Source organism: Camelus dromedarius, chromosome 6 (assembly GCF_036321535.1).
Source record: "Camelus dromedarius isolate mCamDro1 chromosome 6, mCamDro1.pat, whole genome shotgun sequence".
NCBI classification, from domain to species: Eukaryota; Metazoa; Chordata; class Mammalia; order Artiodactyla; family Camelidae; genus Camelus; species Camelus dromedarius.
The window spans coordinates 20,379,384-20,523,562 of NC_087441.1; the positions used below are offsets into that span (position 1 = coordinate 20,379,384).

General features: G+C 35.0%; 3 protein-coding genes across 3 annotated transcripts; 1 reads left to right on the forward strand and 2 right to left on the reverse strand.

The window, feature by feature from the left end:
* Positions 1 to 7,047: 7,047 nt before the first annotated feature.
* On the reverse strand, positions 7,048 to 68,485 carry VTA1 (vesicle trafficking 1). Its single transcript, XM_010983699.3, has 8 exons — positions 68,320 to 68,485; positions 52,902 to 52,996; positions 50,229 to 50,356; positions 49,475 to 49,550; positions 32,508 to 32,616; positions 21,979 to 22,152; positions 15,708 to 15,788; positions 7,048 to 8,149 (listed from the first exon to the last, which is right to left on the reverse strand). Exons 1-8 carry the CDS (start codon positions 68,429 to 68,431, stop codon positions 8,004 to 8,006), a joined length of 921 nt encoding a protein of 306 aa, XP_010982001.2. The 5' UTR covers positions 68,432 to 68,485; the 3' UTR covers positions 7,048 to 8,003.
* A 6,488-nt stretch (positions 68,486 to 74,973) lies between these two features.
* Positions 74,974 to 76,815, reverse strand: GJE1 (gap junction protein epsilon 1). Its single transcript, XM_031455898.2, has 3 exons — positions 76,777 to 76,815; positions 75,940 to 76,122; positions 74,974 to 75,369 (listed from the first exon to the last, which is right to left on the reverse strand). The coding sequence occupies exons 1-3, from the start codon at positions 76,813 to 76,815 to the stop codon at positions 74,974 to 74,976; spliced, it is 618 nt and encodes a 205-aa protein (XP_031311758.2).
* A 20,443-nt stretch (positions 76,816 to 97,258) lies between these two features.
* Positions 97,259 to 109,646, forward strand: NMBR (neuromedin B receptor). The gene is made up of 3 exons (XM_010983698.3): positions 97,259 to 97,680; positions 106,181 to 106,529; positions 109,021 to 109,646. Exons 1-3 carry the CDS (start codon positions 97,259 to 97,261, stop codon positions 109,420 to 109,422), a joined length of 1,173 nt encoding a protein of 390 aa, XP_010982000.3. The 3' UTR covers positions 109,423 to 109,646.
* Positions 109,647 to 144,179: the final 34,533 nt, after the last annotated feature.

Sequence of the window (144,179 nt, forward strand, 5' to 3'; positions counted from 1 at the left end):
AAGTCAGGGGATGTTTATAAACAGTATCTCAAGACAATATTTAAAAAAGAATCAGTAAGTGTATACTCATTTGTAAATAACTAAACACATCCATGAATTTCCCTTTAAATTCAGCATCAAAAAATGCACACATATTGCCTGCAATCTTCACGAGTGTAGAACTAAAATCTCTGATCATGAGAAGAAGGTCAGTAGATCATTCTCATATCATCCTATATAGAAGTCACTCCAAAAGAAGAAAAGGAAACAAAACCACTGTAAAAAGAAAAAACATACATTGGTTTTATTCAGGGTCATAAGGATCAATTTTAAAGGTCACATTTTCTAATTGTTTCATCATTTATTAAGATGGGTATTAAAATCTCCAATTATAATTATGAATTTGTATATTTCTCCTTGAAATTGTATTAGTTTTTGCTTCATGTATTTGGGAGATCTGTTAGTGGCCACATAAATCTTTAGCATTGTTATGTCTTCAACCAACCGTTTTATCATTATGAAATGATTCTCTTTGTCCCTGATAAATTCTTTATCAGATGTTTGCTCACTGGTGGTCTTTACATTGGCAGCAGAAAATTCCCTGCCCAAAGGAACAGCAATTATTTTGCTGTCCTGGTCCTTGGTTTCAACTATGTTCAAAGGTACTTATTTACTGAATTCTTGGCATATTAATATAAGACATTCAGGGGATATTTACTCATTAAATAGGATGCACATCAAGATTTAAGTTTTGAAAACATGGTACAATGAATGTGTCTAGTTTAAATGAGGGATGATTCGAGGACCACAGACTTAACCTCAAACTTTGCCTGCAGAAGTCTAAGGAGTATTCAGAGGCTTGAGGAATCTTAGATCTTTAAACGACATCAGATATCTAGCCCTGACTGTTCATTTTATATGTGGGAAAACTAAGGCTCAGAGAAAGTTCAGGGAGGGTAAATTTTCTTTAGTTGATGGACAGAAAAGATGATAACAAGGGAGCCAGAACCACAGTTTCCTGACTCAGAATAGAACACTCTGCGTTGTATCACCCTCTGCCCGTGGATTTATAATCTTTACAGCTTTTCTTCAGTTGCTTGTCCTTGGAGAAGTGGGTAGAAGGAAATAGTATATACTGCAAAAAAAAAAAAATTCAAATGAGTTCTAAATTTCCTCAAAATGTTCAGGTCTCAGTGGCAGTTTCTGTAATTTTAAACCTCCATTTGCTTATTTATTTGTGAAAATAATTTTTCAGTTACAGTTTCCTCAGATACCATAATTATTTCCAACTTTCACATGGGAGTATTTTTTCCTGTTTTTAAAACATAGAGGTTTTCCTGTCAAACAACTCCAACGGGCTTGGACATGTTAATTTCTGCTGGCGTACAGATAGACCGAGCACACAGAAGCTGCCAGCAGGGAGCGTGTATGTCATTACAGGGATGTTATTAAGTGTATTTTATAACAATGTTCTGAGAACATCTAAGTCACTGTTATCCTTCATGTTTTCAACAGATAAAGAACCATGCATTTGAATTAGGAATCAAGATTGCTGGTGGCATGGATGGATTCTACCAATATTCCAATATTCTAACATTGTGGAATGAGGTTTTCTCAGATAACAATGATTAACAAATGATTCCAGAACTTTTGGATGCAATTATCTTTTATAAATTTATCTCATGCTACAATATTAGAGAACTGATGTTTCTGAACAAAATGAACATTTATTTGATGAGTTCGGCATAATTTCTTTATTCTTTCACCCATTCATCTATTAATTTCACCACTTAGGGGTACTTAGTAAGCAACAGACATCAAAGAAGCACTAGGGATTCATGGATGTGTAAATAGCTCTTACCATCAAGTTACGTAGCATCTAACGATCTAACAAAGGGAATATACATAGACATAATATTTATATACATCTGTATTTTAACTTACGCGATATATAAAGCGAAGAGGTAAATAGTAATTTTCCCAAGTTATTGAAGGAGCGCTATTAGTTTTATATATAAAATATAAAAGCATAGCACAATAGACAAATCTAAACATCCTTCTTCTTTCTTAAGGGACTTTGAATGTCATCTGTACCACAACACAAACAACTTAGCTGAGGGATCAAAAAGAGAAAACTAACTCGATGGGTTACCGATAAATCAAGCAACCAATATGTTAAGTGCACATCTGAGGGGACCAAAGCCTTCACAGAGATACACAGATAAAGATCATTCTTAACAGTGCAAACTGAGCCATAGACATGAGAGGAAATTTAGGATTAAAATTCTTTGACACTTCCCATCACTTTCAGAGTGAAAAACGTCCACTATTTAGCAGAACAGTCAGTGCCTTCGTCCTCTTCCTTCCTGTCTTGGTGTGCTTGGGCTACCGTAACAAAATACCAGACTGGTGGCTTAAACTGGGGGCTGGAAGTCCAAAATCAAGGTACCATCAGGGTTGGGTTCTGGGGAGCTCTCCTTTTCTGGCTTGTTGTTGGCTTAGTGTGCCCTCCCATGGCCTCTTCTCTGCGTGCACATGGAGAGAGAGAACTCTGGTGTCTCTTTTTCTTATAAGAACACCAGTCCTATGGAATTAGGGCCCCACCCTTATGACCTCATTTAACCTTATTTACCTCCCCAAAGGCCCTGTCTTCAAATATAGTCACATTGGGAGGTAGGGCTTCAACCTACTAAGTTTTGGGGGGAAACTCTTCAGTCCATAACATCCTCCCACCTGTGCAATCTCACATTTACAAATCTTGGTCCCAATAGGCCATCTGCCATAGCATGTTAAATTACTCAAATTCCTGAATTTCTGATATTTTTTTTCGCCATGCTGTTGCTCATGACTGTATTTTCACTAAGTTCTCCCTGCTTCTGTCGGCAAACCTGCAGGTCAGTCTCTTATCCCAGGCCTTTCCTGACTTTCTGCAGGAGGAATTACTATGTCTCACACATAACCTCCAATACAGCATTAGCACATTAAACTTTTAACTGATGATAGATGCTCAATACATACTTTTGAACAAATGAATGACACTAACATTTTTGCAAAATCTCCCAATATTTCTGCACTAGGAAAATAGTTCTCCAAGAAGCTATATTCTTGGATTATTGTTATGCAATCATTCTCTTTCCCCTCAATTTTAAGGAATATCCAAAGTAAGGGGCAGGTGTTCTTGCTTCACACTTGAAGGCAGAAATTTAACTTAAAGAAATAGCTAATTATTAACATTATTGTTAATTTTATTTTGAAGTCCATATTTCTATGACAGCTATCTAATTAGGGAAAACGGTAATGTTGCTTAAAATAAAGAGGAAAAAAACAGGAGTGTCTGGGAAATGCAAGATTCCCTACCGATGGGGGTCATGTTCGCCAGGATGTCACACTAATCCATTGGACAGTCATTCAAATCCTGCTTATTTTCTCCCTGGACTCAAAGTCCATTTGCTATCAGAAGGCCCATGGGCTCCAGTGTGTATAAGCACGCCCTGAATTTACAGCCAAGCAGCCAGTTAACTGAAACACTGTCCAGATAATAGAAAAATCCAACTGCTACACCTCCCACTAGTAATAGAATTGTTCAGTGAACTTGGTAACGTCTCTCTTTTCTCCTAATAATTTAAGTGATGATTTATCTACATGGATGACAATATGATTGTCTGAAATAGGCAGTCTGAGCTCAGAAAATTTCATATTAGCTGTGTAGTCTCAGGCAAATTTACTACCCTGTGGTTGTTTTCCCATCTGTAAAACAATGACCAGTGATAGGATCTACCTCTCAGGATCACTGGCAAGGTTAAACGAATACATGTAAAATACTTAGACTAGTGCCCAGCATTTGGTAAACACTCAAATGTTAGCTATCGTATTTGCTATTATTAAAATATCACTTGGTTGGAGTTAGTCCTACTCAAGTATACTCCATTAAATGAGCTTTTAGTCTCAGAATTCCACAAAGACATCAAAGATTACAACCAGCCAGGTAAGCAGACGTCTATGAGGGATGTTTTAAAATTCTGTATCTCCTTTAAGAACAGAACTTTTCTACTGCTGGAGGTTTATGTATGGTCCAAACTAGATGACCTGATCCAAATGCTTTGGAACATAAAATGAGTAAAGTTAAAAACAAAAACAAAAACAAAAACACGCAGATGTGTAGAGAGAAAGCTGTGCAGATACCCAACACCTTTCAACCCCGCGTCAGTAATTGTTCTTTTAGAGTTGAAGATATTTTTATAACAATGCTATTAGGACTTAAGTTTCTTTAGAAAGGATAGATAGTATATAATCTTTTCTTAACCCATAATCAGTAATGTCAGATTTCTGGACATACAAGTCACATGTAAATAAGTTCTGTGAACCTTAGGAGATTAATTTTCAAGACCTGTAAGTGAGGTCTTTTTCTCGGTGCAATCTTGAAGCCTGCAAACTTCCCTGACCAGGCTACCCTTGGGGACCGTTCTTGGCTTCTAGCTCCAGCTCAGCAGTGATTTGGTGAGATGTCTGTGGAAACCACTGTAGACAGAACTTAATCTTATTTTTTCTTCCCCTCTGTCTGTATTGACAAAACAATGTTATCAAATAGTTTTACTTGGGATGGTCACAAGAACTTGCGAACATTGTACTTCAGCCTAAATGTCAGGAGAACTCGGCAACTCCCCCCACTGCAATGAAAGACTACTCACTCCTTCCAAGAGTTCATGTTCAGAACCAGGGAATCAACCTTCACTCCTCCTCTGCTCATTCCTCAGCTCCCGTTTATCAGCAAGACTGTGGCTCTGCTTAAAAAAATAGCCAGGAACCCATTACATCCTATCACCTCCACTTCTACCCCAATCTACGCCATCGGAACATCTCACCTTAATTACTATAATATTCTTTTTAACTGGTCTCCCAGCTTCCATTTTTGTCCACCTACAGTCTTATCTCCACATAGTAGCCAATACAATCCTTTCAAAAATTAAGTTGCGTCAAGCTCCTCTTCTGTTCAAAAGCTTTAAGTGGCTCCCCATCTTGCTCAGAGGAAAAGCCAAGTCTCTTACAAAAAGCCTACGTAATCCTGTGCCTTCTTCTCCTTCACCAGCCTTCCTCACTTACACCCTCTGACCTCTTCTCTGCTGATCCCCTTCTGCCAGGAATGCTCCTCTTCCCTTTCCTTCTTCACTCCCGAGGCCTGTCCTATCCCATTTAAGTGTGCCCACGCCCACACACTCCTAAGCACTTCCTTTCCCACATCCTGGTTTTCTCCAGAACATTTATTGCTGTCTAGTACAGAAGGTCCTTAAGTGGGGTCCCAAACTTCCAGTTCCTAGGTGATCTGATGCTAGGGGTCAAGGGACTACACTTGAGGGGGACCTTCCTCCCAGACTCTCGATCCTTTTGATCTGAGTAGGCTAATCCACTCCAATTTGAGGGCCCCCCAGATTACCTAATGTGTTTCTTAAAACTCAAGAATGCTGGGCCCCATCCTTGGCGTTTCTGATATGGTAGGACTGGGGTAAAGCTTGAGATGTACATTTCTACCAGTTACCCGTTGAAAACAATACACGATATACTTATTAAGTTTGTCTGTTTCCTCCCCATTAGAATAAAACTATGAGGCAGGGATTTTTTTTTTTCTTGTGTTCTGCTGTTTCCTCATGCAATGGACAATACCAGGCACACAGTAGCTGCTCAATAAATGCATGCTGAATGACCAAATGAAAATGGTCGATCCTAGATGTTATAACAGAAAATTTCTAACACAGAAAATTTCTAACTTCCTCTTGTCAGACTATATGCAGAAGTACAAAGTTTAAAAATCTTTAGAGTTCAAACCCCTCATACAAGAAAGCAAGTTTTAAAATTATTTAGAAAGAATTTTTTTGGAGGGGAGGTAATTAGGTTTTCTATTTACTTATTTATTTTAATGGAGGTTCTGGGGATTGACCCCCGGACCTCATGCATGCTAGGCATGCACTCTACCACTTGATCTATCCCCACACCCCAAGAAAGCATCTTTAAGTAACTGGCCCCACAGACAACTGGGATTTCCTGATATTTGGGAAATAAACTATTACTGACAGCTTACAGTATTCTTGTAATATTAATGTTAATAATGATAAACACTTATGGAATGCTACTACTTGCTGGAAACTTCACATGCACTTCTCACTTAGTTCTGATAACCAGCTGAGGAGGCCAGTGGCGTCACTTGCACGTGACAGGTAAGTGCTGCTCCGCCACAGCCCGCTTCTCAGCAGACCCCAAGGCTTCCCCATTGTCCTCTCTCCGCGTGCTCTCCCAACCGGAGCAACAGGTAGGGTGTGAAATGGGGGGTGACAGTTTTCTTTCTAGCGTCCAGACATGTTAAGATCTGAATTAAAATTTGCTGAACTATATTTTATATTTACCTTTTATAACATGAAAGATAGTCAATCTTCTAGTTCAATAAAGTCCTAGAAAACTATTGTCAGAGCCCTGGAATTTGATGCAAATGTCACACCCTACAAATATTCTAAGAATTTTAGTTGTGAAAGATACGAGAATGTTTTTCGGGAGGCATGTCTTTGGGGGCTTGTTTTTGCAATAATTTAGGACAATGTAATCTGTTGGGATATTTCTTCTATCAAACCTTATACAACAGCATTATATTTATGCACAGAAAAATAGACATAAGAGATTATGAGTTAATGATGCATTTTCTTTGAAACAGACTGTTAGGAGTCAGCAGACTTTTTCTAAAAGGGCCAAATAATACATATTTTAGACTTGCAGTCCATATAATTCTGCAGTATGGAAAGCATACATAAATGGATATGATTTTGTTTCAATAAAGCTTTATTTACACAAGTTGCCAGCCCATGGACCAAAGTTTGCTGACCCCTTTGTTAAAGGATTCCAATTAGTGGAATGAATACTATGGATCAGATAAATTTCAGGTAAATCTGCCAAACTTCTCTCTTTTTAAAAATTGTTTCTTACTATAGAAATGTCCACATTCTTGAAACTAAAAATAATGACTTAAAAAAAGTGACAATTTTAGCATGCAAAACAGACATTTGGCTCTGTAACAAACTGAACTAGTTAAAAGAAACCTTGTATTTATTGTTTACACAGCACAAATGCAGGTGACACAGTAAGTCCCTAAATCCCCACAAAACTTATCAACTTAACAACTGAGATTCTACATTCTCATAATCTTCTGCATCATCTGTAGCTATATACTCTATGGAATCCATCCCATAGCAGCAGAGGAGAACCTTAACTCAAAGCACCAAGTTTCCAGGCATTACTATAAATGTCTTGTCTTCATTCTCTAATACATGCAGTCAAACTGCCTATGAAGCAAATATCAATTTACCCTAAGCTTCAATGGATAAGGGAAAACAGCTGGGAAACCAATATTATTCTTAAGTCTAAAACTGATTCTACCTCTTTTACCTTATTTCCTTCCATGAACATTTTAACTTTTAATGTAGCTATATTTAGTATGAATATAAACTGAAATTTGAACATAATCTCTCTGAGATTCATCTAAGAGTTTAGGATGTTCATATCTGTTTTATAAGTCCCGAGGAAAACAAAAACATGATTTCTAATCTAGAATATTCTGGCAATCTTAACTAAAAGTTAAATTTAGAATTTTATAGCAAAGTAATATGGTCTGTTTATCCAAATTACAGATTTAAATAAATTTCTTAATTTATGTAAATTAATATACAAAGCTCATTCCCAATACATTTTATAGAAGTGTGTTTTCATTTTTTGAACAAGCAGGGTTTAATGGCCATTTTTCAGGATCCTGCCCACACCAGCCCTATGTACCCAGAGATTACTGGATCCTCTAAAAGGACAATGAAAACTGGCTGAGGCTGCTGCTGAATGCTTCAACAGGAATCTGATACACAGACACAGATTTCATTGTTATAGTCAATGGAACTGAAATCTTCCTTAAAACTGTGCTCCTGATAGGCTGAAGATAGAGTAATGGACTGTTAGTTCTTTAAGCCAAAAATGCATGGATCTGTTGCACAAAGGTTTCATTCTCTGCCTGTAGTCAGTAACTTGAGGGCCTTCTGCAGATTCTGCACTGCAGTGCTGACATCTTCATACTGCAAAGCACTGCCAGCATATTTGCAGTATTTCTGAGCTCTAGCAAAGTCCTCTGGTGTTAGTCGGATATCTCCTAGAAGGAAAACAGAGTGATTAAGATATTTATAAAGAAAATAAAGGGTGTTCTTTTTTTTTTTTTTTTAACATTTTTTATTGATTTATAGTAATTTTATAACGTTGTGTCAAATTCCAGTGTAGAGTTAATTTTTCAGTTATACATGAACATATATATCTATTCACTGTCACATTTTTTTCTCTGTGAGCTACCATAAGATCTTGTGTATATTTCCCTGTGCTATACAGTATAATCTTGTTTATCTATTCTACATTTTGAAGTTCCAGTCTAACCCTTCCCACCCCCCGCCTCATTGGCAACCACAAGTTTGTATTCTATGTCTATGAGTCTGTTTCTGTTTTGTATTTTGTTTTGTTTGTTTTTTTAAGGTGTTGTTTTAAGTTAGGTAAATACTCACATTCATGATTACAGAAAATATTTAAGGTTATATAAAAACACGAAGATTTTTTCCCTAATCCCCAGTTGTATTTAATTTTCTTCATGCTTTTAAAATTTTAAATTACTAATATAAACCATATATATGCCAATACATAGTAACTTTTCCTCCAGAAGTAATAAACTAGAAGCCTTTACATTTTGGCAAATTGCAAAAAATTGCAAGTATGTTCTGTATAAAACAAGGAGAGTAGCTTTGGTATTTATGTCAGAATCAGAGCCTCTCTTTCCATGGGACAATACATGCAGACTAAACCATTCAACCCTCACTTGAACTGGAATATAAATATAATCTTCAAAAAAAATTAAGTAACAAACTTTACACAAAAAAAAATTACATGTCATCTTTTTTCCCTAAGCAACTGAAAATAGTTTACATTTCTATGCCATCCATATATAAAACTCTAAGGTTTAACTAAGATATATCATTAAACTAAATAATTAAACATGTAAACATCCCTTACCAATTATTTGTCCAAAATTTATTCTAAGCAAGTTTTCTAGTGACACATATGATTAATATGGGTAGAGCCCAACTAAATAATTCGGGTAAAAAACCACACTGAAAACATTTCATTTAATCTAAGATTTGAATATACTTGAACATCTATTTCTAAAGATGAAATTAGAAACTTACATTATGTTTTATCTTTTGAAATAAATCCTTTAGAAACTTTTATGAGGAATCTAAGGAGAACTGATCAGAAGGCTGGGCGCACAGACTACAACAAACAGATAATATTTTTGATTCTGTTTACAAGCCTATAGGTATAAACAGAATGACTCTGGTTGCTTTTAAATTTGCCATATATTACAGCATAAAATGAAAACTCTGCCATTCCCTCGGTAAGGACTTCAAAGCACATAGCAATTCCAGGTACTCTGATGATAACTTCTTATCCAAATTATTATTTTTAAAATTTTCAAAACCTAGCACTGAAACAATGTATCTTAAAGTTTCTAGCCCAGTGTCAGGCACCTATAAATGCTGAATAACAAATGAACATAAAAAAGCTATCAGTACTTTAAATTATTTCCCACATTTAAAAATGAATTAAGTTCATACAGACTTAAACATTAATTAAATTTCAGATTTTAAGATAATGTACTTATATATTTACATAAGTAATTAGCCCAGTATATTACAAAGTCTCAAATATTTGTTGAATTAGTATTATTAAAGATTACATTAACAGCTAATCCTTACTGTTGTGAATCAGAGATTAAAGTAAGTTCTGCTAAAATTGGAATGTGTAATTTCCTTGAATTCTGGTCTTGCTTAAAAAGCAAGAAATACAAATGAATAAACTAGTAAAATTTAATTATATATTTAAAAATCAAAAACAGTTTCTCTGCAATTCTGTTTTCAGTATTTTAGTGATTTGGCATTTGTTACCTGTTAAACCTAAAAAACAACTGTCCTGAAATTCTATTGACAATTTAGGCAGGCACGCTTCCACTTGTACTTTTTTTTCTTGAAAGATTCTTCAGTGGTTTGTCAAAGTATAGTAAGAGGCTCTAGTCACCCAGATCTACACACACTATCTAGGTGAATGTGGCATCTTTGAAAATTGAGTTTACTTTAACACTACTCATTTTGTGCTTTAACACTTGACCCTCCTATCTCCAGGCAGTCTTTAAATACATAAGGCATCCATCCAGAATCTACTGGACTTACTAGAAAAAAGTCTTAACGCTAAGGACTAATCTTATTTTTACAGCATCAGCTTTAGCACTGTTTTGCTGACATATCACTTATTTACTAATAAGATAAAATGTGTATAGGGGCAAGAACTCTTACTATTTTAGTTTTTTTAAACTAAACTTTTCAGGGGGGTGGGTATAGCTCAGTGGTAGAGCACATGCTTAGCATGCATGAGGTCCTGGGGTTCAATACCCAGCATCTCCATTAAAAATAAAAATAAATAAAAATTAAAAAAACTAAATTTATCTACTAATGATAAAACAACTTTAAAACACAAATATTGCAATACAAAAACATAAATATTGCATCTTTATGAAATAATTTCAGTATTTATAAATATGAATGAAAATATTTTAACAAAAAACTATAATTACAGATATGTAATATATAGTTTACAGACACATGACAAATTATATAACTGTCATGTAAAATATAATAAAAAGATGATAATAAACAACTTTAAGATTTAGATGCAAATTACAATTTACAGATTTATATATGTTAGTTTTTTTAACAATTCAAAATATAAAGAACTTAAAAAACCATGTCAAATAATTTACTTTTGCTGTTTTGTAACACTTCAAGTTTTCTTTCATTTAAAAATTATCTGTCATTAATAATAAAACATATAAATTAATATTTAATAAAAATAAAATCTGCTTCCTAATTAGGATTCTTTTAAATTAGCATTTAAAAACTAGAGAAAGTGACAAACAAAGATATAAGAATGGAAAACAGATTTCAGAAAGAAAATAACTGTTCAGTTCATCTGATTTTATATTCAAGACCAGTAAATATTCCTTGATGCACCCAAATGAAGGCTGTTTTTTCTATCACTAAAATTTACTGGAAGCCATAATCAGAACCAGAGAGAGCACACCGTGGATTTAAAAAATGATAGAGGCTGTCTAATCTAATCTAATCTAATACTATCTTTTTTCTGAAATCTGCGCTTTATGTAATTTCCAGATGGCTTCAGAGAAGACTGTCTTTATCACAGAGCAGGACAGGAACAGGGCAGCTAGAGCTGTCAGCCAAGTCCTCTATTCCAGCGTGAAGGGCCTCGGTCAGCACTGGATCAAAGACAACATGACTTGGTGTAAAGAGAAATCCCTGCATGCTCGGCTGACAGAAGCATCCATTTTCAAGGTTGATTTATCCACCTCATGACAAAGGACCGAACAAGTAATTGTAAATATTTCCAAAAGGGGTCTTTAGAGACTCTTTCCTACTTAACAAGGAAGTTCTATAAATTCACGTGAAAGACCTTAGATAATCTGATCCTAGTGTCCTCTATTATCCTCTGATTTGAATGGAAGGCATAGGCAGAATCCTACAGGAAGCATCTGACCTGCAGCAAATCTTGGAGGTATATATAAAGCCCAGGACTGAACCCTTATATCCAGACATTGGCAGGACACATGGCAACAACAGTCAGCTCAAACTCATTACAAAAATATTTAATATATACTAATACTAATACAGAGACATATGCAACATGTGTATTAAAAGGTGGTAAGTGCTAAGCACTAAGGAGAAAAATGTAGCAAGAATGGGTACAGGAAGTACTAGAGATGGTGGTAATGGTGGTGGCAGTGGTTATGAAGCCACTATTTTTAGTTTTGTGTGGACTTTAGACTTCCCTATGCACTCATACATATGTACACATTGAAAGATAAAGTTTTGCTTTAATTTTTTCCCCCCAAAAAGGGTCATATGACATATATATATACACAACACAGGTGCACGCGCGTACACACACACACAGACACATATATATACACACAAAGTGTTCTGCAACTTGATTTCTGACTTACTATGTATGTCTTGGGGATCTTTTCACGTGAGAGTTACCATATTCTTTTTTAATATGTGTACAGTATTCCGTAAGACAGATGGACCATAATTTCTCATTAACAGGCACTTAAAATTATTTTCTACTAATAGAGGTGATGCTGAAATAAAATATCCTTGTAAATACATTGTGTGCCCATGTTTAGTATTTCTTTAAAATAGAGTCCCAAAAGTGGAATAGCTGAGTCAAAAAAATATTTGCAATTCTGATAATGACATAATGCTACTGAAAGATGCTTTACCAATTTACATTCCCACCAGCAGCATGAGTCATTCTAACAGTATTTACATTCCCTGCCTGTTCTTTTTCTATTGAATTAAGTTTTACATATTCATTTGTAGGAACTCTTTATATATGCTCTGAACATTAATTTTTTATTTTTTAAGTATCAATTTCTTCCAGATCTATTACTTGTATTTTAACAGTATAATGAGGGAGAGAGAATCTTTCACTGTATGCAGCTTATTACTTTTCATTGTCAAACCTGTTAAGACACAACCAAATGAGATGCAAGAACTGGGGGATAGTACCTAATATTTTTTTTTCTAACATCACTTTTGAATATATATTCTTGCCACATTGATCCAAATGCCACCTTTGTCATTATTTTAATTCCCATGCTGTGTGGCCTGATTTCTGGATTCCTTTTTCTGTTTCACTGTTCTCTCTGTCTATTCTCTTTCAGATATTTTCATATCAGATTTTAGGCAGAGCTTTTTCAGATGCATGGGACTACAGAGAGGAATCTGGAAAACAAGTTTAACAGAGGAACAGAGTATTTGCTGGACAGGTTATCTGTCTACTAATAGATATTTTCCACTATGTTCCTGGGTAATTTGCCAGTTTATTACAGGTTCCTTACCTGCTCTTCCTACCTTAGCACCATGTTCCCCCATGAAACATACAAATACTCTTAAACTAGGCCTTTCAGGATTCAAAGGCCATTGTAGCTCTCAATTTTAGGTTTTATAACTCATCTGCTTTTAATAAAACCAGGAAAAGAGCACAAACTTGATATAATTCATATACTTAAATAAATAAAGTCATCTATCTTGCCCCTCCCCACCCCACTTTAAAATTATTTCTATTTTTTTTATTTCTCTAGTGCCAATTGATAAGCTTCTACTACTGTTGCTTGCTTTATCTGTTTTTAGACTTTAACCACCAACACTCTGCTATGAAAGGATTTAGCTCACTTAAACTACCCTTTCCTCCCCCCTTGCCCTATCTCCTCCTCAACTTATTAGTTCTTTTAAATTCCTTTGTTGTTTATTTTTATCTTCTATTTCTCATTCTGTCAACTTTAGAGAAAAAATCGCAGCAACTCACTTTTGGACACTCCTCCTAACAGCTTTCTTTCTTTTATTCCACCTTTCAACCTTCAGAAAACTCTCTCTACCTTCACTTGTCAGTGTTGATTTATATTCTGTCCTGAATAAATTACTCTGTTTGTGATAAGCCTATGCCAAGGAGAATGTGCTTTGTGTCCAAGTCAAACAAAATCCCTTTTCTTGTATTTCATAATTCTATTATTGTTCAAAAATCATGGCATATTTTAGTTTGTTTCTTACTTGAAATTTCTTGTATAATTTAAAACGTTTTCTTGGATCTTTTCGATCTTCCTGGGAGAGGAATTCTATGGCTTCTTAACCATGTCTTTCATAGTCTACAGTTTCTTATTCTATATACTGCATGAAATTCATTTGATTTTTTCTTAGAGGAGGGGAGCTCTTTGATTTTTTTTCTTTTTTTTTAAATTCAAGTATAGTCAGTTTACAATGCTGTGTTTATTTCTGGTGTACAGTATAGTGATTCAGTTATATATATATACACGTTTATATATATATATTCCTTCTCATTTTCTTTTTCATTATAGGCTATTACAAAGTACTGAATATAATCCCCTGTGCTATACAGTAGGATCTTGCTGTTTATCTATTTTATATATAGTAGTTAGTATCTGCAAATCCCTGAACTCCCAATTTATGCCTCTACCCACCCACCCACCCCCATCCTGATTTTCCAATCAGAGCAACTGCTTTTCAAGCCTATGGAAAAGCTGTCAATAGAATTTTTCTTCTTTAAGTGACCTAAGGTTAATTTCACCATTTCTTGTATCTCATATTTCTTTTCTTGGTTATCATTCTTTTCTTGATGGAGTATATCTCCTGCTAACTTCCTTAGAAACGGTATACAGTACACAAAACTTCAGAATCCTTTCCTATTTAACAATATTTAACTTGCCCTCACAACTGACAGTTTAGTTGGGTAAAGAATTCCAGGGTTCTGGTTCTAGATGGTAGACTAAGCACACATAATTGATTATTCTTCCTTCTGAAACCATATTAAAATAATAAAGTAAAACAAAAGGAAATAAATTCTAAAACTGAAAAGGAAAAGCAGAGAAGATGAAATAGAGTGTAAAAGCTGAAAAAGGAGAATTGACAAGAGATTTAAATAAATTTCTACGAAAGAAGAAACTGAAGGCAGGTATGCTGTTAGATAAAACAGGGTGGAAGAAAATTCCCACCCAGAGAAATTTCTGAGAGGGTTGAGCCATATGAGATGTGGGAGTAGGGGGTCTTTACTGAGCTGGTCTAAAAAAATATGTGTATTAATTTCATATCCTTCCCAACTCCATCAACCTCTGCATACCTGTTCACCCTCAGCCCTAATGGCTTCCCATCTTTCACATGAGAACCCACGCAAGAAAGACAGAGAATGTCTCTCTAAAACTGTGGAATTCACTTTCTGGACGGGGTCAGACTGACAAGCTATGTGTGGTACATCCCTTGCCATCCCCCTCTGGGAAGAGCTCTCCTCATCCATGGCTGAGATGCAGGAGGAAGATGAATGGCCTGTTCCCACTCTTAGGAGAGAACAGAAAAATTAAGTGGGAAAAACAGACTTGCAGACATAGTATCAGGAGAAATCCAATAAAAGCTACTGAAAATAATCAATCAAGGTCTCCATTCTAAACATAAAAGCACTAATCTCATCAGACACAGGAAGAAAACTCTGAATAAAAGAGACCAAATTTAACAAACACAAACAACAATCTACTGGGGGGAGGGGGAAGTCAGAAAAGTTGGAAAGATTAAAATCAACAAACCAATCACCTAGTCTATGAACCAATCAAAAATAATTATCCTCAGAGATTTTTGTCTTCAATTATAGTCAGTTCCTCTGTTCTTAGATAATCTAAGAACTCAGTGCAGATTAGGAAGATCATAATCACAACATAAGGTAATCCTGGACTAAACATATCTAGTAGAAGCTTCCATGAAAGCATTTGATAACATATTTGCACTAATATATCCAGCAATATATTAAAAAAAAAAAGAAATTACATAAAAAAAGGAATGCCTTTGGAATTAGGTATTTTTGATAAAAAAAAAAATCTCGTTTGCTGGTGTACGTAGTGAATGTACGCATTCAAAGAAGTGGGTTTCAGATTACCTAGATGTTCAAATACAAGGCACTCCTATGATAAAAAATTACAGAAGAATGCCCCAAAATAGGAGATACAGTATATCTCATAAAACAGTCAGCTGACTTACCCTGGGAAACTATATTGAAAAGTGCGGGATCAATGGCCGAAATAGTCTGTGGAGTGGGCTGGATAGTGTTACTTGTTACACCTGCAAATCAGAAAACCACAAATGAGTATGAAAGTGTTACACCTCTTCATTATATACTAGGAAAGCACTTAAGAGATCATGGAGGAATTTCATTAGTTCACTTAATTACTTTCCTGAAACTTTAATAAACTATAATTTGATATACTTATTTTATGTTGGAGGCTGGTATAGAAAATATGCAGAAAAATACATTTTGAGTGTTTACATACATGTATTTCTAATTATATATTTTGTATTCCCTATCATATCTAATGCTTCAGGTTGCTTCTCAATTAAAGCTTACCAAATAACTGTAGAAGTAAGAGACTCCCTTCCTACTTTTTAATTTATTAAATAAATAATTAATTTAGGGGACAAAGTAGGATATAATTATGATTTAGTTTAACTTTTGGGATGAGTCTCACTCCATTACTCTGAATGAAATTACAAATTATACAATCCAAATATTCTGCTTATACATTTTTAAGATATTTTTATATATACAGTAAGCAATCAGTTTTGACTTCCTATTAGAAATTGTCATGACTGTCATATTCAGTGGATAACTAGCATTCTTGATTAATGCTAAGTAATATACTAGAGTTAAAGATTATTAATCATCTAAAACAAAACAAAACAAAAGACTTTGATGATTCAATCAGCAAGAAAGCAAATGAAGAGGAAAAGTTGATGAGTCTAAACCGTTGAACTCAAATAAAAAGCAGGATTCATTTTACCCCAAGCGAAATCTGAATAGGTAAACTGTAGTAAGGGTAAAGTGGGAAAGACATGGAGATAAGAAGGAAACAGAAGAAAGGGAGAAAACAAATTGCAACATTTTTAGGGGCACAGATACATAGCCAATGAGGGTTCTACAGCCATGGCTTCACAGACGTTGACTAAAGTGCTAAAATATGTTCCACAGCTATAACATCTTGACTTTGAAGGAACTTCTCATTCCCTATCCAAAGGAGAAAAATGGTTTAAACATACACCATTTTATCTCATTTAGCTTTGCTTTAGGGCAGACTAGTTTCATTTTACAGCTTTGGCTACTAAGTCATGAAAATCTTACTTTTTAACCAAAAACTGAACAAAATTTTTAAAAGTATAAAGGGATACGGATGAAAAGTCAAGTACAAATTTTAAATAGTACCAAGGAAAAAAAAAGGGTAAAAAGCCTGCCTCTCATTCTTATACCAGGTCATTTTAGGGCTACCACTAGTTTCTAGGGCATGTTCTATGTACATACAAACGTGTGTGCTTAAGTTCTCTGTGTGTGTGTTTGTATATAAATAAATAAATACTCTTTGCTAAGAAATCTATGTTCTTGCCTAAATCGAGATCCTCCAGACAAACTCCTTTCTGTATGGAGAAGGCATACTTTGGTATATGTGTATGTTTTGTCAATGATAATATGTCTGCAAACTACAGTAGTCTGTGCATTTTCCACTTAATATGCTCTAGTAATAATCCCAGATTAATATATAGAAATCTGCCTTGTTCTTTTTAGTGGCTACATAGTGTTCCATTTCACACATGAATCACAATTTCTAATGTTATCTATTACTGATAGACATTTAGGTTGTTTTCAAACTTTTGCTGCTACAGAGACTACTACAACTACAGTGAATATTCTTACACATTGTGTACATATATGTATGTATGAATATATTTATAGGAAAAGTTCACAGATGTATAACTGCAAACTCAGGAGACATACAAATTTTAAATTGACTAATTCAGTAACTATCTTTTGCTTGACTCTGATAAATGCTAACAAAATATATTAAACTAAAAAAAAGGACATAATTCTCCCCGTAAAACCTGCTGAACTTTCAAAGGCATCTAATCACATAATTTTTTTTTTTTAAAGTTAGAATGCAAGATTTGAGAGGGGTCTTCATAGACTACCTAGTCAAGCCCAGTGATTTGAAGTGGCTAAGCATAAAAACATAGGTTTATAATTATATATATTCTTTACATAGATCTTTAAAAAAAAAGGATAAGTTTATAACCCTCTGACAGGTAATGTAGACATCAAAGCCATTCCTCACTAAGTGATTTCTGTTTCTCCCTAAATTAAAATTCTCCAAACAAAAATGCATTTCTCTACAGAGAAGGAATACTTTTTTGGGTCAGCATCCTGCATTAATTTTTAAATGCTTATTTGTATTTCCCCAGATGATTAATTAAGTTGGCAATATTACTTAACAAGAACAAAACAGAATTTACAGAGAGATACAGAGAGATAATCATCTAGTTATGTAGCAAAATTTTGAGTGATAGTAAAAACAACCAGGTAGCCTGAATTTTACTAAGAACCTCTAATCAAAGTCATTCAACTAAGACTGGAACTGACAACATGGGCTGCTCAATGTGTCTCACGCAGCAGTCAGACGCCGCTTCTCCTGTCTCCACGCACAGGAGCCGAGGCCTGTGCTCCCAGCAGCCGTCATGCCATGTTCCCATGGGGGCCTAGCATACAGGGTCAACCCCAGCTCATAAATACCTGTTAAGTCAGTAACAATGGTTTGTAGTTTATGTTAGTTATTTTTGGGGATGCCCAAATCTAGGTATTTCTCCTTCTTTCTCAATTTGGAAAGATTTCATTGGTCAATTTGAGGGTTGCAGCCCCCTAGCCTACAGTATTTTGGAGTGATGTAACCATCAAAACGCACCTGGGGAAAAGCAGAACTGCGTGGGAAATTTCTTTCTTTCCATGATTTAACAAAAAAGAGATGTTAAGGAAGTAACTTCTAGTTAATTTTTCAGTAGATGGTTACATAACCTTCTAATTAAGAACTAAACTGTTCTACTGACTACATGTGGTGTGAGGATTCTGAAAAGGATGAAATGGGTGTTGACACGATGATGCAAAATGCGTAAGTAAACAGAACGCTGAAGGGTAGTAGCATTTGAAGAGGCAGAGAAAGAAGGGAGAAAGACATGCTAACGAGCAGGAACACTATCAGCAAATGTAGGACTGCGTTGAGTAAACCGCAGTGTAATCATGGAAAGAGACACATGGTTAGTCCATCATGTAAACAACTGAAAGCTGTAAAGAACTCAACTGCAGTTACTTCTGCCACTTAAAAGAACAATAAAACAGCTAAGTTTTTGATCTACGTATGACGTAAGCTGCATTTATACTTAAAAGGCCAGCATTAATTCAAAAATAATTCTATTACTTCATCTATTTAGATGTATTGCTGAGATCTTCTTCAATATTTACAGGCTATAAAAAGCATGTTTTAAGAGAAGGCACAAAACTGGACGCTGTATCACCTACATCCGATGCTATACAGCGGTTCAAGCCCAAGAGGCGAACACTTGGCTGTTCAATTGCCACCCCCGCCCTCCTTGCACTCCCTTTGCTTTTCTGTGGAAGAACTAAAAACTGTATATTAGTACATACTATTCTTTCCAGCTATCTTAAGGATTTCCCTTTGATAAAAGTGCATCCTGGACCTTTATATGAGAGAAAGTAAATCATTCTTAAAGTGAGTAAGAGGGGAAACATCTGCTATATTTATAAACTAAAACTGTTATTTCATTTTCTATTAGGCAACTATGAACTGATTTTTTTTTTTTTTACTGTTTTAAATATAATAGAAAAAAAATCTGCCAGCAAAGGGGAGATTCCCATATCTCAAGCCAATCTTATGGGGAAAAATATTATGAGAAATGTAGGTTTTTGATTTGATAGGACTTTAGTTACTTGGAAGAAGGGAAATAGAAGGGAGGGGCCAAAAACAAGAAATCTGGAAGACTTGGGTTCAAATTCTAGCACTGTCACTTACTAGGTATGTTTGTATGTTTATTTTATTGGGATAATCACTTAATTTCTTTAGTTTGGGGACAGCAATATCTAATACAGTTCTGTAAGAGTAAGCTTATAAAATAGCTCTGATAATTATTTAAATGTTAAGTCTATAAGAACGTATCCCTGATATTCTGAAATAGTTCCAAGGTTTTTAGTTTTCTGCCCCACTCAAGAGAGTGAAACAAACAAAAAAAAGGTCATCCAGACTTGATCAAAATGAACTGTTTGTTCATGCCAGAAAACTTCCTAATAGAAAATACAAGACTAACTCTTGATATCTATCTTCTTATCTGGATATTCTAAGCAGGAGTCTGTTTGAACATATGAAACTACTACTATTTTATAACTTTTGTCATACAAAAACAGATGCTTCATATGGTTTAACCTATTTCAACCCTTTTACTAGAAGTATGCTTTCCTTCTCATATGTAAAGTGTTATGTATATCTGTCTATAGTATGCCTATATATTAAACACATGTATATATGCCTATACCACAACTCTGCCCTAAGATACCTTGTCTGAGCAATATCCCACAGGCAATCTTTTTGTAAGGTCAATCAACGCCCTACCCCCAACCATGACACTTCTCCTGATTCACAAAATGATTTTAAGTGTTAACTTGCTATTAATTACACTGCCTTTCTTTGGCACAGAAATAGGAAGGAAGATTTAAAAAAAAAAAAGGAAAAGGAAGCTAATTTGCTGAACACGGATTTTGTGTTAGGCGTAGTAGTCAATTTTCATACTATTTCTCCTTTAATAATTATAAAAACCATGAGAAGTATGATTAATTTCATTTTGAAAGAAGAAAAACCTAGGTCAAGAAAAGTTGAGTAACAGTGGAGTTTTGGGTTTAGCAAGGGCAGAAACCAGTAACTACCTGACTCCCAAGTGCATTTTATTCTCACTTTGCCCTTCAGTAAGGATGCCTGTGTTGGAGGCTCTTGATTAGTGTTCAAACTTACTAGTATAATGTGAGCAGTAGTTACCTAAGGCAAACACATCTCAGTATGTAGCTGGTTTTGCTTATATCATTCTATACTGGAAGTACTGAATATTCCCAAGAGATAATAAAAATTTTAAAACAGTGTTCTGTCGAAATTTTACTTATAAAACTAATGCAAATTGGCCTATTAACGTCATCACATAGATCATAAGCCAATGTAAAGTCAGGCAGGGTAAAACATACAGAATCATGTTTAAAAGAGATCAATGTTAAAACTATCATGTTCATCAATATGCTTAAAATATCTGCAGTATTTGTAGATACAATGAAGTTAAAAGTTTTAAAATAGGAGGAAAGAAACTAATCATAATTGCTACAAGGATCAAAACAGAAAACTTAAATATTGTTCAAGTCATGCAAAATAACCTAAATGGTATGGGTAAACTGAGGCTGAAAATCTGAAAGTCAATGAACTAATGGCAAATAATAGAAAGTAGAAATCAAGGCTCAAAAGCAACTTTCATTCTGTCAATTAAATATTTTGAAATACACACTTGAGTACCATGATCACCCTTATGCTAAGATAAAAGTAAAATTTTAAAAACAATTTTTGGAAAAAACTTAAAATAAACTTAAGATTTAAATTATGGTTTTAAATACCCTTCCACTTGGAAGTAAGGGTAATGCTTTGTCAACAATACAAGTAAATGGAAAAGTACCTGTTTGCAATTTTAACAAATTTATCTACTGACACTGACTTAACTAGAGACTAGTTTTGTCAGATCTTTTTTCTATGAAAACATAGATGTATGGTACTGATTTATTCAAAGATAGTAGATACCACTTCTCTGGTTTATATTTAGACACGTTTGTAATATTGAGGGGAAAAAACAAACAAACAAAAAACAGAACCCTCTCTTTTCACTTCTCTGTGAATCCGCTGCTACTGAGATTCTGTGTCTCAAAGCCTGCTCCTTCATCAGTAACACCCATGTTGAGGGCAGAGGCAAGGTCCTCAGGGAATGAATCAAGAAAAAATGCATCTTGCCATTACAGTGGGAGCCTGACTGGCACACCCTATAATAAACCCCACTCCCTCAGGGCTCTTCCCAAACAACAGTGAAGGGAAAAAAAAAAGGGAGAGAAAGAACAAAACAACAACAAACACAGAAAGTACAGAAACTACTCTTATTAGTAAAATATAAGGTTAATAGTAATAGATTACACATAAATGTTTTGTCATTTCTCAAAAAATTAAACTACAACTATTATTAAAACCTCAATGAAAAGGATTTAATGTTGTTTTGAGGGGTTCAAGTGGAATTTAAAGATCTTATCATGCTTTAGGACCGTCATTGTGAGGCACAAATACGGTAAGAAGTGCAGTTGTTATTTGTGAAAGGAGAGTTTACAACTTGTTAAGCTTCAATTTCCTACCTGTGCTATGAGGCACTTCTGCCGGGGTATTAGCCGGAGCGTGGGCACCGGGAGGAATCTGTATTCCGGTAAAGCCACTTGAGGGCATGTTGCTTGGGTCATAACCTGAAGATGATGGCTGAGGAGGCTGAGTGGGCAGAGAGGTTGCTCCAGCGTCTTCATTTCCTTCAACATCTGTTATATAACATATATGCAATGTTAAAGGAGGTACAGACAGACCCTGATTTATGATGTTTATTTTGCAATGGTACAAAAGTGATACAAACTCAGTAGAAGCCATACTTTGAATTTTGAATTGTGATCTTTTCCCAGGCTAGTGACACAATATGATAATCCATTCCTCACAAAAGAAATCACAAAGAAAATAAGAAATGTTTTTAATTGAAATGATATCAAAATCTGTGGGATGCTGTTAAATCAGTCCCGAGGGAAACTGATAGCTTTAAATGCTTATATTAGAAAAGAAGAAAGGCTTAGAATAAAATACATTCTCTCCTTAAGAAGCTAAAAAAAAAAAAGCCCAAACAAAACAAAAAGCCCAAACAAATCAAATTTCAAGAACAGAGAAGGAAAAATAGTAAGGATAAGAGCATATGCAAAGGAAATAGAAAGCAAAAAGGAAAAAAATTTAGGAAAGCATTTGTTGAAATAATTAAAAATGTTGAATATAAACAAGACAGATTAGAAAAAAAGAGAAAACAGATACTACAAATATTAGGAATTAAAGAGGTTATAGTAATACACACCCTACAGATATTAAAGGGATAATGAGGACAGTAAGGAAGTATTAAGCCAATAAATTGGAAAACCTAAGGGAAATGTTATTATCTTCTTAATGTCAGCAGAATCATTATCAACATGAAACAGACAGAGACTACTGAAACTCGCCCAAGAAAAAGACCATCTGAATAGTCCTATACCTACTGAAAAAATTGAATTCAGAGCTAAAAACCTTCCTACAAAGAAAACGCCTAGCCTCAATAAAGTGGTGAATACTATCAAACATTTATGTAAGAAATAATTCCAATCTTATGCAAACACTTTCAGAAAACAAAGTAAAAAGATCACTGTCAACTTGTTTTCTGAGGCCAGTGTAACCCTGAGTAGCAAAAGCTCACAAAGATTTGAACATAAACACAAAAATCCTTAGTATCAAAATCAAATCTAGCCATATATTATAAGGATACTATACATCATGACCAAGTAGAGTTTACCAAGGAGTAGGGTCGATTTAGCATTTGAAAATCAATCAATATAACTCATATTAATACAACACAGGAGGAAAAACAGGATAATTTCAATAAATGCATAAAAAGTATTTGACAAAATTTAACATCCATTTATGACAAAAGTTCTCAGCACCCTAGGAAAACAAAGAAAATTCTTCAGTATCAGACAGGGCAAAAAACCAAAACAAAATAATGTACATATTTATCACTGCTGGTGAAACAGACAAGAAGAAAGAAAGGTATAAAGATTGGAAAAGAAGATGCAAAACTGTCTCTCCTTTTTGAAGTAGGGTTCCTTCTGGATATATGCCCAGGAGTGGGATTACTGGGACACCTGCACCCCAGTGTTCATAGCAGCACTATTTACAATAGCCAAGACATGGAAACAGCCTAAATGTCCATCAATAGATGACTGGATAAAGAAGATGTGGTAAATTTATACGATGGAATACTAGTCAACAATAAAAATGACAACACAATGCAACATGGATGTCCCTGGAGAATGTCGTTTTAAGTGAAGTAAGCCAGAAACAAAGAAAAATACCATATGAGATTGCTCATATGTGGAATCTAAAAAAAATAATGAACATAAATACAAAACAGAAACAGACTCATAGATATAGAATACAAACTTGTGGTTGCCAAAGGGAAGGGAGGTGGGAAGGGACAGACTAGGAGTTCAAAATTTGTAGATACTGACAAGCATATGCAGAAAAGATAAGCAAGACTATACTGTACAGCACAGGGAAATATAGACAAGATCTTGTGGTAGCTCACAGTGAAAAAAAAGTGTGACAATGAATATATGTATGTTCATGCATAAATAAAAAATTGTGCTCTACACTGGAACTTGAGACAACACTGTAAAATGATTATAACTCAGTAAAAAAATGTTAAAGAAAGAAACTGTCTCTCCTTGCAGATGAGATGATTATCTATAGAGAAACTCCCAAGGAATCTATAAAACAGTCATCAGGACTAGTATGTAAATTTAGCCAGGTTGCAAGATACATGATGATACAAAAATTTTTCATATACTAAAATCAAACAATTTGAAAACTAAACTAAAATAATTCATTTACAAGAGAATGAAAAGACATAAAATGCCTCAAAATAAATTTAACAAGAAGTACAAAATCTCTACTCTGAAAAATACAAAATACCACTCATAGAAATGAACAAAGGCTTAATAAATGGAAAGATATACTATGTCCATGTATTGAAAGTCTCAATTTTGTTGAGCTAAGAATTCTCCCTAAATTGATCTATAAATTCAATGCAATATCAATTCTAATTACAGTAGATTTTTTTTAAAATAGAAATTGGAAAACCTATTCTAAAATTTATGTGGAAACTCAAAGGACATAGAGTAACTAAGAAAATCCTGAAATAGAAGAGCTGGAGGACTTAAGCCATCTGATCCCAAGATTTACTATAACAAGATGGAAGGCAGTGCGGTATTGTATAGGCCAGAAAAGTACATTAATGTCACTGAAAAGAGTTTAGACATAAAATCACACTTACATGGTTAATAAATTTTTGACAAGGAACCAAAGAAATTCAAGAAGGAAAGGAAAGTGCATAACAAATGGTGCTGGAATAACAGGATATCCTTATGGGGTAAAGAATTCTGATTTCCTACCTCACATCACACGCACAAAAAACTCAAGATCTAATCAAGGCCTAAAAATAAAAGCTCAAACTAAAATCTTCTAGATTAAGCAAATTTTTGATGTAGAGGTAGGTAAAGATTTCTTAGGAACAAGAAATAGCCGTAAAATTTTAAAAATTACAAATTACACTTCATCTGGATTAAAGACTTTTAGTAATCAAAAGACAGTTAGGAAAATAAGTAGGCAAGCAATAGACTGCGAGTAAATATCTATAAAACATGTATTTGACAAAGGACTTATGTTCATAATTTATAAACAACTCAATAATAAAAAGACAACCCATTAAAAATGGGCAAGTACATCAATGTTCAAAGCAACATGATTGTGTTATTCACAACAGCAAAATGATCCATCAATGGATGAATAATAAACAAAATGTGGTATATACATACAATGAAATATTATTCCGTCTTTGAAATAAAATTCGAACATGTCTTAACATGGATGAACCTGGAAGACATTATGCTAAATGAAATAAGCCAGTCACAAAAGAACAGATACTATATGATTCCACTTAGATGAGATACTTGGAGCAGTCAAATTCAGAGAGACAGAAAAGAGAATGGTGATTACTAGGGGCAAGGGGTGGGTGGGGTGGGGTGGTAGTGAGTAAAGGGAAGTTACTGTTTAATAGGCACAGAGTTTCAGTTTGAGAACATGAAGATCACTCCTGAGATGGATGGTGGTGATAGGCTAAACAATCTAAATGTACTTAATGTCACTCAATTGTACATTTAAATGGTTAAAATGGTAAATTTTATGTTACATATATTTTATCATAATAAAAAGTGGATAAAAGATTTAAACAGATATTTCACAAATAAAGATAATGAAAAGCCAATAAACATACATAGCAGAGCTCAGTATCATTTAGTCATTGGGAAAATGCAACTTAAATTACAACGAGGAACCACTACACATGGGTCAGATGACTATACTTAAACATACTATTGACAATACCAAGTGTTAGCAAGGATACAGAGCAACAGAAACGAATACACTGCTGATGAAAGTATAAATGGTACACTGCGTTTAGAAAATGGTTTGGGAGTTTCTTAAAAATTAGACAGCAATTCTGCTGCAGTTACTTATCCAGGGCAATGGAACATATGCCATGTGTTCACATATAGCATGTGAAGTATGTCTAAAAAAATATGTATTTCAATGTCAAGAAGCTTAAGTCACCATAACCTCAAACAGCCATGAAGTCAACCAGCAGATAAACTGATAAATTATGATGTCCATACAATGAAATACTACTCAGCAGTAAGAAGAAAGAACATAAATACTACCCATATATAAGACCTGGGTGAATCTCACAGATGTAACACTGAGAGAAAATTGCTGGGAACAAATGAATATTGTATGACTCCACTTATACAAAGCTCTAGAACAGGCAAAACTAATTTCTGGTTAAACAAAAAAAATATCATTTGCTTCTCAAGGTGGGAATGGACTGGGAAGGAGTGTGAGGTGTATCCTGGGGTAACGGAAATGTTCTATATTTAGAGGGCTGTGTGTCAAGTCATTGCATTACACATTTAAGATGTATGAGGTTTTATATTAAAAAATAACTAGGCAAACAGGAAACTAATTTATACATTTGCTTTTCACAGTGGCATGGATTAACAATTCTTACTCTATCATTTGTTTTCTAGACATGAATAAATGAGTAAATAAATTAAAGATAATGGAAGCCAGGATTTGCAGTGCTGAAGAATGAATATATATACTTTAATGAATGAATACTTTCTTGTTCTGTCTTTTGAGAGGGACCAGAAGCAAAGATATACCAGTAGCAGTAAGTACACCTAGTGCCTAGGTCTTGGCTTCTAAATACCATTCTTCACTAAAAAAGACTTAAGAGTTCATTAAAAAAAAAAAAAAGAAAGAAAAGAAAAGAAAAGAAAAATAAAGGCTGATTCCAGGGCTGGATCAAAGAAAGAACTAGATGTACTTGGAACATTTTGACGTGTTAGAAAGCACAGAAGTGCCAATCTCTAAGAATGACACGAATATATAAAAAGGACACAGGAGCTAGTTTGAAAAACTCCCACTGTATGAATCTGGGACAATTTGACCATTATAATAAAGACTGATAGTCATGGGGTATAATCACTGCATATAAATTCATGACCGCACCCTAACATAATTAAAGGAATAAATATGTAAATGGAGGAGACAGGAAAAGCTCTTCCTTATAGTATAATGCCAATTAATTAATATAGAAGGAATGATGCTATTTGAAAAATCATCAGTAGATGCTAAACATAGTGGATAAAGTATCATAAAAATAGAATATTTACATGGTCTCAAAGTATCTTCCACAAACTACTTAATAACAAAAGAAAAATAATTTTAAAGTGGAGTGATCTAGAAGATACCACATTATCTAAGTGATCAGTTAATATCACCAATATTCCAACAGCATCATACTTCCAATGTGGGGTAGAGAGAAAACCATCTCATTCTGGTGCATTTCTGCTAAAAATGCCTAACCTTAATCTAGTTAGGAAAAAACATCAGTCAAACCCAAACTGAGAAATGGACAGTCTACAACGAACTAGCCTGTACTCTTTAAAAATGTCAAGGCCAAGAAACACCTTCTAGAAGGGCTAAGGAAACACTCCAGATTAATAAGGAACTAAAGAGACATGATAGCTAAATGCAATGTGTGATCCTGGACTGGATATTGGAGGAGGAAAAAACAAAGCTACAGAGGACATTATTGAATCAACTGATCAAATCTGAATGTGGGAAGTATTTAGGAGTAAAAGAGCATATCTCCAATCTATTTTCAAATACTTCAAAAATGTATATATGTAAAATGACAAGTTTTGTAGAACAATAAGCCACTTTTGAGGAGATATTGTTAAAAGCCATGACATTAACACTAGATTATGACACTTTAAGATTAAGTTTTAGATTATGTATTGACTTATTTTATGTATCTCCCACATTATCTGACAATCTTAATAACAAATATTGAGCCTAAAAAATGTTGAAGTTAACTGTACCTGAGGATTCTCCCAAAGAAGGAAACTTTAAATTACAGAAATTTGAAATAAATAATTACCTTCATTAGTTTTTATCGCTGGAGTATAGGTTAATATTGATCATGTGACAACAATACCATTTTGCAGATACTGAAACCAAGTGGATGTAGAAACCTAAAGTCTGAATGCTAACAGATTTCCCTTCAGTTGAGCCTAAATTTTTTTCTAGAACAATTTTTTGTACTAATCATATGGCTTCCTTATGTGCTTTTTGACAATATGCTGATATAGTACTATTTTCAAAAGTTAAATATATTTGTTTTTTCTTACTCTAAATTAACTAAGGTATAGTATCTATTGTTTTTTACTGGCTTCACTAGAGTTCAATTTCAGAATAATAGTAAAAATAGAATTCTATTAAACATAATACCCACTTACACCTAGAAGGTCTTACAAGAGTTAATTTAAAAACATAAGAAAATATGTTACACTGAGAAAATGAAAAACCAGCTTTAAAGAAGCATTTTCTCATACGTATACAGATTTAATGACATCTCTTTTAGAACCATAACCCATTTCTGAGCAGATACTGTTAGATGTTAAAACATTAACACTTAATTATGACACCAGGCTGTGTTTTAAGTTAACAATTTAAAAAGTATACAGTGAAAAGATTATCCTTTATATTTTAAAAGATTATTAGTATTCCACAGCTGATTATTTTCTACTATCCAGAAGCTCTATAAAAACTGAATAAATAAACAGAAATTGTAAGCTTAATTTAAGCCAATTTTTTGAAAACAAAACAAAAATTACATAGATTTAATAATCAATTAACTTAGTATTATAGAGGGTCTATAACAACCATTTCAGAACAAAAGAGATCATGATAATAATAAAAATGTAACACTTCCTACTTTTGAGGGAAAAAAGGTTAAAAATTTTAAGATTAGAAGTCACTGATACTGAAAGAGTACCTGAAAAACAAAACTGACCATTTGTTAGGGATTTCAGTGCACTTATAATGACGTCTCTCAAACACTACTGAAAAGTAAAATAATATGTTTAAAACAACAAAGATATTTTTGTGGTATATTTAAGAATACAGACATAACCATATACAACTGGTTAAGTATCTTCCAAATCAAAATTTTGGAAGTAATTATAAACACATATATTTTTACATTTACTATAAATATGCGTATGTCTCTTATACATAGTCAGATAACAGAAGTGTCTCTGCTTCACTTTCTAATTTAATGTAATTACTAAATGTGAAGAAAGGTTCCACCTTTCTTTGGCTTTATTTCTTAAGGTACCCATTCTCTTTGGGTGATTCAACATTCTACTTTGGCTTCACCTCTTGCTTTCAAACTGACAGCTCAAAAATTCTACTTTTAGCTTAGACCTTTCTTCTGAAATCTTGGGTAGAATATCTAATTGCCATTCGACTTCATCAAGTAGTTGTCACATGAGCATCTCAATGTCTTCCCTTGACTTCTTCCTCCAAACCTGTTCATCTTGTATTGGCCATTTCTTTGAACAGAATCAGCATGTCTCTGATCACAAAAGCTGGGAACAGGGATCATTTTCTGTTCCTCCCCTCTTCTCTCATATTAAACTGTCTGTAAGTCCTACTTATCACACTTCCTTAACTGTATTTCTTTTTCTTTATCCAACTGGCCAGCATCCTATCTAGGTTTTCATTAGCTATAATTCAGGTTACTAAAAGCTCCTGGATTCACCTTACAATCTGCAGAATTTATCTTTCTCCAAGTCACTCTCAAAAAAGTTTCTTTTCTTCTTTTTTTCTTTCTTTCAGTTCTTACAGTGTGGCCATTTCTCAATCTGCCTTTCTGCTTTTGAAGATGCTTTTCTTTTTGTAGCATTCTCCCCCTTTTCTTTATCTGTCTTAGTTCAATTTACCGTAAAGACTCAGCTCAGGAAAACTCTCTTGCCAACATGTACTGTAACTGTTTATTAATCTATAGCTTCCCATGAGAATGTAAGCTCTTATAGTATAGGACTATGTTTTATCCATCCTCGGTAATCAGCTAATGTCAACAAAATGACATTAAAAGAAAAAAAAAGTTTCTTAAAAAAATGAATGAAAAAATGTGTAAGATTTTAAAAAATGCAAGCACAAGCTATGTCCTGGCAGAGGGGGTCATTATAAATTTAAGGCTCTCCATCATGTCTGAAGCACAGAAGTGTCTCTCATAATGCTGGTACCACCTTCTCAAGGGAAGATTGAATTAACAGTTATGTTGATTGGTTGAGACATTTTCTTGTAAGGCTCAACAGGGAAGACATATATGTATTAAGTCTTGTTATTTGGTCAAGGAAAGAATGCATCTACTTAAATGTAGAACAAGAACACAGACTTTAGAAAGATTTGGGTTCATCCTAGGTTCCATTAACTAGTTATTAGAGCTTAGACAGGGATGCCCAGCTACCGTCAAAAGGACTAAATTAGATTATACATGTAAAATGTTTAGCACAGTGCCTAACACCTAGCAAGTGCTCTGTAAATTATAAATATTACCATAAGTTATAAAGATACTCAGTTTATTAAATAATATATGTTTTATAAGACTTTATACATACATACATATGTAAAATAGCTCTGCAGAAACTCAGATGAAGGAAGATTATTACAAACAGGCAGGATTCAGATAGGTAAAGAAAGATGAACATTTAAGAGGAAGAAATGGTTTTAACTAAAGAAGGAGACATAGGTACTTTGCAGCTGTCAATTACTATGGCTGTAATAAAGTGTTTATAAAGGTTCTATGAACTGAATTGTCCCCTCAAAGTTCATATGATGAAGCCCTAACCACCAGTGTAACTGTATCTGGGGATAGGGTCTTGAGAGGTACCTAAAGGTTCAATGAGGTCATCAGGTGGAGCTCTAATCCAATAGGACTGTGGCCTTACAAGAAGAGGAGGAAATCTCTCCCTCCAACAAGAGGAAAGAGAGAAGGTGGTTTTCTGAGAGCCAGAAACTTGGTCCTAACCAGAAACTGAACCCTGCTGGACCTTGGTCTTGGACTTTTCATCCAGAACTGTGAGAAAATAAATGCCTTTTGTTTGAGCCGTCCAGTCTACGGTATTCTGTTACAGCACCCCAGCACACTGACACAGCAGGAGACTCGAGTAGGAAATAAAACTGGTAAAGTAGGTCCTGCCAGCTCATGGTGAGTTGGGCTTGGTAGGCTAAAGATCTTGGATCTTTTCCTGTAGACAACTGGAAGTGACTAATGGTTTTATAAACAGTAGGACTGACATAAAACATTCCTGACTGTGGTCAGGATTAAGGCAGGATTGTGGTCAGTATATAATTATGTAAAATATTCCAAAATATTAAATGGAAAAGTGAGAAATAAAGTTGTGGCAATATACTTAAAAAAAAAACAAAAACCCAATTTCACTGTCATGATGTAAATGACCCAAAAATTTAACCATGTTTTAGAATAGCCAACTTTAAACACTTAATAATATTACATCATTCATACTGCAGCATTAGTAAAAAGAACATAAGACTTAGAGTAAGAACTCAAGTTCTGGTTCTCCTTCTCTGTGGTTCTATGTCATTAGGCAAGCCAAAACTCAGAATCTCTTCTGTAAAACAGAAATAATAACCACTGTCTCTCAGAGACTTTTGAGGGTATGAGATACATAGAAATTATTTGCAAGCTTTAAGGCACTATATGAATGCAAGGTATTTAGCATATAAAATGACCGTAAAAAGCATTCTATGTGAAAAAGACTAAAGATCAAACAAGTAGGGTGGAGGGTATAGCTCAAGTGGAAGAGTGCACGCTTAGCATGCATAGAGTTCTGGGTTCAGTCCTCAGAACATCCGCTGAGAATAAATAAATCTAATTATCTCTCCCTACCAAGAAAAAAAAAAAGATTAAAGAAGGACATAGCATGAAGTGTCCTTCAGGAATGGATAGCAAAAAATTAACTTGAAATGCTACATGAAAGCTTGCATCTCTAGGGGATGAGATACATAATTCACACATCATATTTTTATGTTAAACTGCAGTGTTGCTTTTTTTCACTGAGTAGTATTATAAAATTCTAAACAGTCTTCCAAGTGAATGAATACATAAATCAACCAACCAGATGCAGAACAGTGTGTATATTACCAATTATGTGAAAAAAGTGAGGGTATAGATTCCTATTTACTTGTAACTCATATTCCCTGGGAAAAAAATAATCCCTGGAAAATACACACAAAATCTTTACATCTACTCTATAAATTCTGAATCATGTGATGGTACCACGTCTGCACCCATCCCACCAAAAAACCCACCTCAGGTATATAAAAAATAAATTCAGTGTTCCTTGTGGTTCCGAAACATTTTACAGATTACAAAAGGATTGCCTGTGCCGTGGAGGGATGAAATCTGATTAGAGGTAGGAAACAGCCAAGCCGTTTTGTTAACATGTATACTAGGACAGTTTGGCCTTAATCTCTCATTTGTCCCAAGTTTATAATTTTACACCTGATTTTGGACTTAATGAGGGAAGCAGAATTGCATCATTCCTTCCCAAAGTTCTGAATCATAATATACTGAACAATTATGATTCTGCTAAATCATTTTACGGAGATAAATACATACCATTATCTTCTTCAATCCCAACAGGCCCTGCTTGAGGAGTCTCTCCATTCTTTAAACAATTATGAATATATGTTGCCTTCCACCTTGCATACTTTCTGTGTTTCACATTCTAAAAGAAATATTTTTATATCAATATTAGACTGCAGCAAAGAAGTCAAATAAAAATATACATTATGATAATCTATATCATATTTTTGAGGTAAAATCTACTTCTGCATGGTACAGGTCTGGAATATTCTGACAATCTTCTCTTATCACTGGATTCTACCAACTGCCTAGGGCTTGAAAGACTTCACAAAAAGCCAACCTTCCTCAAGACACACAATTAGTTCTTTCATGGTTCTATGTTTCAGCAAAGGTCTGCAATAGAATTATGGGGGTGTCCTTCAAACAAAACTTGCTACTTTAATGCATAGGAGAGAAACAGGCTACATGGAATTCTAAAATTAAACATAAAAGAAAATAACAATATATAGAACCATCTTCACTGAAGAAAAAAAATGATCTGTACAAATCTATAAAAGCAAACAAAAAACTAAGATGTTATAATGATTAAAGTAAACACATGAACACTAGACTGACAGCTAGGCAAACTTGACTTCTAACTTATAGGATGTTATTTACCAGCTCTAAATCTCAGTTTCCTGAGGTCTAAAAAGGAAAAAGTAGTATGTCATTGAGTTGCTGTAAAGAGAACTGGAAAATCAGTGAAGAACCTGCTAGTTGCCTCTTCTTTTCTGACTTAAAATGTATGCCATATGCTATAAAATTAAAGACAAAAATTTGCCTTAAAAAATTCAAGAGTAAAATCTGTTAGAATCTTTGGATGGGTTAGTGATTTTTAGTTCATATTTTCATTTGACCTTTACACTACTCGTGGACCCATGGCACTGGTATCACCTGGGAGCTTGTTAGAAATGCAGAATCTTCAAGCCCGTATCAGACCTACCGAACCAGAATCTGCACTGTAGCACGATTCCCAGGTGATCTGTATGCATATTAGAGTTGCAGAGAACATATGATTTTATTATGCTGAAAACAACTGTAATTTACCTTTTGTAAAGATCCACTAAGTCATCAATAACTACAAATACAGCATACTGTCCAGATACTTGAGTATTTTGTGATGTGAGAGTCTCCACAAACTACTATAGATAAGCAGTATACAGAAACATTTAAAAAAGAGTAACCATACAAATAACTGAAGTTTGTATATTTAATTTTCCTTTCTTATCAATTCTTGCATATATTCCATTTTTTAAAAGATTTCCATACATTGATTCTCATTTTCTTTCAGGTACAATTATATTTTATTCCACTTCATAGAGAAGCTTTTCAAATGAAATACCTACATTTAGTGCCTTTAGTTCTTTATCATTCAATTCACCCTAGGGGAGAAAACGTTTCTCTTTACTTCTTTCCTGTTTAGTTCTCATTCTTGTCACTCTTTTGGTCAAAGTACTTGAATGTGCCAAAGTCTTTTAATGTCAGGAAGCCTACATATGGCAGCCTCTACCTTGCCTAAGCAGTGAGATCAATTGAGGAACTGCTCTTGCTAAAGTCACCAACAGCCTATTCCACACACTGGCGAATCCAATGGACATTTTCAGGTATCATCTTACCAAACCTCTCAGTAGCATAATTAAACACTGGAACCCTCCGAGCTTTGTGAAACATTCTCTACTCTTGGTTTTTATGACACTATATTCTGGTTTCCCTCCCATCTCCTCTGGCTACTAATCCTCTATCTGACCGCCAAATAACCCTAAATACCCTGTCCTAGCAGAGACTGATCAATCAATGCTGATTAATATAGAATTTTAAATATGAATTATGTTTTCCACATAATGAAATAATAGGAAGGTCACAGACAATTCAAATTCTTAACTTCTTGTTTAAAAACTGGAAGATCTGAAAACACTGGGTCCAAATAAACTGGTTTATTTGGTAATAATTATCTGAGATAAGTAGAAGCAGCCCCTTCCAGATGGTGTACACATGCTCACACCCATCCATCTTCTCTGCCCCTTCTCCCACCCTCGTTCTCTAGTTCACACACTATATCAGTTGTCATTTATTATCTCACAGTGGGCTGTCTTCATACAGTGCACTTCCTACAGAACTCCACAAGCATTAGGACTCCTATCTTATGGTTTATTTTTCTTTTCTCTCTATATTCATTCTCATGGCTTTAAATATTATCTGTATCTTTATTCTTAAATTTACCTATCCAGCCAGGATTTGCTTCTGACAAATAGACAAATATCCAAATGACTATGTGACACCTCCACTTGGATGTCTCACGTACAACTCAAATTAAATTGTCCCTAACTGTTCTCTTGATGTCCGCCACCACTCCTTCCTCCAGGGAATTTCATTCTTCCATGGCAGAAATGTATGGGAATCATTTTTTGCACCATTCTCTTATTTCCTGCCTCTCCCCTGACTCCTGCATCTAGTTCACCAGGAATCTAGTTGACTATGCTTTTGATACATTTCTTGAATTCATCTCATCTCCCCAGTTTCCCTGCAATAGCCCCCTAATCTGCCTCCTTTCTTACCTTACGCCCACCACAGCTCTCTCATCCAGTACTCAGAGTAGAATGATCTTTCTAAAACATAAATTCATTCATCACTCTTTTCAAAGGCTTCCAATAGACCTGAAATATAAAACAAATTCTAACTCTGGCCACAGATTCTACTCTAGCTGGTTCTTGACTGGCCAGTCGCCTCTCTTGCCCTTATCTGTTCACTCACCAACTAAGTATGCTGGCATCTTTTCTGTTCCTAATCACTACAAGGCCCACGAAATGTGTCCCCTCTGCCTTTTTGCCTTTTTCTCAACATAACTCCTACTTAATTCCTCATAGATCAGACTGAACATCACTTCCTCAGAAATGTTTTCCTGACTTTCCCAATATAAAGTAGGACTTCCCAGAAATCCTCTCACATCTTTTCTTTAATAATATTTACTATAATTTACAATCATATATTTATATGTATGTTTATAAAGTCTCCCACACTTTCATTCAAGGCCCTCCACACCGCAGACACAGCTTCGGTTTCATTTCCCACTATTTCCCTCAGTCCAGCTGGGACTGTCTCACCTGCAGTCTTTTCTCATGCTGCTCTTCCTATTTCAGATGGCTTCCTCTTCTGCCAGTCTTCTCTTAGGCTCGGTTCAAACATTTATTCTTGTATGAGCTGCTCTGACTTCCAACAGCTATTTATCACATTCTCAAGTTAGGCACTATGCTAAGTGCTAGGGTAGTGGATGGACAAAGTTAGGCATGAGCTTTAGAGTCTGATGAGAAAGCCAGACAATAACTTCCATCACTTAATGTGACATCTGTATTATCTGAAGTCGATAATAATTTCTTTATCTTTTCCCCTTAGGATTCTATCATCCCATCATTATAGAGGTGAGGAAGTGGAATTGCAAAAGTAAAATGACTTACCCAGCCACTCAATTTCAGGTTGCTTTGGGAAGCTAAAATTAGCATACTGCAGTTTGCAATTTAGATGGGAATATATAAAATAAGGGAAAATGGGCTTTTAAAAGGTCAGCTACTTAATGCATATTAGTACAGAGTATACTCTGGTAAATATAAAGAGAATTATTTTGAAAGTAAATGAATAAACTGCTTAGGAAAGTTTAGGTTACCTTCTTTTGGAATCTTTTAAAAATGAGACAGATTTTCTTTGGACTGAAATATTCTAATACTGTCTAAAGACTTAGTTGGATAAGTCACACTGTAATGACTTTAGTAAGTTCCTTCATTCCTAATTTCATAATATGAATAGTGTAGAGGTGTTTAAACCACCATGGGTTCTTTCACTAGTATGTGAAGTTTCAAAAACATTGCTCTAACCTGAAATAGGTTCATTTTAGTAAATACATTTTTAAGAATATCCCAAAGCAGATAAATCAACACAATAGTTTGGTTTTTATTTCACACTATTTCCTAGAAACTGGCACTTATATTTTGAGCACTATTTCCTAGAAACTGGCACTTATATTTTGAGCAGAAGATTTTGGCAGTTGTAACTCAAAACTAATTCACTTTTTGATTATTTTCTTTAAAATAAAGGATTCTAAATATTAAACAACATTTGAAGAGGAAAATTTCAAAACTTCGATATTTTAAAAATCTTTTAGCTTCTTCTGGCTGATTAGACATCCTCTCTGGGAAACAGGAATTGCAAAAAGAACTTTTTACTTTTGTCCCTGGCCTCTAAGTTCCTGTTTTGTAACTGGATTGATGAGAATCACTGACAACTGCAAATTTTGGCCACTAGAGTCACCAAAGGTTAAGTAAGAATTTTCACTTAATTTTTAAACCATTTGCACCTGCTACACTGAAGAATAGCCAGCAAACACCAACCGTAAGTTAAAATGGGGGTTCTCAAACCTGGTGCAAATAAGAATTGTATTAGGGTATAATAAAAAAAATTAATTCCTGGCCCCAAATATAGAAAATCTGATATAAATCATTCTCCATTAGCATACCAAAAAGCTACCTGAAAGAGAATGCTTTATTTTAGCTGTCTCCAATTCTTCCTCTTGGATTTTCTCTTGAACCCATCCTAGTCAAGTTTTTATCTTTAGCATGCACTACAACTATCTTTGTCAAGGTTCAGGATTACTTCTCTCTTACTAACATGGTTGGTGTCTTCACCAAGAGGTGGCACCTTAGCTTAGAACTGGTGGCTAAATCCAAAGCTTAGAGGTCATCTTACTCAACCCCATCAGCGTGAAAAGTTGAGTACTTCCTCTTCCTTGAAATCCCCTTTTCACTTGGTTTCCTGCTTATCAAGGTCTTCTGGTTTTCCTTGTCTCACTGGGTGTTCCTTTTCAGTCCTTCATACTGACTCCTTATCTTCAGGGTGTAGAGAGACAGACTTCTGTTCTTGGACTTCTTGTCTTCTCTTTCAACACTTTATCTTGACAATCTCATCCAATCTAATGGCTTTAAATACCACCTCATGGGGCCAACTCCCAAATTCATAACCTCTGCTCAGACCTCTCCTCTGAACTTCATCACGTATACATTCAACTCAGCATTTCACGTGTATGTCTGAGAGCTCAAAACATTCAAAGCTCAAAACCGATTTCTGATCTTCTCCCACTAAATCTATTCCTCCACATGTCAGTAAATGTCTTACAGCTATTCAAGCCCAAACCTTTGAAGTCATCTTTGAACCCTCCATTTCTCTCAGAGTCTATCAATGAATCATTTAAATTCTTTCAGCTCTACATTCAGAATATATCCTGAGTTCAACCACTTCTTGTCATGTCTTCTACTGCAAATTCTGGTCTGACTGCCATTGCCCTCACTTTGATTATTTAACATATTACTGGGTCTCCCTATTTCCACCCTTGTCCATTATAATGCAAGTATTAATACTTTAAATATAGCAGTCTAATCCTAACAAGTTTGTCTGTGCCTCCCCATCCTCACCTCCTATCACTCTCCTTATTCTAGATTCAGCCACCTTGTATTCCTTGCTATGTCTTGAACTTGAACAAGTATCCTCTGCTATGCACAAATATCTGCACTTTCTCTCGCGTCTCCCTAGAACATTTGTATGACTCATTCCCTTATCTTCCTCAAGGCTTTGCTAAAATGTTCCCTTCTTAGTGAGGCCTTCCCCAAACACCTTATGTAAATTGACCTTGCTACCCCCTTCCTTAACTTGGGATCCCTAGCATGACACATCTGACATACTATACATTTTATTTATTAATTTGTTTATTGTCTGTTTTCACCAGAGGAATGTGAGTCCCATGAGAGCAGGAATTTCGTCCACTGCTATAATACTAGTGCCTACAATTGTGCTTGGTATATTGTAGAGATTAACAAATATTTGGTAATAAATGTATGGATAGTAGCTTCCGGAATCCATCTTTTTTTTTTTTTTTTTTTTCAAATCAAGTACCTCAAAGGATTCTGAAGCTGGCTGTCCCAGAACCACACTATGAAAGACACTGAACTGGAGTGAAACACTTTTTGCTAATGAACAAATGTGAATATTCAGCTTGAGTACACAGTTTACTTAGGCTTGCAGGGAAGGGTCAGCAGATAGGGTGAAGGGTGCCCTTGAAACTCCCTGAATTACATGCAAAAAATCCAATATACATATGCGTGGGAAAGGATCCACAGCTTTCATAACCTTTCAAAGTAGTTAGTAATACAAAAGAGATTAATCATCTCTAACTTGGTGGTAACACCACAGATAACACATTTATACTCTTAGGCCATCAGTTCTCCTAAGTACATCACACAACCAAAGCTCTATATAACTCCTGGGAACACTGGATATAATACAATGACAAATGCTTGAAAAGCACATATTCAACAAATTTACTATCACAATGACTCAAATACTGAAGTATTATAATCACAAGTTACATGTTTTCCTGGAGCTTCAACATTTTTATACTTTTATATTTTTCAAAGCAACTAGACGTTTATAAAACAAGTTTTAAAAATTAGAGTAAACCTGTACCAAAAAAATCTTAACTATTATACACTTAAACACTTAAATTTAACTAATCTATTTTTATAATACTTGGAATGTACACTCCATATATTATTCTAGATAGCCATAAGATATCCAAAGAAGGTATGAGCATCTGTTTAATACTTAATCCACTGGGTAAGAAACGAAAACAATGAATGTTATCTTTTGGTAAAAAATACGTATAGTTTTGTGAAATCACTTTTTATTTTATATAATTTTACCAAGCTTAAGAATACTATAAGATATTTTCACTCAGATTTCCTAATTGTTTACATTTTTGTTTATCAATCTATTTATATATGCATATATATTATGCATATATTAACGTACAAAACGTTTACTGCATTTTTTTCCTGAACCATTGAAAAGTAAGTTGGAAGTCACTGTGTCTCCTTACTCTTTCATTATGCAAGTCCTAAGATCAAGGACTATCTCACACACCAGTTATTAAAATCAAGAAATTTAATACTTATACAAGAAAACTGTTTGATCCACGGTCCCAATAAAGTCTGTCAACTGTCCCAATCACGTCCTTGGTAGTTCCTCCCCTGGGTCTATTTAACTTAAAAAACATGCATTATTTAGCTGTCATGTCTTTTTAGTCTTTAATCTGGAATAGCCTTTGTTAGCGTTTCTTGACCTTGACATTTAAAAAAATACCAGCTTAGTTGTAAAATGTTCATCAATTTGGATTTGTCCAATGTTTGCTCATGATTAGGTTCAGGTTATATGTATTCCACAGGATTTGCACTGAAGTGATGCTGGCCTTTCTCAGCTCATCTTATTCAGAGGCACATGGTATCGTCTGGTCCAATTGGTTGTGTTAGGTTTGATGACTTGGTTAAAATGGTGTCATAGACAGATTCCTCCATTATAAGCTATTTTCCCGTTTAAAATTAATAAGCAACTTGAGGGAGGATATTTAGAGACTAATGTAAATATCCTGCTCTTCATCATACTTTTCACCCTAGTTCTAAACCTAATGATTTCTAACTTCATCGCTATTTCTATATTTATTAGTAAGAACTCTACTGTAAAGAGCCTTCTCTGCCCTTCCATTATTTATTCATTCATTTATTTCATTGCATGTTTCAGTAGGGACCTATGGTTTCTTATTTTATTCACTGGGTTATCTATTATTACCATTCTTATTTTGACAGTCAAACTGTCCCTGTTGTAAATAGTGGGAACCCTTTTAAGTTGGCTTCTGGATTGTCCTGACATGTCCCTGTGATTGTGAACCACTTCTTCCTTCCGGCACAATAAGAAAAGCCCAGCTTCATTTAATACTTTCCCGGACCCAGCCCTAGATTCAGTCCTTTTTATGAGTCCTGGCTCATTTTATAGATGAATGGTATTTAGAAACCAAACTCAGGCACTGGAGGTGCTCATTGCTATTGGTGCTTCATTGCTTCTAGGTCCTTTCTGTACACAGATACAGGGAAATATGTTTTATGTACAATATACACATCTATGTATATATCCTGTATGTATACAAATACACGCATGTTTTGTAATATACACACATTTATAGTATAAATACTATCTTATATACATATATCCATGCTGCCCTATTTATATACTTAAAAACATGAGTTAATATAGACATCTCCAGTTCTAATTCAACACTATAATACTGTCTAGTCTTCTCCCATCCCATATTGTAACTTCTTTCCTCAGAAGTGAGAAACTTGGCTTTCTCAATATATTTGTGCAATCCTCGAATACAGAGTAAGCAGTTTTAGAATTGCCAACCCAATACCATCAAGAAAAGCCAAACTCACAAACACTAGTTTAATATTTAACTTTTTTTTGTGGTAAAACTGATACACCTCAAGATGTATAAACTGTAAGTGTGTAATTTGATGAGTTTTGTCAAATAGATTTATCTGTGTAAATCATACTCCTATTAAAATACAACATTTCTAGTTCCCCAGAAAGTCCCTTTATATCCTTTTCCAGATCAATTTTCCCTTGCCACATACAAAAAAAAAAAAAAAAAAAATCTAATTTTTTTTCACTAGAATAAATCTCTCCATGGTAGTACTTTATATGAAGGGAATCACAGCTTGTATTATTTTGGGTCTTCTTTTGCTTAGCATAATGTCTACAAGATTCATCCATGTTATAGGATGTATCAGTAGCCCCGTTTTTTACCTTAGTAACAGCACATTTTATTTATCAGTTCCTCTGTTGGTGGACATCTGGGTTGTTTCCAGATTTGGACTATTATGAATAAAGTTCCTATGAACACTCCTAAACAAGTCTCTTTCTGGACATTTGTTTTCATTTCTCTTGGATAAATACTCAGGAATTGCTGAGTAAAGGGTAGGTTTATGTTTAACTTTATAAAAATCTGCCAAATCTTTTCCCAAAGTGGTTATGACAGCTAATGTTTTCACCAAGCAATGTATGAAAGCTCTTGTTTTCACACATTCCAGCCAATATTTAACCCAATCTTTATTACTTTTAGTTAATTTTACTGTTTTTAAACTACTTATCCTACCAATGACTGAGAGGGATGTATCAAAATCTCCAACTATTACTATGATTTTTTTCTATATTTTCTTTTACTTCTATCATTTTTTGTTTCATAAAGTTTAAAGCTGCTACTAGGTACACAGACATTTATAACTGTGATATCTTCTTAATGAACTGCAATATAATCTTGATGAACAAAAATGTCCCATTTTACCTCTAGTAAAACATCTTTGTAAACTTTATCTAATATTAATATGGCCACTTGGGATTTTGTTTACTTAGTATTTACACTGAATTTTTTTCATCCTTTCATTTTCAAAATATTTGTCTTTGTATTTAAAGGATGTCTCTTATAAACAGCATAAAGTTAGGGCTTTTTTTTTATCTAGTCTGAAAATCTCCACTTTTTTTTTTACTGAAGTATGGCAGTTTACATGTTGTGTCAATCTCTGGTGTACAGCATAATGTTTCAGTCATACATATACTTACAACTATTCCTTTTCATGTTCTTTTTCATTATAAGTTACTACAAGATATTGAATATAGTTGCCTGTGCTATACAGAAGAAACTTGTTTATATAGTAATTAGCATCTGCAAATCTCAAAACTCCCAATTTATCCCTTCCCACTCCCTTTCCCCACTGGTAACCATGAGTTTGTTTTCTGTCTGTGAGTCTGTTTCTGTTTTGTAAATAAGTTCATTTGTTTCTTTTTTAGATTCCACATATAAGTGATATCATATGGTATTTTTCTTTCTCTTTCTGGCTTACTTCACTTAGAATGATGATCTCCAGGTCCATCCATGTTGCTGAAAATGGCATTTTATTCTTTTTTTTATCACTGAGTAGTATTCCATTGTGTGTGTGTGTGTGTGCGCGCACGTGCACATGTATGCACACACACACACATACACAGCTTCTTTATCTAGTCATCTGTTGATGGACATTTAGGTTGTTTCCATGTCTTGGCTGTTGTGCTGCTATGAATATTGGGGTGCATGTATCTTTTCAAATTAGAGTTTCCTCTGGATATATGCCCAGGAGTGGGACTGCTGGATTATACGGTAAGTCTATTTTTAATTTTTTGAGGAATCTCCATACTGTTTTCCATAATGGCCGCACCAAACTATATTCCCACCAACAGTGTAAGAAGGGTTTCATTTTCTCCACATTGTCTCCAGCATTTGTTTGTCAACTTCTTAATGATGGCCATTCTGACAGGTGTGAAGTGATACCTCATTGTAGTTTTGATTTGCATTTCTCTGATAATTAGCAATATTGAACATTTTTTCATGTGGTTATTGGCCATTTGTATGTCTTCACTGGAAAACTGCTTTTTTAGGTCTTCTGCCCATTTTTGGATTGAATTGTTTGTTCTTTTGTTATTAAGTTGTAGAGCAGTTTATATATTCTGGAAGTTAAGCCCTTGTCAGTTGCATCATTTGCAAATATTTTCTCCCACTCTGTATGTTGTGGTTCTGATTTGCTTATGGTTTCCTTTGCTGTGTAAAAGCTTATAAGTTTAATTAGGTCACATTTGTTTATTTCTGCTTTTATTTCTATTTCCTGGGTAGACTGCCCTAGGTGAACATTGCTAAGATTTACATCAGAAAATGTTTTGCCTGTTTTCTTCTAAGAGGTTTATAGTGTACTATTTTATGTTTAAGTCTTTAAGCTATTTTGAGTTTATTTTTGTGTATGATGTGAAGAAGTATTCTAAATTCATTGATTTACATATGGCTTTCACAACACCATCTGCTGAAGAGACTGTCTTTTCTCCATTGTATATTCTTACCTCCTTTGTCAAAGATTAACTGACCATATAAGTCTGTGGGTTTATTTCTGGGCTCTCTATTCTGTTCCACTGATTCACGTGTCTGTTTTTGTGCCAATATCATGCTGTTTTGATTAGTGTAGCTCTGCAGTATTGTGTGAAATCTTCCACCAGCTTAGTTCTTTTTCTTCAGTATTGCTTTGGCAATTCTGTATTTTGTGATTCCATATAAATTTAAGAATGATTTGTTCTAGCTCTGTGAAAAATGTCCTGGGTAATCTGATAGGGATAGCATTAAATCTGTAGATTGCTTTGGGTACTATGGTCATTTTAACAATATTAATTCTTCCATTCCAAGAGCATGGGATATCTTTCCATTTCTTTAAGTCATCTTTAATTTCCTTAATTAATGTTTTATAGTTCTCCATGTATAATTCTTTCACTTCTTTGGTCAGATTTATCCTAAAGTATTTAATTTTTTTGGATGCAATTTTAAAAGAGATTATTTCTTTACTTTCCTATTCTGTTGTGTTATTTTTAGTGTAAAGAAATGCAACTGATTTCTGTATGTTAATCTTGTATCCTGCTACCTTGCCAAATTCCTTTATCAGCTCTAGTGTAGAGCCTTTACGGTTGAAAATCTCCACTTTTAAATTGGATTGTTACTCCACCTACATTTATAGTATGTATTGATACAGCTCTATTTAGGCCTAAAATTTGCTATTTGTTTTATATGTATAGTTATAATTTTACTTAAATAGACATACATTTTTTAAAGAAATGAAGAAAAGAGAAAATATATATTTATCTACATACCATATGCAGAGTACTTCATTCTTTCCTGTAAATCCAAGTTGCCCTCTGGTATTCATTTTCATTCAGCCTGAAAAACTTCCTTTCTGCTGTTCTTTAGTTCTTTAGATCTTTAGTGCAGACCTGCTAGTAATGAATTAATTTACCTGAAAATGTCTTTTATCTTATCTTCATTATTTGAAGGGTAACTTTGCTCTATATAGAATTCTGAGTTGTGAGGTTTTGTTTTTGTTTTTGCTTGTTTGCTTCTGCCCCCCACCCAGTACTTTAAATACGTGTGAATTTCACTACCTTTTTCCCACAACTCTTTGAAAAATGGGAAGTTGACTAACCTTCAAAGTATTGTTACCTTGTGCCTAACATGTCATTTCCCAGGACTGCTCCTTTAAGACATTCTCTTCCATCACCGAACTTCACTGGATTGACTATGATGTTCTCAGGTTTGGTTTCTTTGTATTTTTTTAGTTGGGGTACACTGAGCTTCTTGTCTATTTTTTTAGACAGTTTTAGAAAATCTATGGTCATTATCTCTCTAACTCTTTTTTGGGACTCCAGTTGCACATATTGCACCTCTAAACACATATTAGTAATAATGCATAATATGCTTGTTTCTGAATAAATTTATCTTAATATATAAGATTGAGTAGATTAGAACAGTTTCCATTTAAATTTTCTGTATTTGTGGATGTCTTCTTTAAATGTAGGATGCTAGAACATTACCCATCAACTAATAAAAGCAAAAACTATTTTTTTTAAGCATTTACTATATGCTAGGTACTTTGTTAAAGGCTTTACGTGCATTTTCTCATTTAAAATCCAGGACATCTTGATGAAGTAGGTATTACAACTTTCGTCATCTTACACATGTGGGAGTAGGCTTACGTAAGTCAAATAACCTACCCAAAGTCACACAGTTATGAAGTGGCATGTAGAATTTTGAAGCCAATGCCTGCAGTATTCGTAACCACATTATACTAACACTGCATACAAAAATATTCCATTCATTTACAATTAACTGCGTATTAGGTACAAGACATTGTTCTTGGCAATTATTACAGAAGTGAATACAAGATACATGAAATTCTTATTCTAGTAAGAGAGGCATTACTACCCTTATATTTTCCTAATTATTATAAATTACTACAAAGAATGAGACAGTCAATGTATAGTGAGAGCATGAAAGTCTATAAGGTATGGTATATGTACAGTACACATGATTTTGTAATTAGATGAATTTCTCCTGATCTACCATGCATGGTTTTTCAGGCTAACAATAAGATGCTGCTTAACTCTGAACGTTCTAAGGCAAATGGATACCTTAAACAGACTACCTCCTTTGCAGCCAGCTATTCATGTACACAATTGTTCCAGTACTGTTACAGCTCTGTTTTTCAAGCAGAGAGAGTCAGCCCCAGATTGGGATATAAACAGGATTCTCTGGGAGCTCCCACAGACAGATGCTAATCAAAATGTGGTCCCAGAACTGGTGCTGGACTGCAAACTGTTCATCAGTTTTGTGACAAGATAGTACAGAAATTGAGAGCATTTAGGAAGCTTAAAGCAAATTAGGCTTGTATTCGATATGTCTTTTAAAAATTTCATTTTTCTAGTTAATTATTCTTGTATTTTACAAAACAGTCTGCAACAGAATGGAAATTAAGAAGGGCAAAAACGCGGGACCTTTATCACAGTTTGTGAATATTGTTCTGGGCCATAGCATCTGGGGACAAGGAACACATTGTATTTTTCTGCCTCTGTTTTCCCATGGTAATTCAGGGCTGTGAAAGTGAAATAAGATGTATTCAAAGCGTGTAAGCACAGTGCCAGGCAAATGGCAGGAGTAGATTCCTTCACTGTATCCCATCATTACTATATCATATATCATTATACTCAGTTATTTTGCCTCTCCTTCCGAGTTAGAACACAAACACTGTGAGGGCAAGAAAACATACTGAACTCATTTGATTCCCTCAAATTAGCAGAAACATAACAGATAAGAACAGTATTATTATCTTTTACCTGCAATTTTCACATTTTTCCTAAGTTAGAAATATTAAACCTAAACTAGATTATCAAGGAAAAATGGCAAAGCTCATCAAACATTGCTACAAGTGAAATAAATCTAAAATACAATAGAAGGAAGCCTGCCAATGATATTGGCCATAAGCAGTTTACACAAAATATGGCAGGAAAATAACTTGTTTGTTTTGAACATTGCTTGTTGTAAAATACAAATTAAAAATTTCAATATATATTGTGGTGACTCTATGCTTAAAACTGGTACACGGAGTCCAAGACAGCTAGAGGAATGCTGGAAGTTTACATGATAACAAATTTAATCAAATTCTGAGATGGAATTCTATAAAGCACAGTTAAAAGAGCTAAATATGTACAACTAAAACAGGTAAGAGCTCAGGAACAGAATAGCAACAGGTGAACTTTTTTTTTATGTTGAAGACTAAAGAAAATATAGACTAAAAATTTTGGTGCAACTATGAAAAATGACATGAAATTAAAAGGGAAAAAAGGTCAGGAAATAGACCAAGAAAAATGAGACATACTACATTTTAGAAGGGTTATGAAAGAACTGCCACGTAAACAACTCTGAATATTATCTCCATGTACAGATAGAAAAATGAAAAGCTAAACTATATCAATTTTTGAAATGCCACCTAAATACGTACTGTTTTTTACTTTGAGATTTTCCTCAGTGCAAATTTACACTCAATGCCAAAAAAGATGTAAGAGTAGAATGAGATGAAGTCCCCACTTTGAGAACTTGCAGTATAACTTTTTCCAAAATATAATATGTAATACTTAAGCTGAGAGGGCGGTAAGGAGACTGGTCTGACAAACGTAAGATGGGACTGGTAAGAAGCAGCACAAGAAGGAGCCGGGACTTGCAATGCCAGGAAATGAAAAGTCTTTGGTAAGTTCTTCAATAAAACAATGAAAGAGGAGAATAGGTTGCAGGAAAAAAAAAGAGCCTAAAATAGGAAAATTAATTAATTAGGTAAATTGCAGTAATGTAGCTCAGGAACTAGTGGCTTCGAATGTTAAATAAAAGGAACCTAACTAGAAGACTCAAAATCTTTATGTACAAATGCCATCCAGGAGACCCCAGATGTCCGACTTGCTCCCTCCTACACTGACAACCTCCATGTTGCCATGCTACCTTTCTTCTCCCTTCTTTCTACTACTAATCTGTTGTTTGCTGTCATGATTTCCAGTGGGTCTACTTTTCCCTATCATCTATAAAACTTTTATGGGTAATTTTTCATCCCTCTTTCTGGAGCTTCTAATCTAAAACTATTTTTGCTTCTCTCCTCCTTTTTTTTCTTTGGTGTGCATTTTCATCTTTGTTTTTTACCATCCTCTTTCCATCACTTTGCAGTCTTGGAGCATATAATCATAGACTGGTAGAGCTGCAAGGGACCTCAGAGATCTGCTCAACCAGGCTTCTCATTTTACAGAAGATAAATCAAGTCCAGAGAGGTAAAACTACCTCTTGGTTTGGAGTTCGGTACGGCTGGGCTCTGGCAAACTCTCTCTTTTCTTTTAAATAAATTTTCAGAGCTGACAGGAAAAAAATTACATTTTTTAAACTTTAAAAAAATATAATTAAAAACATCATCTTGATTACAAAGATAAAATTAAAAAATAATTTAAAATGTAGCTAAAAATCATAAGATAATTATAATGCCTCTTTCCTCCCCATTTTCTGTTACTGGAGATTTTAGTGTTTCTCAAACAGCATTCTTTGCGAAGCAAGGGAAACAACTATTTTTGAAGAAAGTTTTAGCTTTGTTAAAAAGCTATGGGATATTATACAGTTAATAAAGACCACAACATTTCCTTTCTAAATGAACAAGTAAGATATAGCAAGTCCTGAAATATACCTACACAATTATATATTTAAAAAAAATCTACCTACCTTACCAACCTGAAATCATTAAACTCATTCTTTTCCCACCTGTTTCCTGTCTGTCTTTGCTAGTTAGTGTTTTCAAAGTTCAGAATAAAACTAAAACTGCTAAATGCTTTGAGTAACCACTTATACACAGTTTTAAAAACATCTCATATTTTTAAGTTATTTTGAAATAAGAAATGTTTCAATAGTTTGTATCCTGTTTTAGGCAAATAGTGCTTAAATCATAAATAAATAAATACAAGCCTTAGTTTCCTTCAGACAACGTCTGACTTTTCTAATCTGAAGACTCATTATTTCCCTTCACCCACCTCTTACTCTCCAAAATCCTACTGAACTATCCACAGCTCTCCATAAGGTCATGTTTAAATCACCTCTGGGCCCTCTGCCTAGCACAGAGCCCCATACTAGTAAAACAGAGAAGAAAAAGTCCAGATCAGTAATAACATGAAATGGGAGTAAAAAAAGGAGCTAAACAGAATGGATCCACAGGGCCTCCTGAATACAAAAAACGGAGAAGCGTTTCTGGTTTTCATACTCCAGGTCTCAGTTTTCTCATATACCATGAAGTCTCAAGAAAACCTGACAGGAGAGGTTCTCAACAGACACTGCCCACACCCTAAAGGGTGTTTTGGAAATATGTGTTGGTGGTGCCTGGTCATTTGACTGACTGAGGACTGCTGTTTGGGCAAGGGCCAGGGATGCTCGATATTTTGATGTAAAAGGCACAGTCACACAATAAAAAAGTGTCCCTCATTTGGCACAATTTTTTGAAATGTTCTGCACATCTCTCCCAACTCAAAACCCCAGCTTATGATCATCAAGCCTGGAGCTTAACTTTATTTTACACAAAAACATAAAGATTTTTTTTTGCACAGTTCTGATATACTATTTCATGAAAGCACAAAGTTTATCTCATAGATTGTGCTTTGTTTTGTTTGGCACTTTACAATGAACTGCTCACCATTTTGAGAAAAGTCGTTTCAGAGAAAGCAATGTTCTTCATAGATTTCAAGTCACTAACATGACATAGTTCTGAATAGAAACAAAATAGGAAAAAAGCAGTCCTAAAAAGGTCTCTGCCTCCAGTATGTTTACCAAGTAACAGTGTAGAAATTTAACAGCATCCAGGATTAGTAATATTTAAGCACTTAATAAAATCAAACTCTGATCCTAGGCTGACCAACACAGTAGCCATGCACTTGCTGAGTGTAAAATACACACTGGACTGAAAGAACTCACTATAAAAACATTTATGGTTAAAAATGACTTCATCTTTTGTTTTTACTTTTTAAATGTGGCTAGTAGAAATTTTAAACTCACATGTTTTGCTTATACTGTATTTCTGATGGACTTGCTGCTCTAAATAAACAATGCAGTAACAAAATTAATAAAAAGCAACAATACTGATTGTCAGCTAATAAGACAGTAAAGAATGTACACTCACTTCATCAGTAAGTTCTCCAAACACTGTTATGACATCTATTAAAAGACTTGCAGTATAGAAGGACTTGATCATGTTTCTGGAAGAGAAAAGAGAGTTCGTCTAGTTTAAATAAAAATTAAAGATGGAGAATTAGTCTTGCAGCTACAAGACAAAAACTTCCAATGTTTATAAAAACACTCTGAAATTAATGTTTTATATAAAATCAGATTTCAAGAACACAGTGGTTCCCCTTTTGTAATCTCCCTCCTACACTGTTATTAGGAGGAAGTAACAACACATATTACAAATAAATACACTACATCAATGTTTCATAGTATATTTTTGGTTTTAGAAAATGTAGTGACAGTACTATCTGAATCCATATCAAGCCATGTGTTATTTCTTTGTATTTAAATATTATTATAACAGTGAACAATCATTTGAATTGATGGGGGTGGGAATTTTTAAGATCAGTATCATTGAACTAGGCTGTTTTTGGCTAAAATCGACTCAGATTTTGCTAAATGTTAAAGAATGGCTTGTTAGGGCATATTTACTGAGAAAACAAACCTGCCCTTAGTATTCTTCTTTCAGCTATTTTCTCTTAAAAGACAGGATCACTCTTGTAACCCAAAATCATTCTGAGATTACAAAAGTAATTTTTAAAAAATAGAATTCATTAATCAGAAGTCTGAAAATGATCAACAGAAAAGTGTATAATTCTAGTTATATAGTAAACAAACTTACAATTTTTATTTTATCTTTCTTTACTTACTTGTGAAATCTCCCAGCACGATCTTCATTATCTGCATACAAAAACATTTTCAAAGCATAATTCTCCAAATGGGCAGAACCAACTATTTCTTGAGTAATAGCTTCATTATCACCCAACTGTTTCTTAAGCTAAAATAAAATGAAACATAGAACTTGCAATTCTGGACTCACAGAAGTGTATGCTTAAGTACAAATAATCCTAATAATGAAATCCAGTGTATAAAATTTTGAATAAAGACACTCAGGATAATCTTAAAGTATAATTTAGCTCTAAATATCAAAATAATCAAGAATAGAGGGGAAGTTATAGGTCAGTGGTAGAGCGCATGCTAAATTTAGCATCCTGGGTTCAAAACCCAGTACCTCCAGACATACATACATACATACATACATACATACATACATTTAATTACCCTCCTCCCAAAAAATTGAAAAAAAAATCGAGAATAAAAAAGATAATACATCCAACTATCTATGTAAAGCATCAAATATTTCAAATTAGTGTATTATCCAGCTATCCTAAAAATGGAATTAAGAAATTCTTCCCTAACGATATAATTTAAAATTTTAATTTATTTCTATTCCAATTTCTTCTATCAAATACAGAAAAATACAATGAGAAGGATCATTATATCCTAAAAAAGGACCTCTCTGAGCACACTATGAAAAAAGTGATCTAAGTAAGGTGACAAACTTAGAATGGGATTATGAAAGTTTAAAAAATTTAGACAAATATATACCTCAAATCAACACAACTGACAACCATGTAAATTTCCAGTAAGTAATCCCTTTCCTATACATAGACTGCTTTAAAGTGTTTTACAAACAACAAACTAAATTCCTATATTTTACTCGGACGGTCACACTGGGATAAAATTATCTTCTGGAATATCAGATCTGAGTACCACACTACTGTTTAAAAATTGATTTTTTTTCAAAAAATGTTATACAGTAAAAAATTAAGTTTTGAAAAAGCCATAAGATTTTTCATAAAATCAGCAAAGTAAACATTTTCATAATTAAGGCCCAGAAGAGACTGAATATTGGAATTTAAGGACATTTGGACATGCCTGTCCTAAACAAAAACAAAAAGGCCCCACATATAATACTAGTGTACTATATCCAAACTGTGAAATGATTTACTTGTACAGGCAATTTAATTCCAGAAAATTTAGTGGGAGTATATCATTTCATCTCAACTTCAACATAAAATATCTGGCAGTAAAAACATACTATTACTCAAAGTTTTCCAACTATAAACAGAAATATTACAGCACAGGCAGAAATGTCACCATGGAATAAACTCAGTCTCCTTGTTATTTAATGTGGATAATAATAAATTCCTGGTAAGTCCCTTTACAAATGTAATTTTACATTTTGTTTACTATAAAGAACTGTTTGAGTTTTGTCTTATAAGCTATTGTTATTTTAACTATTACTGTTAAGCTGTAAAATTAATAAAGATATATTTTATATAAAATGTCTGTTACAGATGGTATTTTACAAATGTACTGCTATGTGTCAGACACGTTCTTCCTCCCACTTCCAAATCCCACCCTCCAAAAGAGGAGTACTCATTTTTCCTGCATCCATATTAGCAGTATTAAACATCAGACAAGCTCAAAGGCAACTGAGTTGTCAACAGTGGTGCCACCAGGGGTGCCCTGGGTGGTTAACAGCAGATGACAGAGTTCTGGGTTAGAAGGCAAGACAACCATACAAAGTTAGAGAGAACACTACTGCCATGGCTGCTTAATACAACTAGGCTTTGATCTGAATAACTTCCAACATGTATTAAAAAAAGAGCTCTGGGCTAAATGGTAATAAATGTTTTGATTTTTTAGTATGTCTAAATTTTGTTTCTCTAAAGAAAATAATGCAACTGATCAAATATTTATGTTTCTAATTCTCTTGAGCAGGTCACATAACTAAATAAGCAAATAAAAAGTAAGCCACAGCCATTAATACAACTGCCTTGGAGGAGATGAATTAACAGGGAGTAGACCTTGACACTGTTAAAATCGAAACTGGGATGGCTGGGCATGGGAAGTACAGGGTGGAGCCCTGATTACTAAGTGAGATTACTATGGTTTAGCACTGCCTTCCTGATGCACTGACACCTAATCAAATCCATTCAATTTTCCCTGGATTGGTGCTTCTACATAACCTGTGAAGTTGTATCACAGTTCAAGATGACTCACTAGTCACCTACCACACTCCTGCTGCAGAGAATGCCTGGGCATTGAGAGGATCTTATCCTGGGACCAAGAGAGGGAGGAAGACAATAGGCAACTTTCTTCATCATCCCTGTCACTAACTAGTGGCCCATTTCATTAGTGTAACAGCTATTCAAGAATTCCCAAATCAATAATTCACGTGACTGCCGGAGGGAAGGTTAGAAAGGGTTTGTCGCTTAAGAAAGGAGGACTCAAAAGCCATCACAGTAACCTGGGACAAGAGACAATGGTATATGCAAAGATACTGAAACTGACTAATTTATAATTACAACTCCCTAAGCAGTATAACGTAAGTTTTTAAAAAATTGTCTAAATTTTCCTCAGCTATAATGACACTGATTGCTACCAAGAGGAAGAACTAAAATGACAACACACAAATCAAATCAAAGGGCATTTTAAACATTAATCAGAAAATAAATTTTCAGTGTTTAACTTACAGCTTCTAACTGATCCATTAGCTTTGATAAAAATTTACGACATTCAGGAGTTTTACTATCAATCTTCATTCCAGTTTGCATCGCATACAAACGACCTATGAAGAAAAATACGATGATTTGAAAATTTTCCAGGGCTGAATGTTCAAAATGTTTTGTCTAATAAATAATTTAAAATTTAAGTGAATTTATAAGTAAAATAAAACTCTGACTTACTATAGATACTATTCACAAATATAAAGAACACAACAATATTATCCAAAGAATGCAAGATTCATGATGATGGTAACACATATTTATGAAGATCTTCTTTTTTGGTATCACATTTAAAAAATAAAAGGACGAGGTCCTAAGCTGGTAAAGGGACCTGCGGTTTAACTGGTAAGCGAGGGCATTCAGTAAAACAACAGCATGTACAGGAGCACTTGCCAAGGGCCAGGTAAGTGATACTGATAAATAATACACAATAGGCGCTGGGATAGTGGGAAATGCGACTTGAGCTGAGGCTAACACGGAGAATTGATAAAATAAAATAAAAGAATTGAAATAAAAATAAAGGCTAATGCTAAAAATCTCTCTGATACCACAATCCTAAACAGTTTACCTAGTGATAAGAGCTGTGAATGGTTTGGTGGACTGGTGTGTACAGTTTACCCCTTACGTTCAACATGCTCTGGAGATCTGAGTGGCAGGCCAGTGCTCCACAGCACGGACACATCGTTCTAACTAAAACACATGTAGGTAGTTCTCAGATTTTTATCACTGTAAGTCATGTGGAGCTACCATACCTTCTTGTGTATATATTCAAGAATTCCCTCAGGTAGATACCAGGAAATAGAACTGCTGGGTTGCTTTGAGAGCTACTCTTAAACTGTCCTCCAAAACAGATGACCAACATGCAGTTAAATACACAACACATGCAAGCACCCATTTCTCCCAAACTCACAAAAAAAAAAAGGTTTTAAATTAAAAATTGATATCAAACTTTCTATCAATCTCAGGATGTGTTACCTCATTGAGTTTACATGTTCACTATACAAAAAGGTATTAGATATTTACTGGATAGCTCTACATCCTCCTTTATGGATCAGGACTAGCTATCAAAATAAAAGAAAAAAATCTGCCTAATCTTCTGTTGGGCTGTCTGTTTTTTTTTTTTTTAACAAATTGCCTTGTGGCAGTTCTTTATACAGTATGAAGGAGGGATATCATGTTTATTCCCCCAAAATGGAATCTTGTGAACATTATCCCTGCTTTATTTTCTCCTCAGCAGGTAATCAGCTTCTACTTCTGTTCCTACTACAACTCCAACTGAAACTCCATGGCAATTTTAGACTATCTGGTTTGCCGATGTATCCCTGGCATCTGGGAGAGTGCCTGGCCTTCGATAAACATTTTCTGAATAGATAAATACATGAATGAAAGAATAGCTCATTCTGCCCCACTGATTTAAATGTCACTTTTTTCATTCATTACCATATATTAAGTTTTTATGGGATAAAAGGGCCCAATTCTGTATATTGTCTAGCTTTGTTACTTGTTAGCCCTTTGCTTTATTTATTACAGCTTTAGAACATGGCTTGGTATGTTAGCTACTTTCAGGATTTCCAATTCAATTATGTCTACCCGACATACCTTCTTTAAAAACGTATTAATATACGAATGATACAGTTATGTATTTTATGTGTATTTTTAATTTCAATCGCTTTGTCTGAAGGAACTACTTTTGAAGGCTTAGACTTTCACGGCTATCTCATGTGACAGAGCTTTAAGTTTAATTTATTAACGCATTTAAATTTCCATATACCAAATTTAAGGGTTTTAATCCATCTGGGTATTAATGAGAGAAAAACTGGAGTTAAAAGTACTGTACAGATTTATACCGCCTCAAAGTGTAAAAAGCATGATGCTTTTGATTTTTACTGCATGGTAATGAACCCTGGTATCAATCTGAGTCAAAGACAGATTCTAATTTAAGAAGCCAAAAACTCACTTGTTTAAATATCCATTTCTTGGATCACAAATGTGACTAAATTTTCTACCTTTTTCCTCTTTCTCTTAACCAGTCACATTTAGCAACCTGTCAGGTCATTTACCCATTTGCGTATCACGTTCTAACCCCCTCTCCTCACTCAATGCCTTTTAAAGCAAGGCTGAACACCCTCTTCTTTTTAAAACAGTCATATCCCTTGAGTTGCTCAAGGTCTGTGCCTGTTTTAGCCAGCTCTTTTGTTGTTGTTGTTGTCGTAATTGTGATTGAACTCCCCAACACCTCTTTGTGAGTTGTTCAAGTTTTTCTTCCAGAATTTTTGTTGCATTTCTTTTATTAAAAGTACATCACATGAGCTTTTTGGAAAATAAACATACAGGCTCCAAATATTATGCCGTCTTTCAATTTCTGAATGTTGTTTTAAAACACAGCTCAAAATATTTATGTACTCAAAGCTATTATATGCAATTACTTTTCCCTATCAATTCTAAGCTTGAAAAGTTCTTTTATCTCCAAGAAACTTAATATTCAGTTACAAGATTTTTCTAGGTTTTCCTATGGTCTAATTTTTCAAATTTAGCTCTTTAATAACTTGCATTCCTCCCCGCCCCCTGCCCCCACCCAGTTACTGGCACCTGTCTCAACTACAATTAATAAATATTCTTTTCTTTTGCTAATGATTTGTGGTTCTTTAATTTTTTTTTTTTTTTACTTTTTGTATTTCCTGGCTATTTGATTACACTGAGATCACAGATCAAATGTCATCTCCTCATATAATAACACCTATAACTGATAATATGCTTTTTCTTCCTCCAAATTTAATCTTACTATGTCTTACTGTATTACCAATTTTTTCTGAAGAATTTTAAATATTCCTGTTCTTATTTTTTAAGCAGAAGGCTTCTGGTAGAGTGCAGAATCTAGGCCATGCCAGACTGCTCCTATTTCCCCAACAGTCCCCACCCTAAGCTACACTGAGGCTGCAGCCTTTGAGACCCGTATGATCCCAGATTGGCTGGACTGTGGGGAAGAAAGTATTACTATTTCTATTAATATGTTTATTTCATTCTTTATAAGCTTCTATTTTTATACATCTTTTATAATACACACATAGTATTAGCACATCAATAAGGAAATATTACTTATAAATAATTTACATAATATTGAAGATTTGTGTTTAATTTTTTTTAAACTCACAGACAGGTGAGCAAAAGATTAGGAATCACTGCTCACTGCATACTCAATCCTTTATAAACTGTATTTTTCTGCTCCAACGTAGCCCACATCTCTCCTCATGGCCCTATTCCTTCTACCATATTCCCTGGAACTACTGTTTCAGAAACAGAAAACTCCCCTCCCTCTCCTCAGATACCTTCTCCCTCTGTCTTATTAAAGCCTGGATGTCACTTGAAGAAATCACTTTATTTGCAGTCTTTTCAAGAGAACTAAAAGAGTACTGTCAAGTATGACAATCTTTGCACCCCACTGCTTTTCTCTTTGCATCCCACTGCTACTTATAGTATTGTCTCAATGTTTTCTAAATACTCTGGTCCAGGGCTCATGCCACTCTCCATTTGATCTTGTTATGCTTGTAGGTGCCCATGGATCTCAGGATCTTTTCATCATCTTGAAAATTTCACTGTTCACATGAATAATTCTAATACTTGTGGCACAGACTGCTCAGTGCCTACCTGCATCCTTTCTTTCCATCTTCTTTACTAACAAGACCCCTACATGACTAGGGAGTTGTAATGTAACTAGCCAGAGGAGTGCACTTCCCAGTATTCCTCAAAGAGAAATATGGCCATGTAACTAAGAATAATATCATTTAACCAAACAGTATTGAGGGAGATTTCTGGAAGTCACCTTAAAAGGGGGAATGACAGCAGGGGAAGATCTTACCCTTCCCCTCTTCTCCTCCCTGCTGCCTAGAAGAGAAGTGGGATGACAAATTCTAGTAGATATTCTGGACTACAAGACTTAGTAATCTTGTGCTGGTTTGTAGATTTGAAATAGGAGAGAGCTTGGGACCCTGATGATTTCACAGAATTGGCACACTGGCACTGGGTACTGCCGACAACAGACTGTCTTTTAAATGAAGGAGTAAATCTTTATTTTACTCAGCCACTGTTATTTTGAATTTTCTGCAATAAGAAAGCAAATCTATTTCTAATGCATACACAGTGCCATGTTCTCAATTCTTACCAACACTGATCTCCAATAATTGTATGTGCTCTCCTTTACATGCCAGTCATTCCATAATTAAATTACCATCTCAAACTGCTGTACCACCAGTATCAGTATATTAAGCACTCACTCTAGACATAATTTCCCTTTCTTCCAACTTTAAACTCTGCTTGTTATAACAGGCTTCCAGTTCCTTGGCGTCTCCCTACTTCTTCATTACAATCTTTTCTTCTTTAACTTCCCTCTGCAATCAGCTTTAATTTTATGATATATTGTTCTAGAATTTTATTGTCCTATCTCTTATTGCTGAATCTTTTCATTATGTTCCTCTGGCAAAAGCACCCTTGTATATAAACCCAGCTATTCTCTTTCCCTATGCCCACATACAAGCAACAGAGACCACTGACAGATTATTATAAATATCATAATTATCAACATCAAAGAGCTTAATATTTTTAATATTGAATAGCCCAGTATTATTTATTCAATCAAAGTGAAACACACTTCAGAGATTATTGATATTTCCTTTGAAGCAAAATCAAATTATTCCTAATTCTCTAACACCATCAGCCTCCTTCACAACACAAATATAAACAAATATCAGCTTTTTCCCTTTAAAAGTTAACCTTAATAACATGGCTGTTACTTGAAATATAGTGTAATGACAATATAGTTTAATGGTTTCACCGACATGTCTTTTTTCTTGGTTAATATGCATATTTAATCTTCGCAATCACAAAGACGTTATTATAAAGTACACTTTTAATTGAAGAAATGGAAAGAATCATCTCAGAATGGGAAAGATTTATGATAAAAACTGGCCTGGCTTTTACATTTCTGAATATCTTATGTGATTTACAATTCTTAAGTTGTACCACAGATACTTTTCCTAGTATTAATAAAATCTACTTATGAAAATTGATAAATACACTAAAAGATCTTTTAGTCACAAAGGGTGGAAAAAAGGATCACTTTCATATAGAACTCTGTTCAGGACAAGTAATTCATTGTAGCAGCATCAGTACATGGAACATTACCTACTAAAACAGAATAAATATGTAGCTAAAATCTCTATAAGAAAATATACTTGATTTATTTCATTAAGAAAACGTGTTTATTTTTATGAATAAATATTATTTGAAGATGAGTAATGAGGCATATTTGCAAAAGGATTAAATACTTTCCAACCTAACTTTAATTTAATGCGAAGCATTTAGGAGACAAATATTTACTAATCCTGAAGGTATGTGTAATTCAAAGTTCCATTAAATCTAAACATTAACATTCTAATACAGCCTTGTTTATACAAGAGAAATCTAAAAATGTGCAATGTGTGATATAAATACACAAAAGGTATATTAAAGCAACTGTGAAGAGTGGTGCTTTAATAGGTTAATAAATGTAGCACTCAAATAGGAATCATTATGATATACACTGATGTACAAAAGCAAATTTTATTCTAATAAACAGAACTGAATACATTACTCTTCTCAAACTGTATTATAAATATCTGCTATATGGTTAGTATTATCTTTTGTGAAGGGACTTCCAGGTCGAAGAGTAAAAAAAAGTATGAGTAAACATGTATTAATAAAGGGTATTTACTTCATTCATTCCCTCCTCAAACAAATATTTTTAGAGTTTCTGTCATAATTCTGCAGCTTTAAGAAAAAGCTCTTTGTGAATTCTTACTAAAAGATAGTGCTGGGACTTAGCAAACACTAAGTGATGATCTCATTACTAAAATGAGACCACAGATCCTGATTCTGACCACATGAAGTAATGAGATCTGCCATCCACTGTAAACATCAAAAAAACTAGACAAAATACACAAAACAAGTTTTCAGACAATGTAAACAGACAAGGTAAGATAGAGACATCTGAAGAAACAAAACATGAGGTGACATCAACATCAGCCTAGCATTCTGCCTGGATGCACATCCCAAACTAAGGAGCAGGAAGGAGTCATAAGCAGAGCACAGTCCTCTAGCTGAGTTGCAAAAGCAGACTAGAGTTCAGGGAGACTGCAGCAGCTATAAGTTGAGGGGCAGAGTTCTGAAGAGCATGAGAAGCATGTGAAGGAGAAAACTCCACATGGCCAAAGAAGGCACAGAAGCTGGGAGCTGGACTGTCCCCAAAGCACATACGGGGCTGGGATGCATTCAAGTTCCAATCAACCACAGTGGTGAGTTCTAGAGGCTTACCAGGATATTCAGTAGAGACCCCCCAAAGGGATATGCTCTAAGTAATAGGGTTAACCTGTCCCTAAAGCAAAGGCTACTGTAGACCTGCCCCCAAAAGCTAAAAATAAAATAAGGCACAAAAGAATCGAATTGAACAACAAATAACTTAATTGTTGGCCACATCAAATCTCTTCAAAGTAAGAACAGACATTCAAGAATTTAAACTCCAGACATTCAAGAACTTAAAATTCACTGTCCTGCAACCTATCAAAAATTACTAAAGATGGCAATAGGCAGGAGAATGTAAACATAAGATAAAACAATAAAACAATGACAAATTAATGATAATGGCAGATAATTACATTAAAATCCTGGGAAACCATTCTGAAGTATTTAATGGAAACCATGAGTAAAATGGGGAGAAAGAACAGAATCTACACAAAGGAACCCAAGAGGATTCTTAGAGATGAAAAACAGATCTGAACTGGAAAATTTACTGGATAGGATTAATAGTAGTTTAGACATCATAAAAGAAAAAATTAGTGAACTTCACAACACAGCAGTAGAAACTATTCAAAACAAAGCAAGGAGAAAAAGGATTGAAAAGAAAAAAAAGACCAGAGTCTCAAGGAGGTGTGGGAAAATATCAAGTGTTCGAACATATGCATGGATACCCTCCTCTTCCCCCCAAAAAGGTGGGCGAGGTGTGGCAAAAAGGACTGACAAATTAAAACTCTTTACCCAGCAAAAATATATTTCAAAAATAAGAATGAAATAAAAATTTGTTTTACACAATAAATGCTGAAAAAACTGATGGCAATCCTACATAAGAAATGACAAACTCTTCAACAGGAAAGAAAATGATAACAGATTTAAAACAATCTACACAGAGGAATGAAGAGTGCTAAAGAAGGCAATTATGTGGGAATATAGTAAAATTTTTTATTTCCTCACTTTATAAATTTCTTTTTAAAAAGGACAGTTTAAAAAAATGTATTCTTGAGTTTATGACATATGTGTAAGTAAAATGTATGACAACTATAGTCAAAGGACAGAAGGGGAAAAAAAGTGAAGTTCTTACCTCATATGTGAGGTGCTATATCATATGACTGGAGAATGTGATAAGTTTTTGTAAATGCTAGAGCAACCACTAAAAAAAATTAAAACAAAGAATATCTAATAAGCCCATAGTGGAGGTACAATGGACTTCAAAGTGCTTTCAAAAAGAAGTATTAACCAAGTGTAAAAAAATGTGAAAACACAAAAACCTTAACAAGCCACAGAAATACAAATGACGAATTGAATGACAGTGAGAACTTATCAAGCACTGAAACCTATTACATATAATCCTGTGCTGCTCACGAATATGGAAGCTTTCACTTTGAATAATCAAATGTAATTGTCATAAAAAATGAATCTTATCAAAGATAATTTAAACTTGCATGGGTGTCAAACATAAGACGATGACAGTTAAGAATGAGCTATTTGACTCCACTGACCCTGTCCCCTCAACCTTAGGGACAGTTTGAAAGAGCCTAAAAATGAAATGATTTACTTTACTCAAAAAGGAGTAAATATTCAAATGACTTCTTTTGTAAAACAAAATTCATGTCTGCATATAGGTTTGCAAAAACAAACATAAAAGAATGGAATGCTAATGAGTAAGTCAACAGCCCAACTTTCTGCGTGTTTTTATTATTAACCTGTCTGCTACAGTAAAGTATCCTGAGTTAGCTTACAATAAAAAATGACATGTACTTAGACAAGAGGACTTTGGGCTCAAATTAACTGAACAGATTCAGAAATCAGCTAAAAAAGAAAAAAACTTCCTATCTTTACTGGCTTAGTTAAGCTTATCTGTCCTTAAAAAATCCAATTTCTGTGTGACTTAACAACAACAAATAAAAGGCAACTGATTACTTATTTTAATATCCATGTAGCTTGCCACCATAAATTTAAAAATCCAATTATCATTTAGCCTTTAAACTAAATTAAAATTTTACACTTGTAAATTTACACTTGTGCCTGATAACATCTTTGTTTTTTTTTTAAATTTAAGTATAGTCGACTTACAATGTTGTGCTAGTTTCTAGTGTACAGCACAGTGATTCAGTTATACATAAATATATTCCTCTTCATATTCTTTTTCATTATAAGTTATTACGATATAACACCTTATAGATGAGATACACCAAATATATTTACAACTTCCCGAACAACTGCCTTTAATTTTCCTATGATCATATAAATGACTCCCAAAGAACATCCATGCACTTTCACTGAATGTCTATTAATTGTACAATACCACCCCCTAGAGGAAACTTTAAAAAAATAAAACTTGAAACAATGTGTTTACTGTTACTTGAGCAAATTTAAAAGGAAGGAAATCTTTCTAGTTTTAGCTTTATCCATAACACCAAATCGCACAGAATCAAAATATTTATCATATAGTATCCATGTTTAGTAGGGACTCAAATATTTTCTGCCTTCATTGAGGAAAAAGAGAGAGAAAGAGAGCTCAGAGATATGTTAACAGCATCCAGCCTGCCCTCCGTTTCCATCCTCCACTTACTAGGAATCTCTCAGATTACTGCACTGGCTCCCCCTTTCTTTTTTCACCAAGTTAACTTGTCCCTTTTCCCTCACTCACTCTGTAACTATTCTCTAATTACTACTTACTATCAACATTTTTTCCACCTAACTATTTCTCATCTAGCATTTGTCATTCTGGTTCTGGCTCCTAACAGAAGAATCAGGATGATTGTGAGGTTCCAATCAGATATTCTAAAGGCAAGCAGTGTTACAATGCCAAGAGCTACATGAATGTTAGTCACTGGCCTCTTTACTCAGTGATAGCCATAAGGCCATAGTTCCCTCTAGGGACCCCTGTTATCTTAAAATTCAAGTCAATTTAACAAACAGTTTTTTGAGCATCTATTAGTGGCCTAGCACTACCTGGTACAGTAAACGCACCAGCCTTCCTAAGTTTACAGTCTAGAAGAAACAAGCAAATGAAAAGCAACTAAGATAAAAGCCTTACAAGGTCCACTGAGGACACAGAGTAGAAGCACCTTAAAACTAGAGAGTTTAAAGAAAGCCTCCCAGAAAAAGTGACATTCAAGCTAGGACTTTAAGGATTAAAAATAGAGTAGGGGGTGGTAGGGACGGGAAGAGATGCCAAGACAGAGAGAATAGACTGTTGGAAGGTTTGAAGACAACAGAAAGTGAGTAGGGTTCTAGAAACAGTGAAATTCAGTTTGATTAAAACTATAAAAGATGATTCCATGTTCAAACCATGAGTGGTCACTAAAGGCACTTACATTTTTTCTGATAGTCAGATGAGCTACTACAGGTATTTTTTTTTTAATTTGCTTTTAATAATGTTCTTGTTTTTTAATTTTTTACAGTATGAAACATGCCAACTTATAGAAAACATTAAAAAAAAAGATAATTTAAAAAAACCCATAAACCTAAAGGACACAACTTTTTCTCCAAGTGTATGCACGTATGTGTATACATGTAAATAAATTCATATTGCAGTATATATATATAACTTTATATCCTGCATTTTCATATAAAATTTTCCCCATGTTACAAAAGATGCTTTCTAATTTTTAAATAATCACACCCCTTTCTATCTAATAACAAGATTTACTTAACTATTTCCATAAGGATATATATTTAGGTTGTTTTGAGCTTGCCATAAATGTATAATCATTCAGAGAATTCTGCATAAAGCTTTTAATACATCTGTGATTATTTCCTAAGTACAAGCTTTTCAAAACTGAGGGAATTACTGAATTATCGATACTTTTACATTCCACACATTCTGACAAAATGCTTTCTAAAACTTTGAACCAATGCACAGAGCCACGTCAATGAAGATTTCACCATATATTCATGTGTACTCAAATGAGTTTAGTCAAAAAATGGTATGTCATTTTAATTTACACTTATTACTAATTAAGCTGATTGTTAATTAGTATTCTTCTCTTTTAGTGGTTGCACATATATATTCTTTGTCCATTTATCTATGGAGATCTCAGTTTTGTTGTTGTTTTTAATGGATTTGTGTAAGTGTTTTATACATCAGGGAATTAACCCTCTGTCTGTCATCTATTGGAAATATTTCTTCCTATGCAATGTTTTTTTTAAAACTAATTGTACTGTTTGTGTCACATAGAATTTCTAAGTATTTAGTTAACTTTATCATTCTTTTATTCTGTGCTCTTTCCACTAAGCATTTAAAGTAAAACTTTCTAGTAGCAACAAAAACTACCTGCTTATAGCAGAAAGTAGGAAGGTATGTCAATAACTTAGGTGTAAGGTGAGGGTGTGATATCAGAGGAACTAAGGAGATAAGCAAAATCTTAAAAATCTGATGACTAGCTGATTGTGACAGATATGAGGAAAGGAAGGGAAGGTCAAGCTTATAATTTCTAGCTAATAAATGTGAAAATCTGACATATGAAAGATATTCTAGAAAACATACCAATATTAGCTCAAGTCAAATTTTTTAAATGGAAGAAATAGACATAAACATTAAAGGACTTCCTCCCTAAAGCGTAAAGTTCTACTTTACCAGTGGTCTCTTTTTTTAATCTAAAGGAAGAGATGAATCTCCTGCCTTTCAAGTCAGATATGAGAAAAAAAGCAATCTTCTCAACATTTAGGAAACCAGCGCAACATTTGTTACCAAAAATCTGACAATGATAACACTTTAAAAAAAGAAAAGGCTGAACCAATTTCACTTAGGAACACTCTTGGGGGGAAAATATAGAGAAAATAAAGTAGACTAGGACATGAAGCAAAATACACAATAAAATATATAGACTTTACATCAAAAGCATGATAGAAATAAGGAAAAACTAACAAATTGGGCACCTCCAAATTTTTTCATCTGTGAAACCCTGTTATGAAGACAAAAAGAGAAGCTACAGACTGGAAGAAAATATTCACAAAACACATTATCTGACCAAGGACTAGTAACTAGAGTATCAAGAACTTTCAAAATTCAATTAAAAGGGGCTGGGGTGGCAAAAACAAGAGCAGACACCTCACTGAAGGTGATATACAGCTCGTTAATGAGCACAAGAAATGATGTTAATTTCCATAGCCCTCAAGGAAACAAAGATTAAAACCATGATGAGGTATCACCACACCTATCAGCATGACTAAAATTAAAAAGTGGTGCCACACCAAATGCTGGTGAGGATGCAGAGAAACTGTACTCACACTTGTATGTTGCTGATGGGAATGTAAAATGGAATAGCTAGTCCGGAAAACAGTTTGCCAGTTTCTTATAAAACCAAATGTGTAATTACGATATGTCCCAGCAATTGAACTTTTGGGCATTTATCCCGGAGAAATGCAAACTTATGTTGACACAAAAATACTATACATCATGACTGTTCATATGAGCTTTATTCCTAATAGTCACAAGCTGGAAACAACCTGTCTTAGTCCATGCCATCTGGTAAAACAAAGTACCACAAACTGGGTAGCTCATAAGTAACAGAAATGTATTGCACACTGTTTTAGAGGCTGGAAGTCAGTACCAACAAGGCCACGGACCTCTGTGTGATCTCTTTCCTAAAAGCACTAATCTCACTCATAAAGGTTGTACCTTCATAACTTCATCACACACATCCCCACCGCCATCTACTAATACCATCACTTTTGAGGGGTCAAGATTGCAATATGAATTTTGCTGGGAGAAACAAACATTCAGACCATAGCAGAACCCTTATGTCCATCAATCGCTCAAATTTCAAACTGTGAGACAGATATATAGATGACTAAAATTTAAAGATATCTATACATCTATCTCATCATATATACATATATCATGGAACTGCACTGAGCATTAAGAAAGAAGCAAACTATTGATAACTTGACAACTTATCAATAAATTGATAAGAGGCAATCATGCTGAGTAAAAAAAGTAAATGAAGCGTACAGAAGTTGAGAACTGTGAAAATGATTCCTGTAGAATATCTGCATACTGAAGTTTGGAGAGCACTGGTTTAGTATGTCTAGAGCATAAATTATAAGGGAAAAAGTCATCATGAGTTATCTTCTGTTAGACAGCAGAATCAGACCTACAAATACAGCAGGCACAGGAATTATCAGACAGCAAATAGAAATGTAAATATTTTTAAAGCATTTAAAGAAATGAGTGTTTAAAAATATATAGTTCACAAAAGACTATCAGAAATGGCTGGGCTGATTTAAAAACAAAAAAAAGAGAACATCTAGAAGTAAAAAACGAAAACAAAAACTCAATAGATGGATTAGACAATAGAATAGATGGACATGAACACTGACCTAAAGAAATTAAACAAAATGAAGCATAGAAAGAAAACAAACTATGAAAGCATTAACAGACAAGAAGTTAAAGGAGAAAAATGCAACACATGTCTTATTAAAATTGCAGTAGAGAATAGAGATAATAAAGAAGCAATACATGAACAGATGATAGTAGAAAATTTTCTAGATTTGATGAAAGACACCCATCTACAAATTCAGGAAGCCAAAGTCCCAAGTAAGGTACACAAACAGAAATCAAGGCCTAGAAAATCAGAACATAAACCGTAAGGAAGAGACTGATAACTTGGCCCTATTTTAAAATTAAGAAACTTTGAACATCAAAGGCCTTCATAAATAGAGTGAAAAATCAAACTATAAACTTGGAGAAGATATTTGCAATGCATATACCAAAGGATCAGTAGCTAGATTACTAAGAAAAAATAATGAAATAGAAAAATGGTCAAAAGCAGTAAATAGATATTTCAAAAGGAGATCACAAATGGTTAATTAACATATGAAAAGATGCTCAACCTTATTAAGATTCAGTGAATTGCAAATTTCGCTCCAATGAGACACCATTTCACACTCACCAGATTGGCAAAAATTAGCTATTCTAACAAGCATCAAATATGGTCAGTACAGTTGCATTCATTTTACTATTCTTTAAACTGTATACTCTTTAACATGCATATGTTTTGTAACAAAAATATTTTTTAAGTGCCACCTGGAGTTAGCAATAAAAATCTTTGCTCATGATCCTGTTGAGAGCAGTTTTGGTAAAATAATGGGCATGAAACCTAGACTACAGCGGGCGAGAAAGGTTCCATGAGATAAGGATGTAAAGACAACTACAGACTACTATTTCAGGCCCACCTTTGAGGTTGGGCGGACAGGACTGCAACCTTAAGGGAATGTCATAATGAGAGCTCCTCTTATTTTTTAAATAAAGGAAACTGGGGCAAGTTTAGAAAGAAATAGCAAAAGACAGATAATGACACAAGAAATAAAAGGTCCCTGGCTAGTCACAAAGGTACATAATACCGAGCCCATAAACAGGGATTAGTTTTAGACAGGAACAAGGGATCCTATTTCATTGTTATAAGACATAACCTCTTTGACTTTATCACATTCTTTTTCTCCTTGTTCTATCCACTCCAGTTACAATGGCCACTTTGACCCTCCTTCAAGCAAGCCCCTACCTCAGGACTTTTGCACTTGTTACCCCCTCTATGGAGAATACTCTTTCCCCGGTGATGCAAAGCCTGCCTTTCACTCCTTTCAAGTCCTGCTCAGAGATGAACCCAGAGAAGCATTCCCTGACCACTTTTAAAATGAAATACCCTCCTCACTTCCTACCACCCTATTTCTCATACTGCCTATTTTTTCCCTGCTTTGTTTTTCTTCATAACCTTCTAATATTCTAATAATATATTCATATTATCATTTCATCTCCCCACCCCATAGTAAGTAAGTTCCATGAATGCAGGAACTGTAGCCACAGTGCCTGGTAATGCTCATACAGGTAGAATCTCAATAAATACAAGCTGAATGAATGATTAATGGCCCCTGTTTGAGGAACCTGAAAAACAAGTATAATGGAAAAACGCTGTTACTATTTGAACAAAATGGGGTAAAACCTTGAGAGTAATCAACTTACTGCCCACAGAAGAGGTGACATTTGAGCCAGAATCTGAAACATGAGGAGTTTGCCAAGTGGAGAAAAAAAGGCAGACATTGCAAGAAAGTGAAGAACGTGGAGGTCTGAAAGGGCCTTGCACGTTTGAGAAACAAAAATGGGGGACACCTGGAATACAGGATAAGGATGACAGCAGACCGTAACATCCACAACAGAGGACACATTATATTGAGCTTCTCAAGGCTAAAAATCCTTTTCAGAAGATTTATAGTTGCTTGGTCACTTGTTATACCTGCAGTAAAGTTAAAGTATAGAATATAAAATAAAGTTTACTGGACCTACTCTCTTCTGCAAAGGAAAAAGTGTAAACACATTTAATCTGTGTTTTTCATCAACTGTAGATTACATGTACCACAGTCAACCAAAGTCAGAGTTCACCCCAGAGTTCATCCTATGAAATGTCTCAACACCAGGTATTATCCAAAGAAGGCTAAAAATTCTCACTGGTGGGAGAGAGCTGTGTGGATGCAGAAGGGGGAATGGGTAAATCCAAGTGCTTGTTTTGTAACAGATATTCTTCATTGATGAGTTTCTGAATGGGCTTGCCTGTTGTCATAATTAACCTGCACTAACTACTATGTTTTCAACTAGTCAGTCTTCCTTTTGTGCACATCACTACTGCCTTTGGGACACTAACGTTCGTTTTAGCCCCAACTCAAATTACTTAACGACCCAGGTTATTTTCAGGATTCCCTAGTAGAGACAGAGGGCTCTTTTGTCTAAACACAGAAAGAAAACCTCAGACCTTAGAACAGTGTGTTCCAGAGTTCATCAGCCCTTGAAGTCTGTTTAAAAATATTTAAGCACAAGACTGGAGAGGTAGTGGACCCTATGGTCCTTTTGAAGTTTTGCCTTTTCGGGGCCTGCAAAGGGGCGAAGAGAATGTGGGGTGGGGGGGAAATCCACGAGGAAGGCGGGACCCCAGGGGATTCCCACGGCAGGTCAGAGGTCAAAGCTCAAGTCTAAAGCCGGGGGGCGGGGCCTGCCTTAAGAACCAGCGGGCGGTGTGAGGGCCCCGGAGGGTAAGGAGGGCCGCGGCGACCCGGAAAGACTCACAGTAATAGGCCACCACAGGGTCCCGCTTGTCATGCTCCTGAGCTGTCCTCAGATGATGCTGTATGCTCTTAAACTGTGGGGGCAGCGGGGGCAGCGAGGTAAGCGCGGCCATCTCCACTCCAGGAATCACCACTTCCTACTCGCGCGCCACCGACACTTCCGCTTCCGTCTGGGAGGGAGCGCGCACGAACGCGCACGGCAAATCCCGCCCATTTTCCCGTTGCTCAGAGACAGCGAGTCAACTACGGGTTCCCAGCAGGGACAACCTCAGTGAGTCCGGCTCGTAGGCTTTAGAGCCCAGAGGAGGCTGAACGGCTCCGAAATTACGCTGCATGTGGCAATAGCGCTCTCTGCTGGCTACTGGCAGGCAGGAGGATAGACTTTATTTCTCTTTGTTTCCAACCTCGACTCCCCTTTTGCGGCTGAAGAACGGGTAGAAAGGGAAAAGCGAGAAGAAAATAATGTTTGCTGATTGGGAGAAAGGGTAAAGGCGTGAATTGCCTTTGACATCCTTCAGGAATTGTCACTTACAGTTCCTCAGATTATACTAATATATATATATATAATAGAAACCTTTCCTTTACTTTAGAAACTTTTTTTCTTTTAAGAAACTTTAAATCACGCCCTTCTGTGCTGACACATTGGATAAAATAACCAGACTCCTTTTCAACTTAAATGCTAGGAACGTTAAGCTTAAAGAAAATTGAACTTTTGTTCTGAGCTGGGTAATGTATACACTAGTGAATGAATGATTTGGAGATACTTTGTTTCTGGAGAGTGATGAACGATCTGCAAAGTGTTTGACAGTTCTTATCTTGTCAATGCACAAAGGAGGCGTTCAGGTAATGCTTCTTGCTCAGTGCTACCAACTCCTACTGTTGTAGGTAGGCATCATCAACTTTTTCTTCTAACATCGGTGACATCTATTCTTTTTCTCTCCTCTCCATCCCATACCATCATCTTTCAGGACTTTACACTTTACCTCCAATAACCTTCATCTTTATTCCTTTATTTCATCTCAGTCCCCAGGTTTGAGAGTTCTTCTTAAAACTAGTTTTCACTGAAATCACATCATCTCCAAGAAATAAGATCTCAAGCTCTGAAATGTCCCTGTGCCTCCTATTCCCTAATCAACCATCCACCTTACCCTTACCCCCAATCTCAGCAGAACCCCTTCTGTGTTCTTGTATTATCTCCACTCCACATCCTTTGTCTATCCCTGTTTGCAGAGTACACCACCTTACTCAAGGGGCTGCCTTTCTTACCCCACAGGAAACTCAGCTCTATATTCTCCCCAATTTCAGCAAAACATTCATTACCACTTGAGAACATATGTGCTATAGACTGAATATTTGTGTCTCCCCCAAATTCATAGGTTGAAACCTGATGCCCCAGGTGATGATATTAGCCTGTGGGGCCCTTGGCGGATGATTAGGTCATGAAGGCAGAGCCCCATGAATGAGGTTAATACCCTTATAAAAAAAGACCCCAGAGAACCAGCTTGCTCTTCCACCATGAGAGAATACAGTGAGAAATCAGCAGTCTGCAGACTGGAAGAGGGCTCTCACCAGAACCTGACTACACTGGCACCTGAACTTCCAGCTTTCAGAACTGTGAGAAATAGATTTCTGTCATTTATAAGCTGCCCAGTCTGTGGTGTTTTGTTATAGCAACCTCAACAAGCAAAGCCGGCATGGTTTCTCTCTCCTTCTCTATTCCCACCATCCAATCAGATTGGTAGAGAAATAGAGTGGAATAACCGTAAATGTCATCTCTCTGTCCTTATGACATCTCATTTATTCTTTTCCTATTACTTCTCGATTCTCAGTGGTGGTGATTCTTAAAGTTCACCCCAGAAGCTCAAAAAAAAAAAAAAATCTAGGTCTCGCCCCTGGGCATTCAGATTTAATTGTTCTACATTGGATCTTAAGTATGGGTGTTTTTAAAAGGTCTTCGGGATATGTTGATGACACAGCCACTGTTGTGAAACACCAGGACACAGCTGAGGTTTCAAGCCTTCCCCACAATCTTCAAGTCAGACCCTCTGCCCAGATGACTTGGTCAGAAACTGCACTTTCTGCTACTGAAATCAAGTTCACCAGATATGAACTATTGCACTTCCCCTAGGCTGCAACGAAGTAATACCTAACTACACATGCACTTGAAAAAAGTGTGTATGCGGCTGTAGTCTGGTAGAGTGTTCTCTAAATATCAGTTAGTTCAAGTTGCTTACGGGTAATGTTTAAGTCTTCTGTTTCCTTCCTGATGTTCCGCCTTGTCAATTGATTACTGAGAGAGGAATGTCAAAACCTTTCATTATGACTGGATTTGTTTCTCCTTTCATTTCTAGCAGGCTTTGCTTCATGTATTTCGATGCTCTGTAACTGGTGGCATACGCATTTATAACTGTGAAGCTTCCTGATGAAATGACACTTTAATCATTATGAAATGTGTCTTTTATCCCTGTCATTACTCCTTGCCCTGAAATCTGCTTGAGTTTTCTTATATTAATACACCTAATTCAGCTTTCTGATGCTTACTGTTTGAATGATGTATCTTTTCCCACTTTTTTTTTATTATCTATTTGTAAAAATATTTAAATGTTTTAAATACTAAATCTTTAAATATTTAAAGTGGGGTTCTTGTTAGTAATTTGATCTGGGTTTTTGAAAAAAAAATGCGTTCCACAATCCCTGTTTCAATTTGGAATGCTAAAATCTTTATATTTATTGTAACTGTTAATGTTTTGAGGTTTAGGTCTACTACCTCATTATTGTTTTTGATTTTGTCCCATCTGTTTTTGTTCACTTTTTGTCTTTTTGGCCATCTTTTGGATTAACTGAATGTTTTATGATCCCATTTAATTTCCTTTGTTGGCTTATTAGCCAAAATTTTGTTCTTCTATTTTTCTGGATGTCTTACATTTTGTAGTATACATCTTTAAGTTATCATAGTGTACTTCAAGTGATAATATATAACTTCATATATATTATAAAATCTTATAAGAGTATACATGATATGATTTGCCAGATTGGTCTCTTTGTTACTTTCAAGAACAATTTTGGATTTATCTATTGTATGTTGTTTATTTTCTAATTTATTGCTTTCTGCCTTTATCCTTATTAAATTATTTTTGTTTTCATTAGTTTTATTTTTAAGTTCTTGTGTTTGCTATTTGAAGTACATCTATTATTTATTTTTAAATAAGAAATGTATTTTCAGCTGTCAATTCAATTTGTCATGTACTACAAATTTGGTAATATAATATGGGTTTTAATAGGTAGTATTCTGACTGTTGTTCATTTATAAATAGTTTGCAAAACTTCAGCTTAAATTGCCTTATTTGACCCAAGAACTTTTTATGAAATAACTTTAAATATATTTTCAACTGGTTAGTTATTTGTTTAGCTTTGACATTCTTATTAATTTTTGCTGTATTTGCACCTTGGTTAGAAAAATCAGTTTTTATATTTTTAAGTATGTCATATATATTTAAATACCTTATATTTATAGTCTATAAATGCTATATTTTTATATAGCTGCATGCTAACAATCCTGATAGAGTTACTAACAAAATGAAATTGTAGAATGGTATAGATCAGTAAGGAATTAAAAAGACTGTCCAAACCAACTCTCACAAGATCTATATCTTTACACATAGCAATATGCAATGTTTACTTAAAAGAAGCATATGTAACCAAGGCTCTTTGGTGGCTTAGAAATGTCATCCTTCCTCCTTGTCGGTTGAGGAATGAGAGTCCAGGTTGACCAAGGAGGCTAGATTTCACAGGTCAGACACCTTGGAAGGGAGAGCTGCAAAGCAAGAGCACTCGGAGATCTATGAAGGGTCTTTGACTGAGTCATGGTTAGCGTAACATCTTTACACATCTTTACAGGAAAGGAACTACTTGAAAGGTTCACACAGAAGATTCATACAGAACTGAGAATAGTTGCTTTTCCCAACAGACGGGGTAGAAAGTCTCTTAAAAAGGGCATACTTTGACAATGTTCTAGAGGATGAATCAGAACAAGAATAGACAAAAGTGTTCATCTGCTACGGTTACGGGGGGGAAAGGGGGTAGGAAAAGATAAATTTGGGAGTTTGGGATTTGCAAATGTTAACCACTGTATATAAAAATAGATAAAAAAATTCTTCTATATGACACAGGAAACTATATTCAATATCTTGTAATAACCTTTAATGAAAAAGAATATGAAAACAAATACGTGTGTGTGTGTATACACACATACACATGACTGGGACATTATGTGGTACACCAGAAATCGACACATTGTATCCAACTATACTTCAATTTTAAAAAATCTTTAAAAGGGGGGGGGGGTGTCTGTTGGTTTGTTTTTCTTTTTTTTTCAGTGATCTTCTCTTAGAAAAATCCTGAGAGGCAAACCAGAAGAATGTCTCCCTTCTTACCTTGGGCACAGCAAAGACCTGCTTCCTGTAGCTACAGCAATTTCTGTTGCAACCATGAGTGCAATGGACTGAATGTTTGTGCCCCCAACAATTCATGTTTTGGAAATCCCAACCTCCAACGTGATAGTAGTAGGAGATGGGACCTCTGGGAAGTGATGATTAGGTCATGGGGATGGAGCGTCATGAATGGGATTAGTGCCCTTATTAAAGGAACCCTAGAAAGCTCTTTGGCTTTCCTTCCACTATGTGAGGATACAAAGACAAGTCTGTAACTCAGAAGAGGTCTCTCATCAGAACGTGAACATATCAGTACCCTGATCTCAGACTTCCAGCCTCCAGAACTATGAGAAATACATTTCTTTTGCATGTAAACTACCCAGTCTAGGTATTTTGTTACAGCAGCTGAAACAGACTAAGACAATGAGTCAACCAGCTTGAGGAAAGGGTTCAAGACTTTGAGAATGGTGGAAAGACAATGTTTCCAAAGCACCAAAGGGGCATCTCATAGAGCACTCAGAAAAGTTTTGTCTTAGTAATGGGGCCAAAAATACCCCTTCAGTGAGGGCTAAAATGGTTCCATCTAAGAAAGCTGAATAGAAAGCACAAAGAAGCAACTATTTCCAAATAATTTAACTGCTCCCCAGAATAAAATTTAAGAATATTTATGGGAATATAAAAATATTCAGCATCCAACAAGATAAAACACACATGTCTGGTATCCAACAACAACAAAAAATCACAAACCTTCCAAAGATGCAGGAAAATACGACCCATATTGTAGGTGTATGTGTTTGTGGGAGGATGGGTCAGAGCAGTCCACCCTGGTACAGGCAATAAAGCGTGTTTTATCTCTAAATAATTTAAAAATAAGAATAAAACATACTAAACATTGTTGCTGTTTATTAACACTAAGGACCAGTGATTCTAAACAAAGACAGTGAAAAAATATTCCCCCCTTCAGAGTGAGCTATTTCCCAGGGTCTGCACCCTTTTGTCACATCACTGTATCACTCACTAGAATAGACTCTCTTAAGGGTGCTAAATCTTGGTTATCTTTGTATATGAATTCTTAATGCAGTACGTGTAGAGTAATAGATACCAACCATTTATTTGTTGAATGAAGGTAAATTGGGTTTTCTCCTGTGCATTTCATGACTTGAAAATCCTAAGTGTGGAAATTCATGATACCAACCATAAGCTGAATAATGCTTAAGAAAATACTGAAAACCTCAGTTTTCAACTGACTATATTTATTTCCCTAATAAAGCACCAGTATAAGGCAGTCACGCATAAAGTTTTTAAATGATATCAAATGGATGATTATTGGTAAGACAGGCAGATAAAAAGAAATGCACTGAATTAATATAAATTAATTGTCTTTCAAATAATTTCATGGCTATTTAGGAAGTCTAACTTAATGTAAATATAATTCTCTATTTCAATAATCTTAAGTGTAGAAACTATGATTATAGGATACTATGAGCACAGAGGATTTTTTTTTCTCCAACAAGAAACAAGGAAACCATGTAAAATACTTTCCATAGCATTTTTTATTTATTTGGTGGCCATATTACCATATTATCATATCATTTAATATTAAAATTTTCAATAAAACAGTATTAAAAATGCAAGTGCTCCATTTCTTCAAGTTGGTTATCAAACTATGGAATGACTCTTTTAATAATTCATTTACAACTTTTGTACTTAATTTATATTTGACATGAATGCAAAAAATAATTACATCCTCAAAATTTATGCTGCATAGTTCAGTGAAAAAGGAAATGGCTTTATAGTTAGGAAAGCTGAATTCTAGTCTGATTGTGTGATTTTGGGCACATGTATTAACCTCCCTAAGCCTCATTTTTCCATTTTGTGTAAAAGAGTTAATAAAAGTTTCTCTGGCCATAAAACACTGTGATTGATTAAGATGTTGTATATGAAAGAACTCCGTAAAACTACTATTTAAAAATGAGTTAACATTAGTTCCATGTATATTTCCTAATGTGTGACAAAATTAAAATGAAATGAAATGTGTATTCAAGAATCCCTGCCTTAGAACTTAGTATTATAATTTCTGTTAGACATAAATTTCATCCATACTGAAGTCAGTTGAAAGAACAGATATTTGTGTTTGAAATTGAGATACTCACTGAATAAGATAAAACTAAATAAAAATGGTTGATAAATAACTGTGGCATGACAGTAGATAATCAACTTTTCAGTCATTGCATCATTAGAAGGCATAATCTTCTAAATATGATCTCAAAAATCTCAGCAACACATAACACTATTGTAATTACAGTAAATGTATACATTGCGATGAGAAAAATGGTCTTTTCAAAGTGTTCTGGCACCATGCATTTTATAATAGTAAATTTTTTCCCGAGAGACACAGCATCACACAGGTAGAGAGGTTTTACTTGGAAACCGAATAGGTGAATCTGAAGCCAAAATGCTACCACCTCTAGACTAATTCTTAATAAAACAGAGAGGATATAAATTACAGTGTAGATGGGCTTTTGAAGAATGCATTCTTGATTGATGCTTTTACATGCAGCATAAAGATGGAAAATAGCTCCAGGAACCAGGACAATCACTAGTTGTAATGCCCAGAACACCTAAAGTATGTCAGAAACATCTCAGTCAAATCAATCACCACGTAATGAAGAAATACACTAAAAAGTTCCTTGACCTTCAAGAGAGGCTAATTTTAAAATTCTAAGTTTTGTAAGTTGTATAAACGATAAAAATAATATAATGAAGGTAGTAATGCTGAACATATCTCATTTAATTACTAAAAAGTTTAAGACTTTAAACTTTTTTTAAACTTTAAACACTTTAACAATTGTGAAAAAGTAGTCATATTTTAGTGTCATTGCCTACTAATTACTAACAATGATGGAGTATTTTATTTTAGTGGCTATCCAGTTTCTATTTTCTAATTACAGGCCTGGAGTGTAACTCTAACATCAATAGATAATAGAATGCTAAACTTGGAAGAAACTCTCAACCAGCTCAAATTAATTTACTTGACATATACAGCTAATTTAAAAAAACCCTAATTATTCTAGAAACAGTACCTGTTAAAATAGTCTTCATCTTATTATGACATTATTCTCTATTTAAAAAGAAAACAATTTTATCCTCTGTTGAGTAAGGTTTATATTTGTGCACACAGAAAAACTTACTTGTGGAGTGATTGGCCTGAACTGACTGTAACAGAAGAGGTTTATTTCTCTCCTGTCTGGATCACAACTGAAGTGCAAAGCCTCATTCCCATAGACTGCAAAGCCTAACACGCCAAGGAAGAACATTCGGACTGAACCAAAGAAAAGAGTGTGGAATTGACCGATCACGGTGGGAGGCTTCATCTGTTAGGTTTTAGGAGAAAAAAGAAAACAAACATTAAAGGAGGACATTTTAAAGGATGCTTTCATTACCACATTTAAAAAATTTTAAGATCATGAAATTTTGAAGCAAGATAGAAACTTAGAGATCATCAAATCCCGCATGATGAGATTTCTTACCCTTTTTACTATGAAAATATGAAGTAAAACAGTCAAACAAGAACTTGTTGCTAATCAAATGTGTAATTTTTGGAAATTTGTAAAAAGGCTTGAATTCAATTAATGTCCCCTACCCCTCTCATCCTTTTGCAATAAAATCAAGAGAATCTTAGAATATCTAAGTGCCTTTTTGGCAAAATCAGATAACAAATCTAATATTAAACTCTGCACATTACCTTAACAACCAAATACTGTTTATTTAGTTGTCATTACATCTTATATTCTACTTCTCAATTATCTAATTGAGAGAGCGAGCTACTTTACAGCACCAACAGCTACAAGTACTTCCTAAATTATTCTAGTTATAGTTTTAAATTTAGGATATTTTGAAGCATACGGTTCATATTTATATTGTTTTCCGTACATAAGACCTTATTCATCAGCACTCATGCAAATCAGGTTAAAATACACAGATAAGACTCATACAATCGCTGTTGTTGTTGTTTGTATAATACTTACACATCCTTCATAGAAGTTTTTGATGTAATTTAGAGACATGTCTCAGGAGAAGTTACCCGGCATTCCTGTGGGTTAATTCTTGACCCACATTTCCAGTTTGCTTCCGCCAGAATCAAACTCATATTCTGTCATGATTTCTACAGCAGAAAGCACTTATCATTGCACAATTCTCTCCCCTCCTCCTTTTCGGTCTTTTTTTTTTTTTTTTCATAGATCTCTGGGGCCCCAGTTAACTTTCCTATCTCCCTCCCAAAACAAAACAAAAACAAAGAAACAAAAGCCTGGGCATGTGGTCAATGGAATAATCCCTTGACTTACACTGTCAGCATAGCCAGCCAGCCAGACGGGAGTGCCAGCAAAGCAGAAGGCCAGCCCGGCAAGGGCTCTGACTCTCAGTGCCTCTCAATTACCTCAGAATCGCCTGTATGTGAACCAGTGGATCCTTCAGCTTAGAGTTTTCTCTGAAATTTCAAGTTATATATATACATTTGGATTCCATTTAGGGATGTCTGAAAAGCTAAGTACCTGGGAAGTATTCCTGATTCTTTCTTGTTTATTTCCGTGGAGTAAAACTGATTTCTGGGAAGTTCAAGAACTTGTTATGCTGACTATGATAGCCAGTACATCCTTGAATATTACTGACGTGTTGCTGTATCTGTCTTTTTTGCTGAATGCTTACCACACACATGGAAAAATCTGCAGTTAGATCTAACCAAGATAAGACCAGGATCTAGCGCAAATCACGTGGACAAATCCATCGTCCCTTCCTTTTGTTCTTCAGTGGATACATCATCCACTAGAGGTCGTTTCGCGTGCTGGAGATGAGCTGGGGCCAAGACAAACAAGCAGCTGCCTTCTGACTCATAACTCTGCTTGCTGTCTTCAGCCACCTATGATGCCATACAGCCACTGGGGGATCAAACCTGCTTTCAGTTCACCTGCCTTTCTCATCTTTATTTTGTTTGGATCTGCGAAAGTTGTACTCTAGACAATTTCATTGCTCTCCTCAACAAGCTGAGATGTGACTGCGTAACGTACGTAATTATAAACAATGAGCAAGTGGCAGTGGCCTTGTTGAATGAGACTGCTGTACTAGATAGGGAAAAATAAAAATAGGCAATGTAATGACCTCCCAGAACTGCCACGTAAGAGAAATTGGTGTATATTCTGATTTTCTCTAATTTTGAAACAGGAAAAATTCTTGACTATTAGATTTATTCAATTAATGCCCCCTGGTCCTGTGGTAGATTGTAAAATCACTGCAAATTCTTCACCCCTCCACATCCATGCCATTGGAATGTGAGTTCAGATCTTCCCATTTAGAGATGGAACCCAAGTTTGCTGTGAGACTCGCTTTGGCCAATGGGACATTAGCAACCACGAATCAAGTGGAGACTTGAAAAGCTCTTGCATGTTTGAGCTTTTCCATTCTTGCTACTTTGGGAACTCTGCAATCCCCACCATAATAAGCAGCCTGGGCTGTTCTCCAAAATGACAAGAAACATGTGCCTTCGTCACCCTAATCATTCCAGGCAGAGCCTGCCAACTACCAGACATGTGAGTGAAGTCATCCTAGATAATCCCCCTGGCAGCTGATCTGCCGACTGACCACACATGCATGTGAGAACCGTAATGGGCTCTGAGTGCATCTAATCTTTAAAACTACCTCTGCTCTCGCAGTCCCAAAGATTTTAAAAATGACCAGGACATCTCTATCAGTTTCCAGAGTAAATGGCCTAAAATTTGAGGCAAGCATACCAGTTTGCTTTCTCAAACTTGCTTAAAGCTTCTAACTTCAGATAGTGGGGTGGAGGCAAGCTCAGAATTACTACTACTACCCCTGCTGCTACTACCATAGACACACACACAAATTGCTGACTCTTACCGGTCACTACTGCCTTCCAGTACTAATCTAAACCCTGGAAGTCACATATGAGCTTTTGACAGATATTCTTGGTGTCCTAAAATTTCTGAAATTCAAAACATTTAAGACCTTTAAAAAAAAAAAAAGACCTTTGTGGTCTATGCAAGAAAGGGGATAAACCTCTAGTTTTGTACAGAAACCAAGACAGGATTGAATAAAATAAAAGGGTAGAAAAGCCCTACTCATGACAGCTTACATATGAAAATCAATCCATACATGCTATTTATTGTTACTGTTCAGTAATCTGCTCTAAATTAATATTTTAACATCGAATTGTATATATTGCTCTAGAGCTATGCTTTTCTATGTGTTTGTGCTTATTCACCCATTTTTTTTTTCATTCACTCAGTAAATACTGAGCATCTCCAGTATCAACTGCTGTGTAGGTTGTCATAAATGTGTGACTATGATGTGGCCCTGCCTTCATGGGGCTTACATAAGAGCATGTGTGCATGTGTGTGTGTATGTATGTATGTATGTATATCTGTATATAGTTCATGTGTATATCGCTGAGAATTTGCTTTAAAAGAGGCATGATTTATGTTTTATCCTTCAGAGTAGGGTCACAAACTATCTTGGCTTATTTTATATCTGGCCAACAAGAAGAAATGATCTGTAAGTTTTGCACTGTTACAGTAATTTACCCTCATCTACATGAGATAGCCACTGTTGATGGGATGGAATAGAGGTCAATTTAGGTATTCACAGCAGTATGCTTCACAGAAGGACAGCTGAGATAAGGCAATCTGGATAGCTGCCTCAATTCATAAATCACAACCCTTAACCAATTCGCATCTCATTGAAATTTCTGACCTGCCAAAATTGGGTTTGTGTTTCTGTATGAATAATTTATATTTTCTGGAATGGAATTGGGTATGGCTTAGAAGAAAAGGTCAATAACCAATGATGTTACTTTAGGCAAGTTATTTAACTTTTGGGTTGCGTTTCCGTTTCTCCAAAAGGAATAAACTGGATTCTATGATTTCTAAATAATTTCACAACTTATACATTTTTCTGATTCTAAGTCTTATAACCATACTTAGAGCTATTGTGTTAGCTCTGAGATTTATTATCAGCAATTTGTATGATACCAATAATTACTTAACCTAATGATTAAATTGAAGGCCTCATTTTCCTTCTTTAGCAATGAGTTTGTTTCAAATATTCCTAAACAACACTACATGGCTTCTAGTTATATAATACATATGACGTTTTTTTTTCAGCTACTCCATCTGTGTAGCCAAGCTCTATTGGAGAACACAGTCTGTAAATCCAGAAGGCCTGACTGAGCATGTCTTTTGCTATCATTACTGGTTGTTATTTAAACATTCCACATGAACTTCGAGTTTTAGTTTTTCCATTTGTAAAGTGGGGAAAATTATTCTTACCTAATAGAAATATTGTCATTAAATGAGACCATATGAGATAACATGGAGCACAGTGCTTGATACATAGTTGGTTTCTCAACAACTGTGATTTTTTTACTCTTGTTGTATCTCCATAACAAACGATGATATGATAGAAGGGTGCAGTCATTCTGTTAAGTTTGAGAGGAAGCTGAACAGGTGAAAACTTGGGTTCTTGAATCAGCAAACATGGATTTGAATCATAGCTTGTCATGAAAATGCCTTGGGAAAATTACCTAACAACTCTAAACCTTAGTTTCCTCAGCCACTTGGAATCTGTTGAGCTCTCTGATCTGGAGATTTGTTTTCAGTATACTTGGGGAAAAAAATCAGCCATTATTGATTTCTTCAAATTTTTTTTTCCTTCATCTCTTGTTTTGGAACTCTTGTTTGGGACATACACACACTCACATATGTATGCATATAAGAATATATATGTATTTATATTAGACTGCTTGATACGTTCCCAAACATACTCGGTTCTCTCTATAAATCATTTTTCTCACTGTGTTTCATTGTAAATAGCCACTATGTTAATTTCACAGATCTTTTCTTTTACAGAATCTCATTTGAAGTTAATCTTGAGGGCATGTTTCATTTCTGATATTTTTATCCCTAGGACAGCGGTCAGTGAACTATTTATTGCCCGTGGATCAGCCACTCGTTTTGTAAGATGAGGTTTTACTGTGGCAATAGTTGTGCTCATTCACTTCTCTATTGTGTGTGGTTGCTTTTGTGCTGCAAGGTAAGAGTTGAATAGTTGCAACAGAGACCATGTGGCCCATAAGCCTAAAATATAGCTCCAGGTAGCTGAGGTGTTCATCTTCACACGTGCCAGAAGATGGACTATATCTTAACTCTAAGATTCAAATCAACTTCCCCAAAGTGTCTATGCTTCTTGACCCTTTTTGAATAGTCTACATATTCCAAAAGTTCTTCAAACATGGACAGTTCTCTTAAGAGTAATTTCTAGATAAACCTAAAGGTGCATTAGGATAATTCTTCAATTAACAGATTCTCCCAATGTGGGACAGACTGCATCAAGTAAATCTGACTTTGGAGGGCTCTTATCTGACATTACCACAAATTGCCATTACAAAATGAGAAACTTAGGTATCGGCATTTGCTATGTGTACACGATTCATACTCTTAGTGATAACTTAGTGATGACTACAAACTGAGTGTATTAGCATCATACGTTTAACATTCCCAAGTTTTCGTATTATTTCAAATTACTTCAGAACCAAAGGAGTTAGTGAGCATATGGTACTGTAACTGGACCCTTAGCTTTATTGGTTGGAGGATTATACTCATCTTCCTGAAAAATACTAAACTTTAAACTTTGTGCATGCTCAGTTTTATTTAATTACTTTCTGTGCACCAACTATCTGCAGGGAACTAAGCATCTGACAGTCAATGGTTTCTGTGAAATTATTTGCTATAGAGTCAAACTCAGAAGCTTAATCTTCATATCATTTGTCAGTGCTTATTCCTGATTTCATCCTAATTTTCATCAATGTAGGCTCTATAAGTCATCAATTTGTTGTAATTTTTCAATGTTGGACATTATGAGAAATTGTAAGGGCTTTAGCGGCATGCTTAAGTGTTCAGAAAATTAATGATTGTTTTATGTTTGGCAAAGCAGTACACTCCAGCAGCTTCATATTTTGTATTATTGAAATACACAGCATTCCTTTAATTTATAAAATGCTTGTAGAATCAAACTTTTGTGCATATAATCAGTCTTATGTGCATAAACTCCAGATTACTGAATTAAAACCCTGTACTAAATTGCTGGGCTATCATTAGAACTTCTGTTCTTTATTCCCTTTGTGACATGTTACCAGGGAAAATTCATTGCTTTGAATAATAATGAGCTTGAGACAAATTTAGCTTTTGAAAACTGATTAATGCCTTCCCCTGTTATGAACACCGAATATATAAACCACCTTTGCTCCCTCTTATAAGTAAAATTTAATGTCCATTTTTCTGTGAATTTTTACTTATTAAGTATTAGGATATGCTAATTTATCTTTAAAACTTTAATATAGATCTCAGGATGGAATGTACTGGAGCTTGTAAAATATAAAACCATATGTGAGGTGATTATATTAATATGCTACTGACTATATTTGAGTTTTATGAGTCATGGGAATTAAAATCATCACATATTCTCTGATAATTTTAGAAGAAGTGATTTTTCCAGCTTTATATGTTCTGGGTATATACTTTTCAAGATGTAGTGAAAGGTTTTGTGAATGTCTAGTGACCTTCAGTGACCTTGTCATCACAAGTGTTCTTGTACACTGCAATGAATGGAAACCAATCCCAGCATTTATGTTATTGAGATACAAACAGTTCAAGAAGAGTTCATGTGCTGCAAGTTTCTAATACCACTTCTTATCTATAAAATCTGTATAGGGCTTAACTTATTTGGGGTGAGGTGGCAGGTTTCTAATACTTTTGATCAGGAAGATGTAAGAAGTTAATAGTTTGCTAAAAGCAATTATGCTAACAGCAAAAATAATAATTATGGGGTTATTTGGCTAACAGTGGGTAAAATTTACAGTAATATAATCTGAAAGAATTTTTTTGCCAATAGGTCTGTTAAAATATGTAACACTTAATATGAATAGAAACTTGAATGGATAAGAAAGTAAAAGAATATCTAAGCAACATTTAGCTGAAAATTGCTTATCAATTGTCAAGTGACACAAGGAGATCTTGTGAAAAAGCAAAACCCTGAAGTTGGTAGACAGAACAATTTGGAATCCAATGGTATCACAGATAGAATACAGAGCCCTTCCCTTGATTCCTGACATGTCAGAACTCAAAAACATCAACTGTTAGTGGAAGTATGGCTTGAATATGAGTCCTTCATGAAACTCTTTAAAAATAGAACTCTTTGGAGACCTTTATTTGTGTCCAAATAAAATTTTAATAACTCTATACACTCCCCTAGTGCCAAATATTCCATGTACAGCTTCTTATTGTAGGCTGAAGATATATTTCTGTAAAGGTGTGAATGTATGCGTTTGGCTAGTTATATCTTTTCATGAGATTAAGAGAATGCAGAGAGAACAAGTATTGAAGTTTTTTGTTCGATTTAGTATTTCCATTAAATCACAGTTCAAGGTCTTTGAATAATATTTCATGATCGTTATCCTTATGCCAAATTCCAAAAGATCTTAGTGTTTTAACTTGCCCACATGGACAAATATTAGATCTAAGAATTTAAAAAAAAAAAACCCCAACATTCATAGGAAGAAAGAACAATATTGCATTTCTAGTGATGGATTATTCCTCCTCTCCACTTCTACCCTGTTGTAGTTCAGTTCTGGTATTAATAGTTTCTCCATTTTCTTTTTGTTGCCATATTATTTACCCTCAAACTTCTACACCCAAAGCTAGAATAATCATTCTAAGCATGGCTTTGCTGTTTCCCTCCAAAATCCTCTATTGCTCCCCAAATCTTCATGGCCATAGACCTCACCCTTTAATTTAGCATTTTAAGTATTCCACAAGTTAATCTTTTTCAGTCTAATTTCCCATCTTTTTGGAAAAACAATGTTACTACTATGCTTCAGCCACTCCAGACTGTTTCCCATACCACTAACGTGCCTTATTCTTTTCTACAAGCAGATCCTTTGCATTTTCCAAAAACGCCCTACTTCCCCTCCCACTATACTCTTCATCTTCCCGCTTAAATCCTGTCCTTTTTTTACAGGCTGAATTTAAATTTGTCACGTGTATGATCCCATCCCTGATCAACTGAGCTAACAGCAAACTTATCGCTCTGATTTTTTAGAACACTTGGCAACACACAGGGCTAACACTAGATCACTTGACATCTCTGTATAAATGAGAAAAACTCACTCTATTTGGGCAGATAGTCCCACAGGCACACAGTTTGGTGAGCTGACTCTGACTCTAAGTGAATTAGAAAAAAGTACCTCTTAATCCTAGCACATGAAGCTACATGCCAGGATACGTTCTTCCTAGTGAATGGAGATTCACTAGACTTCAGTTCTCTTCTGCCATTGCCTAGCTGGATGACCTTGGATATATCTGTTTACCTCTCTGGATTCAGTTTTCTCCCCTGTTAAAACAGGCATAATAATATGGAGTTGATTGTGTCAGTATGAATATGACATGAGAGAATGAATATAAATTGTCTAGCTGGATATTTGGCATAGAAACCCTAATCAGTAAGTTGTGCTGGCCTGTACAATTATTATTGGGTTTTATGCCACCATCCTTATTCTCAAGGGCTAGTCTGTGTTGCTCCTTGGATTAAACTTTCTGCTATGGAAATTAAATGTATTCGTAGACACAAGTGCATTTTTTTTTCTTGACTGAAATGTTTACTGATGATCATTATCAGGTCAGTAACTCTTAAATAAATATTAACAAGACTGCATTTCTGGAACTGTGAAGTTATTTTCTTCTGCCCTTGACACATACAGCTAGACACATACCGACATACAAACCTAGAGGGAGAAAATTAACATGAGGAACGTAGAAGTCCTATTAATACCCTGACCTTGATTTAAAGTTATGATAGATTTTGAGAAAGACATTTGTTAGCATCCAATATTCCCGTTCAACTAATGAGAACACTTCCATTTTCTGAAAGACTATTTGTGAAAAAATAGCAGATTACTGACCCCAAAACCACCCAGGTATCTGGGAAAAAAAGTGACAGAGATGATTCTCCACACAACACTAAAGAAAAAGGCCCTAGCCTTGACCCAAGGAGATTGCCTTCAAGGCGACAAGGTAATTTATTTTTCCAGCCTACGCTCATTCAAATTCTTGTCTTCTCTGGCAATATCGCTGCAGGTTATATTCGGTGGACCAAATTCATATCAGTCTTTTAACCTCTCCAGAGCACTTTGTAACTGCACACACTGGCTTTGAGTGGAGCTTTCCTTATTTCATAATTGGGCTCTTCATGCTGAGAACCCTCTGGGGCATCACCAGGGTTTACAGCCAGGAAAATGTGAATGTGGGAAGGAACTGAGCCAAAGGAAGATTTCTGTTAAACATTCACATATTTGCATTTGGAGAATTTGAGTGACTTCAATATTTTGGCTATGTTTATATTTTGAAAACATCAAAGCCTCTTTTTAAATAAGAAGTGTTCAGGCAAAACTTAAAGTTCAGGGAAAAAATGGAAAATATTTAAATGTTTACAGATATTTAGATGCTTCCAAGTTTTGTAAGCTGTTTATTAAACAAGTGGATATTGTAGATGGGAAAACATGTAATGTGAGCGTTGTCTGATTCCTCAGTCCTAGTGTTCTATCTGCAGATACATGGAATTATTTCATTTTAATTTTATCATTACTTATTATTTTGTTATTTAACTGTTATTTTATTACTTCAAACAAGATCTACAGGAAGATGGTGAAAGAGCTAAAGTTGGTGAAAACTTTTAATAATAGCATCATTCTGTTTTATAAAATGTACCAAAATTTGAAAATCAATGACCTTGATAGTTAACCACATCAAGGTCTTCACGTGCTTCCTGACTCTTTCAGTAGTTGCAGCAAAGTCAGAGGTTTGAATTACCACTCCGTTTTCATCAATTGAGTCTTTATATGCCATGCTCAGTGGGTATGATTCAATGCATTTTCAGAACTGAAAAATAAAACATGACTTTGGGCTATAAAAATATCCCTCCTCCTTTTTCTTTTAGAAATGAGAAGATGCTAAGGAAAGAGTTCTAAACCATCAAAGGTAGAAAATCTCTTTCCAGGGAAATGAAACATTTCAGCTTTTCCAAATGCTTAGATCTATCAAACCTCAAGTAGCAACCTAGCTTAGAGCAAAAATTCAATTGTAGCATTTTTGAACTTTTTTGAAAAAAAATTAAAACTGAAAACAGCATTCCATTATGGGTTAAATTATATAGGATGTTTTAAATTTTTTTAATGTTTTGTGGTTTGCAAAGATTTTTCATATGCATTATTTTATATAATTTTTATTATAGTTCTGTGAGATGAAAAAGGCAGGTATGGCTTAATATTTGCTTTTGTCAAGGTAAAGCATCTTTTAATCAAAGTAAGTATCATACTTATATAAATGGAATTTAAAGCTAGTTCTCTTTTTGAACTGGCATTCACTGTCATGGTTACTGCACCTCTACTCAAATAGCATGGATGACAAAGAAACACTGGGAGTATAATCATTCTACTGTCATCCTTTTGTAACTTTTGTTCCTTCTGCATTTACAGCAGTCAACTTGTAACTGAGATTTCTGAAATGTGACTAGCACTCAGTAGGTGGCACTAATGAGACATAAAATATTGAAATAAGGCCTATTACCAGTGAAGACATAGTTTAGTAATAAGGATAGTTTATAGTTATAGTTTAGTAGTAAGGATTTTGGGAGTAAAGACATGCTAGTTGTCCTCTTGTTTGAGGAGTGCTGATGCCACGTTAAATGATTTTAGAGATTTGTTCAATCCTTATTTATACTAAATTTGAAGATCATTTTTATTCTTTCTTGTCTACTTCATAATATTTGAAACAAATAAAATATCTTCTTCCACTGAAAACTAAGCCAAATTCTTTGCCTAGGTGAATCACTTTCCAGCCGTATGCTACAAGAGCGGAAAATGTTGAATCACATCATTGTGATTCCTTTAAGCACAAAATATGAAATTCAGATGAAACTCTTGGTAGCTACTAACTCCCAAGAAGTTATAATCCTGCTTATTTTTGAGAAACACCTAGCAGATTATGTACCAGTTTCACATTCAGGCCAAGTGTTCCAATTTGGAATTTTTTTGGTTTTGTTTTGTGGCTCTACTAAACATTTAGAATAAAAATCTAATGTATTATGGTAATTAAATGGACTTTTTAAAAATAAGAAAATATTACTTAATTAGGTAGAATTAAAGTATTTGCTTACTTTGTCAGTTTAACAATTAAGGTACACAAATACCATGACTTGTGTGTAAGGTGGTACCGTGGTGGTTCCTGAGCAAGTTAGTTGAGAGATATCCAACCAAGAGAGAAGGAGCTTTATCTTAAATGGGGATTCAGTAGAGTTTACTAAGAATATACTAATGCATATTCTTTGAGGTCATGTTTCTACACAGATTAAATGGTCATTGACCTTTCTGGTACCCTAAGTTTTTCAATCTTCAATTTTCTTTCATTAATATCCAATTTCATCCCAATTCTATACTCTAATTTGCATAGAATGTTCTGGGGTTTCTTTTTTTTTCTTTTATTTACATTTTTGAGAATCCTACTTGAAACCAGCAGGTAGGTAAAACTATTGCAAAGAAGTTCCTTCTAAATGACTGAGGTGAAGACACTGCTCTGTCAGTGGCAGTCTAATTATTTTACAAGTAACATTAACACCTGGAAAACTTATAGAAGTCACATTATTATATTACCAAAGCAACTTTTTCTCATTAAGAAAATTGTTTAATTGTTTTGGTTTTATCAACAAATCAGAAATTACAAAGGTTGTATTCATTGCCCCCTTCCCAACAGAAATGCCATCTTCTCAGGTACCAGATTTTGTTGTATACAGAAGTGTAAACCAAAGGACATGCATCAATGAGTTCAGTGTACGAGTATTTTATGGATGTAGCCACAGATCTTTTATCATTTTACAAGATTGAGTTGAAATGATGTCCCAATGGGAAGGGTCTTCTAAAATAGCCAATCAACTTCTCAGTGGGAATTATCTGAGAGAAATGTAAAATATTTCCAGTGCTCCCAAGGTCAACAATTGAGTATGATTTATTTTGATCTATCTGTCAACCCAAAGCTGTCAAGGAGACAGGTATGAATTATACTCCCCATTTAGAAGCTTCCATAATTCAGGGGGTTCATAGATTTCCTATAAATGGATTAAGCAGTAAATAGGATAAGCTCATGAGCCTCCTACTCCTTCTTTTCCTCCTTTCTTTGTTTTCTTAAAATCTTTATGGATGTATCATTCACATAACACCATTCATCCATTTAAAGTGAACAATTACGGGGAAAGTTATAGCTCAGTGGTAGAGTGCGTGTTTAGCATGCATGAGGTCCTGGATTCGATTCCCAGTACCTCCGTTAAAAATCAATCAATCACTCACTCCTACTTACCCCTCCCCGCAAAGAAGACAAAACAAACAAACAGAAAAATACATAGATTAGAGAATTCAGTAAGGTGGCTGGGTGCAAAGTTAATATGTAACAAGCAACTTTATACAAGCAACTACCAGTTGAAAGAGATAATTCAAGAAAAGGCCTCATTAAAAAAGAAAGGAAGAGAAAGAGAGGGAGAAAGAAAGAGAGAAAGAAAGAAAGAAAGAAAAAAAGAAAGAAAGAAAGAAAGAAAGAAAACAAAAACAAACAAAAGCAAAAAACAAAACCTATAAAAAATTTAAAAAAATAAAGTGAACAATTAAATGTTTTCTTGTATATTCACAGTTGTGTAACCATTGCCACAATCAACTTGAAAGTATTCCATCACTCCCAAAACAAACCCCATATCCATTAGCAATCCTCCCCATTTCTTCCCATTTCCTCCCAACTCCCCAGTCCTAGACAACCACTGAAGTAGTCTCCATCTCTATAGATGTGCCCATTCTGAACATTTCATATAAATTTCATGCATTCCATTTTATATAAATGGAATCATGCAATCTGTGGTCTTTTGTGATTAGCTTCTTTACACAGCATGGTGTTTTCAGACTTCGTCCTCATTGTGGCAGGCATCAGGAATGGACTCCTTCATGCGATATAGGGGTATTATATGGATACAACACATTTTGTCTATTCATCAGCTGATAGACATTTGAGTTGTTCTTACTTTTTTGGCTATTATGAATAAAACTATGATTATTTGTGTATAGTTTTGTGTAACATAATATTTTCAATTCTCTTGGTTATACACCTAGGGGTGAAATTGCTGGGTAGTATGATATTTTATATAATCTTTTGAGGAACAGCCGGGCTGTTTTTCACAGTGAATGAACCATTTTTTCACTTCTAAAAGGGTTTGAATTTCTCCACATCCTTGCCAATACTTGTTTTTGTCTTTCTTTTTGATTATAGTCATCCTAGTGAGTTCGACATGGTATTTCATTGTGGTTTTTGATTTGCATTTCCCTGATGATTAGTGTTGTTGAGCAACTCTCATGTGTTGATTGGCCAATTATATGTCTTCTTTAGAGAAATACTATTCAGAGCCTTTGTACATTTCTAAATTGGGTTATTTATCTTTTTACTATTGAGTTGTAAGAGTCCTTTATATTTTCAAGATACAAGTCCCTTTTCAGATATATGATTTATAAATTCCATTTGGTGGATTATGTCTCCACTTTCTTGATAGTGTTCTGTAAAGCACCAAAGTCATGCCCCTTTTTCATACCTGATTTTGGTATTTTGGTAATTTGAGTCTTTTTTTTTCTTGGTCTGTCTAGCTAAAGTTTTTTCAATTTTGTTGACCCCATCAAAGAACAAACTTTTTAAAAATTGAGGTAACATTGATTTGTAGCATTATATAAGTTTCATGTATATAACATTGTATTTTGATTTTTGTATACACTACAGCATAGTCACCACTAAAAGCTTAGTTTCCATCTATCACCATACAGTGACCCCTTTACCCATTTTGCCCTCCCCCTGAACCCCTTCTCCTCTGGTAACTAATATTCTGTTCTCTGTATCTGTGAGCTTGTTTTTGTTTGGTTTATTTTGTTCATTTATTTTATTATTTTAAAATATACCACATATGAGTAAAATCATACTGTATTTATCTTTCTCTGTCTGACTTATTTCACTTAGCATGATACTCTCAAAGTCCATCTGTGTTATCATAAATGGCAAGACTTTATCTTTTTAATGACTAAGTAGTATTCCATTGTGTATATATAACATTTTCTTTATCCATTTATTCATCCATGGACACTTAGGCTGTTTCCATAATTTGGCTATTATAAATAATGCTCTTGATGAACAGAAAGGTGCCTATATCTTTTTGAATTAGTATTTTCATGTCCTTCAGATAAATACTCAGAAGTGGAATAGCTGGATCATATGGCAGTTCTATTACTAATTTTTTGAGGAATCTTCATACTATTTTCCATAGGGGCTGTACAAATGTACATTCCCACCAACAATATATGAGTGTTCCCTTTTCTGCACATCTTCTCCTTTTGCCTTTTTGATAATAGCCATTCCAGTGGGCATGAGGAGATACGTCATTGTGGTATTGATTTGCATTTTTCCAGTAATTATTGATATTGGACATCTTTTTATGTACTTATTGTCTATCTGCATATTTTCTTTGAAAAAATATCTATTGAAGTCCTCTTCTCATTTTAAAATCAGGTTGGATTTTGTTGAGTTATATGAGTTGTTTATATATTTTGGTTAACTCCTTATCAGATATATGATTTGCAAATGTCTTCTCCTATTTGGTAGGTTGTCTTTTTGTTTTGTTAGTGGTTTATTTTGCTGCGCAGAAGCTTCTTTTTAGTTTGATTTAGTCCCATTTGTTTATTTTTGCTTTTGTTTCCTTTGCCTGAGGAGACATCTCCAGAGAGATAGTGCTAAGAGTGATATCAGAGAATGTACTGCCTATGTTTTCTTCTAGGAGTTTATGGTTTCACATTTTACATTCAAATCTTTAATACATTTTGAATTGATTTTTGTGTATAGAGTGAGATAGTGGTCTATTTTCATTCTTTTTCATGTAGTATCCAATTTTCCCAACACTACTAAAGAGACAATCTTTTCTCCATTGTATGTTCTTTGCCCCTTTGTCATAATCAATTGTCCATGTATGTGTGGGTTTATTTCTGGGCTTTCAATTTTGTCCACTGATCAATGTGTCTGTTTTTCTGTCAATTCTATGCTATTTTTATTACTATAGCTTTGTAATGTAGTTTGAAATTAGAGAGTGTGATACTTTCAGCTTCAGTCGTTTTTCTCAGAATCTCTTGTTTCTGTTTTGTAAATAAGTGCATTTGTACCATATTTTAGATTCTATATATAAGTAATACCATACGATATTTGTCTTTCTCTTTCTGACTTACTTCACTTAGTATGATAATCTCTAGGGCCACAAAGTTTACTGCAAATGTCTCTAATACATTATTCATCTCACTTATTGAAGTTTTTAACTGTAGATTTTTTGTTTGGTTTGTTTTGAGAGTTTCAGTCTTTGGTAAAGTATTCCTTCTGTTCATGAATTTTATTCCTGAGCTCATTGAACTACTTTCCTGAGGTTTTTTTTTTTTTTTTTTTTGTAGCTCATTGAGTTTCTTCATGATAGCGTCTCAAATTCTTTATCAGTTAGATCACAGTGTTCCATGACTTTAAATTCGGTTTCTGGAGAATTGTTTTTTCTGTGTGTGTGATACCATGTTCTTGTGATTCTTCATGGTGCTTAATGATTTGTTCCTCTGCTGGCGGGAGAGGGAATCCTGTGTTCCTGGTTGAACACACAGGGAGAGGAACTTCTGTCAACCTGAACTGATCCCATCCTGGGCTAATTCTGCTTCTATTTGTAATAATACATCTAAAAGCACTGTTTGATTCAGAGTGCAGGCTCCTTCCTACCGTTTTGTTCATTCACATTTTCTTAACATTTCTCCCATTTGATAGAAATTTAGTTAAAGCTCCTTGACCAGACTAGGAAGCTTGCTATCATTTCCTTCTCCCTAGAATAGGATACCATGGAGTACCACATTCTTACAAGAAGGTTTTATCCTCTGAATGCCTCTTCACATTAAGGTAAATTATGTTTATGCTAATTTATCTATTCTTAGTCTCATTTCCTCTAGTGGTCTCTTTGACATGTTAGTCCCATTTTATTTTATCTGCTGTATATGTTGTATCCATTGTATACTAACTGCTTGAGTGAAATTAGAAAACACATGTAGAAGGTTTCTGTGTTTCCCAAGATAAACTCACATGATCCTTTCTATACACTTTTATTTGTGTGTGTCTGGGGGTCCCCCACAGGCCACTGTGATTACAGGTGATGTGGTCTTCAGTGAGCCTACTTGTGTTTCCTATCAATTCATCTGTTTCAACAATCTCTATGTTATATTCTTGAAAAAAGAAAAAAAAAGAAACTTTTGACATATAACAGTTTGACATGTTGGATAAGTGGCAGACAACATTCTATTATGATAACCTGGTATTTTTTCTTAACAGTTCATCATCAAAATTTATAATTATACAATGTTTTTCAGCCCCATTATTGAATAGGATCCATAAGAATTGATCTTGGGTAGATATTACCAAGATGTCTCAAAAAGGTCCTCTGATAGCACATATAATCGGTAAAATGAGAGCCAAGAGATAACCACATTAGTGATCCTTCATTTACCCAGCATGAATATTTCTGTGCTTTATCAAATAAATATGAAATATGTCATTCTAGTAACAATGTTGCACAGATATAGTGCCTCACACTCCATAGCATTTTGTTTCACTAATGGCAAAGGCTTGGGCCAACAAAGTGATTTACCCTTGTGAGTATATGAATCAAAGATAAGAGACAAAATTTTTAACTTGCTCAGAGTATCTTGCAAATCACCAAATTTGTATTTACTTTTCTCTTTTGAATAATTTGTTAGCTCCTTTATTTCCAAATATTATTTCATCTTCTATAATTCATTTTTTATTCATTTATTTCCCCAAACATTCCCTCCCAATATAGGTCAAGTTTGGCGAGTAGGTTTACTTTGACAACTAAACTACCAGTCTCTCTAGCACTGAACTTTAATCCATTTCCAATCATATGAAGTAAAAAAATATGTCTTTTCATTGATTTTCTTGCCTTGATGCACTGTCTAGAACTTCTAGAACAACAATGAGTAGAGGTGATAAGAACAGACACCTTGCCTGGTTCCTGAGCTTAGGAAAAATAGCATTCAGTCTTTCATTGTTAAGTATAGTGCTCAGGTTTCTTGTGACTACTTTAAAAAATTATACTGACAAAGTTCCCTTCTATTTTTCATGTGCTAAAATCTTTTAGTATAAAATTGATGTTGGATTTGAGCCAATGCTTTTTCTGCATCTATTGAGATGTTAATATGGTTTTTCTTTTTTTTAGTGCATTAGTATAGTGAATCCCACTGATTTTTGAGTGATAAACCAAATGTTTCATTCCTGGGACAAACTCTACTTTGTCATGATACAGTATCTTTTTCTTAAAGAAATATTTCTGGAGTTTATTTGCTAAAATTCTGTCAAGAATTTTCATATCTATGTTCTTGAAATATACTGGTTTGTAGGTTTGTTTCCCCTCATAATGTCCATGTCTGATTTTGGTATTGGAGTAATTCTGGCCTCACAGAATGAATTGGGACATGTTTTTTTCTCCTCTTCCATTTTACAAAGGAATTTATTTAAAATCAAATCCTTTCATCATTTTTCCTTATCCTGAGTTATTCTTCTATAGCATTTCAAATTCCACTTGTTTATCGCTGGTATGTAAGAAAGCAACTTTCCATGTTAGCTTTGTATCCTGTAACCTTGCTATAATCACTTATTACTAATATAGGAAGTAATTTTTTATTGTTGAGTTTTAAAAAATTTCTACATGGACAATCATGTCATTCTCTAACAATAACCATTTTATTTATTCCTTCCTAATCAGTATATGTTTCACTTTCTTTCTTCATCTTATTGCAGCTGTAGGAATTAGAGTACAATGTTGAATAAAAATGGTGAAGGAGGACATCCTTTCCTTATTTCTGACCTTAGTGGTAAAAGTAGTTTTTAATCTTGGTAGAATTTTCTTCATTCAAATTTGCCTGGGATTTGCTTTTATCAGATTTGGAAAATTGGGGGCTATTACTTCTTCATATATTTAAAATTTTTTTTCTTTTTTTCCTGTCCTTCAGGGACCTAATTACAGCTATATTAGGCCACTGAAAGTTTCCCACAGTGCACTGATACTCTGTTAATTTTTTTTCACTATTTTTCCCTTTGTATTTCATTTTAGGCAGTTTCTATTACAGTATTATCAATTTCTCTAATCTTTTCTTCTGCAGTATTTGATCTGCTGTTAATCTTATGAAGTTTATTTTCCAACATATTGTTTTTTCCTCTGTAGAAATTCAATATACATAATTTTATATTCTTCATGTCTCTCTTTAATGCTAATGTTTTCCTCTTCCTCCTCAAACTCATGGAATAAGTTTTTACTAACATTTCTAATGTCCCTATCTACTTATTACATCATCTGTACCATTATTGGCTTAGTTTCAATTGACTGATTTTGTCTTTATTTTTGATTGTGGTTTCCAGGTTATTTGCATAAATTTGAAACAACAAGAAATGTTTATATATATGTTCTGGAGAGATTTTGTTCAGCTTTGGGCAGTGAAATGCATAATGTATATTTTATAAACATTGAATATCTCAGTATTAAAAACATATCCTTCCATAATTTACATTTTTAAGGCAGTTTTATTCTCTGAGAACAATGAGATACAATAGACTTCGAAGTCAAATATAATAAGCTTCAAAATGCAATTTTACTGATGTCTTTATGAAATCAAGTAAGTTATCTTGCCTCTATGAGTTTTGATATTCTCGTATGTAAAACTGACTCAAATACCAACTTCATAGAATATTTATAAACATTAAATTAGACATGACTCTAAGAAACCTAATGTAGCAAATGGTACATTGACTACAATAAAAAAGTTTGTCCCTTTAGTAGATGTTTATCTCTGATGTATATTGATTCTACACAAATGCAACAATACCCATGTACCTATATATAACTTGGTGATGTATTTAAATAATATATATGTAATTATAATAATTTTATAACATATTTTAATAAAGCATCAGTAGGGCCATTATTATTAGAACATTCATTATAGTCTCCATTCTCATGAACCCAAGCTTTTGAGTAAATACATATGGATTCACTTGAAATGAAAAAAAAAATCAATAATTCAGATGCCTTATTTCTACAATGTTAGGCAACTGTATATTTATTAATCCAGTTTTAGACTAAATATTTTTATCATCTAAATCCTTAGTATCATCTAGACATAGTCAGAAGAAAATACAGCTATTCATACAGCAGTTTAGACTACAATATGTTTTCATACAAAATAGATTAAAATGGATAGTTGTAGTTTGAAAGGTTGAGAGATTTCATAATTTAAGAGATTGCTTTGTTGTTAATTTATTTTGCATAATGAGGTTGGATGTTAAAAGTGAAAACTTAAATAACTTTGAAGATAAAATTCCTAAAGGCATTCTCAACTTATATTTAATATTAATTGCCTTGATATATGATATATAAATATGAATAAAATGTTCATTAACATATATTCAATCATATTATATGAACATTCTATTTAACCAACCTCAGTAACAGATTATTTTAAGTAATGAAATCCAAGAAGAGTGTGATTAAGACTTGAAATTGAGTTAGAAAAACATAAAATTGATTACAATGCAAATGTTTACCTTGTCTAATTAAACTATGATAATTAAGTGCTGTTCTTGGTCAGCAATATCTGGAAAAAATTGCTTAAATTTTATAAATGGCTTGGCATATTTCATCAGCTTATGGCTAGATCATTTCAGGTAGTTCTTGACTGCTAGCCTTGTTATCATTCAATTTTATCCCTTTATAACCAAGAACTAGCCAAGTGTTTTTCCCTCATGAAAAAATTTTTATTCAGCTAACTTGAGAACTGTGCCAGTTCTAAGAAGTTTATATTAGACTCAAATGGGGTTAATTTGGAGAATTATTTTTTCTTAGGGACATTCTACTAAAAATAATGTATCAGATAGATATTGGGTATATAATCATGGGTGGCAATGCTTAGTCATAGATATGCGTATGTTCAGCCTTAAGAGATATTTTCAAGTAAGTTTCCAAAAGAGAAAACTTGGAATTCATTTTGAAAAGTTGGTAAATTCTGCTGAAGTTGAACATACTCAATCATTGCGACCTAGCAAACCCACATCTGGGATTCAAATGTGCACCAGAAGACAGATGCAAGAATATTTACAGAAATACTATTCAAATTAGCTAAAGCTGTAAAGAATCCAAATGTCAATCAACATTGGGAAGGATACTCAAACTGTGGTGTATTTACACTGGAATGCTATACAGTGATGAAAAATACTACCCACAAAAATATGGGTGGATCTCACAGATAGACTGTTGAATGAAAGAAGCTGGACACATGATTAAATACTGTATAACTCCACTTATATGATGCACAAAAGCAGACAAACTAACCTTACATGATAAAAGGTAGAATGAATAGTGGTTATATTACGGGATAGTGGTTAGACTGTCAGTTCTGAATAGTGATTAAATTGAGCTGTATATTTAAAAATTGTGTACTCTATGTGTGCTATATTTCAATAAAATATCAGTTAAAATAATATGCCAGCTATAGGAAAGAGTTTCTATATTTGGAGAGAGAAAAGTGGATCAAGGAAGAAAAGTAAGGAGGGAATTCTATTCCTCTTTTGTCACTCTTTTTCTTTCCTAAATTCAATGTTATGGCATCAGGGATTTGCCAGCTCAGTCCCCAGATCTTCAGAGGTTCACAAACTTCTTGTCTGGGGCTCCTCCCGCTTGGAGGCGGGTAAGGATGGATTTATAGAGAGAAGCAGTGTGAGAGAGAGGTCTCAGAGCCCCTCCAGTCCCACACAGTGCAACAGGAACTGCAGAAACAAGAGCAAAGCTGTGGGACCAGCAAAGTGCCAACCTCACCACGCTAGTTCTAGCGTTTCAGCTGTGTTTCGCTGGACAGCGACAGGAGGCCTTCCTCCCCTCCCCAAGAAGGGTCTGGCAGGTACTTCTTTGCACACAAAAGGGCTATTCTCCTAGCTATAAACGGGAACAAACCATTGATGACTGAAACAAAGACACAACTGCTCAACTGCTTTGCTTTTTTTTTTTTTTTTTTTAATTCGGAGCCAGCAGGAGCCAATGTGCCCCTTCTAAAAGTGAAACGCTGGAGCGTGTGGACAGTTCTCACCGGCGCCTTCCTCCTCGGGACAAGGTAGTGTGACGGGTTCCCCGCGGGCGGTAAACTTGTCCTGGCGAGAGGGAATTCCATTAAACCCAAGATACGTTGCGCTTCTCAGGGCTGATCGTATGAAAATTCCAGCGGACTCTCCTGGGAAGGATACCATGCCCCCTGAGTCTCTTTCCAACCTCTCCCAGATCACTGGAGTGAATCAGAGCGATTTCGTTCCTGGGGTATCCGAGGGGGATTTCCTGCCGGCCCCGCACGGAACCACGGCGGAGCTGGTGATCCGCTGTGTGATCCCATCGCTCTACCTGCTCATCATCACAGTGGGCTTGCTGGGCAACATCATGCTGGTGAAGATCTTCATCACCAACAGCGCCATGAGGAGCGTCCCGAACATCTTCATCTCCAACCTGGCCGCTGGGGACGTGCTGCTGCTGCTCACCTGCGTCCCGGTAGATGCCTCGCGCTACTTCTTCGATGAATGGATGTTCGGGAAGGTGGGCTGCAAACTCATCCCGCTAATCCAGCTCACCTCCGTGGGGGTATCCGTGTTCACTCTCACTGCCCTTAGCGCCGACAGGTAAGGGCACAGGTGGCGGCGGGGGCGTAGAAAAGCAGCGGAGAGGGGTGGGGAGTGTTCCTGGGGAGGGGAGGGAGGAAGGAAGGGCTGGGAGGAAGAGGAAGAGAGACTGTTTCGGGAGTTAGAGTAAAATGAGTGAAAATGGACTGAGATGTGAAGCTTAAAAAAGTATAAGAAAAATTTATTTAAAAAATAATTAAAATTGCACTAGTTTAAAAGTAGTTTTAAAAGTGCATAGCCTAGCGTCCCCACTGCCCTCCACCCTCCACACACTTTGGGAATCTTTATCATCCATTTCATAGAGAAGTCATAGAACAAATGTGCAGCCGTGCAACTATCTTGTAGAAGCTTTTTGTGTGTCCTTAAAAACTTAGAGGTGCACTTTCCTTACTCAATAGTTCAATAACCTGAAAGGTAAAGGCTATCTGTCTTAATATTAGGGACGTGTTTGATTTTGATTTTTTTTTTTTAAATAGGGAGGAACATCACTTATACTTACTAACTTAACTCTGCTGTTTTATTTGAAACAAAAACAACTGGAATTGTAGGTGTTCTTCAGACATGGCTTTACGCATTCTTCTTGTTTTAATACCTCAAGTCAAGTGATAGCCCCCCCCCGCAAAGAGATAGGTACCAAATTTTAGTATCTTAAAACAGTGCTGCACAAATACATCTTTAATGTCACATCTGCTTTCCACATATGTTAAGGGTGGAAAGTGTCCACTGTTCTACTTTGTAGATCAACTAGTTCGACTGTGTCAGTTTTCAGGGTGAGGATATAGAGGCCCAGGGAACATAAGTTCCCTTGGCAGGACTGGGAGGAGAATCCAGTCTTGCTGACTCTAGGTCAAGTGCCACCATCCCAGGCTTTTTATAATTATGACTTTGGGCAAATTTAAACAAGAGGGATGTCTGGATGGGGTTGGGGCAAAATGTATAATTAAGCATCATTGCAAGGAGCCTTGGTCTAATTCCCTTAGGGGTGGGGTGTTGACTTAGGCTACTTAGGTAAACAATTTAAATTGGATGATTAAGGTGGTATTCACTGTCCTCCTGTTTTAATTTGCATATTAAGTAATTAATGAGCAATGAATCCTCAATTTCCTGGTATTTGCAATAATACCCTTATATCACTTTGGCTTTGAAGAGTTAATCTTCATTGAAGGAAAGACAATATTCTGTGGAGAGCTGAGAGCCATTGTCTTTTTAAGTCAAATACTATTGACTTTTTAGTTTGCATAATATTCTTTCTAAAACGACATTCCTGTAAAGATGAGTGACATTGGGTAAATTATGCACCTCATTTGGGTTATATGACAGCATTCCTATTATCTTTTAAAAAGGCTTTTCAAAATTCCATAATTAAAATGTGACTTTTTAATTTAGTTGCCCTTCTTTATGGGACTCATTTTAATTAGAGAGTTAAAAAACTTCTATTTAATGATTAGAATAAAACTTAATGAATAGCTATCACTGTAATAGTTAAAATTACTATCATTATGCACTCATTTCTAAAGGTGATCTTAGTAGCAAGACCTAGGGTTAAAGTTTATTTCATAGCACTTTTCTCAGTCTATTGTCATGGGAGCACGTAGATAAATTGGCTCTAACCAAGGTCAGAGAAAATGCTGTTCTTTATATTTACTGACTTTTCCAGTTTATGTGTAGCACGTACTTTGTAAACACGGCATGGCTACCTTAAAAACAATGATAAAGAAAGCCGGACTGCTTTTTCTAGTTGGTGCAGAGTCTACTCATGTTTATCAGTGTGCGTTTGGGAAATTGAAATTAAGAGACTGAAATTACTAATGATAAAATTACACAATATATTCCAATATTCACTTAAATGGTTTGGGAATGTTTTGTTGTATATTGTCTAGACTTCTATTTTCCTTCCAGAACATAGTAATCAAGTGTTGCTTAGTATCTGATCTCCCCACATGTTCTCTCACTAAATATTTTGATTTCTTGTGGATTTGGAAACTAGTATAAGACTAATTGCACTTAGTCCTATGCTCACTTTTTTGGTGTGAGTTTGTTATCCTCATTACCCTATGAAATAAACATTATTATTATTACCATTTAAAAGTGAAGAAAACTAAGGGTTGAAATTAAGCAACATTTTCATGATCTCACAGTGATGGAGCCAATATCTGAACCCAGTTCAAAGCCTGGGCTTTTCACCTTTAAGCCCCATTATCACTTTCCCAAGGATAAGAAGTTACTAATAGTTTTCATTACTTAATGGCAGTCTGAGAAGTTAAGTTTAAAACAAAGCACCCAAGAGTAAAACAAGAAAAATGGTTGCAAAAGCTGATTCATTAGATTCAATATGATGAGAGAAATTTGTAAAATTTAACTGCAAAATAAAAGAAACATCTTGAATTCAAAATTAAGAAGTAGTTGAAGCAATAGGGAAAGTAAAAAAAAAAAAAAACACACACAAAAATTCCTGCTATTAGAGCCTTTAAACAATAAATTCAGTTTGTTAAACCAAATATCCCATCTTCATGAGATGGCTTAAATGTCCTTACCTAAGAAAACAAAGGTAGGGAGTTTAGAAATAGAATCACAGTCATGTAGAACAAGAAACAGGAAGATAGATTTTGGAAAGCATATCCCAGTGTGAACTGGAGGCTTAAATGTTATATATTATTGATGACAGCATCACTGAAATAAATACAATATTTATGAATCTACCTTGAGGCCCTAATCACCTTGCTTGATATGGCCAAAGGGTGGTATGGGTGACATGTTTTGGTACTTGCGATTATTAAGTCTTGACATTCCAAACTCTTTTGAGGAGTTTCAGCTGATACATCTTTAGGAAAAGTCATGTGTGTCCCCTGTAGCTGTGCCTCAGTGGCACACGAGAACGAGAATGGGAGGAGGAGAGACAGGCGTGATCTGAAATGCTGATAGTCGTGCTCTCAGTTTATTTTTACTTTCATCTTGATGAATTTTTATTTTGTTTTTATTTTGAAAATGTACTTCTTTTTCTTGCTTACATCAAATAGCTGCTTAAAAGTATTTGCATATTCTCTGTTGTATCATGAATCGAACAACCCACACGCGCGCGCGTACACGTGCACACAGACACACCACATTCCCACCCCTACTGTTGTGACATGTGATATTGGGTGGGTGGAGCCCCAGAAGCTGTACTTACTTATAGTTGCCATTTTAATATCCCCTTCATTATCTATTATAGTAGCTACATTTCCAAACTTAGAATATTATTTCTTTGATTCTTGAAGACATTTTTGGCATCTAAAAACCATTCAAATGCAAGGTACTTTTAAGAGTGAGTTCTTCTTTTTCCTTTATAGGAAAAAATTTCACATCATTGGTCTTTTATATAACTGCTAACTAAAATGCATTTATAAATTAAATTTTAAAAATCTATAAAATAATGAAAATGAAATTAATATTAATTTAATGTACTAGGTTATGTTGTTTTACTAAACAGCCAATATTGGATTGAATGCAAAAAAAAAATTGTACCAGATCTGACTGATGGGCTGATATATTAATAATTTCAAGCTTTTGTTTGCTAGTTAGGAAAATCTGATTTAATTCCATAACTGAGCTAGTTCTCTTAGGCTGAACTTTGAATCATTAAATTATTTGGCTATTATACTTAGGCAAACATATTTTCATCGGTGTAATTATTTGTTAGAGTATTGAAACAGATCCAATGGGGGCCTTAGGTCTAACACTTCATAGACCTTCTGAAGCTTTTTCATCAGTCTTTGTCTGGTGGTGAGAAGAAGTGCCTTTATCTGTTTGTTGGTTTGCCACCAAAACTCCTGACTAAAGCTGAGGTCTTATTAACCAGCTGGCCCTGATTAGAGGTGCTTTCTTTAGTCCGCATTCCTGGGCAGTACACTGAGAAGCCCTTGTCTCTCAGGGAATGCTAAAACTGTTGCTCAGAGTGTGCTTTCTAAGCTATTTTGGAGAGTTCACGCTGGTCATTCATACCCCAGAGAATCGTCCCCACTCACCCTACCGATAATCCATAATACCAGAGTGATGACTTATCTATTTTTTAATTTGTTCCAAAGGAATTTAAGGCAGCTTAAAGATAAAGATACAAATAACATACAACAGGAATAAAAAAGGGGGGACAACCAAGTATATGGAAAATAAAAGATGAAAAATATAAGGTGACCCATACCTTGGTGAAATCTGAGTCATCCATTTTTATGAGCGCCTTCTCGCTGCCAATTCAAAAAGGGAAAATTTTTGTTTTGCATAACAAGTGCTCAGCTGGTATTTTTACATAACCATAGAAACAAGATGAATCGTAATCTTAATGTGCTAGTTTTTAATTTAAAAATTAACAGAGTAAATCTTCACTGAATCAGATATCTTTTCTTCATTAATCTCTAATACTTCTAGATTATTTCCCTTTCCCTTCTCCTTAGAAGGAATCTCACAAATTGAATTAGAGAGGTGCTGTATAATTCTCACAATATTACTACCGTTGCCATAATTTATAGAGTACTTTATAGTGTTTGAAGATATTCATCCACCTTGATCTGAAACCTTTAGGACACACTGTAAGTAAGGAAGGGATGCACCACACTGCGGGTTATGGCATCTGGGTGCTAGTCCTGCATCTGTTACATCCAGGTATTCTAGTTGAGAAAAAGTGGTAAGAAAGAACAAAACTCATACCCATAAGGCAATATTTTCCTCATTTGCAAAATAAGACTAGTATCTTTAACCAGAGGTGAGGGACCTAAGGTAGGGTCCTATTGCCTCCTTTTCAGAATATAGAGCAGAGAGAGACCCAAGGAGGAGAAAGGACACTAGTAATTGGTGGGGCAACCAGATGCTCAGTGCACTGCTCCACTGCTCTGCCTGTCTCACTAGTTCTTGTTACCACACCTCAGACAAGCCTCTCATTTTATCATTTATGCTGATTCTATTTGTCTATCACAGTGGATACAAGAACCCTCTAAGATAGACCTTTCAGTCTTCTGCCTGCAGTGATGCATTTAAAGAGGGGCCACCTGTTCTGGCTGAGACATGAGGTCAGACAGTGAAGTTCAACAGTTTCCTTATTGTTAGTTGTCACAAGCAGTGCAGGTCCTTATGTGTGTGTTTCAAAACCCAAAGTAACATTTTACCTTGGTCCTTCCAATTGCTGATGGCTCAGGAGGGTTTGACGGATTTCTAAGGTCTTTAATAACCTTCACTGCATTTTTATTTTCTCATTCTTAACCAATTCTTACTTAAAAGATCTTAGTTTTTATTTGTTTATTTATTACATTTCTGGAAAAACTGATGCTGGTATGAGGTGTAGAGGATTCTTTTCCGGAAAGAGTTGATCCAGTATTTAGTACAAGAGTTAGAGATTTTCATTAAGAATTTCTTTCAACCTCTAACGTAGACCTTCTTCTCTACTTTCTTTTATTATTTGTGGAAATTTGGGGGAATATTTTGAAAATTAAAAATTTAATGGTTATGGTTTAATGCAAATAAATTTTTGGAAAAGAACCACATTTTCAGAGAGAACTAAACATTAAACATCTCATTGGGAACCAGTTTTAGATTATGAAAATGATGTATAGAGATGATTATAGACATTTACACACTTCTGGGAAAATGCAGTTTTTAGAGATAATTTAAAAGAATATGAAATGTTATTTGCTAGCACTGCTGAGGCTTAGTTTCTCCACTGTAAAAATGTCTTTCCAGGTAAAAATGCTATTGATTTTAAATGGACAAGGAGTTTGAATGCCTAAAAATGAATAGAATAGATAAAGCATTTGATTCTTCAGTTGTACACCCTGCTAGAGTTGAAAAAAATACATAGAATCTGTAGTCACAAGATATACGTTATTATGTAGGTGTGAAGATGTAAGTATGAAGAAGTCTTCTGCTTACTGGCTTTGTGATCATTTGAACATATTTTATCCCTTAGCCCCAATGAATTTTTCTGCAAAATGGGTATACTAATCAGTCGTACTGTGCAGAATTATTTTATCAAATGAAACAATTCATGTGCATGCATTTCTAAACTGTGGGTTGCTGCATAACTACTTCTACTATATTACCTATGTGTCAAGATAACATATGACTCACTAATTCAAATCGATATTTTATTCACACGTGCAGTTAATTATCAGGAAATGGGCATTGAAGTGGGGAGCAAAACGAGCATATTATAAAATTCATCAAGATGATCTCTGCTTTCTGTAGCCTTTCCCTAACTCTTTTAACCATAGACTGGCTAGTTCCAACCTGGTGCCTTCATCTAGATGACTTTTCGTTGTTATTCTCCTTGTGAAACCTTCATATCATTTAAGACATACATTTTAATGAGTTAAAAACAAAGTGATTTTTTTTTTGAGGAGAGAATGAATAAAATTTCTAACCCTTCTGTAATTGGGTCCAGTGTTTCTCATTTTTTCTCAAGTGACATCTCACTTATGACATTAATTTTTCAAAGGTTAAGTATAGTCTTAGACACTCTTTTGGGTGAAAAACATAGATATTTTTAAATTAAAATCTTAGTAATTTTATTCAGAATAAAATTCAGAATTTTATTATAGATTAATATCCTTAAAACATTTGATCATTTATCCCTTAGTTTCATTGACTTTTTCAATATTAATCAGTTTTGCTGCTCAGAATTATTTTATCAAATGAAACAAGATGAAAGCATTTTTAAGCTGTGGATATCAATACTCTTAAAACGTGATGTAGCATATTGTAAAGGGCAGGCATCTGATTCTCCAAATACCAAACTTCTGCTGGATTCCAGATACTCTCCACCCATAGCACCAGACAACCTCACAGGAAACCTGTGGAAAGATGCGTACTGCGGAAGTCAAATTCTTGAAAGGTGGCTTCTAAACCTGGCTTATATTCAGAATCCCTTGAAAAATCTTATAAAATGCAGACTCTCACATATTACATCCTAGAGACTCTGCACCAGCAAATCTGGGGAGAAACCTAATCCCTTTATCTTTTTTTCAGTTTTTTAGGTGATCCTGAAGGTTGATCCACCGTGGATATCATTACACTAGACTGTGTCTTCATCTCCCTCCTCTGTTCTCTCAACCTAATAAGCAACTACCACCCGACTCTTATCAAAACTGCTCTCTATAAGTGACCTCCTTGTTGCTCAGACCACATTCCCTTAATACCGCAACAAACACGTATTCAGACCCTACTGTGGACCAGGCGTTGTGTTATACCGTAGAGATACAACAGCAAGCAAGACACAGGATTTGGTTTCAAGGAGCTTTCTTATTTACTTTTAGAGTATTCGACACAGAGGTCTACACTTCTTTATGAAGTTCGCTCTCTCTTTCTTCCTCCTGCTTCCACAGTACCTTTCTCATATTATGCTTGTCAGATTGTTCATATTTAGATTCTTTGTTGGCCTCTGATATATGATAGTTTAAAAAAGAATAAAAAGATTGGGTAGTGCAACTAGAAAGATTTGCAGAGATATGCCGATGGAGATGTTGAGATGTTGTGATGACTATATGAGCTAAAAAATGATCTAATTTTCATAATATATTTTGTGATATGATTATATTTAATTACCCCTTCACATTAAATTTAGACTGTACACAGATATAATAAGCAAGATTCAAAATAATAATTAATGGAGAAGTATATTTATTGACTGATATTTAATATATGAATGGTAGCTATGCTCTCTTTCTATGCCTCTTGATTAAATGCTGTCTAGTTTTCCATTAGGGATATCTTGCTGAAACTACCTAGAAGAAAAAGATCAAGTTTTTACACATACCTATTACACCACTACATTCAGTGAGACAGTTTTTATACTGAGGGACTATTTCATTTCTAAATTTTTGTAAATATTTGAAAGAAGCATGATTAAACATGTTCATGCTAATTTGGATTGTATTGTTTTACTTTTTGCCTTTTATCCTTTTGAAGATTCATATGAAACATTGATTGGCATACAGCATATTTTCTGACAATTCTATGCTACGCTTTAGCACTAATAGTGACACTTCAGATACTGTTGTTTTAAACTATAATTTCTGGCTTTATAGAATTTGTAAAACATCCCTATCAGTCACATGTATATTATTTAGGATAAGATCCAAGAGGTCCAGGTTCCCTTGCAAGCTAACAATCATCCCTATTGAAAAGGTCTTCTCTATCCATGTTCTCTGCTCCCACTAGGTTTCTTACTTTTAAACCAAGAATTCTGGATGTATTCCTCAATCTGGATCCATTCTGGATCTACTCTGGCAAACTTATCAGGATGAGAGAGTTATAACTTCCATTTCTAACTGAATGAAGACTGAAGTTTTCCCAATGACTTGTAGACAGAGAGACACACTGGAATCTTAGTTATTCACACACTTAGTTAACAGTTTGGGAATAATGGGGTGTTGGTGCCTGTTTTTTAGCAAGTAAGATCTCTGTCTCTCTCTTTTCCTTTCTTTCTCTTTAATTTTTCTTTCTTAAGAGAGTAATTTGAGCTGTACTGTCTTCCCAGGTACAAAGCCATTGTAAACCCCATGGATATCCAGACGTCAGGCGCGGTGCTGTGGACCTGTGCCAAAGCCGTGGGGATCTGGGTCGTCTCTGTGCTGCTGGCTGTTCCCGAAGCGGTGTTTTCCCAAGTGGCGCGCATCGGTGGCTTGGATAACGGCAGCTTCACAGCCTGTATACCCTACTCTCAGACGGATGAATTACATCCAAAGATTCATTCAGTGCTCATCTTCTTGGTCTATTTCCTCATACCCCTTGCTATTATTAGTGTTTATTATTATCATATTGCAAAGACCTTAATTAAAAGTGCACATAACCTTCCAGGAGAATACAACGAACACACCAAAAAACAGGTACTCTTGGGAGGTGTGTGCGGTGTGTAGGGGGTGTGCTGGTAGATGCAGTAAGTGCTATTTTGAGTTCTATTTCATGGACTTTCAACACCAGGAACGATTAGAGCAGTCAGAGCGCACTGGGATGTGCACTGGCCTGAACTAGAAGGGATGTTGAGGAGCCAGGAATTGTCTCTAATGCGTCACCATGTCATAGCTCTGTAAAAGTCCCCTGAGGTCCAGATTATCTGTCATCTGGGCCCATTAGAAATTAACGTCTTTGAAAGTTTTGTTTATGTGCAAATGTTTATGCAAAGAAACATGGAACAAACCAGAAACATTTTCACATTACAAGTATATATATGTATTTATTATTGTTTCTTCGTCCATTAGCTCACTAAGGATGACAGGAAGTCCGAGGGGGGGATGCATCAGGAAAGGACTGTAGGACAGTGCCTAGGATCTGGGGATGAGGTTTGGCTAGGATGCCAAAATGGGAGACTGGGAACAGAGGGCAGCAGACAAGAGTGAGAGTGATTGGAAGGTGGGCTGGTACTTGTGCTTGGTCTAATTCAACTTTATAGCTTTTCTGATAAAGATTATATACTAATTAAAAAAAATACTACCTTATGTAATAAGCACCTTATGTATTCTTTCTTCTCTAAATAATGTATGGTACTAATTTAAGGTAAAACCAATTGTGTTAATTCACAAAATTGTGTTAATCCTGCAATTATGGGACAATTTCAAGTTGTACACTTGTGCACTTCTAAAAATTCTTCCAAAGGGTATTGAGCTTAAGGGAGGTTATGAGTGTCTGCTCCCCAGTTTGAATGAAAATGAGCTGAATCACAGATGAATCACAGATTAAAATATTCTGGGCTGTAGATGGAGGCAGAGGCTGGGGCTCTGGACACTAAGTCTGGGAAAGGTTTCTTGTGTGGAAGCTGGTCTCTGTTTATTGATGTCCATCAGCATCAGGGATCCACACCTGCTCTAAAGTCCTAAACTGTTAACCAATCATTAAAGTAATTGTTAGAAAAATCAATAGATTTATTATCTCAATACCTGGCATCATTGATGCAAAAGTGTCCCAATCAGTCTCCCTGTGCTTTTTCCTTTACACACAACCCTTTTATTCCAAGCCCTGGGACCCAATTTGCATCTCAGTTTGGGTATCCAAATTTTTGCTTTGGTTTCTAAAGTTGAGTTCCTCTTAACCTCCTCACCTCCACTTTTTTTGTTTGTTTTTTAAGGCCTTAGTTCTGCCTTGTTTTGTTTGTTTGTTTGTTTCTTGTGAATTTCCCTATTAGGACTTATAAAGTTTGGCTGAGTAACTGGGCTTGACATCTGCCAAGATGTAATTTCAACCCCAACAGCCTCTCTGTATATTTAAATCTCCAAGTATAGACTGCCAGGAAATTCTTGTTCCTGTGCTCCCATCTGCTAGGGAGGACCCTGCTTAGTAAAGTAAATTTCACATCCACCTCCTTCATATGGCCGAGGTGCCTAACTTTTGCCTCTAGGTTACATCTGCAGTACCACATTCTGCTTCCTGAACCAGACTCCTTTTCACTTGCAACTTTGTTTACTGTCACCACTCCCCAGTATCAGATCTCTTTCAATCCTAAACTTTTCCAGACTTCTCTGGCATATTCTAGTCATCTACCAATAGTTTTAGCTCAGAAAAAATATATTATCTACTATAAATATCTTGGTAAATTGTGTTTTCACTTTCATGTTGCCTTATTTAAATAGTCAAACCAATTAGACAAGTGTGAGCTAAGCTTTGGACCCTAGATGTTAGAAAAAGATTTTTAGATTAAAAAAGATTAAGATCCAATATTTGAATTTTGTGTATTTATCACATTCTTGAAGACCTTCTTATGAAACAGTAAACATAATAGGTGAATTTGTGAAAAGAAAGAAAACACCTTTGTTTTCATTCTAAGCATGGGTAGCCTAACATAGTAATGTTTATAGAATTGACAGTTATGTCAGATGCTTTTGATTTATGAGAGTTAGGAGTTTAAATTAAATCTCAAGGTTTTCTTTTTTTAAATAGATAAGGGTTAAAAAAAGTCATATCCTATTTCAGTAGATCAATGTATCCTATTTAAAATACCCTAAAATAAAAAAATCGAAGCTTGAATATATTCTGTGGTTTATAATTCAATGGATTACAAACAGAAATGATTTATATTTATAGTGATCACAATAAGACTTTAACTTAAAGGAAATGAGTTAAAAATAAGAGATTTTTTAAGATCACAATTTTAACATGAAGGCCATTTATAAGCTGTCAAATATTTTAAAGTGAAACTAGTGCAGTGACCAGGCCAAATAGGCTTCATCAAATTGTTAAAATCATTACCTAGATGAGAAAAATTGTTTTCGTGTTTTGGGATGCATTTGCATGCTAAGTTTTACGTCTTTTGTACCATAATGTGTTTAGGATGTGGCTGGCTCTGTTTTCATTTTAATCAGTGAGACTATTTCCTTATATTTGCAGATGGAAACAAGGAAACGCCTGGCTAAAATCGTGCTGGTCTTTGTCGGCTGCTTTGTCTTCTGTTGGTTCCCAAATCACATCCTTTACATGTATAGGTCTTTCAACTATAATGAGATTGACCCATCTCTAGGCCACATGATCGTCACCTTAGTTGCCCGTGTTCTCAGCTTTTGCAATTCTTGTGTCAATCCATTTGCTCTTTATCTACTCAGCGAAAGCTTCAGGAGGCATTTCAATAGCCAGCTCTGTTGTGGAAGGAAGTCCTATCAAGAGAGATCAACCAGCTACCTACTTAGCTCCACTGCAGTGCGCGTGACATCCATAAAAAGCAATGCGAAGAATATGGTGACCAATTCTGTGTTACAGAATGGGCACAGCGTGAAGCAGGAAATGGCACTGTGATTTTGGCCATTCAACTCACTAACTGGAAAGAACTTACTCTTGTACCTCTGTCAAGTAGCGCAGAACTAAACAATTTTCTCTTCCTATAGCTCAGCTAATTCCTTAGACTATTCCACGAATGACTCAGAAAAGGCAAAACAAACAAAGCTAGCATTTTTCTCTGAACAAGACTTTAAATGACCTTAAAAAATGTATGCATTACTCCTATTAAGAGTGATCCAAAAATGAAATTCTGTATGTGTACAAATTGATATTGCTTCAAAATTGAAGTTGTTTTAGAGCCAACTCTAGCGTATTTAACTTAAATTTGTTTTATCTTGAAGCATGACATAAATTTCTTTATTGACTCAATGATTCGAGTGTAATATTCAAACTTCAAGTATTTGAAATACAAATCATATTTTCCTGGTGAATTTTACTCATAACTAGTACATGTATATATTGCCTTTGAATAAAATAATAGAAAATTGAAAAGGTGGAGCTAATCTTTGTATGATTAATCACAATTTACAGAAATAGCTTATGCTTGTAACTTCTAAGTATATGATTAAAAAGTATGATGACATTTGTATTATGCATAGTGAAATAGATATCCTCTGAATGTGATGTACATTGTAAATGTAAAATAGGGACCATATGTCCTAAATTGTGAAACTACGACTCAGAAATTGGCATGACCATCTTTGTATATATTGCTAAATCCCTGGATAGTTAGGTGATTCTGTATAGTTCTGATATATGTAATTCTGGTGAATTCAACCGTTTACTCTGGTGAGTTCAACCATCATTTCTTGCAATAGCCACCTGACAAGTGTATATAACAGCCACTTGGGAAGTTTACTCTGCATAGTATCACAGTGATCTCTGAACAAATGTCTTGGATTTATTTTACCAAAATGCAAACATGATTTGACTAAAGTCTGAAAGTTACTCCTTCTTAAGCATGTATCAGTAAGTTGAATATTTGAATTAATATATTTCATACTATTTCTCTTTTCAAATTTGCTGAGTTCAATAAGATTCTGTTAATGTACTAACCTCTTTCTTAAACACTCCTAACCCATACTGTAAGATATAAAATATTCAATTATATGTAGCAATAGAAAAAATAAACACAAGCAAATTTCCTATGACTGTTGATAATAATAATGATAATGAACATTAATCAAGTGTTTCCTATGTTCTATGTATAATCCTAAAGCTTTACATGTACTATCTAATTTAATCTTTGATATAACCTCTCAGATGAAAAAAGAAGGATCCAATTTTGATAGAGTATGACATTTCACAATTTGGAGGATATACCTATTAAAAATATACAATATAGCAAGTTTTACAAAAATATCTGATCATGTGAACATATTGCCAGGGCCCTGAACTTAGGCTTTATTCACTACATAGTAAAGCTACTTCTGAAATTTGTCTTGTTATTATCTTTATTTTATAGATCAGGAAATGGAGGCTCAGATTATTAAGAAATTTTAAGCAGCCCCATTGTTTATAGCAGCATTATTTACAGTTACCAAGATATGGAAGCAACCCAAGTATCCAACAACAGATGAATGGATAAGGAAGATATGGTATGTATTTACAATGGAATACTACTCAACCATAAAAAAGAATGAAATTTTGCCACTTGCAGCAACATGAAGGGACTTGAAGGACATTATGCTAAGTGAATTAAATCTGACAGAGAAAGACAAATGCTGTATGATATCACTTATATGTGGAATCTAAAAAGTACAGCAAACTAGTGAATATAACAAAAAGAAGCAGACTCACAGATATAGAGAACTATAAGGACCTAATATATATATAATTTAAACTTTAAGAGAATAACATTGTTATATAATCTGGTATCTGATTTGTTTTTCAAGAATGAAAAATAGTTATAAAATATGTTAGAACATTTTTATTTATGCATATTTTATTAAAAATATTCTTCTGAATGATATTAATGGAGTAATAATGACACCACAAGTTTCGATTTTTATTTTTCAAAAAAAGAATTTTAACAATAGCTACATATCTGATTTTTTAATGTTATTAATATTCTCAAACTTTTGATTGCATTTTAGAATTTTTTTTCTGGTTACTATATAACCAGAAAGGAATTTCTAATTTCTTAGAAATTACTGAATTTCTAATTCAATAGAAAATCAGATTGTCCCTTAATGCTCAGCCCTGCTTTTTGGAGACATGATTAATACTTGCAGCCCTCTTCATAAACTAAGCAGGTTAGGGATTATCTGTACAAACCTTTTTGTGAATCTGACTGTTGCAGTCTAATGCTGGGTTATAATTTTAACTCACTCACTAACTATTATAATTTCTCATTTTTGAGTTCTGTGAATTGTACCATTTTCTCAAATATTCCCTCTCTTTGGAATAGAAACCTGAGAGTTACTATATTAGTATATATTCTAGGATGTATGATCATACTATATATAGCATGATGAAGTAAATTTTTAATGTTTACTTTTATCATATATATTCCAAGTCAAACAAAACTTCATGACTTACACACATACACGTGAGATTTGGTTCATATTACATTTAGCATTTCAAAAAAATTAACATCTTAATTTTGTCCTTTATCAGATTTTATACATATTTAGCTTATGTATAGTTATTTTACATATTTTAAAAAATATTTATATTTATTTCTGGGCATTTAAACATTTTATTGTTCTTATTATCAAGGAATGAAGTTAAAGAAAATAAGCTTCAAACTTATCTATGTAATCGTACTACAGATGCAAATCAAACTAATTATGCATACTAGCCAGAAGTACAACAAAAATGCCAAAAGCCTAATCTGTTAAAAAATGTAGTGTGAAATTGTTCTTTAAAAAGATAATCTATTTATTGATTTATACATTTATCTAGTAGTATTGTAATTCAGGGAAACATTAGGGAAAAGGCTATGTCTAATGTGGTAATATCTGCCATAATGGAAGAAAACTTCTCACCAAATTATTATTTTTTATGTAGATATAGGCTGTGTCCTTTCTTCTGACACTCCTCTTTAAGCCTAGGGTAGTTAAAAAAAATACAAAAATATAAGAATCTTCAAAAATGGGACTGGAGAATGTTCCCCTTTAATTGTTTTGTCTGTAAAATGGGTTAACAACAGTGTAATGTTTAAATTAGATAATGCATGTAAAGTACTCACATGGTGGCTGACAAAACAGTAAGTTTAAAAAATGTAGCTTCTATCATTGTATTTTAAAGGTATCTCTTCTCATGTAAGAGGTATCTTTCTTTGTGTATTTTAGGTAAAATAATAATAACACTTATTAAACATTTCTATGTGGCAGATCATGTATTATATACTTTACTGGAAGGCCTCACGTCAGCTTGTAAGGCAAGCATGATTCTTATTTATATTCTATGGGTGAAGGAACTGAGGATTAATAAGCAGATAAGTTAAAGATGGATAAGCCTGTTATTGAACTCTTGTCTATCTGACTTTTAATTCACGTATTTTTGTCTATATTCAATACTGCTGGGAAACTGGAATTCACATAATTCATTGGAAGCTAGAAATAAACATGTCAAATTTTCCTCTCTGGAATGTAGAGGCTACCTGACAATAAAGGATGAAAAAGAATGATTCTCTGAGTTTATCTTTATCATTTTGGGATAAGGGTAATAGCTTAAATTCCCATCACCCATGTGAATAATTTTATAAAAATAAATTTCATATATAAAAATGTGAGACCGTAATCTCTGCCTCCAACTTTCATCCTCCAGTTTGTGCATGTTATATTAAAAAGGGAGAAGAGAAATAATAAAAATTAATGGAACATCTTTTGATACCAAAACATATATTTTATTGGACTATTTGCTTGTTAGAACGTATCTTAAATATTTATGATTCTATATAGCTGTAAAATAGTGGATTTTGAACAAGTATAATTTTTCCACCTACTAATATTTTATTACTGTATTCATTGCTCACTCAGGAACTATTTCCACTAAGTTTCTGAGAAATGAGATGTTTCAATTATCAGGCTTCTGTTAAAATAGACTAAACACGTGCATTTCAACTTCAAATAAATTAACATGTGTGCATGTTTTCCTTAGACTTTTTCAAACAAGGAGCAAGGTGTGAGTAAATTAGTGTGGGCAAGACATTCACAATTTTAGTGCAGAAAGCCATTTTTGTAATGTTATAAAAGAATAAAATAAGAGTGCGAAAGAAAGTCTGGTTGTAACTGCGTTTTTAATGGTTATTGGAGGAAACATTACTTATACACTGTGGTTATAGAATTTACACCATTTCATTTTTAAATTATTTTACCAAGTTATTTTAAGAGCTCCATTTTTTCCATATGTTGTGTCTCACCCAAATTTCAAGCAGGGAATTTTCTCATACACAGAGTCAAGTCTTAATGTATGGTGAATAATTTGTGTTTGAAGAAGTGTACAGAAAGATTATTTCTGGGGACTAACTCTCCTCTTGGGCTATAAACAGGTAATAATTACCTATTATTTATTCCTCATAGTAGAAGAATAATATAAATGTAACTCACTTAAGGGACCTAAAAAATATTTTACAAAATATTTAGGGGTATTTAACAGAACTAGTTGGGTTCTGGTTCTGGATTCTCATGAAAGACATGGGAACTCTGTGAAATGATTATTTGAGATATTTTGGCATTGTAGACAATCAAATCCGAATATCAAGCACTTAAATGTTCAAATTATTGTTTGTATATGCTGCAAAGATTTAATCAGGAAACTTGTGTCTATGTTTAAAATTTCTAATTTTCTAATGAATTTTAAAAATGTATCATTTGCTTTGAGTGTGTGGTGTTCTGTTGCATACTTCAAACCAAAAAGTGTGATCTTTTTTTTTTTTTTTACCATTTTGCACACATTTATTTATGTGCATGTATAAAAAAAAGAAAGGAGAGAATGTAAACTTAGTCCTATGACAGTGCAGAAGTAGGAGGAAAAAACCCCACAAATCATTTTAGTATGAACTAGTCTCCATTAGACTTACTCATCTACCTAAGTTCATGGTTTTCAATGGGTAAATCTGCTTCATGACAAAGCAGAAGGAGTTTGGTCAAACAATTACGTGGTATCTTGCAGATACTTATTAAAATTCAACGGGAAAATTAATTTAGTTTACACTTGTAACTTATTTCAAAAACATAACTTTATCCAAATAGCAGATTACCAAGAGCAGTGTTATTTCTGCTATATGTTTAACCAAATCACTCTCTTGGAATCAAGTGCATGCTGAATTTCAGGAGTCCTTGATCTGCGTGCATTAGTTTTGCATTTCAGCCTAAGCTATAATAAGCTGCCTAGAATATTTAAAAATTATAACTTGTTTCTCCTCTCCAGGCAGTTTGCCAAGAAGCATATTAATGAAATGTATCGCTGTTTAAATAAAATGACTTGGCATAGCTCACTGCACAGGACAGGAGGATACATTTTCTTTAGGAGAATTTATTATTAGTGAATGAAATCAAGAAAATAAAGATAACGTTTGAACACTTTTAATGCTTTTTAGTTCTTCATTTTACATTGACCTCAGATTTAGAACACCATATTGGTTTCTTTTTAATTAATCAAATATTTCTTAACAAACTTAGGGTAGGAAATTATGCATATGAAGACAAAAATCACAAAGTTCTGGAGTCGAGTTCTACAATCTTCTTAGAACACTACTTTGGTGTCAAGAAGGGAAATGTCTATTTAAATTATCTAATAATTATATATTTTCCTTTACTAATATTTCCTTAAATCATTCAAAATCTAAATATCACTATATATATATAATTTTCTGTTAAGGTAATTGTATAATTTTTCAGTTAAAACTAAAATCCTGCTAAATATTTTGAGGAATATTTTATTTCTTCTCTGTAATAATTAAAAATATAAAACTAGCAATAAAGTCATAGATGAACAATTTAACTACTTCCAAGTTTGCCTCTCTCTCAGCTTCAAATATAAAGAAAATTTTCCTTTTGTTAGAAAACAATGACATTTCTGAGGTTTACAAAATTGATACTATTCCAATTTAATGACTGAAATCATGCTGAGAATTATTTAGGGCATTAGTGTGATTGTTTCTGCTGTTCATATTTCCAAGGTACGTATTTGAAAAATTTGTGATGTTGAACCTCTGGCTTAAAGAAGGAAGCTCTTTTTTTCTTCCATGTTATGTTTTTCATATTAGATGGCAGCAGATGAGTGACAACCTGGAGTATTTATTAGGAAAAATTTTACTGGAAGTAATAAACCCATATTGTGATCATTAAAATTTTTAACACCTGGTTTTAAAATGTTTGCTATTATTATTAATCGACTTTCATTTTATTTGAAACCTTAAAGAATTCGATGTCACAATAAGGGATTTTATGGTAGTTTTCTTTAAATTTCTGAGTATGATTTGGCAACATACAGATTGTGAGAATGTGCAGAATTGAGGAATTAATAATTCCATTTGATACATTAGTATGACTGTTCACTGTTATTTTAAGGGGATAATAAATTTAATGCAAGTTAAATTAGACTCAGTTCCAATAAAGTGTTTTTTTTTCACAGAATCTATGACATTATTGAATAAATATTCTTTGATTATTTTTAATGTTGTGCCTTTCAGTGAGTGAATTTTTGCTGATAGACAACTCAAATGTCATTATTGCAATTACTGTATCTTTTTAAATATGTGTGATTACTTTTTATATTCCTTGATTTGGTAAATAAGTCAGTACATCATGAATAAATTTGTTTTTTCCTGGTAATAACATTAGTTTGCAAAACTCAAATTTGGGGAGGGTATTATCTAAGAAAAACAAAAAATGTATAAAAATTTATAGTTGCTAACAAAGATGAGGAGGTCATATGACAGAAACTTGAAATCCATAAGGGTTACAGAGAAATGAAACAAAGTGAAGTTGTTATTTTCAGACACAAATATTTGGACTGAGAACAACTTGGGTTTGATTTCAACTACGTATTCTCAGAAAAGAGAAATCTTGCTCTCTCAGTATACATGTTGAGACTTTTTACTTCAGAGTACACAGTATGTGAGAAGTCTCTTCTGCTTCAACAGCTTAATTGGTTGATGCACCATAATGTTTGGTTAAGTATACGAATTACTTGCATGGCTTTCTCTTGTTGTAACTGTCTTCTATAATGATTATAACTACTGTTAGAGAAAGTGCTTCTTGGCACATATTCTTCAGAGCCATATTAAAAGATTTAATGCGTGTTAGTATCTTAACTTCTCCTAATAGAAAGACTGAAAAAGCGGTGACAAATGAGAATGCCTTAACTCAAATTTTCATTAGGTAATGCGTTGCCGAGTGAGAGATGGGTTGGGAATCTTGAAGCAAAACTTGCTGCACTTGATTAATCTTTAAGGGGTATTTTTCATTCCTTTATGCACACGTACTTTATGGTTGGATAGCATTCTTGTCCACTAAAAACACACAAACCAATGGTATTTCAACAGAGTGCCAAACATCTGGACGGAAAAGAAAACAACTGCACAGTCACTTTACTGTTTCTTCTTATTTGGTGTTTAGGTGAAATGTCTATGTGATTATGTCAGTCTTTCATCTTATTGCGATATTTTAGTGTTGTTACAGCTTAAACTCCCATGTTAGACCTTAGTAGCTAGGTTAGCGACATTAGTATACATTTCTTACGTTTTTCTTAGATTGAGTCAGTTACTTTAAAGTATATGAAATCAATATTTTCTATTTCTGCCTCTTTTTTAATCATGATGAAAAAAAAATGATGCATTCATAATTTCTCTATTTAAACAAATAAGATTTGGCCCTGAGCGCTTAGGAATAATGATAACCACTGTGAATATTCAGTGAAAGATTTTGTGGGTCTGCTTATTATATATGGGAGATAGGAGACAATAACAAAGTCAGGGATAGTAAAAGTTTGCCTTCTTATATATCATTTCTTATGAAAACAGACACGAGGTGTTTTTTCTTAGCTAAAATATTCATAGAGTAAGACAAAAATCAGAAATGTAATTAATGGGAGCATATTTTACTGAGTATTTATTAGGGACACAGAGCCAAAATGTTTTGCATGACAGATAACTTTTATGTATTTCAAAGAGCACTCTCGTGTGTGGATATGGACTATTTAGCCATCTCTAACGCATTCTTTTATGAAGGTTTCAGACAACTTTAAAAACTGCCCTTCAATGTTGTGGTCAATAAGTTATTTCATAGGATGCTCCACAACTTGTGAAACAAATCAAAGGGACACTGTTTACTGTTCTATTTTGTAGTGAAGACTGAAGGGGAACCTAAGACTTGAGTAGAATCAGCCAACTAAACTAGAGAGGCGGCGGGTAAGTGTTCGATTTGGAAGTGACTGTCAGCAGTTGGCGCATTAAAGGGATTCTGATTGAAGAGGACTCATCAGTCCTTAGTAAAAAAGCAGAGGTAGAAACAGATTCTTTTGATAGTGTAGTTATGTTTAAGATCAAATACAACATCACTTAAAGTCTCAAAGCCATGCTAAAATATGTTACAGTGTCCTGGGCTGAACAGTTTAACTCGTTGGGAGTAAGAAGACTTCTACAAAGGGTGAGAAAATAAAAGAGAACAAAAGAGGAGGGATTTCCAACTCAGTCTAAGACTCATTTTCAAGTTTTCACTCAGAGATTGATTTGCTCAAGAGTAAGGGACATAGGTACTGGATGGACGTTAAATTTTAAGAGGGCAGCAGCTATGGTCCAGACCTGCAAATCTGACTGTGTGGATATTTCAGAGTCATCTCAAAATTAATGTGTCTGCATTAATTCATCATTCCCAAACTTGACACCTCTTTCTGCCACATTTTGGTAAATGTCATGCCTTCCACCCTTTTCTGCATGATAATAAATGCAGGAGTGTTACATTTAATTCTTTCTCTGCCTCTCTCCATCCAATCCATCAGAAAGCCCTTTTGATTCCACTTCCAAAATATATCTTGAGTCTTTCGCTTTCTCTCCATTTCGCTGTTACCACATGCCCTAAGCTACCATTCTCTTTGCCTCAATTAATGCAATGAACTTTTAATTAATCTCCCTGTTTTTACTCTAGTTCAAATTAAATCCATTGTCCACACTGCAAACTGAAATCATGATAGACTTAAACTAGATCATGTCATTCCTTTGTTTCCCATACAGGAAATTAACTTATTTCGAATAACACTATGAGGAATAGATTCTCAATGTCCTGACTCTAAGTCCTAGAATTGCTGCAATCTCGCCATCTCCCCTTGGTTCTCTAGCTACAACCAAGAATGGTGCTAACTACTCAGGGAGGCTGAGCGTCTCCAAGTTATATTCATACAGAGCAGAAGCCATTTTCTCATTCACTGAACCACAACTTTTGGATTCCTCATGTCTACCCTCTCAACTCTTTATCCTTTAGTTTGTCGAATCATGATTCACTTTTTGTTTTTCATTGTCCATTGGCCAAGTTTCATCTTCTCTGAAGTTCTAATTCCAAAGAGACGGCTTTTGTTTTCCTTTCTTACACTTAGGTTAGAGTTGCAACTTCTCCATGCAAAAATTTACACCTTTAGAGAGCTACCTTTATTAAAAGTATGATTTTCTTCACCCAGTGAATAAAATAAAAATTACTTGCTGGGCTATGTAATCTGACCTCCGACTACTGTTTAAAATTCACTTCCTACTCAGCTCACTGAACTTCAGCCTCAGTGGCCCTCTTTTTTGCCCGTCTAGCACACAGTTTTTCATTTCAATGCCTCTGCACGTGTGCCTTGTGACCAGAAGTCTCTTTTCTCAGATATTCACATGGCTGACTCTTGCCAGAGAGGTTGTCTGTCATCAACCTATGGAGGCCACTCTTAGACCATTCCATTATGTTTCTTTGTCCTGATTGATTTTCTTATAGCATTTATCTTGTTTCTTTCTTTACTCACTTGTATGGTCTTTCTCCTTCATCTTAAATAAAAGCCCTATAAGAGCAGGCACTTGTCTGTGCTGATGTGTGCTATATCCTCAGGGCTGAAAACAGTTCCTGGAATGTAATTTAATGTAGTTAGTGCTCACCAAGGAACTGCAGACTGAATAAATGAAGGCTTGAATGGTGCTGGTCTGGGAGATAAAGGGGGGGGGGTCCCTGCAAATAAAGAATAGAAGCATTTTGGGCAATGCCTCAGGGAATCATCCTGTACTCCTCTTTCTTATTGAAGTAAGTGGAAACCTCTCTTTTAAACAGGAATTGGAAGATAATTGATCCAAGTCACAATGCTATACTCTGCCTATGTCCTCTGCACTAGTAGGCAGCCATAAACATGTCTTTCCCTATGCCAGACACCTACAATATTTTATAGATCCGAATCTTTGGCCCCTCAAAGCTTGGAGTTTCTGATAAAATATCATTTGGATGATATCTTTTCGGGGAATGCCAAAGGCATAAAGCAAAACTGAGACCTTTTTCCTGCAAGCCACAGGAGATGCTCATGCCTTTAGATTTGCCTTATTCTTAAATGTCTGGTAGTTTGAAATGAGAAGGCTCACAGCTGGTCATCAGAAACAACTTTGGGGGCATCCTGAGAATTCTTGCAGGTTAAAGCAGCCACTTTGTGATGTGAGACCATGATTCTCCTGTAGCTGGGAGATAATTCACTGACTGCCATTATGTCCACATGAAAACTTTCTCTTTCAAGGGATGTATAACTGAAAAGGGACTGCATTCTGTTCTGTTTGAAGGTTCCACTAGGTGAGAAAAATGAAAGAGTCATTGTGAAATATAACCTTAGACAGTATTCTTAATACCATAAAAAATACAGCTAAATTAGTTTTCTAAGACAATGTGTAAAATTTATGAAATACTTGTCAATATTTTCCAATTTAAATGATTACGATTGGATATAATTGACTGATTACCATACGGAGGCCAGAGACTTTGGGTCAACTGTGGACATTTGCTATCGTGAGTGTCTGCTTTCCTGCTCTAGTTCTTATATTGAAAATTCTGAACTTCTGAATGCTATAAATTCCACACTTTGCATGATTTACTAGCCTCTCACTCCTCCAAATTTGGTTCTCTTATCCACTTGGACGAGTGTTACCTAAAAAGGGAGGTATAATAGAGTAACAGCACTGAGAAAGGCTAGAATTAGAATTCTTGTTTTTTTTCCTCCAGCTGGGTGCCAGATGTTTTCTTGATTAAGAGAGACTGTCCCATTGACTTGCAGAAAATATAGGTGTGGATAAACATGGCTGGTCTTATTTGTAGTTTATACTTTCTAACAATGAAAATAAAGTTGCCCAGAATGTATTATATGTTGGTAAAATACTAATAAGGGGGGAAATAATCAACCTTGGGGTACATGTGAAGTCTAACACGTCAGGATAAACAGGTATTGTACTTTGCTGTACATAGGTTCTGATCCTACTCTTATCTCTAAGTTTTGCATGGTAAAATGGCATTTAAACTGTAGATTTAATGAGCATTTTCAACTATGGTGGTTTCTTACAGATTTATTGCATTGACTTCTAAACAACTGTAGATCACTAGAATCATAATCTGTGCCAAAGCTTTATCTGGTGTAAGATGACATCAAAACCACTCGTAAGAGAACTGTGGTATCTCATCTTTAGGGAGTCTCCATGAGAAACCACTGTACAGCTTTCTTGGTAATGTACAGCAGTGGACAGTTTCAATATAAGAATATTTTTTTCAATAGTTAACCCTTCTTTTTCTTTTGTTATAGTTCAACTTAGAGATGAAACACTCTTTTTTTGGCAACCTCAAGGTTAAGTTTCCCAAGACAACATTTTTGTACCTTATTGTGATAACTACTCAGCAGACTCAAATAGTGAAGGAGGCATGTATAAACCATACAATTTAAATGAAGCTCTTATAAACCAATTATTCCTCTGCACAGAGGTCTACTTTGACTACTTCTATTTGATGATGTTGATTTTAACTTCAGAATCCCCAGATGATGGGCACCCTAACCAGATGGAGAATCGCTGATCTCCCAGATTTCAGAATCACTTTCTGCCTGCCTGAGATCAAGGTCTTATGAGGGCCCCTTTGGGAGAGTAAGCCTTCAACTATATTGATTTGATTGTTTTTCAATTTTCTTGTGTGTGGAGGATTATAGCAATTGTTCTTAGAATCATGTTTTCTCATGAAATAGCATACACATTTTATTTAAATAAATATTTTTGTTGCAACAGGTGGGTAATGGGTGCCTCATTAGGTCCTGGGTATACAGTGTAGATAAAACAGACATGGTGAAAGAAATCTTGATTGTCAGCATCAGACACTAGCTAATTCAAGCAGAAGGAAAATCTTGGTGAAGAGTATTATGAATTCCCCAAATTAATGGAAAGTTAGGCAAGAACAAGTATTTATTCTGGATAGTCAAACAGCTAACGTGGGCCTTATGGATCGCCTCATGGGTCTTAGAGACAAATGTGGGAAAGGTGCAAGAACCAAGAAAAAAAATCAATATATGATTATAATGTGATGCTGGTGCTGTTGGAGAAATAGAGGGCTGAGATAGAGAAAAATAAGGTATGGGTGGGGATGAGAAAGGACCTCTGATGTCCAAGCTGAGAGGAAGGATGGAAAGATGCTTCCTGGAATGCTTGTATTCAGAATTATTTTACTATAAATATTGTTTTATTACATGTTCCTGAAGGAGATCTGACTGATACCTAGCAGGTTAGGGGTGGTTTGGGTGGGCAGTGGTGATTAGAGGGGTGTTCCAGGCAAAGGAAATAGTGTATATAATGTCCTGATGGCAGGAAAAAAACAAGATATATTTGATGGGCTTAAAGGAGGCCAGTGTGGCTGAAGCAGAGTGGATGAGGGGAGGTCAAATGAGATGAGGTTTGGGAGTTAGGCAGTGGTCCTAACTCCAGACTTTGGCATCTATTAGAAGGGAAATGAAAGTTCCAAAGAGTTTTAACCAAACCAATGCATACTTACTATTTCTATTTATTAAAGATTATTTTGGCTGCTTATATGACTGCCAAATCTATAATAATAGATTACCTGTAGGCAATAGGTTAGAGAGAAGTTGGGAGATGATTAAGGAGACCACGGCAATAGTATACATGACAGTGATGTGTTGTCACTGTATCAACATGATGACAATGTAGATTGGGGAGAAGCAGTCAAATTTAAGTTATAAATGGGGGAATTGTAATGGAGTCTATATCAATTTTAATAGAGGGATCTTCAGTTCTTGAATGGAGAACTTTTACTTATGTGTGTGATATTTACCTATTATTCTGAATGCTTTTGACTGCAAATAACGGAAATCAAATTAAAATTAGATTAAGAGAAAGAAAAGAATGTATTGGCTCATATGACTGGGAAATCCAAGAGTTGATTAAGACTAGGCAAAATTGTTTCCAGGGAGTATTTGTGAACTTCCTGTGGACCTCTTATCTCTATTTCTGTCCACAAAAAACCAAAAAAGTTACTCTTCTTTCTTCAAGCCTCCGGGCACATTATCTCAGGCAGTCCCAAGTTAAAAAGGAACTGGGGAAATGTCTTCATCCACAAGCCACATATTGAGTCTCTGAGAAGCAGTCCAAGGAGCCCTTCATGGGTGTCTCAAGCAGCAGTGACGAAGCATCTAAGGCCTGGTGCATATGCCTGCTTTCAAGGGGGCTGTTAACTTACGGAAGAGTGGAGGAAGGCTTACTGTGCATACCAAAACAAACGAACAAACAGCCATGACAAACTGCTATGGCTATATAGAATAACCTGTGAAAAAGACAAAAATAGTCCCTGACATCCAGGAGCTGGCCCTGGCTCAAACAAGACCTCAGTGTTCTGTTGAACATAAACAATTTGGCAGAGCATTAAAATCAGGTAAGACCATGCTGTAAGTATGATGGACCAAGAAAAATATGTGCATTGCCCAAGCCACAAAAATTGCCCGACAGCCCCCTATTCTGGCTAAATATGACGACTGATTGCTTCTTTACCAATGAAGGTGCTGGCCTCGGTTTAGTTTACTACAATACCCAATCATAGAATTAGCCTCAATTCCTGATAGCATCCAATCCAGAGCCAAGTCCAGCTTCCATAAATGCCCCACCACCATCATCTAACACAAGCTCAAATCCTCTAATAAGTTTTCTCTAACACCCTCTTACTGAGAAAGCTCTGTGGATTCCCAAGCACATGCCTTCAACCTTAGAGCAACAAGCAAAAAATCAAGTTTTTCAACTAGACTGTTGTTTTTCCTGGTGGTCTTTGGCTGGAGGAGGTTGACACTCAGTGTTTTTATCATTAATAAAAATAAAATAAACATCAAAAAATTCATTCAAGTTTAAGTTTTAAGTTGAAACCTGTACTTTTCATTGAAGCCCGCTTGGGAGTCTCCTGTTCTCCCTTGTGTTTTCATGCTGGCCATCCGTACAAAAGACAGCAAGCGTGAGGAGCTTAGAGACAAGTGATCACCATGACAGTGCTATCGTGGTGATACACTTGAACTTTTATGAGATACCGTGTCACTCCTCATGTTCTACATGCATTAGCTGACTCCACTGTGACACAAAGCCTGTCCCAGTCCTTTGATAAATGAGGAAGTTGTGGTGCTTCACTTTAGCCATCAATCTGATAACGCAATACCATTAGCTTCCTTTACCTTTCTCTGATTTTAATCATTCACGGTTTTCTCCAGATTTTTCTCTAGAACTGTACCAATCAAAAATTGGCCATAATACTGAGAAAAAAAAAAAAAAACCTTTGCTTATGACTACTTTCTGGCCATTAAAGGAAGTTGAAGCTTTAGTATAAGTAAAGTTTTGTGGTTTTTTTTTTTTTTTGTCTCTTGGAAATGGGATGAAAAATTTCAATATGGTCTCTGTTGAAAGTGTTGTTTCTTCTGTATTCTTTCAGCAGCCAGCTCTGCCTGTACATAGGTTGTATGGTTTGTTTGAAAGTCCTCAAATCCTTCTTGAAGGAGGGAATATTTATTATTCAACTGTAGGTCCTCAATAACTGTCATTATTTTTGATGCAAAGTGGATACTTAATAAAAGTTTGTTGAAAGAATGAAAGGATATTATAAATAAACTTCACTCTCTTCACACTGCTCCTAACACAGAATCCAAACTCTATCCATGATCTTCACAGTTTGGCGTGATCTAACAAACTCTCCAAGCTGATCTCATACCCTGTTATACTCTCCACTTGGGCTTTTAAAAAATGTACCAAACCACTAACATCCAGAACTTTGCTCTTGTAGTTTCTTCAGCTGGAATGACCAGACCGAATGCTTCGTAAATCAGTTTCTTCTCATTCTTTGAGTCTCAGTTTATTTTTTTTTCTTCTCTACTACCCCAGGTAAAATTCTCTCTCACATTTATATCACTATATTTATTTCCTTTATAGAATTTATCCCAGTATCTAGACTGTTTATTTATTTGTCTATTACCTGTGTACAGCCTGTTTCCCCACTGGAATGTGCATTCCATGTGGCAGAAATCCTTCTGGCTTGTACATAACTTTATCCTCAGTGCCTGTCATGGGGACTGGCATTTAGTAGGTCCTCAACAAATGTTTATTGATGTTATGAATAAAAGAGTGAATGAGAGTTGATTTTGTAGCTGACTTAAAGAATTCACCTTTAGGTTGGACCTAAAAATAAGAACAGAGAATTATAATATTTTGAGAAATATGTTAGATATTGTAAGAAATGTACAAATGATGGGAGTTCAGAGATTGAGAGTTCCTTGTTGCTGGTTATCAGAAAAGGCTTGAAGTGCTGGTAGCACTTGGAAAATAGTTAGGATTTAATAAGTGGATTTAATATTACATGGGATGAGGTAATGTCAGGTGGAAGGAATAGTGCATAATAGACAAGTCTTAAAAATGGTCACCGGTCTATTTTGGCTGGAGCATAAACTTCCCAGATGAAATTGTTGAAGTGAGAGTTAGGAAGATAAATTGATGTCAGACTGTGCATGGTTTGAAAGGCATGCCAAGACTGGATTCTGTGTTGCAAGCGAAGGGCAATCATTGACTTTGAGCAAAGGGACGTTTTAACAGAGTTGTTTCTTCAGGTGACTAACATGAATATAGCACAGAAGATGGTTTGTAGAGGGGAGAAATTGTTAGAAATAAGTTAGAATTTGCCTGGAATCATGCAGATGAAAAATTGTGAAGACCTGACCTAGAGTGTTGGAGGTGGCAATAGAAAGAAGACAGTGAATGCAAGAGATAATTTAAAGGTAAATTGAGCCCACAGGGTATTCAATAGGGTACGTGGAGTTGTACTAGGTCTTTATTCTGTACTATAATAATTGTGTGTACACGAGACTTTTACTGGTACCATTAGCTTTTTTATTGAGGGAATCTGTGAAGTGGAAAATTACTTGATCTGGAAAGAGAGCAAGGGCACTCTGACCAGGATTTAAATTTCAGAGGAAGAAACTGAAAGTCTACACAGCAAGAGAAATTCACTAGCATTACCAATTCCAGAGAAATGTCTGTGGTCGTGCAGGGTGAACTGACCAGGTAGAGTCAGAGATGGATCGAAGTTGGGCTTCCAACTGGGACAGAATGCCATACTGATCATAGAGCCAAAAATTAATGACAAATTATAATGTTTCAACTCTCCTCATAGGGACATGATCTTGGGGTGGGTGCTTTAAAGTTCTATTTTGGTCTATTGGAGCCAGTTTTACTTGAGGCAAGTGGTAGCAATATTGCTCAACTGGAATAGACATGTTTTACTACTACCACTGCATATTACAATGTTCCACAGTTATCTCAGTTACTCTATGAGCAGACGCTAGCTCACATTTGGGACAGCCTCCACATAGTCTTTCAATTTATAAACGAAAAGCTTCATGAATCCATTTTTACTTTGTGTGTCTGAAACTCCACAACTGCACTGGACTTAATCATGGAGGAATATGTTCTTTTAGGAAGTATCTTATCACTGTTAGAATAAGTAAATCATTTATCAAAGTAATTATTTATTGTGCCTAATACTGTAAAGAACAGATATTGCAACAATAAATTATTCTGGTAGAATACATATCTGCCATATGCATTTAAAGTTTAATTTACTATTAGGTCTGTTAATAATAAAAAGGGAGCTTTGAAATATATGCAAATCTTAATTAGATTACTCGTTACTCTTTAATTTTTGATCTGGTTGGCATCTTAACACTTTGGACTGATTATTATTTGCTACTCACCAACAGTGTGTAGTGTAAATGACTTTATCAACTATGCATACATTTTAATCAGCCCCTGTTCCATGTTGCAGTATAGTTCAATTCTATTAAATAATTCACTTTGCCAATAAATTCACCTCTCAATGGTGTTGCCTGTTAAATATGGTGTTTTGGAGAAAATCCATATTACTGAACATTCACTGGTGACATGAATTATCTCCTGAAGATGGTGTTGTGATTCAACGCCATAAGTTATTTGGACAGCTTTTACGGTAACTCTGTTTTACTCTGTAGCACCTCATAAGTCACTGCTGTCAGCTGAAAAGGGTGGGAGGAAGTCCTCACATCCTAGATGCCCTCTTCCATTAGCCCTCCTTCCATTCTTTCCCAGGAGAGAAAAGCTCTGTCGTCGTAATCGCTGGTAGAATTTCCCTTTGAACCGCATGGCTTATTCTTTGAATTGTTTTCAATCTGCAACAATTAAATAGCCTCTTGAGAGAAAGGGGAAGATTCTGATCCTTTCAGTAACAGTGTATTTTTCATTCAACTTTCTGGAACAAGTATTTGCATTAAGATATCCCCACTTCTCCATGTGCCCTGTGGGACAAATGGCTTATTTGCAACTTGATGAGGTCATCCAAGAACTGTCTTGAGTGTGCACCGCATCATTGTCCTGGTTTGGCAACAGCAGGAGCAAATATGAGGGGGAAAATCTGACGGTTTGGATGCGGAATTGGTACAATTAACTGTCATTTCAGACAGATGCCAGAAGATGGCAGTCCGATTTGTTCAGGACTTTATGAATTTTGCAAGACCCATGAGTCCTCTTTGGTTTCAACATGATCGTAGCTCATGAAAAAACCCTAGAAATTAGTTTTTGTTACTGTAGAAACCAAATGGAATGATTTTTTTTTAAAGAAACAGTTGAAAAAAATCAGGTAAAAGTGTAGGGTTCTTGGAAAAAAGTGCTAAGGAAAACAAAACATTTTTTCCCCTTGTGGCAGGATTATGAAACTGATTTTGAACTGATTTACTATGTGAACTAGCAGGTACAATGATCATTTCTGACTACTCCAATTAGCATATTTAACATTAGGACACTCAAGCTCTCTCCTTGTATTTAGGATTTGATGGAATCTGCTTTACTACATTTTAATTTTGCATGGAATCTACTAACTAGTGAGCATAACAATATATAGAGAAACTGCATTTTAAGGACGCACCTTTCTTCTCTCTATTGGAGTAAACAGCCACATCCCAGTGGTTAGTGACAATTCATCAGGAAGAGAAGGGCAATGGAGAGAGAGAACGCAGGATCTGCAGGAAAATGGTGAGAGGCTTAGTGCAAATAAATTGAATAATTATTATACCCTGTGTGATTCCCAGACTCTAAAACCCTCCTTTAGCTTCACCTAGGATGTATAACCCTCCCCTAAATGTTTTAGACCCTGTGGACTATCACGACCCCGGGGCTGCATTTCTTCCAGTGTTGTCCAGCTCAGCACTTCTGCTGCTTACTAGCGATGCACCTCTGACTTAGGATGCCAGCCTGGATAACTAGGCTTTTGATTTTCCTTGAAATCTACTCGATTCTTCTCACTTGGACTCCTTCTTCATACAATAGCCCTTGTTTAGGTGATCTGATATCTCTAATCCTTAATACTAAGTCACTGATTTGCTGTAGCTACTGCTTTTTTAAGGGGACAAGAACCATCAATTCTCAGCTCAATCCACAGCTGGGTTGCTGTAAAGATCCTGTTATCTGATGGTCGACCCCTGCTGTACCCTTGGTAACTCTGCCGGTCCTCCTATTCCTCTCCTCCACATCTCTCGAGAGCCATGCCATTAGTGCCTCAGTCACCCATGGGCAGTGTAGGCACTGGCAACGTAGTAAGATAATTCTTGGATTTGTATTAAGGTATTATGAGAAAATGAAACATTAACTAAAAAATGAGGTTCATACTTTTAAAAAGAATAATCACATACTGAAGAATTTGGTGTGGGGATGGGAGAAAGAGTGAAGGTGGTCTAATGGTATAAACTTCAAGTTATAAGATACATAAGTTCTGGGGATGTATCTTACAGCATGACTACTATAGTCAGCAATAGTGTACTGCAAAAAAAAAAAAGAATTTGATATGAGGAAACAAGAGGTATTATAACAGAGAGAGAAGCACTGTCTCCTTATCATATTAGAACACTTGATATATATAAATCTTTCAAAATGTGTTGATTTTTAAAATCATTGTATATTCTGGTGAATGTCTCTGAATGTCTTATGTCTGTTCTGAAGTACTTGTTCTATTGTGTCTCAAAATGTACAAATATAATAAATACTGCTTGTTGCTGGAAGATGATTCAATAATTTTAAAAAAAATTATAATTTAAAGCAAAAGATTTTGAATCCCAGCAAACATTTATATAACTTCAAGTTTAGTAGGAAAGAAAAAGAACCATAAGAAACACTGCTATTTTAAAGGAGAAAATGTCACCAAATGCCCTGAATGCTCTCAACACGAGCCTGTCTTTAGTCTCTTTCTTTGACATCTTAAAATGAGATCTTTTTAATACTTTCAACCATCTGATAGAATCTGAGAAAAGACTATACCAGCCATCAATGTGGGGGAAAAAAAGAGTTCTTGATTTGGAGCACACAAAAAATCAAGAAAAAGTGAAAGGACAAAAAATTTTCTTTATATGTTATAATCCCCAGTGATTTATGGAAAAGTTGTTTTGATTAATGGTATTGTGATTGAATTAGGCTGACATTTCCTCTTCTTTAGCTGCAAAAGCGTATAGTTCTAGCTGTTACGCACCTCCCTTAAACAGCCAGCCACCTGGACCGTTTCTATGGAATCCTGCATCCTGGATTTGGAGTGAGTCCCTGTATTATTAAAACAAACTGGAGCTTAGGGGAGGCAAAGAAGAACAGCTGCACAAAATCAGGCTTCGCATTATTTAGAAGTATTTCTAAGACACCAGGGATTCGATTCTCTTTGTTGCCTGTATTCTCCAGGCACACAAAGATGAATTAACTCTTTTGCTGTTGTTGTCACATTATTGCATGGGTTAAATAAATTAATACAAGTATTGCCCTTAGAATAGTGCCTGGCACATCATGGTGTTTGCTATTACTTTTATTCAAGTTAGTAACATTTATTAAATTGCTTCGCATGCCCCTGAGTGGGGCATGGCTCTGCAGATGAAATGTGTGCATGGCTCTGCAGATCCCCGACGTGTGATAGGACAATTCCTGGAACTGTGTGCACACCGCATATATGCACTCCAAGCATGCCCTGGGGAAGACACGCCCTCCATTTTTGGGGTGGACATGAATTGTTAGGTTTGAGTGAGTGAAGAAGTTAAATAAGGGGTTCTGGAATCATCTCAACATTTGGAAGTAGGATCAGCTACAATTCTGAGTACTTTCTATATGTAAAGGGCTGGCAAGACCATTTCACAAACAGTGCCACATTCAATCCTATGAGTTATGTGTAACTATCATTGCTCCCAAGTGAGGAAACCGAGGCTTAGAGTGGGGGTGCAATTTGCTCAAGATTTCACATCTAGAGAACAGAAGAATCTGCATTTGAACCTGGGCCTTCTGACCCCATATCTGGGGTTCTCCTCACTGTGCCTTAGTCAGTTGGAAGCTGACCTTGTCACAAAATGGTGTTCCTCGGTAACTGCTTTCTCTCTCAGGGATTATTGTATAGATAAATGACAAGGCTGTGGCAAGCTTCAGAAGGAAGATTCCTCCTTATAAAAACAGTTTCCATGATATTAAATGTCATATTAAGCTCCCTAACTGGTACTCCAGTAATCTTAAAATGTTGTCAATTTTTGGTTCTTAATTATTTACTTGACATGGTGAAAATTATTCTCAGGTGTAGTTAATAACCTAAAAATGTCTTTACAATGACCTAAGAAAAAGGGTCTGTTTCATTCTCATTAGGAATCAATTATTCACACCTCAGATTTATAATGTTTATTGAATCTCAATTTTTTTGTTCTTAGATATTGGCTCATTGTCTTTTCCTTCGATTCTTTCTGCCCATTCTGTACTTCTTTGAAGTTTTGCTCCATAGACTTTATGTTACTGCTGAGGTTGTTCCCTAAGTGAAGCAAATTGGTCAGTGAAACATACAGCTCATTCGCTAAAACCACCTGCCGTCAGTGAGCTAAGGATGACAGATGTTATTACCTAAGACTGTTTTATCACTGCCCAGATAACTGACTATATTAAAAACTGCCATCCTTAAGTATCATTTAAAGTTGAATATTTCTAACAGAACCCAGTGGGAGATCTGTAAAATTCTAAGCAAATATTAAACCATTAAGAGAAACTCAATGAATGATGAACAATTTTGGGGGAAAAAAAACCTTGGCATAATTTTCTGTCTATAAAAGTTTATCATACACTTGAAGTATGTTAGACCATGGGGATATTAACTTGTTGCAAGTTAAACATAATTAGTATGTTCTGTCTGAGAACCCATTTCTCTCATTGTTCTTACTCAAATTTTTCACTTTTTCTGAATTTTCTGAAACATTAATCCCTAGAATAGTTCTCAAAATACCCTGGACCACGCTGACAAGTGGTATTCATTACAATAAAGCACTGACGGTGGGAGAAGTGACCAGAGAGGGGGAGTTACCACACGCGAGAGAAGACATCTCTGCTGGCCAACTGGAAAAGTGGGCAGTTTAATTCACATTGCATAACATATTGGTGATATTTACAGAGTTAAAATCTCAACTAATGTAGAATCATTGAATGATCCTAGGTATTAGAGGCATTTTGAAAGAGATATTCTTATGTCATATATTTACATTTAAATACAGGAAGATTTAATGACTTCCCCTTCTTCCTCTTAAACTGGTCGTACTTAAATGAGGATTCAACCATGAGAAGTGGACACACGAAAGCTACATCCTGAACTTTGAGGTCATTAAGGAAAGGCAATTATGGAAAGACATTCAAAAAGGAATGTATTGAGATTCTATATGAAATTTTCCTACTAGGCTACTATCTTGGATTTTTCTTTCTTTTTGTAAAGAAGTGGAAACCAGAGAAGAGGCATTGAGGAAGGAGACCTGGTCCTGGCAGCAGGGATTCTACATTTTAGGGGGAGAAAAGTGATCTCCAGATCCTGCCTGACAAGTACAAAACCAGCAGCGTATCTAAGTGTGTGTATAGCTTCTTTCCATTCTTCACTCATTGTATTTCACACTGTAATCTGATAACACCTCTCTTAATCTGAGAAGATTATCTAATTTCTTTTTTCGTAAGGAACCAACCACAATTATGGGCAATGCTGTTCTGCCAGTTGCTTCCATCTGTGTCCCTCCTTTGGGCAATGTTTCTCAAATGCTCCTTGGAACCAGCTGTATTCTGTCTTGGGAAAGGGTTTTGGGGAGGGGCTTATTAAGTATGTAAACCTATCAGGTCAGAATCTCTAGAATCTTCAAGTTTGCTCTCTTGGTAAACCTGCTCTCTCTCTCTCTCTCCCCTGTAACATAGTATAAATGGGCCTGCATTGTAAAGGACCAACTAAAATCAAGTCATGTATATATCGGTGAGAGGTTGGGACAAACTATAAGCTACAAAGAGTCATTCCTAAAATTCTATCTTATAGATTGGATAAAATCATAACAAAAGACACATGGGAATGCAATGTTTTAATAAAAATGAATTAGGAATGATTTTAAACACACAGACTCATACTAGCTTTTATCCTTTTTCTTTTCATCCTGTTGATTAGAAAGTCAAGAGAATCAGTAAGCTTGAGGTGAGACAATGCCTTTGAAAATAATTTAAATAGAAATGGAAAAAGGCCTTAGATTTTCTTTTTCACCCCTAAACATGAATTATTTTATCTTGATTAGTTTTCACAAGATCGTTAGGTCAGAAGGAGTCCTGAGCGAGAGACTCAAGCAAAGAGTCAATGATAGAATGCATAGAAAGCTTAGCAAAGTGCTTGTACTAGGTAATGGTAGGATGACACTTCTATGTAACATCCTATATTATGTTGCCAGGTACTATTCTAAGTGCCTTATATATGTTTAGTCATTCAGTCTATCATCACAACCGCTTTGTGAGGTAGGTTCCATTATTATACCCATGTTACAGAAGTAAAACTGAGGCATAGTGAGTTCATATCATTCGTCCAAGGTTATGGAGCTGAATATGATGGAGTTTTGAACCTATGCAGACTTGATTTAGAGTCAGTGCTCTTAATCACTGAACAAAACCGCAACAAAAATGAGGGCTTAATTCCTATCTTAAAGAACAAGCAGATGTGAAATGTTTTGGAATTTTTATAAATGAAGAATAATACATAAGGACTAGTCCTACAAGATAATAAAACTTTCTATAAGACTAGAATACGTACATGTGTAATTTAAGTGATTAAACTATAGTAATCAGTGGGTGACAAATAGACTGGCAGATCAATAGAATGGAAGAGCTATCACAGAATCAGCGCCTGTAACGTGACACGTGATGAAGGAGTCCTGATGATTCAGGTGAAAGAGATGGATCACTCAGAATGTGCTCCTGAGGGTGTTGATGAAGTAGGTTAAAAATCCATTCTGATTTTATGTCATCTTAGTTCATCAAGATCAATTATAAAAGAATGAAAGGGCTAACCATAGAAAATAAAACTAAAAAAACAGGGAATATGAGTGAATATTGATCTAATTTGTAAGTGAAGAAGAGCTTTATGAATCTGAATAAAATCAAACGCCTACAAATGACCGATGCATCTTATTGGATATAAACACCTTCAAGTCAATGAAGCAAAAAACAAACAAAAAAAACTGAATGAAATGAAAAAAAATGAAAATATGTTTGAAATAAAATGTGATTGATTGTCAATTTTATTAATTTATAAAGATATTAAACCACTTGACAGGGGGGAAATACCTTAAAGTAAGCCTCAAATAATTGAGTGAGACACACGAAATATTCACAAAAATAGAAAGGCAAATGATTAACACTCAAAAGAAATTACTCTTACTAATAGCTAGTAGGTAAATCATAAGTATTATATATTATTTTCAGCAAATTACAAAAAATGTGGAACTCTAACACTTACCCTACTACTATTAGCACTAGTGGAGGTATAAATTGGAAAACAAGTATTTTGGGGGCACTGTCAGAGGCTATGTTCACATAGACTTTGACCTAGAAGCTTTATTTGTGAATATATACCCTAAGATCAGTAAAGATTTAAGGAATATGAATTTAAAACACCTATCTTATAGTGGCAAAAATCAGCAAATACCTGAATGTTTCAAACTCAACAATGATGCATCTATGCAAAGAAACAATATAAAGCCTACAAAACAGTTATATCATTTTATTACCATTAGAAAATAGTGGTTGCATCATTTTAAGTGCACATGTTATGTGTGATTGCCTGCTTGCTAAACAGTTTGCATAGTAATAGAATTAAACTTTGCTTACTATATATCCTACTTAAGACTGTTTGGATCCACAAAAAGGGGTAGGATGCACTTGGAAAGTAAAGAGAAAATACTCTAGAGTTGTCTAATGATGGGTGGGGGCATGCTTTACCGAGTCAGGAGAGAAGGACTGAGCTACAGAGTCAGAGACCAAGAACTAGAAGTAACTCACCAGGCCTGGGAAGTGGTTTCACAAAGGTGGCAGTAGAATGAAAAGCCAGGCTTAGCTGTGACGCTAGGACACAAGGTAGCAAATGTGGGTGTTTAGAGAAATGGTTCATGATGTCTTTTACCATCAGATTCTTCTTAGGTAGGTCAGCAATTTTTCTTTCTCTCCATTACATTCATTTTCATCTGCTTACAAACGTGCTGTAAATTTTTATATGAAAACTCCCTCTCTTGACCCATTTTTTTTCTCTACAGATGCCATCTCCATTTTTTGCTTTCCTTTTACACTGAAGTCCGCCGAATTGCCTGTATTTGCTGATTCCATTCCTGGACTCTATGTGGTTGCCCTACCACACCATCAGAATGGTTCCTGTCACCAGTGACTTGCATATGGACAAATCCAATGGCCATTTCTCAGTCCTCAACTTATGTGTCCTATCAGCAGCATGTGACACCAGTGACTACTCTCTCTCCTTCCTGACACTCTCTCACTTGCTTTGTGGGCCATCACTTTTTCCTGATTTACCTACAACCTCTCTGGCTTGGCTTCTTTGTTTCTTAAACAGTTCTGTCTCAGTCTTCCTCAACCCTTTCTTCCCTATGTGTCCACGCCCATTTGGAAAGTGACTTCACCCACTTTTGAGGCTTTAAATATGACTTATGTTGTATGGACCCTCTGTGAGGATAAGGAATTTTCAGAGCTTTCAACAATGCCTGGCATATAGTCGAAATCTAGTAAACACTGGTAGAATGAATGAATGGGTATGGAGCCTAGCATACCTTTTCAGGATAAAAACCAAGCCTTAAAGGACTCAATTTAGCTTGAGTACAGAATACTCTCTAAAAACTCATCCTCATCATAATATAATCATTTCATAATTAGACTATTTATTTTTGTGATTTTGAATTTGAGCAAAAATTATTAAAACTTTCCTTCTCTCCGCAAAATTTAGATTGCCACTCTATTAAGGTTTTATTTCTGTTTTCTAAAAGACATGGAGCTGTGAAAAATACATATGATTTATACAGAAAATGTTTTTCATTATGTTAATCTCTTTGTTTTAAAGCATGAATGAGTCAAACACGGCTTTATAGTTTGTAATTGTCTTCTCAGGAAAAAAAAAATCACAGCCCTCATGGACGTTAGTTAATACCTTCAGTAAGAGTCTATCATATCATTACGTATGATCCCCTGGTGTGAATGAGAAAAGACATTCTTACAATCTTTTTAATTGATTGTTTTACATTATAGCCAGGACAACCATAATTATATAACTCATCTCAGTTTTTTGTGGTTCACATAATTTTAGTCAACTGACTTTTCACATTGAAGACGTGTTGTTGGCTACGTCGAGCAAGTTATCAAGAGCCAGCACTAAAAACATCTACTAATCAAGGTGATAAAGCAGAGCTCCATTCTTCTGAGGTTTTAAGAGTTTCTGTGTCAGTCTTTGCACAACGCATGGAGGATTTGGATTCTTTAGTATTCACACATGGTGGAAGGAATATATCAGAAAGGTATGATTCATTGATTCTAAGAAGAATGTTCGGTTTTGGAGGTTTCTGATACATTTTTAGGGCAAGCCCAAGACAGAGTTCAGAGCTCTTCTCCTTAAAACTCTTTTTACACTTCTAGCTATGGACATGTTATATATGTAAAAACCTACAATTATATGCTAGTAATGTTGTCTATTATTGGATATCAAACTACCACCAAAACTATATGATTTAAGACAACAAAGATTTATTATTGTTCATCATTCTGCAGATTGGATTGAGAAACTAGACTTTAAAATTGAATGCCTCTGTTCATCAAAAGACATCATTAATAAGAGAAATGAATAGGCAAGCCACATCCTCAGTGATAGTATTTGCAAAACATGAAACTGCAAAAGGTCTGGTACCCAGAATACACAATAAATGCCCATAACTCAGTAGTGAAAAGACAAAAATCCAATTCAAAAATGGGCAAAATATTTTAACAGACACTTCACAAAAGAAAATATCCAAATGTTCATTAAGCATATGTAAAACTGCTCAATATCATTAGTCATCAGGAAATAAAAAAGCTGTAATAAGATACCACTATACATCTAGTTGAGTGGCTAAAATTAAAAGACATAACATCAAATGTTGGCAAGGATGTGGATGGAGTAACTAAAACGCCCATACATTACTGATGGGAATGTAAAATACAGCAACCACTTTGGGAAAGAATTGGCAGTTTCTTATGTGAAACTAGACATGCACTTTTCTTGTGACCAAGCAGTTTCCATCTTTTGTATTTACTCACAAGTTATGAAAACTAAAAGACTTTTACAATTACTATACTCATAGCACTCTATTCTGAATTGCTCCAAACTAGAAAAATCCTTGGTGGACATCAATAGGAGAATAGATAAAGAATCTGTGGTATGTTAATGCAATGGAATATTAACTCTGCAATAAAAAGAGATAATGTACTGACACGTACAAGAATGAATCCCAAAATTATGCTAAGTGAAGAAGCCAAACATAAAAGCACATATTGTAGGTTTTACATTACATACACGACGTCCTGAAATAGGCAAATCTAATCTATAGTGGGGAGAAAGTAAGCAAACAGAGTAACAGGTGCCTTTCGGGTGGGCTCAGGATTGACTAGGAAGGGGCATGAGGGATCATTCTGGAGTTAAGAAGAATATTCTATGTCTTGATAGGAGTTTGGGTTACATTGGTATACTCCTTTTGTCAAAACTCAGTAAATATTACTTAAATTTTATGTATTTCATTGTATATAAATGTTACAATTCCACCGAATTAGATAAAGGAAAAGATATACAGTACCTCACAGAGCGAACTCACGAGAGGCTTTAATCAAGGCAACGAGGATGGCATAGCCTGTTCCACGTATGAGTGTCGGCAGGCATAGGGGTCAGAGAGGCTCCTAGACTCAGCTCCTCTGGGGCCCTTTTCATTTTCATACAGTGTACTCAGTCTGTGAATTATGAGCCGCTGATAAGTGAGTGAGGAATCTTAGTTTCAGGAGACCATGAGGAAAAATCCCCTTTCATGCCCCTCAGGCCACAGAACTAAACCAGGGTGTATAACCAATTACCCCAGGTGTAAGTGGTCTTTAAACGAGCTGGTCCTGGGTGTAAAGTTTAAAGTTTGTGATCTGAACAACACATTATAAATCTTTAGTAAGCCCACTTGTCTTTATCTTGGTGCTAGACATCTAGGCATTGCTGGAGATAAGCACAGAGCTGCCCTGGTTTAGCTGTCAGATAATGGCATCTTACACAATACGTTTTACATTTAAAGAAAAGAAACTATTAAAAAACAATGAACTCTAAAATGCTCAGTCTGAAGTACTTCAGCAAGAGCATATAAATTCTGTTATTTACCTTAAAAATGAATCAGAAACTGAAAGCGCCTGATGAATGGGAGGATGAGCAGATTTGTGGTTAAAAAAAATAAGTAAAATGTTAATGGCACAATCTAGGAAGTGGATATACTACTGGTTTTTATATTAAAATTCTTTCGACTTGGCTGCATATTTGAAGATTTTTATAGTAAGATGTTAGGGAAAAATTACTCAGTGCACAGGTTTTCCAAGTGTACTATAGCCTGCAGTTTTGTCTTTGGAGAAGGGGATTGCGTCAATAAAAATGTGAATTAAGCAAAGTACATTGTCTCCCCTCTTCTACCATTTTTTATTTGCTCCTCTGTTTCCCTGTCTGCCTCCTCCCTGCGTCCAGGTCTCATGAGCTTTCTGCGCACCACTAACGCTCTCCATTAAGGTTTCTTTCTTTCCAAATTACTCTTCCTCTAACTCTTGCTTTTCATTTCCTCCCCGCACTAAAACCAGTTAACTGAAAAGGCAATTTACCCTAAGGTGCTTAAAACCACAAACAAACTTCTAATGAGGTCTACTCTCTTCGAATAGTGCTGGCAACTAGGTGTCTATAGTAATTTAAGAAAATTCCATTTTTCCTGAGATAATTTCAATTGAAATGTGGAAAAAATATGTCCGTATATAGGAGTGGTTCACGACACAGGGAGGAATTTTATAAATGCAAACATCTATGGTATGTCCTAGATGAATTTTGTTCTGGAAAATGAGATCATACTTGAGTGGAGGGCAAAAAATAAGTTTCAAACTGAAGGTGCAACTTACAGGAAGAGTAAACCCCCTGCTATGAAGATAGCATCCTGGACAAAGGAAATGAAATAAGTAAAGAGATGGTGGTCTGTCAACTTGCTGTATTCTTATTTGAGGGTAAGATAGGGTTTGTATTGAAGAATGGTGATTTGGCAGAAGATTTTAAATTTAATTTTGGCTATATTGGGAAGCAGGATGTTCAACAAGTTTCCAAGGTAAGTAGACATCTTAGACTGCAGATATGAGGCCAGGATTAGAAAGGTGAAGGGCCCCTGTGGCACTGAATGTGGTTTCATAAGTCACCCAAAAATCCACTTCATTCCCTGATTGACCTAATAATCTAATATAAATATATTTTAAAAGAATTCTTATCCAGCTTATTACTGAATGTGATGTTGTCTCTGAGGAAGAACTCTGTAGAGAGTAGGGCAGAGATGCTCAGAAAAGAAAGGTGGAAGGTAGTATCTCAAACCTAAAAGGAAGATTCTCCAAGGGCACTCACCTAAGGTACAGCAGTAAGATGTTTCTGTCAGGCCAAGTTTTATTGACATCAGCATGTCCACAAATAATCCACTCAGTAAAAGAAATAGATTTCATAGAAGAGCATAAAGAAAACCTAGCATCAGATTGGAACCAAAGTCAGTGAGTAAAACAATTCAGAAAATTTTGGGGAAAAATGCCTCAAATAAGACTAACCACAAAAAGCTGGAAATACAGGAGATAAAAGGAGAAAAAGATTCACTTACTAGAAGTAGATGAATTTAATTTACCTCTCAGTCTATGACAGATCAAACTGGACAAAATGTAAGAATATTGATGACCTAAAGAACATAATTTTAAAAGTGCATCTGATTGGTATGTACCAAACTTTGAACCTTGAAAACAGAGAATACCTGTTCTTTTATGGTTCCCTTGCTACATTCACGAAATTGATCACATAAAAGGTCACAAAGCAACCTCAATATACTCCCCCAAAATCTAGGTAGTATAGAATATTTCTCTGATAGAAAAGTGATAAAAATAGAAAATCATGACAAAGCAAGAAAACAAAAGATACTTCCATCTGGAAATTAAAACAAACACACAAACCAACAAAGCAATGACTTCACACGTCTCTGAAATCAACGTAGAGTGCAAACTGGAATTAAAGAATTTCTAGAAAATAATAACAGTAAGGAGAACTTTACATATAATAATTTATGAGATAAACTATAGGAACACTCAGAAGAAAACTCACAGGCTTAAGTATTCATACAAACAAAAGAGAAAATTGAAAACAAATAATCAAGCATCTGATTTAAAGGTTAAGAAAAGAACAACAAAATGTGTTAGAAAACAGAAAATGTATAGAATTAGTAAATATCAGAGCTGGTTCTTTGATTTAAAACATGAGATAAATTGCTATCTTAGCTACTGAAGAAAGAAACAGAAAATGCACCATAAAGAAAGGACTAGAGGTTAAAAACTCAGAGAAAAAAGTAAATTTAAAAAACAATGTGTAAATCTTTCACCTCCTCTGTCAGATTTATTCCTAAGTATTTCTCTTTTTGAATGTGATTTTAAAAGGAGACATTATGCTGTACACTAGAAATTGACCCAACATTGTAAATTGTTTATGCTATAATTTAAAAAAAAAACTGATTTGGGATAGGCAACATCCCCATTGATTTAAAATTTTAAAATATTTCCTATTTTCAATCAATAAAATATATCATAAAATGTTAAAAAATATGTAGAATTTAATTTATCTGCATCCATCTTTCTCTCGATACTCTATTCTTTAATGGAGTCGCATTATCTGCAGAAAAAAAGCAGTTAATTCCTTAAGAATCTGCCACTCATGAACTTTGCTTTCCCTGCCTCTAGTATCCTCCCTCATCACCCTTGGACTCCAGCCAGGTTGCACGGTTTGCTGTTTCATGGACACCTCAGGGGGTTTTATGTCTCTGTGAGTGTGTGTGTGCATGAATTAATCCACTTTCTGTGAAAGCCTTTTATCTCTTTAACTGCTTAATTATTCCTCAGGTCCCCAAGCATCAGCTTAACTCTATGAACCTTCCATGATGACCTTCCTTGGCCCCACGAAAGCTTCAGAAGAAGGGCATCAATGCCCTATTATCTGTTTTGGAATTAAAATTAGTTGTGCTCACGTGTGATTCTACCTTTAAAAGATAAGCTACTTGAGGGCAAAGAATGTGTTCTAATCATGTTTGTGAAGGCAGGGTTTAACTCTGTATTTAGCATATAGTAAGTGTCCAATAGTTTTTTTTTTTTAATTGATGACTGAAAGAGTTTGAGTGAAAAACTAGTCACTGAATTATTTTCCTTTTTAAACGTAAGACAAATCCTTTAAACGTCTCGACCATCTCGTATACGCTCATAGTTTCAATCATTAATGCTACATAGATGATTCTTAAATCTTTTTTGCTTGTTTGTTTTTGTATTTTTGTTTCTGTTTTTAGCCATGACTGTTTTCTTGAGTCCCAAGGCTATCTCCAAATGGCCTTTTAGATATTTACACCTGCATATCCTGCTGCTTTCTTAAATATGATATGTTATTATCTGAACTCCCCACCTTCCTCAAAGTTTGCCAGGAATCTGCTTTTCCACCCCCCTGATAACTTCTGCAGTCAATGCTGTTACCATCTTCTTGAAAAACCTAAGGGGTCTTTTTGCATATTGTCATTTGAGCTTCAAATGAGTTGAGTGATAGAGATTGACAAATATACTCATCATTACTATTCTACAATCAACAAAATCAAATCTCAGGGACATTAACAAGTTTCGCTGCAGTCATGTGGATCACAAGTGATAGAACTGAGATGCAAACGCAGGTTTCTCTAACTCAGATTATGTTCTTATTTTACCTCTGATTTCAGAATTGTGAGGATAGACTTGGCAAGGTTTGCAAATTCAGTGGTTCTGGATTAAGAAAGAAGAAAAGCATTTTCATTCCTCATTCTTCCTCATTCTCCACACACAATTGGCTTGCAAGTGCTCTTGATTTATCTCAACAACCTTTTCTCGCTAGTAGCGCCCTTTTCCCTTCAGTTCATCCTTCCTTAGTTCATCCCTTATGCTTCATTTGGTAATTATTGCAAAAGCTTTTCTAATTATTCTCCCTTGCCTCAATATCTCCTGAGTTTTAGGACAGGGCAATAACTTTTTATCCTAATATCGCCACATAGACTAACTAACCATGCATCTAGTAGGATGCTTGATAGAGTTTTTGAGTTAAATTTAGCTACTGGACTTCTTAAAATGGAAAGATTTTGCAGATATACTAGGTAACTTTTGGATACATAATGGGTAGCGAAATGGCAATGTTTATCCACCTAACCTAATCAAAGCATAAACAAACAGAATTTTACTTTTCAGAAATTAGTAGCAGGTGTTGCAATTAAAATACAGACAGCATATTATAAAATGTATTGGTAAAATGGACACAATCCCAGTCATTTAACTGTATTCTGTTTTCCTAAATCCACCTGCTGTTGAAGCCGGGTAAGTGTTTATTTGCATTGATATGCCAACATTTATAGACAGATATTGTTTACAAAATTTTGTGTATTATATCCTGAATACATGAGTATTTTTTCTCGGCCACTGTATACATATTTGTGTTTTTTAAGTCAGGAGAGAACATTAGAGAAGGAAAGAAATTTGAGATAGTGAATTAATATTAACTAATGCTTATGAGTGTTTACAATAGTCTAGGAAGTACACTTGAAGCTTAAAGGCATTATCTCATTTAATCCTCATAATAACCTTATGAAATAGTTATTCCAATCCTTATTTTACAGTTGAGGAAATAGAGGCTTAGATATGTGAAATACATTGTCCAAGATCATTCAGCAACCAAAAGATAGAATGAGATTCTATCTTCTCAGCAGAAGATTGGTTGCTGGTGACAGGAAGTAGCCAGTACATCTCCTAGAGTAGGGAAGTTGGATTTCAGTTATGGGAGCTGAGTCCCAGTGTCAGGACTCAGTCTCTGGAAGGCCTGCTAGAGATAGTCTTGCTTTCCTAAATCTTATTTAGATATAAATGTTAAAGATCTGCAAGCTAGAGGCTAAGACCCACCCAAAGCTCTTGATACAATCCTGACTAAATGCACTTAGGAAGGGATTGGGGTATAAAATTGACTACCTGTTGTATTCATCTTCTGTTGTCTCAGTGTACTACCACAAAGTTACCAGCTGAAAACAGTAGATATTTAGCAGCTAGCAGTTCTGTAGGTCTAAAGTATTGACATAAAGTAACTGGATTCTCTGTCTCACAAGGCCGAGATCAAGGTGTCTGCAAGATGTGTTTACACATCAGCTTCCTATTCCAAGCTCATTCAGTGTTAGAGAATTTGGTTCCTTATGGTTGTAGGACTGAGGCCTCTGTTCCCTTGCTTGTTGTCAGCCAGAGCCTGTCTTAGCTGGGAGAGGCTGGCTCTCCATCTCCTGCCTCTCCATGGTCAAAGCCAGGAATGGTGAATCTTTCATGTGTTGAATCCCTCTCACACTTCAAATTTCTTTCGCCAAGAAGAGGCAAGTCCCTTTTAAGGGCTCACATGATTAGGTCAGGCTCATCAAGTCACCTTTCTTAAAGTCAACTGACTTGGGATCCAATTGCGCCTGCAAAATCCTGTAACAGAAACACCTAGATTAATGTTTGATTGAGCAACTCAGTGAAGGTGTGTGTTTACAGAGATATTTATATGCTCTGGTCAGAGATAAAAGAAGGTAGTGACCTTGAACAAAATCTTGATGGACAAGTTGAAATGCCAGGTGAACTAATTAGAGCAGAGTGTTCCAAAGAGAAAAGGGGGGAAGCAAAACATGGCCCATTGATGAAGCTACAAGCACTTTGATGTGGCAGATGCATAGAGTTAGAGGAGTACCAAAATGATAAATACAACTAGAAAAGTAGGTATATAGGACACCAATGAAGCTAAAATTTACAACTTACAATGAATATATAAAACCTATGAATACACTAAATATCACAGCAGAAACTAAAGGAATTGTAATGTACAGTCGGTTAAGATTTTCTATTTCATCATGATTCAGTCTTGGTTAAGTATTAGTCATGATATCTTCTCTTTCATTTCTGATTTTATTTTGTGAGTCCTCTATCTTTTTTTCTTGGTGAGTTTAGCTAAAGATTTATCAGTTTTGTTTATCTTTTCTAAGAACCGGCTCTAACAATCTCATTGATTTTCTCTAGTGCCGTTTTAGTCTCTATTTCATTTATTTTTCCTCTAATCTTCGCTATTTCCTTCATTGGACTAATTTTGGGCTTCATTGGTTCTTCCTTTACTGGTTCCTTGAGTTGTAAAATTAGGTTTTTTTAATTTGAGACTTTTCTTGTTTCTTGAGGTAGACATTTATTGTTTTGAACTTTCCTCTTAGAACTACTTTTGCTGCATCCCACAAATTTTGGTATGTTATGCAGTTGACCATTGAAGAACTCTGGATTTACTATGCAGGTTTACTTATTTGTAATTTTTTTCCACTAAATAAAATTACCACAGTACTACATGACCCACAGTTGTTTGAATCCTTGGATGTAGAACCATGGATACAAAGGGCCAACTGTTAATGTTATATGTGGATTTTGACTACACAGAAGGTTGCTGCCCTTAACCCTTGTGTTTTTTTAAATATCAACTGTATTTCCATGTTGGTTTGTCTCAAGGTATTTTTAAATTTCTCTTTTGGTTTCTTCTTTGATCCACTGGTTGTTCAGGAGCATGTTGTTTAATCTCCACACATTTGTGAATTTTCTAGTTTTCTTCATGCAATTAATATCT

Bases quoted from the DNA above. Each gene is read 5' to 3' on its own strand.
- VTA1 (XM_010983699.3), bottom strand. From the start codon at position 68,431: ATGGCCGCGCTTACCTCGCTGCCCCCGCTGCCCCCACAGTTTAAGAGC. The intron at 32,617-49,474 runs GTGAGTGTACAT...TATTTCTTTTAG, and splicing joins TTGGAGAACTTACTGATGAA to AATGTGAAACACAGAAAGTA. The intron at 8,150-15,707 runs GTAAGTCAGCTG...TTTTCCTTCTAG, and splicing joins TTTCAATATAGTTTCCCAGG to GAGATATCCGACTAACACCA.
- GJE1 (XM_031455898.2), bottom strand. From the start codon at position 76,815: ATGTCTCTAAATTACATCAAAAACTTCTATGAAGGATGT. The intron at 76,123-76,776 runs GTAAGTATTATA...AAAACCTAACAG, and splicing joins AAAACTTCTATGAAGGATGT to ATGAAGCCTCCCACCGTGAT. The intron at 75,370-75,939 runs GTAAGTTTTTCT...GACATACTTTAG, and splicing joins TCAGGCCAATCACTCCACAA to GTGTTCTGGGCATTACAACT.
- NMBR (XM_010983698.3), top strand. From the start codon at position 97,259: ATGCCCCCTGAGTCTCTTTCCAACCTCTCCCAGATCACTGGAGTGAAT. The intron at 97,681-106,180 runs GTAAGGGCACAG...CTGTCTTCCCAG, and splicing joins ACTGCCCTTAGCGCCGACAG to GTACAAAGCCATTGTAAACC. The intron at 106,530-109,020 runs GTACTCTTGGGA...TTATATTTGCAG, and splicing joins ACGAACACACCAAAAAACAG to ATGGAAACAAGGAAACGCCT.